The following is a 144,179-nucleotide window of genomic DNA, read 5'->3' on the forward strand; positions in this document are numbered from 1 at the left end:
TTTTGCTATATTTAGTTTGGGTCATAAACATAAGCTGCCAAGAGACGCATCAAAGAAGTAAATCCGATTTTATAATATCTGTGCATTCAAAATCTTAACCGTTTCCTTCTGTGCCTGTGATTCAGTCCTTTCACTTCTGAAGGGGAATAAAGCCTATATGATTCCCTTTATTCACTTTTTATTCTGCCTCAAAGTAGCTTGTCTAAAAAAAAAAAAAAAAAAAAACCCCCAAAAAACTGGAATGCGGTCAAATATTTACAATTTTATATATATTTTTAGATTTGCTTCTGTAATGAACATTTGTTAAACTCTTCCCATGCCTTTTCAGTTTAAGACTCCCCCCCACATGTAATTTAAAATCTTTAATATAAGTAGAATGCATGTTTTTAATAAAAAGCTAATCTAACCCAAAGCTTGTGTAATTGAAGGTAGTAATTCATTATTGAATGTGTTCTGGATAAACACATGTACGGCTGTGTCTGTTCTTAAACTGCTTTGATTGCCATGTAGAGCCTGCTAATTCATTTAAAATAGGAATTTTAAAATTATGTCTTTAGGTTCTTCACTATTTAAATGATGAACTTAACAGTTCCGTCTTCCCAAGTAAACGTGTCATTTTATAGTTTCAGAATGATGTTGCTGGTCCAGGATTGTGACCTTGTTTGCCCACTTATTAGGTTACCTCTCTGTATTCGGTTATTACATTTTGTGTGTTATAGAAGAAACATATATGGAGAATGCCTAATGATAACAAGTGTAAGCTTGTGTCCTGATATGTCGTTGCATGGGCGGTCATACTGCTTGCCCAGTCCAAGTATGTGTGTATATATATATATATATATATATATATATATATATATATATATAATATACACACACACTTTCATTTAATAGATGAATAACTGTGCGTGTGAGGGTCTATGTGAAGGCACAGTTGGTTCCAACTGGTCTTCTATATAAAATAACTTGTTCACTGTCCCACTTATAATTGATTAACCAGAAAAGATGTCTGTCTCGGTGCTCAGAAATAAAATGAGATGACTCCTTTGTGTCAATTTGAAATTAGTGTGTGTTTTTTTTGTTTGTGATATTGTTTGGGGGTAGAAGTGCATCTGCACATGCGTCCTTTGCATCAGGATTCAAGGGTAACTCTGCCCTTTTAAGTGCTGTTAATGGACACAAAATAACATCGTTTTTGAAATGCCAGAGCTCTCCAAAAGATCTTCTTCTAAAAGCTGCTCGCAATTATTTCAAGTTGGATATTGCATTTCCCAATGTTATATTTTGTTCTAAATCATGTCCGGAAATGTATTTGCTCCCGAGTTCTAGAGATTGGTTCATTGTAGTGATTTTTTTTTGGGGGGGGGCTAATTGCTAGCTCTATGTCTGTGGGTACTTGTTTCATTGGCGCTGCTGATGCACCCAGACAAAGGTTTCCATGTCAAGGCAGATGAGGGGTTCCTAAACACAATAAGATTTCTCATAATAGCAATGCCACCTGAACACTGCTATGATAGAGTGGAGTTTAGATTTTTATTTTAATAAACACAATTATATTATTCTTTAATACCATATATTGTAACTCACTACAATAGACTTTACTAATAGGAAACGATTTGTATTAATTCATGTCAGCCGCTGTCTGTCTCTTTAAATTCCCTGTGCCGTGTCTAGACCTTCACATTATCTTGATTAAAACTTTGAAGATGGCATATGCTGCGGAACAAAGATTGTAAATGGCGTTTTTATTAATAGCCTTTAATCTTGTCTAATTGACATCGCTTGCCATTTCATAATTAGAAGCAGTTGTGTTTTCCTTCTTGAGCAAGCATTTTATTCTCTGCTTGTAGGCTTTACGCTGTTTTAAATGAATACTTGTGTTGCATCCACAGTCTGAGATTGTATTTATGTGTAGGATTTCCGTGATCTTCGATCTCCATGTGTATATATTGGCACGCAGTGCTCTTCTCATTTGTGAAATCTTAAAGGGCTGTTCTGCAGAATTGAACACTTTTGTAACCAAGCACATCCGTTCTGGTACTATTTAATCTTGCTGCCCACGGTAAAATCATTAGTTTCAGAAAAACTGCAACTGATACATGAAAAAAGCTTTAATTTTGGGTGCCGATTCTGAGTGTTTCCAATAAAACCTAAGCCTACTTCATAGCCCATTGCCTGTTAAATTAGCCATTTTTGCAGCTTTGGGTTTAGTGGACGTTTGTCGCTAGAGGATCGTAGACTCGGTTGAACGGATATCTCATAATAAGCGTTATATACATGTTCCTGTTATCTGGGAAGTGTAACAGTGTAGAAACACAGACTGACGGCTTTATATTGAAGAATACACTCTGGGATTCGGGTATACTCTTTACAAAGCGTTTAGTTTTATGCCACTGGGTGAAACCTAGAATAAATTGGAATATTTTGTTTTCTCATGTCTTTCCCCTAAGCTCAGCGAATGCCAAGCAATAACAATTCTTTTATTCTAAAGAAAACCCCATATCTAAACATTCCAGATCTTTAATTGTGCTCCATTTAGCTCATGGAGGTTTGTCCTGGTCTATCAACATGAATGCCTTATTAAATCATTCCAAGTGACTTACTGGTTATACAATAGAGTTAACGCCTCCAAAAGACCCTTGTTTCCTTTCTCACTTTCAGCAAATGGTAGCAGAGTTGTCTTTTTATTTTTTCTCTACATATTTTGTTTTGAGTTTGTGAAGTGATTTCTTATAGTTTAATTGTTTGGGCGAATTTGTTTTTTGTATTGGAATCATGTGTTCTGTGTCAAAACAGACAAAATATTTCGGTGTAGTTTGGTGCGTTGGTGAAACTGTTCTTCCCGTGTATTGAACAGACAAACTATCAGACATTTTTTTATTTACAGTCCCTATTTCTAACGCTTATTTGTAGTTCTTTCTGCATAAACACCGAAACATTTTTCTGCATGCAAATCATTGCCTGCGCTTTTCTTTTACAGTAGGAAAATGAGATTCTGTTTCGTGAAAGTGGGAAGTGTACCTAAGTATCAGACATCCCTGTGTATCTGGAAGACTCTGAATTTATGAGCTGCACTAGTGTGCTAAACAGGCTGGCTTTTAACCCTTTATAGACCAACTCTAAAGACGTAAAGTTACATTCAGAAAGGGTCAAGTCTATCCAGCCTTTTTTGTTTGCCGCATGTAGGTCAAGTTGTCATGAGATGACCTAGTCTCTCCTGTGTGTGCAGGAGCCAGCATTGCCGAGCGCTCTGGTGTAATAGCTCTGTCTGCGGGCACAGCACACCTTCGCTGTTGGAATGTTTAATTGTGCCATCAGGCCAGAATCACTAAACAGGAATAGAGACCCAGGAAGATCTATCCAGGTCCTCCTGAGAACTCTGACCACCCCACCTGCTATGGAGCCCTACTTCATGAGGTAGCAGGAAAAATTATTCCACCCCCCCAAAAAAAAACCAATTACAGCGACCCCAGTGAAATCACTATGACGTAAGGCATAATTAATATCTTTTATTTATATAGCGCCAACAATTTACGCAGCGCTTAATCTCTGGATCTCTATCCATGTTGCCCTGAAAAAAACCCCTAAAGGATGAAAAATATAGCAAAATATTTTAAAAATGGGCCCAGTACCCTTACCTCTAGAAGTAGTAAATTACGAGCATAATTTCCATGTAAGATTGAAATATGACCTATTACTTAATAAGGCGATGTTGTTGGAATGTTGCTCTGATAACTGTAGTGTTATGTTTTTCTGTGGTTTCAGAAGGGCATATTTGTCCACAGGAAAAAAAATGTGTACATTAATGTGGTTACACTAAACATGGAAAAGTAAAATCCTGGTTTAGCAGACATATGGTAAAAAATCAGCTATGTAGGGGTTAGCTGAGACAACTTTGGATTGCCTAGTAATTTATAGCCTAGGGGAACACACAATACATGCTCAGCACTTAAAGAATTATTTTTTTCTTAAAAAATCCAAACCATTTCTTGAGCAAAACTATACCGTACTAAACCATTACAATTATAGTATTTTCTTCTTAGTGCTTTTAAATTTGCATGCACGTTGCATACCAATTTCTAAATATATTTAAGAGCCTTCTAATTGCCTCGCATTAGCCATGCTTATTTTCAGAGCTAAATAAATGGAAGTGCTCTGTAAGGACGCACCACCGAATTCAGATAAAATCCTTAACAAACTAATGGAAAATCTTAATATAGGAGAAGTCGGGAGAAAGCTCTCTGTACACAGGTGCAAAGACGCCATCCGCAAATTGGTCCCAACGCGAGGAGCTGCAAGCATCTTCTCAGGGGACTTCAGCACAATCATTTAAAGAAGTTATATTTAGGAAGAGTTTTATACGCCATGATACTGAAATAGCTTGTGAACAACGACCAAGCCTGAGTTTTCTGACATACTGTCATCCATTGCCACCAAAGTTTTGCTGCATGTTAGCGGGGTCTTTAAAAGTTTTGAGGTCGTGCTATAATTCCATTCATGGTGTTCCACCTACTCTGCTGAACTAAACACTTTCATACACTACATACAGCTGCAGGAACACCATTTCAAGTTCCCTCGAATGCCCAGGATTGATACTTTTAATCATGTAAAACGTACCTTTATCCTTAATTTCTGCAGGAAACCCTTAATTGTCATGTGCCATGAAAGCAGACCGTGGGAAGAATGAAATGACAGATCTGCTGATTTTAGCTTCACATACTAGAGAGGGCAGTTAATGGTTTTAAGTAGACGTGCAACAGCACCCTTAAACATTTAAAGGCTTTTCCCGTCAGCTACTATGTAATCTATATGCATTAAGCTGTGCTTATGTAAATTGGCAATTCTTTAACTTTCCATGCCACGGGCAAAGCAAACTAGATTATTCTCTTAGTGCTTTGTTCTGCAACTTCGATTTCTACATAAAACATGCACTTTTTGCAAACAGTCCAGTGGTGATATAAAGTACTATTATGTGACTGTGCGTGGCGTGCCAATCCATCCCCCAAGTATTCAACTATTTGCACTTTATACATCTTTCTTAAAGAAAAGTACTATTTTACGCATATCACTGCAGAATGTGCTGTTTTTGATAATTTGTGATTATTCAGAGCATTCTTGTAATGGTGGGTAATGTCAGAGAGTCTCCTCCAATTACTACACTCCTCCCAGACATTGTACATTAAACTGATATCATATCAATAAATGCAGTTATGGCTATTAGATTTAACCCCTTCGCGTCCAGTGAAAAAAAAAAATGCCCACACGTCGCCACAGTCAGGGGATTGTGTGTTGATTGCCACAACATTCCCCTGCTGCCTTATCAGACAGTGCAGCGTTAACACCTTCAATGCCGCGATCGCCGCATTTTAGGCGTTAATACCTGTTTTTAGAGGCCTAGGCACACCAGCAACAGCAACAAAGAGCCCCCACAAGCCCTTTGACCACTCCTACAGCAGTGCATTGTGTAGTTGTGAACTTTTTTATTTTATGTCAAATTGTACACTACAATATATTTTCTTTCCAATATGTGCCAAAACCTGCTAAATTATGGTAGGTAGTTGAAATTTGACTCTGAGTCATCCCCAACCTGCGAGCATACAAAACTAGTTATGCAGAGTTTACAAAGGTATCTTAAGCCTGAAATAGTTAACCGCTTAAATCCAAAAACAAGTTACCACCCTAATGGAAAGTCTGAGACCTTTTGTTGAGTCCTAAATATTAATAGTGTGCCGTCTGGTTTAGTTTGTGGGACCGAAGACGCTACAGGACATCTGAGTAGACCTGGCAGCTGCCTGCTAGTCTCTGACATTCTAAGTGGCTAAACACAATTTGTAACATGCTTTTAGCTAATTGATGTGATAGAGACAGTAGGGGTTTAATGCAAGAAACACTTTGCTACTTTATATCCTGTCCCTGCAGCCAAATGCCAAGAAAGGTCTAGATTAAAATTTCATTCTTCGCAAAAAACCATTAAACTTGATCCTCTAATAGATTTCTGCAGCCATAACAAGTTATAATAATGTTTCTTGGTAGTCGTAGTAGTCCATTTAGGTAGGACGATGGTCTCTTTATGAATGCACAGTCACGCATTTTTACAGACCTATATGTCTGTATTTAGAAAGCTTTTGATGCATATTTGCAATAAACATTAGTTTCTTGGACAGCCTAATATGAATGCCTTTGCTCTTAGGTTTTTACCTCTTGGCCCTAATGGTTTGAAGCGTAACAGTTATATGGAAAGACATGAGGTTCTCAGTATATTTAGTTTGGAGGAGAGAACCAACAGGAGGATCCGATGAACACTTTTAAAGTATCTAAATGTTTCCAACAGGTACGTTAGAACAAGAGGCCATAAACTAAAACCAGAGGTTCGGAGCCTTAGATGTAATGTAAGGAAGTTCACTTTACTGAGACTTAAAGAAACAAAAGGTGAGGATGGCCCTGCTCTAACAAACTTACGGTAGGTGAGTAAAAGTGCCTGAGGGAATTTAGACAGCAATGGGCTTTTAATAGAGACCAAATAAAGCTTAAGTCTTTGCAAGAGGGTTAAAACGGCCGACAAGATGATTTCAGTGGTTCTTATCCACCCTTGTGACATCATTGACATAATACATTTTTAAATGTGTCGGGTAAATGCCATCTGCATAACTGCTTGTACTGAATACTGTTACGCGGTGTCTGTCATCTCTGAGCAGCAGGTGCCTCCTGCTGAAAGAGGACAGCCTTGACTGTCATGAGGCAGCCTTTTCCATTTGTTCTCTGGGGCATTCAGCGCTGAATGTATTAAGGTTCTTAGTATTTTAATGGATGGTTACACTTTGTTAATTGAAATAAAAAAAAATGCTTGTGTTTATACTACCAATTCTCCAATGCAGTGCATGTGAGTTCAAACACGTATTGTGTTTTCTGTAATCATCTTAGTAGGAATCTTTTATGACCGCCATGTTTTTTTCACTGTCATTTTAAACTCAGCTTGAATGCAAAGGAGCCAACACACTCTACTTCTGTATTTGTGCAGATTATTATAATTAAACATTGTCACTGAACATATTCTACTGCTTGTTAGAGATTCTTTGCAAACGTATATGTTTTAAGTGATGAAATATTACTCATATTGTCAAATAATGCTTGAGATCTTTTTTGTTTTTCATTTCTTGTCGTTTTGCATAAACTGAAATGAGCTAGTTTTAATCTCTGTGGCATTTCTATAACCCCAATATACTTGAGTCAGATGAATTGATAATATTAGTTGAAGGGAGTGCTAATAAAAGCTTGGGGTGTTGAATGCCATGCCTATTTCCAAGAACAAAACAAAATGCAAAACACTTATCTAGTAGTAAAAAAGTCCAATGAAAATGTTTACTTGTGTGTTCCTTACTATAATGTTAAGATTTTAGACTGGCTGTGCTCGGGCTGCATTGGAAAATGTAAGGACACATGAATGCTATTGAATTGTGATCTGAAGTGACACTTTAAAGTTAATGTAACACAGAAAATGGAGGTTTAATCTTTTTATTTTTTATATAAATGGCTACTCTTTATTTGCTCTAGTGTCTAACAAAAGAGACAAAGTGGGAAAAACTATTATGCAGTGATGTCACCATCAGGGGAACAATACATTTCCAACAAATTGTAAGAAAAATATTTTTAAAAAGTGTGTTTTTATGAGCAAGCGCTAAAATTAACAGTTCAAATACCCAAGGTGTGTCTACTTTAAACAAAAATGTGTTTGGGGTGAATTGTCAAAATGAGGAAAAAAGTGCACCTCCCAAATGTGGCCTAATAGCCCCACAAACACAACCGACTCATGCATGGGTGGTATCTCTTTTCTCAGGGGATGTTGCTGTTTGACAGTTACATATTCCAAGGGCTTTAAAATCATACCTAAAGTATGTGTGTATGGGAAAAACCTACACAAAATAGCTACCACAAACTTGGTGGCAGAATTACTGCATGTAAAGCGCTAAAATGCCACAATTTAGAATACCCTGGGATGTCTAGTTTTCAAGAAATATATGGTTTGATGGGGTAAATTGAATTAACTGACTTCAAATATGTCCCAAATAGAACATGGGGGCGGAAGGACCAGATGTCAGAGTTCCAAGTTGAAGAATGAGCACTTCCCAAATGTGGCCTTTAACCTCTCAAACAACCTAACACATATTGAGGTGTTGTCTGACTATAAATTAATACCAGAAGTACAATTTGTGGGGGAAAAAAACTACTACTTTGGTTAAAGATTAGTGATATCATTTGTGCATGGAAAAGATTAAACTGCCAGCATTTGAAATACATTGGGGTGTCTAGTTTTCAAAAAAAGATGGTTTGATGGGGTAAATAAAAATAGGCCAGCTTCAAAGATGTCCTGAATAGCACATGGGGCAGATTGACTAGATTTGTAAAAACATGGTTTTGAAATGGCAAAATGCTACTTGTACTTATTCCCCTATAACTTCAAGAAAACCCCCATAAATTCAGGACAAATAGTTGAATCTATTTACCAGTTTTTTTTCATTAGTCTTTGTAACAAAAGTGAGAAAAAGGGCTTTTTCCAATATATATTTTTTATCACCATTTTTTATAGGAAATTAGATTAGATGCCATTTTTTGCTCATATAAAGAAAACGCTGCTTCTGAAAAGAAAACAAACAAAAAAAACCCTATAACTCGTTTTGGTACACTAAATTGGAGAGGAGAAAATTACATCTAAACACGAGCACCGGAAAAGTGTTAAAGCAGCCTTGGTCACAAAGGGTGAAAAGCTGCCTGGTCTTAAAGGGGTTAAGGTAAAATTCAAGATGCACTACACACATTTACTGACTGTATGTTGAAAATGTGTGTATATATATAGTGAGTGAGTGTGTGTGTGTGTTTTTTTTTAAAAATTTTTGTGAAATCTTAAATTATAGCTTAATTGTGCCGTAGCTAAATTTTTTGTAGCTATATAAGATCATTTAGCTATAGGAACAGGCTCTTTTAGGATCATTTATTAAAATCAATGTTTGTCGACCACAACACTATTTGCTTATTGTGTTTTCTTGCATATCGGACCTTTCCTTTAGCACAATGACCCAGCATTGTACTTGTTTGTCATTCATTGAAAAGCCAGGTATGTAAATGTGTATTTCATTCTTTTCATTTACATTTTAAGTGTATTGTTTTTGCAACTCATAAATTACTTAGTTGTTAAATGTTATGAAACCCATCTGGCTTTCCTATAGCTTTGCTTTTTAGTAGCACTTGTGCAGTGTGAGAATTTTTGTAGTACAAGCACAGCCTGTTTCCTTGCTGTTTTCGTAAGCCTTTTACAGTGTTTGGGGGGGTATGCTGTATTTGTAAAGAGCAATAATAAATGTGGACAAGTCAGTATAGAGATCAATTGAACTGTGGTGCTTTTCGTTAAGTTTCCTCCTTAATGATGCAGGCTTGAAAAGCTGTGGAGTAACAAATGTTGGTTGTTTCTTTCCTGGAGGTTGCTTCCTGTCTTTTTATTGGCACTACCACCAGCCAGTAAGCATGTCCACTATATGGACAAAAGTATTGGGACACCTGACCGTTATGCTAGCAGGGACTTATAAGACATTGCATTCTAAATACATAGACATTAACCCCTTAACGACCTTTGCCGGTTCAGGACCGTCATGGAAAAACGGTCGCTTAACAACCTTTGACGGTCCTGAACCGGCTTAAACGGCGTTACTGTAATGCCTCGATGTCGAGGCATTCAGCAAGGCCAAGATCGGCATCGGGGGCCATGTCTGGCCCCTCCCCGGGGCGTCAACAGCCGCCATACATTGTATGGCGGCGGACGCCCGTTTTAAAAGCGATCGCCTCCTAAACTTAAATGGTGTCGCTGGAATGCCTCGATCAGGAGGCATCCAGCGACACCAAACACTTACCTCTGGATGGGCTGTGACTGCTCCGGAAAGCGGTCACAGCCACAGCTGCCGGTGATCTTCGCCATCAGCAAGATGGCGGCGGCCCGGGAAAAAAAAACAATAAAGAAGAGAGTTCGCTAGACGGTTTCCAGACCCTCTAGAGAACTCTGGCTCCACTTGCAGGTTGAATACAGGTACTGCACTCAACCATGCAAGCCAATGGAGCCCAGCTTTCTAATCACAATGTGATTAGTAAAATATTAAAAAAAATAATAAAAAAAATAAAAAATGTGCTAACACTTAAAAATAATTATGCAGTGATGTCACTAGATGAACCATCCAGTACCAGCAAAATGTGTAAAAAAATATAAAAAAAAGTATTAAAAAAATAAAATAAAAAAATAGTTTATTTTGAGCAAGTGCTAAGATTTCTCAAAAATATCAACAAAGAGTTAAAATAAAAGCACTTCAAATACCCAAGGGGTGTCTAATATAAAAAAAAATGGCTGATGGGGTAAATTGGAGTGGCCGAGCTCAAAGATAGGGCATAGGTACAGACTGACCAAAATGGAGAAAAAAAGCGCACTTCCCAAATGTGGCATTTTAAATCTCAAACAACACGACAAACCCATGCATGTCGGGTATCACTGCACTCAGGAGATGTTCCTGAACACACATTGGGGTGTTGCTTGACAGTGACATATACCAGAACCTGTATATCTATAACTAAAGTACAATTTGTGTGAAAAAAATAAAAAAAAATTCTATTACAAAGTTTGACAAAGTGTAGTTGTATAATTGGTGCATGGAAAGGGTTAAAATAACAGCATTTGGAATACCCTGGGGTGTCTAGTTTTCAAAAATATATGGTTTGAATGGGTTAAATTGAGTTAACCGGCTTCAAAGATGTTCCAAAGAGGAGATGAAGGCAGACTGACCAGATTTGTTAAAAAAGATTTGGAAATCATAAAACGCTGCTTGTACTTATTGCCCTATAATTTACAAAAAACAGCAAAAAAACAAAGTCATAAAATGTGTTTTTTTTCAATTTTTCACCATGTTTTTTTTATTTTTTTTATAGTAAATAAGATGATACGATCAAAATGGTATCTGGAGAAAGCCCATCTTGTCCTGAAAAAAACAATATATAACTTATGTGGGTACACTAAATGGGTGATGAGAAAATTACAGCTGAACACAAGCACCACAAAAGTATTAAAACAGCCTCGGTCCCACAGGGTACAAAAAGAAAAAACGAGCCCGGTCCTTAAGGGGTTAATATGTAATAGATTTTGGAGTGTTTCTGTGGGAATGTTTGCCTATTCATCTAGTAGGGTATTTGGGAGGTCAGGCACTGATGTTGTTGGACAAGAAGAACTGGCTCCCAATCTCCATTCCAGCTCATCCCGTAGGACAGGGTTGAGGTCAGGGCTCTGTGCGAACCATTCAAGTTATTCTACACCAAATGAGCTAGATTGTATAGGAGTTGCATGCTCCCATTTCCCCTTAGCAGCCAGAGGCAGATTACAGATCCAATGTGTCCATGCTATTAGCACACTAGTCTTTCAAGACATTTAACCATCTTAACCCCTTAAGGACCGGGCTCGTTTTTTCTTTTTGTACCCTGTGGGACCGAGGCTGTTTTAATACTTCTGTGGTGCTTGTGTTTAGCTGTAATTTTCTCCTCACCCATTTAGTGTACCCACATAAGTTATATATTGTTTTTTTCAGGACAAGATGGACTTTCTTCAGATATTATTTTGATCGTATCATCTTTTTTTACTATAAAAAAAAATAAAAAAAATTGAAAAAAAACACATTTTATGACTTTTATTTGAAAAATCTTTTACTCACCTAAAAAAGCAAGTAAAAAAACTAGCTAAATAGATTCTACTACTTGTCCTGAGTTTAGAAATACCCAATGTTTTTATGTTTTTTTTGCTGTTTTTTGTAAGTTATAGGGCAATAAGTACAAGCAGCGTTTTATGATTTCCAAACCTTTTTTAAAAAAATCTGGTCAGTCTGCCTCCATCTCCTTTTTTGGAACATCTTTGAAGCCGGTTAACTCAATTTAACCCATTCAAACCATATATTTTTAAAAACTAGACACCCCAGGGTATTTCAAATGCTGTTATTTTAACCCTTTCCATGCAACAGTTATACAACTACACTTTCTCAAACTTTGTAATAGTCATTTTTTTTATTTTTTTTCACATAAATTGTACTTTAGTTATAGATATACAGGTTCTGGTATATGTCACTGTCAAACAACACCCCAATGTGTGTTCAGGAACATCTCCTGAGTACAGCGATACCCCACATGCATGGGTTTGGCTGGTAAAAGGCTACTTTTGGGGCATGCGTAATTCAGGTGGTCATTTGGTCATTCTGCCTCCATCTCCTCTTTGGAATATCTTTTGAATCTGGTTAACTCAATTTAACCCTGTCAAACCATATATTTTTGAAAACTAAACACCCCAGGGTATTCAAATTGCTGTTATTTTAACCCTTTCCATGCACCAATTATACAACTACACTTTGTCAAACTTTGTAATAGTAATTTGTTTTTTTCACACAAATTGTACTTTAGTTATAGATATACAGGTTCTGGTATATGTCACTGTCAAACAACACCCCAATGTGTGTTCAGGAACATCTCCTGAGTGCAGTGATACCCGACATGCATGGGTTTGTCGTGTTGTTTGAGATTTAAAATGCCACATTTGGGAAGTGCGCTTTTTTTCCTCCATTTTGGTCAGTCTGTACCTATGCCCTATCTTTGAGCTCTGCCACTCCAATTTACCCCATCAGCCATTTTTTTTTATATTAGACACCCCTTGGGTATTTGAAGTGCTTTTATTTTAACTCTTTGTTGAGATTTTTGAGAAATTTTAGCACTTGCTCAAAATAATAAACTTTATTCTTTTATTTTTTTAATACTTTTTTTTATATTTTTTTTACACATTTTGCTGGTACTGGATGGTTCATCTAGTGACATCACTGCATAATTGTTTTTAAATGTTAGCACTTTTTTTATTTTATTTTTTGAATATTTTACTAATCACATTGTGATTAGAAAGCTGGGCTCCATTGACTTGCATGGTTGAGTGCAGTACCTGTATTCAACCTGCAAGTGGAGCCAGAGTTCTCTAGAGGGTCTGGAGACCATCTAGCGAACTCTTTCATCTTTATTGTTTTTTTCCCCAGGCCGCCGCCATCTTGCTGATGGCGAAGATCACCGGCAGCTGCGAGGTAAGTGTTTGGTGTCGCTGCATGCCTCCTGATCGAGGCATTCCAGCGACACCATTTAAGTTTAGGAGGCGATCGTTGATCGCCTCCTAAACGCTTTTAACAATACAATGTATGGCGGCTGTTGACGCCCCGGGGAGGGGCCAGACATGGTCCCCGATGCCGATCTCGGCCTTGCTGAATGCCTCGACATCGAGGCATTACAGTAACGCCGTTTAAGCGAAGAAAGTGATCGTTGATTACTTTCCAAGCTTATTTAATTTTTTGACGGTTCAGGACCGTCAAAGGTCGTTAAGCGACCGTTTTTCCATGACGGTCCAGAACCGTCAAAGGTCGTTAAGGGATTAATGAGTTAATATTGCACCAGCTAATTTGTCAGATAACATTTTTAGCGATATATATATATATATATATATATATATAATTTATTTAAATTTCACACCCACACATCAGTTTACATTAAAAATCATAAACCCACAAGGCTTCTGTGATAATTTTTGTGTCTCCCTTATTTGGAGATACATTATGTGAATTACCAAGGTACAGAAGTCGTGTGTTTACTATTCTTCCCTTGTCTAGCGTCTACTGGGATTTCAGAAATCCATATTTTTCACTTTTTTTGATTGTTGTTTTGAACAAGATGAATAAGCTGTACAGATTGAATGTTAAATTTCTGAAATTGCTTCCCACAGTTATCTGTCTAAAACACATTACTGTCCCGAGTACATGCAGCAGCATGATCTGACAATAAAAAATATTTCCTGATATTAAAAATGTATGCTTCTCACACTATTCAAATACATATAGCTGCAGGATTTATGTGCCACCGCTCAACCGAGTTACGTTTAAGAAAATAAATATTTTCCATTCAGCAGTGCGGCACACAGCAGTTTTTAGCAGAATGGCTTAAGCTGCCTTAGCTTGTAATATGTATTAGTCATGTCAAATAGTGAAGTCTTCTGTATTTTACAATAATCACAAAAACATGTTCTGTTTGAAAGTATGCTCAAAGCAAAACAGCGTTGCTTTTTAGATTTGCTATTTTTTTATTTTTTTTTTTTGTATTTCCGTTGGATAATGAAAGCAGGAACCGCACACTGCTTGGTGACTTACACATTACAAATGGAACAATTTCTGTCTTAATATGAATGAGTTTAAGCTCAAAAATCTATTGATATATCAGGCTTGTAATAAGCGTTTGTTTTAGGTTGCAGGGTGAGTCGACGTGTATTTTTCTGTTGTACGCGTTCACGTGGCGGTATAGACACCAAACTGTTTTTGTAAGGTCAGTTGTATTTTCTCGGAAGATGTCATGTCGCCTTATTGAGACCAATGTTCTTTTTGTGCATTATTTCGTTTAGGAGGTTGACATTTCATTTGAGGAAACCTTGTAAGTAGAATGAAAGCTATCGGGGCTTTTCCTGACTTGTTCCGTTTTAGCAATAACTTATATTTTTCTCCTAAACTACTCCAGGCGTCTATTAAAGGGATGTCAGCCACATTACAGCGAAGTTATAAGTTCGATTCTGTAACAATCCCCCCCCCCCCAAAGAAAAAACACAAAAGCCCTGCAGAATCATTGTAGCTTGTTAGGACCATAATAGTAGTCTAATAAACAAATAATTAAAGCCTAACATTTTTTTTTTATCGGTGTGAGAAAGTTGTCTTCCTGTTCTTGCAGGAGATGTTCTAAGGGTGAATACCAACAAAGGTGGGTACGCTATATAGAAAATAAGGTATGGCACGATTGGGCCTCAAGCTTTGCTGTTGGAGAACAATGCACTGAAGGATTTCTATTATTATTTATTGATTGTTATGTAGGACTGTACAATGGATTGTAATTTAAAAAAGTAATTACTCACAAGTCCAGATAGACTACACTTTATAGCTCCGTATTGAGCACAACGTGCATTTGCAAGGGGGCAGAAATCATTGTTTAAAAGGACAGAGCTTTCACACGTTTATAATGCCGCGAGGTTGGGATGTCCCTTTACATTGCTGCTGGTTGCTGATGGATTTAGGCAGTTTGTAAGGCAGTGGCAGGAGAAGGGAGAGAAGTCTCCCAAATTGTATTATCTCTGGGAACTTTGTAAAAATCTATATTGGACCAACATGACCCATATTTTGGGGGATAAACTCAATCTGTTTTTGCTGGGTTTAAGCCCATTTGTTAGTATGTATTTTTTTTGTTGTTGAATGAATATGAGATTTATCTGTATGATGCACCTTGGTGCCCTTTGCAGGACCATTAGTTTTTTCTTTCTTTGTTAAATAGTACTGTTTTTAGTTAGGATAGTTTTTTTTTGTTACACTAAATAGGACTGTTTCAGACATGAAAATGCAAAAAGGTTGCCGCAGCTGGAGGTTGCCTCAGAAAGCTTACATTGAGTAATATGATTTATGAAGTTTGAGCTACAGTGAGATAAAGGCTTTCTTTTTGTTAGCTTCAATTTGTAGATAAAGCTGAAAGTCATGAAGATGTCTCTGTACTTCAATAATATTACACAGGTGAACTCTGAGTTAAATTTGCAGCCATGGAGCATAGTCCTTCTCATTAAAACTTAGGCACCAAGTTTTTGAAACACCTTGGAGATTTTGAGTTCTGTAAAACCTTATTCCCGAAGTTTCTGAAGGGAAATTTGAATCTTTCCGTGTGACGAGGGAGACACCTTGTGGCTTTTTGCTAAAGTGAGTTTGTTCTGTTGCGTTGTTGATATCGTTTTCTTTAAAAAATGCGTATTGAACTTTGTTTCCCATCCACTGATATATTAAGTAAAATTCTTAAATACACAAATTTAAATTAAAGGGGGGCTTTCACAGATAAAATTGTAGCTGAATCCAAAACTGAATAACAAGTGTTTTTTTTGCTCTACTTTTTAAAATTATAGCCTTCGTTTCTCGTGGTCCAAGTAGGACATTGTTACATGCTTCCTAGACTCAACTTGTTGTGATTTAGAAGGCTACACACAAAGCTTCCAGCTCTAGATTGTCTACAACCTTGAGATTCGCCTGTAGGGTTTTTTTTTTTTTTAATGACTTTGGAGAACAGCAATTTAATAAATACGATGTGCCGGCAAGATGGCAGCTCTTGTATTGATTTTTTTTCTGTATAAAATAATTGTTATTGATGCTAGAGTAAATGGACAAAAATAAATCAGATGTTTGTGTAGCATTTATAATAATCTTGTGTGTGTGTATATAGATATATAACTAATAAATACGGAGGAAACCTCAGTATAGTTGGCTCTAATATAGTCATTACATTTAGATATTCGTAAGAGAAGAATCAGTGTAAGCTTTATTTAAAAATAATTTATTCAGTTTTTCATGCAAATAACTGGCGTGTCCATCTCGCTCATTTATAATTTTCCACAACGTACATTTGTATTTATACCAAACAAAACCTTTTTAACAAAGCTGTGCTCGTTCAGAAGTGTATTTTTCATTGTTGGCAGACATTTATCGCTGGTAGATTTGTGTATCTACACACTTGCCAACTGTTATGGATTTGTGTTCCAGTGTCCTTCTGTCGCACCATTTGTCCCAAGTTGTGATTTGGGATTTCAACCTCATATCCTGAACCACAATCCTTCAGAGACATATTAATGTACTAGTTATTAAATGTTCTTGTTTATTTGTTTTGATATTTATATATTTTAGCAAACTACACAGGCAGACATATCTGGGAGCCAGCTTTGTATTTTTAAGAGCCAGGAAGATGTAGACATCTAGAGATCTATATTACATGATTAAAAAAAGTGACTTCAGGGATTTGTCAAGCCTTGTTTTAACTTTTTTTTTTTGTATTTAGGACCTGCCTGGCATGTTTACCTGCACTATACGATTTTTTTTCATGCAGAATGAATACCAAATAACTTGACTTGGATTTATGATTCAGGCCAAATAATGCAGTCTTGGAAAAAGTTGAATACTTTCTTGTCTGTGACTAATATATGTTCTTGTACAAGGATGGGTGCAAGCTAGTATCACCAGACACTATTGTGGAAATGAAAAGCACCGATATAGCAATATTTTTTTTCTCATCATAGTTTTAATAATATGTCTGAATCTAAAAACTGCCAGTGACAAGATTAAAAAAAAAAAAAAGTTTAAATTACTCCCTGAAAATTATAAATTTACTCCTAATATTGCCTTACAGCCACAAGAAGAGGGCAAAATGAATATCAAAATAGACATAATACAAAATTGACGTAATATGACCACGCATTAAGATGCAGGAGGAGGAGAAGAGCTCCCTCTCTTGTGAACTTATAGTCCATAGGGAGGTTGTGCGGGAATGTAAGAAGGTGAGGGGTATATTTCTACTATCATGGAAAGCATTTGGTAAGCAGTGATCTGTTGATGTAAGGATGTTCTTCTTGAATACATTATGCCTGTCAACCATCAGTTTTTGCCACGGCAGCACTAGAACTGACCGGAGGTAAGTATATGATGGAAATGAGTGCCGATAGGTCATATGATGGCTGAAGTATCCCTTTAACACTGTCACATGTTAGCACTGAATACTCGTCACTGTTAGGTACCTGTTCTTCGTTCTGAAACGTGTCTTCTGTAATTTCAAAGACAAGGTCTTTAATGTAATTTAACTTTTTTACAGTCTATATGCATCTAGAAGTTCTGGAATAAAGGCACAATTAAATCATTTCCTGCTATTTAATGTGTAATATGTTGGATACCATAGCTGTCTGGTATTTGAAGGAAACCTTAAGGCCTTATGAAGACTGCTCTGATTTGAAATCTTAAATGAGTTCTGTTTTTTGTCTGGGGCCCTTTTAATCAAACTGTCATGTTTTAGTTAATTTAAAAAAAAAAAATGTGTTCTAGCGTCCCATATATTACCTGCTAGCCATTTTTAGAAATACATTACAATACAATATATACAATGACTGCAGATGCAAAATCAATAACATTTGTATATGGTTTGTGGGAAAAACTTTGCTAAGGTTATTACTTGTCATAAAGCTTGAGTAGTAAACCTCTAGTGCCATCATGTGGCTAACTCAGGAATTACATCGCTGTATTAAAATCCTGGTGTATTGTCAGCACGTGGAAAATCTTTGTATGCACGGATGTGATTTTCATTTGTATGTACATGGAGAAGGTCCTCATTTTAAAATCGTTCACCTTTTCTACTGCATTGTATTACATTACAGCTATACACAGTAATTTAAACCACACATTTCCTCCCATTCCAACCATGTAATCTGCAGCCACAACACTCAAACCCTGCAATATTGAGTTCCATTTCAAATAGCAACTCTTCTGTAGACTTATTGTCTACGTTGGTGACCGGTTGACATTAAACCATTTGATAGGAACTGGATGTTGTCTGTAGCTTGGTGTGACATACTCATTTACCTCCCTGATCATGGCTGAAGCCTACTCCATATGCAGCAACATTTTCTGTCTGTCATGGTTTCACTTTGCATTCCAGGCTCCTGTATGAATTACTGGTATATTGGTTTTGTGGCTATTTTCACTTTCAGCCTCTAGTGGCAACTCTACCTGGTTTTGGATCTCTTGCTCCAATCTGGTTGTGTCAGATTTACAACCCTATCCTGTGCAGCCCTGCACAATAGGTAGCTGCTGCTTGCAGTGTGTTGCAGCTTTGTGTTTGCCCCCTGATTGGTTGCTGTTAACTGTGCTTTTTTCACCTAGCAAGACATAGGACCCCTGACTTGGGGGCTCAACCACCCAGGGGCAGAGTTCCAGTGTCTTCTGTTATCTTTTCCTGCCAAGTGCCCTTCCTGAGGGCTTCCAGCCACAGGGTGGCATCCACCAGTTTGGTCAAAGTCTCAGCTTTGCCTTATTTCTCAGCGTTATCTCTGTCTTAGTGTGCAGTCCTGTACGTACCATCCAGTTATCAGTCTCGTATCTTGGAATATAGTCTGATTCCACAGTAAGCTGTACAGCAAGGCTGCTCCATTACCCCTTCACTCCAGGTTGTGACAATGTATTTTTTACAGCAGATATCATGGTGTTACTTTTGGAAGCGTATGCAAATGGTAGATGCAGTTGTCGTCCTCATGTTGCTGGCCACCAAACTTGACTCTCCTTTTCCATGGAAGCACCTTGCACAAGACCAGTATTGTCCGCTTTATAAGCCATGTTATCCTGTGCTTGGACGCGATTCCTTTTGCTGGTAATCCCGATTCCAATCTCTACTTGGCCTCTCACCGTGTACATCCTGCCTAACCTCAACCTCTTGCTGCTTCTACTTTTAAATTTCGCTTTGATGCTATGTACTTTATCTTTTTCACTGTTGATTTCTTAGAATTTCGTTGGAAACCTACTGGCTACTGGGAACTGGCTAAGAACGCATTATTTGTAGTTCTGCTACAATTAGAAAAAAAGGATGTAGAAAAGTTTGCTCTTAATGAGACAGTCACTTAGTTCTGGAATTGGCCTCAAGAACTCAATATTTGCTTCTTCATATTTTAGATTATCAAGGTTTTAGAACGTTTTTTTTCAATGTCACCATGCAGTTAAGACCCAGGGTTTATCATCAAATCCACAAGCTTGCAATCATTTACATGTTTACTTTTATGTGACAGTGCAACTTTAATTTAGGTTGTGAATGGGTTGCTTGACTATGTGCTAAGCAGTGTGCGTGAATGCTCATTTCCCCCTTCCTTCATTTGAATATGTAAAGATGATATTTTGGGAAATGCGCTGAATTATGTTCTCTTATTTCCCCTGGCAATTGCACAAATGTCTCCAGCATGTATCAAAAAATATAATCTCTCCAGATGTGGTTAATTTCATGAATCATTTATATGTATTAAACTTTAGTACCAGTTTTATAACTCTCGTGAAAGTTAAATAATTTATTCTAAAAAAAAAAATGGATTTTTTTTATTAATTTTCCATTAGATAGAAAAATGGGATATCGAGTAATAGAAAAGTTATTTAAATCATTTATCGCCTGAGGTGTTCACACATGGATAAAAGGACCAAATTTGTGTAAAATGTGTTATCTATGTGTATTGTACGTAGTACTTTCCTGATTTGATTGGGTTGCGCACCAAGTACTTACTCTTGCAAGCTCTTTTAAATAATGTATTAAACTTTTATTGGAACAGTTACATTTTGAGAAACCTCTGAAGCAAGTAACTTTTATTTCTGTACATTAATTTAGTTTGGCTCTACAGGCATAATGGTCATTCAAGTTTATTTGTACGTTGAGAAGACATTTTAAGTTTAAGTCCTTCCATTACATTACAAAGCCTCATAACATAATATTTATATGTATATGCGATCTCCCTTGCATTTATACTTACTAGATACAGTTGCAAAAAAAGTACGTTGGAATTACTTGGTCTTCTGCAATTATTTGTAAAATGTGTTTTGATCTACATCTAAATCACAATTATAGACAAGCCCAATGATCTTAAGCAATGATAGTATTTCAGGTCTTTAGGTAACATAACCTTTAAACAATCACAGTGCTGGTGGAAAAAGTCGGTGAACTGGTCGAACCTCCTTTGGTCATTCTTTTTTATAGAAGTGCTGAAGCTCAGCCATATTCTTAGGATGTCTGCTGTGAATCTCTCTCTTGAGGTCATTCCAGAGTATCTCTAATGGGTCTGGACTCTCACTGCCCCACTCCAAAAGGCAGATTTTTTAAGCTGCCGTAGTAGATTTACTCTGATGTTAGTGGCCAACTTCTACTGAGCTTCAGCTGGTAGACAGCCAGCCTAACATTATTCTGTATGATACCATGACAATGGCATGCTGTCCAGGCCCTGTGGCTCATAATGCTCCCTCCACCATACTTTACCATTGGGATGATGTTTTCATGTTGGTATGCAGTGCCCTGTAGCGTTATGGAGTTTAAAGGTGCTCTTTGGTGAACTTCAGGCAAAATGAGAGCAGCAGATTTCTCCGTGGTTTCCTGTCAAGGACTCCTCGTCTATTCAGTGTTTTGCATATGAGAGACTCCCAAACAGAGAGATTAACCAGTTCCAACTATTTCTTCAAGCCTTTAGCGATTAATCTTACGTTCTTTGTGTCACGCTCTTGCTTTATATAAAACTATCCTTTGACAGGACTGAGGCCTTATTTCCAATTTGTGCATCTAAGCACAAATACAACTTCCCCCAAGGAGCATGTCCAGCTATTGACTTGTATGTAGGACCTGTCTTCCAAAAAAATTAGGATGACTGGGTGCGCTGAGGGCTAATATGACACATTTAAATACTGGTAGCACAGGGCTTGACAAATTTGTTGTGAATCTAGGCGCCAGGTAAAAAAGTTAGGAGCCAGGATTTTTTTAAACTAACAGTTGGTTAGGAGTGATCGGATCATCAGCCCACTTACTAAACTCACAGCGTTTGACCTGGAAGCACCCTGGACTTTCAGGTCAGTGCTGTTTTTTTTATTTTATTATTAAATTTTATTTTTTTTTTAACTCTTTCGATGCTGATGTTCCATTGGAGCACAGCATTGACTGATATTTAGTCCCCACAAGCTTGTGGGGAAAAATGTTAACACCTGCAATGCCACGAATGTGTCATACACAAGTGTGGCATTGAAGGGGTTAACGCTGCACTGTCGCTCTCATGGAGCGATCAGGCAGCAGGGGGGTGTTGGGGCTGGTGTCCACACTCATGTGGAGACCAAAGAACCTTCTCCCCTGTCCCTGAAGCTGCCTCTGGCAGCTGGGACTCAATTGCTGGTCTATAGACCAGCCATTGCAGGGGGGAGTCTCTGATGACTGCTGTAGGCTTCCATGCCTACAGAAATCATCAAAGAGCTTGTGGGGGGGCTCGTTTTTGCTGTTGCTGGTCTGCCTGGGCTTCCAGGCAGACCACCAGCAGCAGAGCCCCGTACAAAACGGGAATTAACCCCTAAATGCCGCGATCGCGGCATTGAAGGGGTTAACGCTGCACTGTCGCTCTCATGGAGCGATCAGGCAGCAGGGGGGTGTTGGGTCAGGTCCCCACACTTGTGTGGGAAACCAATCAACACACGACCCCCTTCCCTGAAGCTGACTGTGGCAGCTGATAACACAATTGCTGGTTTTGCAGCAACCGCGGTTTCAGCCTACAGGATCACTTCGTGGGAGTGATCTCAGGCTCGGGGGCGGGCTCGGAGTGGCTGTGCTGTCTGCCCAGACTCCTGGGCAGACAGCAGCAGCGCCCCCGTGTGGTTTAAGAGGCTGTAAGAGGCTGACAAAACCTAGGCGCCAGGACAAAATTCTCTGTCGCCATGGCGACCTGGCACCTGGGATTTGTCGAGCCCTGTGGTAGCACATATACGTACATAAAGTTATAGTTGCCTGAGCTGGTGCTACTTTCGCATACTCTCTCATCCAGACTGCCTTCTGTGACCATAGTGGAAATGCTTATGGGGGTGTGCACATCTGCTGGCTTAATGCTGGCATCATTCAACCTTTTCCTGTTGTCTCTTGTATGTGTCCCTGTCTTTCTCTTTTTTGGGCACTTATTTAGTGGGTAGGGAGTGCATCAGTTCTACAGCTTAAAAGACCTAATTGAAACAACATAACAGCGGTTATACATTACATTGCTGTAAATATAATTATGCTTTTAAATCAGGACATGACAATCCCAAGGAACCATGTAGCTCCCAACTGCTTGGAGTTCCAAATTATTTTATGTAGAACAGTAGTAGGACAGGCTATGAAGCTTTTTAATGGTATTTCACCCTTTAGGGATCTCTTGAGGCCCAACCCAAGTGGAAATGTGACTCCAGATATGGACCTCCATGCTCTCTTGTTCCTAAAGGGATACCAACTGGACCCCTGCTGACGAGGCCCATGAAGGCACAAATGTCCATCTGGGGGAGATGGTTATCTTGAGCCGGGGAAATTTGCCCCCGCTCAATTGTTTCCTCTGTAATGGCACAAAAGAGCTAAAACTTGAGATGCCCCCAAGCAGAGGAGCACCATAGGACAGGTTATGAAGCCTGCCGTTCTTGGTGAGCATCTCAAATTTGCTTTGTATGCATTTAATAGTTTATATTAAAACATTACTGTAACTTATAAACTCTGCAGACTACAAGTAGTTAATTCATGCGGTTATATTCCTATTTCTGTCTCCTAGGTTAAACTATTTCTCCCTCGAGCAAGTTCTGATGCTCTTTATGAATATTTACATTAAGGTTCGGTGGTTATTTGTGCATTAACCCACACAATTACACTCCATTTTCATATGCGTGATTTTGTAGCTAGGAGAGCCTGGAAGCAGTTGCGTGTAGGTGCCAGATATCTAATATCTCTACGCAAATTGGCTTCAGTTGACCAGGCACGTTATCACCCTCTTGGCTAATTGGATAAAAATACACTATTAGCGAGTCAGTTTCTTTAAAGGAAACCTTATTCTGCTATATCTTTACTTCAGAAAATAAATAATTGGGATTGGCATGTTACAAGTCTAGGCTGTTCATTAGAGAGGGAGGAAAATCTGTTTTAGCTGGTTGTTCGGTAAACAAGTGTTCTCTGGGGCAGCTCTCCTGCTCCGTGGGCCTCGGTGACGCTGGGGAACTGATTAGAAAGCTCCAGTTTGTTTGCTTTTTTAAAAAAAATACTTTTTATAGGGACGATACAGTTCATTCAGGGAATTACATAAGGGCTTGCCATATCCTATAGCCAGGCGTTTTAGTAAGGTGTGTGTGTGTGTTATAAGGGGAGCAGTGGCTATTAAAGCCATGATATGCGCTTAAATTAACCATGTCTTACCTTTCATTTTCGCAGATAACCCTGAATTTGTACTTGTCTCTAATTTTTGTACCAAACGTACATAATCACATATAGTGGGAGATTTTGTAATGGCAGGGAAGTGCTGAATATATGTGTGAGAAAGAAATGTCAAGGAAGCTAAAGCAGGGGTTGGCGGGAGAGTTCAGTATGTGTTATAAAGGGCCATTCCTACTTTTTCCTTTTTTTTTTTTTTTTTTTTTTTTTTTTTTTTTTTCTTTTTGTACACAAATGGCTGAGCTGACACTGTATAATGCGTACTTCAATCTGTGAGGTGGTTTTTAGAGGGCCATTCAAGCTGTTCTTGGTGCTAAAGGTAGAGGTCGGCCATTTATAATAGGGATGGTAGGACGTTAAATGACAACTTTCCCTTCAAACTCTCCTTCCAACTCCCGCTTTTGTGTCTGTTTAGTCAATAACTAAACTTGGAAGAATTCCTCAGGATGCCCGTTATTTCATATGTCATTAATTGGTCGCCTCCCAGATCCTTTCTATTTTTTATTGTACTTTTGCTGTTGGTTACAAAATGTTTTTCTTGGCAACATTTTTACTGGGAATTGTAAGCAGCATTCAATTTGTAGCCTCTAATTTTCTGCAAATTTGCAGGTATGATCTTGCCTTCTCCTTAGATAGTGACAGATGTCATGTTTTTACTTTGTTTTTTCTTCAGGCATTAAGTACTTGTGTGTCTTTTGATCCATTTCGCCTTTTAGTCTGTCACGGAAAAGAAAAATCATGATGCCTTTTTATTGTCTTTTCAGGCGTGCAATATTTTTTCCTTACGTCTATCATATGTTGGTTATTAAAATGTGTATATACGATGCAGTATTGGAATAAAAATGCTTTTGTTTTCCTTTTCTGTGCTATATAAGAAGAGCAGGAAAAATTTTCCACACTTACATGTGTATAAAATTTGAGATACAAATATTCTGTAGACTTTATTTCATGCATCCAAGATATAAGAATCATTGTTAACCTATAATAAAGGTTGTACATTTCTGATATTCCCTTTATCTTATTTCTTCGTCTTCTTAAATAAGAGTTTTTTTTGAATATTAAAATCATAGGCAGTTTAAAATTAGTATTCATGTCTGGTAATTTTTCTTTGCTGCTGCAGTAAATTTAACATTCACATTGTCTTCATGACTGTGCGATTGGAATTAAATCAATCATATTTCCTGTTTCATTGAGCACTTGTGTCTTTCATGCTGCGTTCTGCCATCTAATGCTTGAAGATAACAAAGCGAAGTGAACAAGCAGATTTATTTTAAGACTTCCTTCACCTTATTCTGAGACATGTTGTGTCAGTTTTCTGAAAGATTTGCTATTTTACTGGAGTAGAATCATTTTAAGGCACCTATCAACCTGCCTAGCCACTTTATTTTTGTTTGTGATTCTGCATTGTCACTTCATCAATGTTTGGTTGTTTTAAGGACTGCCATGTTGCTTTTTAGACTAAATCAGTTTGTTCTAAATAAGACAATTGTTGCACTTTTTGCACCATTCTTTTTTTCCGTTACTGATGCAATATGCTGCTTAATAAAGCTGTTTGTCAAGATGTGCGTAGATTATCCTGTTTTCTGTGTTAAAACTGCATAGTGTTGTTTTGTACATCGTGTTTTTGCATCACAGCACTGGTATTCTACTTGTGTGTACCCTTTAACCCCTTAATGGCAATTGACAGCCCGGGCACGTCATGCACAAACATCCAGTTAGTGACAATTGACGTGCCAGGACTGTAAACGACACCTAACGTATATCACTTGCATTCAACCATGCAAGTCAATGGAGCCCTGCTTTTTTAATCACAATTAGTAATTAGTAAATAGTAAAATAAAAATAATAAAAGAATGGTAACATGTTAAAATAACTTCCCACTGATGTCACCATCAGGGGAACCTTCCGGTTCCAAAAAATAATTATTTATATACCGTATTGGCTCGATTATAGGCCGCACCCTAAATGTTAGGTGCTTTTTTAAAGAAAAAATTAGATTCTTAGTGTAATAGATATGCTGCCACTCTTTCCACCCCCCCCGAGATATGCTGCCACTCTGTTGTCCCCCCCGAGATGTTGCCACTCTGCCCCCAAGATGTGCCCCCGCCCCCCGACTTACCAATAAAGACTCCCGGGTGTCTTGCGGGGCCGGCGGGGGACATCGGGGGCACTTTGCCAGCAAGGTAGATTGTTAAAGCGCATCTCGCAGACGGCTGCGGTGATGCAAGCGTAAACAACCTCCACTGCCGCAACGTCTGCACGATGTGCTTAAACAATGTAGCCGAGGTCAGGATTCAGGAGATCAACGTAGTCGGGCAAGCCAAGGTCAAAACACGGGAATCGGGAAGGTAAACGCTATCTGGGCGCTAGCACAAGGCATAGACTACCGTCAGAAGGCAAGGTATAGCTGGACTGAGGAGCGTAAATAGGGTACGAATAAGTTCGAATCTCCTGCCAAACCATCATGACATCACTTCCGGTGTCTGGGAATCGTGGCCATTTTGAGTGTGGCGTAATCTCCCTTCATAAAGACCTGCAGTCCGCTAGTAAAGGCTGCGCGAGCGCAGAGCGCCGTGCAGCAGGAGGTCTGCCTCTCCTGCGTGGCACTTCAGAGGAAGAGGCTGTGCGGTGGAGGGGGGGTTTCCCACTCCTTCATGGTGGCCGTGCGGTGGAGGGGGGTCTCCCGCTCCTTTGTGGGGCTGCTGCGGCGGTGACCATGCGGTGGAGGGGGGGTCTCCCGCTCCTTCGTGGGGCTGCTGCGGCGGTGACCATGCGGTGGAGGGGGGGTCTCCCTCTCGTGCGCTGCGGCTGTTGTGACAGCGTGGGAACCGAGGACAGGTGAGTAACACTACCACAAAGTTGGTCAAAGACTGGTTGTAGAATTAGTGCATGGAAAGAGTTGAAATACCCTGGGGTGTCTAGCACATGGAGGGAAGAATGGCCAGATTTGGAAAACATGGTTTTGAAACACTGCTTATATTTTTTGCCCCATAACATGCAGAAAAAAAGCAAAAAACCAAACAAAAACATTGTGTATTTTTAAACTCAGGACAAATAGTAGAATCTATTTAGCAGGTTTTTTTTTTTTTAATAGAAATGGTCAAAATAAAGAAAAGCCCTTTTCCTGAAAGAAAACCATTTATAACTTGTGTGTGTTCAGTAAACAAGAAGAAGAAAATTACAGCTAAACATGAGCACCGCAGAAATGTTAAAACAGCCGTTGTTATGAAGGGCACAAAAAATAAAATCAACCATTGTCATGAAGGGGTTAAGAGTGATACCTAAACGCAGTTGAAAGTAGAAATGGTTATATATTCATATGTTACATTAATGTAAGCTGGTTAACAGTCCTGCTTCAATGGACATAGATGGTTTTTGAATTATGGCAATTTGTATGCAAGCCATTTGTTAAAATATTGGCTATTGTGTCATACGTTAAAGTTAGATCTATTTTGTCTGTTTTTACAGGTATCTTTCAGAAGAGGGGTTTGAAGCCTGCAAGTCTGAAGTCTCCAAGTCTGCATCAGATAAAGTCAATAAAAGTGCCATTCTCCTTGTTGCCCTCAATGTAGGTTCAACTTTTGACTTACAAATGTTATATTTTGAGATTTCATTTATTTTGGTTAAAATAATTGCTGTTTAAAATCTTACAGACAAGATCCATTTTCATGTCCATCTTTCTTGGATGAAATAATGTAGATGTGGCCTTTTATCTGTGCTTCATGTAAAACTACTGTAGAAAGATGTAGGTCACATCCTGTTTGATGCGATAGCCAGGGGTGCAACCAGAAACCGCAGTGTTCCTGTGCAACAATTGTCTTGGCCCCTCCTTGACTTCACCAAGCATTCTGTACCACAGTGCTAGCAAACAGTTTCAGTGCCAACTTTGCCCCCAAACAGCTTGCCTGTGCTATCTTTGGAGGCCAAGATAGTGCGGGCAAGCTGTTTGGGTACAAAAGGCTTGCATGTTTCTCTCACTTGCAGGAAATGGATGCAGTGTTACCTGCAGCTGGCAGCTTTTAAAGTGGTGATCGCAGTTGCAACCCCTGCAACCATAATTGTTACGCCCCTGTTTATAGCTCGAAACCTACCATATTACGGAGGCATTCTAGGTAAATTTAGTTTAATCACATGGAATAATGAGTACAGTCTGACTCTAATTCCAGGAAAATCAGCAGCTAACCTGCAGCTGCCAATATACGGCATAAGTCTTCATTGTGCACTGCTGCCTAATGTTTATAGTTCAAAACGCTTTTCATTGTAAATCAGACAGAAATAGCATGGTTCAGTTATACTGGCCATACTTTCCATAAATCCTAATCTTATTAAAAGCAAAGCCTTTTAGACAACGTTTTACGGAGGTTTTTTATTGTGTATGTTCTGTTATGCTAAAACCTGATTGAATACAATAAATCCTCTTTCCATAAAAATATGTAAGTATAGTTTTATAAATAAAAAGCAGTAATGGTACTTAATAACCTTTTGTACCATCGTACTTCATCTCTTACAGAGCTAAAGCAATTCTCTGCTGGATTCCAGTCTCTTATGTTAATTAAAGCATGGCAGTACTGATTTGTGTTTCAACCAAGCAGTTGGCTTAATTCTATGTTTTAGTGACATCAAACATGAACCAGAAAAAGGTTATTCTGACTCTTAGTTGTTTCTCAAACAAACTATATTTAAGAAGAAAAAAAGCATTCATTTTATTTTTTACATTGAAAACTTTTAAATGCTTTTCGTTTACCTCCATGTTATATTAGTAATGTCCAGGGGAAACTGTTTGTAAGCTGCTTTATTGTTTTTACACTTTAACCTTAACGACCAATGATGTGATTTCATGGAAAAACATACAGTTAAGGACCGATGACAAGCCTGGCACGTCTTGGCTTAATCAAGCTTAGAAAGCAGTCATTGAAATATAAAAAAAATAAAAATAAACATCTTTTAATTTTCTATGAGCACGTTCCCAAAAATCGTAGCATGAAATGTTAAAATATCAACATATGAAATACCCTGAGATATCTAGTTTTCAAAAATATGTGGTTTGATGGGGAAAATTGAATAGGCATAGAATCAAAGATGTCCCAAATAGAACACGGACCGGGTGACCAGATGTCAAAAAAGTTGAAAAACGCACGCCTCCAAATTGTGGCCTTTTAGCCCCCAAACAACACGGCAAATCTGTGCATGAGTGGTATTACTGTACTCAGGAGATATCAGTGCATACATATTGGTATGTTGCTTGGCAGTAACATATACCAGGGGCTGTAAGTGTATACCTAAAGTGCAATGTGTGTGTGGGGGGGAAGCACCAAAAAATTATTACCATGAAAGCTGGTGATCGAATAAGTGCATGGAAAGTGGTAAAATACCAGCATTTAAAATTCAAAAATATATGGTTTGATGGGGTAAATTGAATTGGCTGGCTTCAAAGCTGTCCCAAATAAGACATGGAGGAAGGATGACCAGATTGCCCTATAACTTGTAAGAAAAAGCAATAACACACGCCCAAAAAACACAAAACCATTGTGTAGTTCTAAACTCAGGACAAATAGAATCTATTTAGCAAGTTTCTCCATTAGTACAAGTAAAATTAGTAAATTAAATATGATCAAAACAATGATCTAAAGAAAGCCTTTATTGTCCTGAAAAAAAATGTATAATGTGTGGGTGCTTTTTTTCTTTCCAAATGCCCAAAGGGATTTATCAGAATCCTTTCTGCCCTCACCCAGCTCCTTTTCTTTGCAAGGACTATACACATGCTCTGCAAAACATTAGTGGAGTTACTTGTTTCATTTTTTTATTTTTTTTTTAGGCAGAATAAATCTTTGGTCACCCCTCCTATCCTTGTTTAATTGACAAGTACTACTTAGTTCTGCCCACGAGGGACCTGTAACTGCTTCTAGAGTGTTTGATTTAATATATTATAACCAATTACCTTTGCTACTAGCAAGTAACTATTTTTTTCTGTAATGTGGGTGTACTGGGGCGTTTAAGAACCTAAAAGAGCTAGCAACATTCTAAAATATATCAGAAAAAGGAGATGCACCTAATTTTCTGTATTTTTTGCTGACAGCTCAGGGGACTTAAATGGTAACCTACTTGCCCCTCATGACAATCTAGTTGTCCTGATACAAAAATTTGTTTTTACTTCCTCTTCCAAGCCTGCAGCCAGAAACAAAAGGGGCTGGGTGAGGGCTTGAACATCGTGCCGGATATCATCCGGGCTGACTTCAAGGAGGATACAAGTCCCTTGCCGGGCTAAGTGGGGGGAAAAAAACCTGCCCGGGACATGCAGATACGAATTGTGTATCCCTGCAGCGTTTTGGCAGATATGAGCAGCATTATCAGTGTGCATCTACAGCCCATCAGCTGAGGTTGGGTGTTGATGAATAAGGGTTGCTCTTTATGGCTCGCAGATTATATTAGATCCTATCTACTGATCAAGGGAAACATCCTATTGGTCACTGTCTGCAAGTGTGTAGTTCCATTTTTTCCGTCATGTTGGAGCTATCCCTTTTGAGGTTTACGAAATAATTTTAGGCTATAGTTTTTCAATATTTAAATGTAGGTTATAATGTTGTGTATGCTATATTACATTAGTTATGATGGTCCAGACTATCCACATTCCTAATTGTTACACATACAAACAGCATTTTCATTTTTTTTTTCTATAAAATGATTTTTCATGCATAGCCTGCTAAATCAGTAGAGTTTTTAGGCAGCATATGTTAGTCCTTTCATGGATCAGTGGGATACCAGTACGGGCTTCACTGAGGCATCGGGGGAAATTAATGAAAATGTGTGTGATCCTGGCAAGTGATAAATCATTTGTAGTGCTAAATTCTCTATGGCAGTTGTGATACTTCCTACTTAAAGTATGAAACTCGCTCTGTTCCTGAATATGTTTATAAAACTGACATTTTTTGAGGTTGTTTACAATATTTAAAAAAAAAAAAGTACTCCACTATGCTTGCCCCATAGTACCTCTGCTAACAGGTTGTTTCATTTATAGGCACAGAACTTTCTAACATTTCCGATCAGTGCCTTATCAACCATATCACCTGAAGCAGGACACAGTTACAATGTGTGCATTACAGTGTAATGATTGAGGCAGTGACATAATATGTTCATGGAATATCTTTTAAGCCAGCAGTTTAACTGTGTAAGTAGGGTAGGTATCCTATCCGTAGGTACATTGGTTCATTAACCGGAGTGTGTAGGGCTTGGAAATAACCACACTATTAAGGTGCAATGAATTTGGAATCCTCTTGTTAGTATAGTTTTTCCTATTTTATTAGTGACACACCTCCGCTTGCTTAAATTATTTACGTGGATGTTGAAGTCTTGTACGAGCTTCACTGCGTATTACTGTCCATGTTTAATAAAAGCCTATTAACAACGAACTCCTTGAATCTCAAACTTGCAAGTTACTCCAAGTTCACTTCCCTTTCTTTTAGTTGACAGCTCTGAGTTGGGATCTCCATATTTTAGTGTATCCTATAAGATATATCTTTGTAGCTAGCTATTTATTCATATTTCCATCCTAACTGTTAACACACACATTACATTACTGTTGCAGCACTAGCTTTATTGTCCTCTTAACATCTGAAGAGCTGCTGGTCCTCATGTCAAGGCATTAGCCTTTTTGTGTTATGTTACAAAATGTCAATGGAATTTCAATGTTTTGACACACACTGTGCTACTGTAATTTCATTTTCTTTTTAGACAGATCTGAGAAGCATAGGAAAGAAATTTCTCCCTGGTGACATTAATGGCGGCAAAGTCGAAAAGGTAAGTAGGTCCCTACATTACTTGTCCTTTAACGTTTTAAAGGGCTATTTCTTAGGAAAATGCATGCAAGGAATTTTGTTAAAATTGCATGTTTCTGCATTTCAAGTCACATGGAAGCCATATATCCTCCATCCCTCGCTGTGCGTATCTGACAGAAGCAGCTCAAGCATGTTTTATGAAAGCTCTGGGGAGGGCTTAGTTGGTGAAGTAAATCAGGCTTGACTGGTGGTGAGAAGAGTATGTGCTGTGTCTTACCAGCTTATCACCTGACGACTGCATGTGTGACAAATGGAAAAAAATGTCTTAAGCATTAGGATCAGAGAGCTAGAATAAAGGCACAGGCACTATAAGCACAAAGGGTGTGCATGTATTTTTTGTGACGCTATCAAAGCAAAAAACTGGTTTTAACTGCTATTGTAATTTTTATCTCTAATGTTGGAATGTTTTTTGCATAGTTGCAAAATAAGCAACATTCTGTATATAGAACTAGGGCTGCAACTAACGATTATTTTAATAATCGATTAGTTGGCCGATTATTTTTTCGATTAATCGGATAAAAAAAACCAATATGCAAATTTTTCGTTTATTTAAAATAATTTAATGAACTGGATGTTAAAAAACAACTTAAAATTTACATTAACATTCTTATTTTGTTATGATGTAATAAAAAACAATATTTTCAAAGTACAAGAACCCAAACACAATATTTATGAAACAAAATAACCCCAAACATTCTGAAAAGAGGTGGACTATTACTGTTCAAGAAACTTTGCCCCAGCCCTGGCACTTTGCACCCAGCACTCAGCACTTTGCACCCGGCACTTTGCACTCAGCACTTTGCCCCAGCCCTGGCACTTTGCACCCAGCCCTGGCACTTTGCACCCAGCCCTGGCACTTTGCACCCAGCCCTTTGCACCCAGCCCTTTGCACCCAGCCCTGGCACTTTGCACCCAGCCCTGGCACTTTGCACCCAGCCCTGGCACTTTGCACCCAGCACTTTGCACCCAGCACTTTGCACCCAGCCCTGGCACTTTGCACCCAGCACTTTGCACCCAGCCCTGGCACTTTGCACCCAGCCCTGGCACTTTGCACCCAGCACTTTGCACCCAGCCCTGGCACTTTGCACCCAGCACTTTGCACCCAGCACTTTGCACCCGGCACTTTGCACCCAGCCCTGGCACTTTGCACCCAGCCCTGGCACTTTGCACCCAGCACTTTGCACCCAGCACTTTGCACCCAGCACTTTGCACCCAGCACTTTGCACCCAGCCCTGGCACTTTGCACCCAGCACTTTGCACCCAGCCCTGGCACTTTGCACCCAGCACTTTGCACCCAGCCCTGGCACTTTGCACCCAGCACTTTGCACCCAGCCCTGGCACTTTGCACCCAGCACTTTGCACCCAGCACTTTGCACCCAGCCCTGGCACTTTGCACCCAGCACTTTGCACCCAGCCCTGGCACTTTGCACCCAGCACTTTGCACCCAGCCCTGGCACTTTGCACCCAGCACTTTGTACTGTGCCCCTGCACCCAGTCTCCAACTCTGCCCTGCACCCAGCCCTGCCCCCACACTCACACCCTGCCCCCACACTCACACCCTGCCCCCACACTCACACCCTGCACCCACTCACACCCTGCCCCCACACTCACACCCTGCCCTGCATCCCCACCCCCACTCTGCCCTGCACCCAGTCTCCTGCCCTGCCCCCACACTCACACCCTGCCCTGCATCCCCACCCCCACTCTGCCCTGCACTCAGTCTCCTACCCTGGCCTGCCCCCCCACCCCCACTCTGCCCTGCCCCCCCACTCACACCCTGCCCTGCATCCCCTGAAACCCCACCCCCACCCCGCCGTGGACCCCCACCCCCGCGAATCGCTCTGTGCGAATGGAGCAACTCGCACAGAGCGATTCGCACATAGATATGAAGAATACTTACCTCCGGAACGCGTCACATCCGTCACGTAACTAAAAGAAGGCGGAGACTGCAGAGTGTGTAGCAGAAGCGGGGAACGCTCGCGGAGGTAAGTAAAAGGAGCCGAGTGCTCCAACAACGAATCGATCACTCGATTAATCGATAACGGAAATCGTCGACAACGATTTCCGTTATCGATTTTATCGATTCGTTTTTTCAGCCCTATATAGAACATAAAAAAATATCAAGTAACCAGTCTGCTTGAGAAAAGCATTATAAGAGTATGGCGCTGTGGATTTTTCCTTGCTGAATTAACCCCTTCAATCCCAGGGGTTTTTGGTACCTCAAAGCCCGGAGCAATTTTGCCATTTTTGGGGTATGTCGGTTTAGCGATGATTCTCCTTTCCTGTGAATAGTGTACCCATATAAACTATATATTGTTTTTTCAAGGAGAGATAGAGCTTTCGTTTGATACCATAGTTGGATGATTAGCTGAGAATTTAGAATGAGAAATGTAGTAAAAACTAGCGAAGATTAGAAAAATAATTTTTTTTTACATTTTCCTTCTGAATCCTCACAAAAGTGATGGAAAATCCCCTCCAAGTTTATCAATTCAGGTGTCCTGATTTCAGAAATACCTAATTTATATAGATTTGCCAGACTTTCCCAGCACCAGGGAGCATACTATAAGGTGTACAATTTTGTATAATTTTTATGCCTATGGCTTAACGGGTTTGGGGGTTGTGAGCGGGGGCAGGAGGGCTATACTGGCTAGATGTTATGCTAGGGCAATGGGAAGTAAGGTTTTTTAATAATTTTTTTCTTTTTTATATATATTTTTTTATTTCAATTTTTTGACATTTTTTTTTGTATTTTATATATATTATTTTTACACAGAAATGGTAAGAGGTCCTCCTAGGGACCTCCTGAACATGCCAGTGATGTCACAATGACATCACAGCTCACATTATAATTTTTTTTAGTATTTATATTATTTTAATGATTTATTTAATATTTTTTTTAAAAAAAAATTCCAGCTTTTCTCTTTCAGGACGGGAGGGGGAGTGAGAGACATGGTTTCTCACTCGCCTCCCCGCGATCCCCCTGCACCGATCACACTGTGATCTCTATGCAGATCCTCACAGACCTGCATAGAGATCGCAGCGTCTCTGTGCCTCATCGGAGGGCAGGATATCCTTGCAGGATGCAACCCAGAAGGGAATGCCCGATCGTGCGTTTGAAACCGCGCGATCGGGCAGTTTACCATGTAACAGCTTACTGGCTTTCATGCCGGAAGCTGTTACAGGAGATCAGACAGCAGTGGGCTTCTGCTGTCAGTGAGGACTCCAGGCTGTCAAACGACAGCCTGGTCTCCCGTGCAGCGGCAGGGATGTGTCTCTGATGCTGCACGAAGGGCTGGACGTACCGGGACGTCCATAGGGGTTCCTTAATAGGCGTTTTTTGGACGTCCCGGTATGTCTATAGGGGATTGAAGGGGTTAAACTGACTCCCAAGAAATATTACATGATCTTTTGTTTTTATTTTTTGTTTTTATTTTGAATAGCGCAAACAATTTACGCAGCGCTTCTTAGAATACATATTCAAGGGATACAGAGGGTGAGAGGTAGTGTTGGGTATCAGTGACAAGGAAGTTCTAGCAGCTAAGATGGTGCGGCTTCTCTGAAGTGCGTTTTGAGATTTTTTATTTTTTTTTAGATGTTGGGAGGGAGGGTGGAAGCCAAAGGTTCGGTTGAAGTCCGTTCCAGAAATATGGGGCAGTCCGAGTGAAATCTTGTAGATGGGAAAAGGAAGAGGTGATAAGTTAGGAGGAGAGCCTTAGCCCATGGGGAGAATATAGAGTAGAAGAGTATTTTTTATGAGTGAAGAAATGTATGGGGGAACAGTGTTATGGAGGGCCCTTATGTGTTAGTACAAGGATTCTAAATTTAATTCTATAGGGAAATATGGAGCCAGTGGAGGATTTCACAGAGCTAATAAAAAAAAAAAAAATCACCTTTGATTGACAACTCTAAGTATATAGATACTGGGAAAAAACGGAGATTTGCAGAAACAAATGTGGCGGGTCTTGGCTACGCACCGCTAACTTTCAAGCATGTCATGCCCATTGTGGCTCATACTCCACCTAAGGGTGAATTGTTAGAAGTTTTAAGAACGGCAGAGGCTCTCGATGATCTTGGACTATAAACCATTTTATATTCAAGCTATAGGTTTCCTCTTTTATCACTTAAGAAAATGAAAAGTAACATAATTGTGGGCCACAGGGTGCTACCCCTCTATTTGTAGATATCGCATATAATAGTAATAACTCTGAGTACTCGGTTTGTCCACTTGTATTTTTTCGATCCACACTTACAACTCAATTCTCATTAAATTTATTTCAACTGATTTGAAATTCCTGAAGAAGCTTGTAGTTTAAGTAAAAATAACTTATGTGATTATAACCACAAGAAAATATCACTATGCTGCCAACCAGAGGAGGTGACTGATCAGTATTTTACTGTACATGCTACGTCATCATGTCAGACAATTTTCAAGTTGAATATGAAACTACTGAAAATTCTCACGCAGAATGTTTGTTCTATTTTTGTTGTTATATAGCTGCCAGTTATTGGTTACCGTTTCTTTTTGAAACTCTCAGACATTCCAGACAGCTTTTTTCCTTTTTTTCGGGAGACTTTGAAACAACCTTTCTTATCTAACAGTAGAAGGTTCTGCTCCAGAGATCATGATGTCTTTCCACACCTGTTTTATTTTCGAAGTATAGGTTTAATGACACCGAGATGTGTTTCTGCAGACTTAGTTGGCGAAAACAAACCCAGTCCCTAGCTATTCCACTTAAAGGAAATTGTTTTTGTACAGGGCACTTACTAGTTTGATTTTGAATGTCACATTGTTGTTGTTCCTCTCAGATCTTCATGTAAGCTTTTGTTTCCTCCAATGGGACTCATCAATCAGCCGGAGACACACGCTCGCAGAAGGGAAGCATTATTACAATGCAACTACAGCAATATAAAATTAACTATGCATCGGGATCATATGAGTTTACTTGCCTCATTTGCATTGAAATGGCAGAGTGGAATTCTAGCAATTAGCCGTGGAATTGTCCCACACTCATTTCAAATTAGCATTGCCTGATTTAAAAGGCCATGAGGTCCAGGAAGATTCTTTTTCAAACTACCCTACCCATATTTTTGTATCTGTATGGGTTTTTATGTATATTTTTTTTGTTGTGCATTATTTTTTTTTAATCTAGTATGTTTTTAAGGATTTTTTTTTATTTTTTTTTTAATACTGGAACAATGTTTGAAACAGGAACAAGCACTGTTAACATATATAAATATACTGTATGTTACAACTTTGAATATAGTTGATATAAAGGGGAAAAGGTTTTATATAGACACACGGTAATGTACATATAACTTTTACTGTTTTGTTTGAGGGGGCTATTTTACCAACTGGTAATTCACCACCTGGATACATCACTCACAACACTGCTGAATATTCTGTTGATCACGCTTGTTCTACTGTGTTTGTTTTGTGTATTAAGCATAGATTGTGTTTTTTGTATTATCTAACCCTCACTTTTTTTTTGCTTTGCCAGTCCAAGTATGCCATGCTTAACGTGATATGGAAAATGATGCATACGTTATTGGCATTATGTAAACAAAAAAATCACATCAAAGTAAAAAAAGTGACTGCTTCTTGTTTGGTTTTTTTGTGCAGGCAAAACCACAAGTTATTCCAAGGAAGCCTTCCCCTTCACTTTAGGGGATATATTTAAGCAACAATTACTATAATAAATGGGTAACTTCCCTTTTTTATTATTAATAGCCTCGAGTGTCAGCAGTGCATTTCTTTGACAGACTTTACACACCCATATATTTCTGGGAGGGTTAATTATATATGTTGCTACAGAGCTTTAAAAGTGCTGTTCCACCTACTAAGTTAACGCTATTATAGCTAAATGCAGCATTAGAAAGATGTAAACCTTTGCCCACATTCAAATTTGTGCAGGGGACACTTAATTGTCATGCGACAAAAAAGCAGGCAATGTTGCCATATAATCTAAAGAGACCACTTCAAAGTGTATTTTTTTTTCTCGTGTTCGTAGAGAAGTGTTTGGCCGAACACGTCTCCTGCAAATAGGATATCTATGGGGTAACTACATATGGGGAGATTCTGCAGAAAACAAAAACTTAAAAAGATCTTAAAGGGACCACGTAGTTATCGCGTGCATTAAAGTGTGTGTGATGGCTGAATTGCTGCCTTGAAGTCCTGCTTTACCTGCAGTTTCCGGTGGTTTTGTCATCATCTTTTAACACTCGACAAACCCCCACTGCCAGCTTGCCATGGTGACAAGAAATCTCTTCCTGGCACCTAGAGTTTTGCAGGGGAGCACTGTACGTTCTGTAATGGAGCCCCCTGACCAGTACCACCCTCACGACCCCTTGACATACCGCTGGCCCTGCTCCCTCATTCCCCGCATGCACACGGAGTCTGAGCATGGGGAAATGATGTCGTTTCCTGGCGCTCGGACACAGGCAGCATGGGATGACTGCTAGGGAGCAGGCAGGAGAAGAGCTGTCCAGAGCCAGCAAAAGTAGAGGTACAAAATGCTTTGTGTGTGTACACACACACACACACACACGCACACGCACACACACACAGTAACATAGAGAAAGTAAGTATGTTAGTATGTCAGCGTGCATGTTAGTGTGTGTGTATAAGTATGTTGGTACAGAGATCAGCAAACTTTGGTTTGAATCTGGGAACCAGCCAAAATATTTAGGAGCCAACGTTTTTGTTACCAGAAAATCTATTTATTTTTGTTACCCCCTAGTCTGCAGTTAAATAATGTTTATCGGGGCAATACAACATAAAACACACATTTGTTTAGTGCCGGACCACTTTATTCCAGTACTGCTGTTAACGCCTTCATGACGGGGTATTTTACACCATAAAAACTCAAACTTGTATGTTTAACCATTTACTTACATCATACAGTTACTAACACATTACATATGTTAACGTTCTACACTCATATACACGCATGCTAACACCATGCACTAATAAACACACACTATACTGGCATATAGACCCTGACTAATGCCATACTGTAACATATACAACACCAAACACGCTAAAACCACATTCTTATACTCATGGACACACTGGCTAACACAATATGTGTGTGTGTGTATGTGTATATATATATAACTAGGGCTGCAACTAACGATTATTTTAATAATCGATTAGTTGGCCGATTATTTTTTCGATTAATCGGATAAAAAAAAAAACAATATGCAAATTTTTAGTTTATTTAAAATAATTTAATGAACTGGATGTTAAAAAACAACTTAAAATTTACATTAACATTCTTATTTTGTTATGATGTAATAAAAAAACAATATTTTCAAAGTACAAAAACCCAAACACAATATTTATGAAACAAAATAACCCCAAACATTCTGAAAAGAAGTGGACTATTACTGTTCAAGAAACTTTGCCCCACCCCTGGCACTTTGCACCCAGCACTTTGCACCCGGCACTTTGCACCCGGCACTTTGCACCCAGCCCTGGCACTTTGCACTCAGCACTTTGCCCCAGCCCTGGCACTTTGCACCCAGCACTTTGCACCCAGCCCTGGCACTTTGCACCCAGCCCTGGCACTTTGCACCCAGCACTGTGCCCCTGCACCCAGCCCTGCCCCCACATTCTGCCCTGCCCCCACACTCACACCCTGCACCCACTCTGCCCTGCACCCACACTCACACTCTGCCCTGCACCCAGTCTCCCACTCTGCCCTGCACCCCCACCCTGCCCTGCCCCCACACTCACACCCTGCCCTGCATCCCCACCCCCACTCTGCCCTGCACTCAGTCTCCTACCCTGGCCTGCCCCCCCACCCCCACTCTGCCCTGCATCCCCTGAAACCCCACCCCCACCCCCGCGAATCGCTCTGTGCGAATGGAGCCACTCGCACAGAGCGAACCGCTCTGTGAGAACGGAGCCACTCGCACAGAGCGATTCGCACAGACATGAAGAATACTTACCTCCGGAACGCGTCACATCCGTCACGGAACTAAAAGAAGGCGGAGAGTGCAGTAGCGGAAGCGGGGAACGCTCGCGGAGGTAAGTAAAAGGAGCCAACAACGAATCGATCACTCGATTAATCGATAACGGAAATCGTCGACAACGATTTCCGTTATCGATTATCGATTTTATCGATTCGTTGTTTCAGCCCTATATATAACACAAACACACATACACACACACACTACTCCCCTTCTGACCTGGTGGGACCTGCCAAGCTGCTGCCTATTTTCTGCCATTGTAAATCTAGCACCCTTTCCTGTGGAGGCCGCAAGGTGATCAGGGGGTTACGTATCGCACCTCTGCAGGACAGGAAGGGTGCTGGATTCACCATAACGGCTGGTTGTACCCCCTTGCCCCACAAAAGCCTGGGCGCCAAGAAGGGTTTTTGTGCTCAGTGTTAGTATGAGTTTAATATTGAACAAGAAAATCTGTCAACCCCTGGTGTAAGGCATTGTGATGTTTTCTGCTGCTTTCTAAATAAATTCACATTAACTGTAAGGTTATGTGAGGAATAAATTCAGCTAGTGCCTGCTAACAGAATAATTTGAGCTGTTACATGTGTAAATTGTCAGGGCCATAGCATTTCTAATATAATGTTTTTTATTACTTGAATTCCCTTCCCATGATGCATTATTCATCGCCTTTGCCTCTAATCAGATCACATTCACAGCACAGTTTATTGAACAGCCATTTATGAATCATGAGTCTATTAAGCATTCTCATTGATAATCCCAAGGTCTTTATTACAACAAAAGTTTCCATTAGTTTTACCCGGAGGAAACCGTAGTCACAGCAGCAGCACACAGTGCAAACAAGTTGTCGCTGCGAGAGCCGCAGTATAGGTTGGAGTGAAGCTTTCCACTAATCATAATTAGGTGTTCCTTGTGAGAAAACAGAGCTGATTTATACACCTCATTAAATGCCTGCATCATCTTTCCTTACAAATGGTGATGTAGGGGACAAAGTGCACGGAGGGTTTTCTGTTGCTTTAAATCTGTGATGAGCTGAAACATATTCAGTACTTTAAAAGGTGTAGAAATAAAATCTTTTTTTGCACTGCTAAATTATTTATGGTCTTGCTTTTGAAATATTTGTTTGTCCCAAGGACTCCATAGTCTTCGGGGAGATCCTTCCTTACATGACTGGCTTCAAGGTCATTCCTGTCACTTGGATTGTAAAGGTGTTCGATCCATTAACATTTAGCTCACAGTTAACTTAGCCATGTGATTTTGTTACACATACACATTGAATACTATTTGAACTTGTAAAATCTCAAATTTGTTAGCATGTAACGTTTTCTTGGTTTTACTGCTGTGACTGGAGCTAAAGTGTGCTGAGGAGTAAAAGATGTGGACGTAGTGCAATGTCTGTTTGCTTGCGACGTCCTAGATGACGGGAGCAATAACTTGGTTGCATGCATACTGAGTTGTAGCCACTAGATGGCAGTATAAGCCTTCAATAGCATGTAATCACAGCTGCCATTTGTGGAAATCAAGGAAGATTTTTCAAATTAGTCCTTTTCTGCTCCTGAAATACGCATTGCAGAATTTGTGTACTTTAGATTGATTGCTTTGAATCTTAATGATAACTTAAGTAAGTTGCATATTTTGTCTTTCCATTTTTTCCCCTGTATTCTGGGCCACAGCCGCAGATGATGCATTTAGCAAAAACATTGTTACAGAATTGCTGATTGTGTGTCTGCATATGGCATTTGTCTTGCTCAAATATTACTTAATGTTTTCAATTACCAAGCTCATCTTTACCTAAGATGTTGTTCTAGGTCTTGTGACACACTTCCTATAGGACTTTTATTGATTTATTTTTAATGTGTGCTTTACAGTATTTGAAATGTTTGGCTATTCACTGGAAGTTTAAGGGGCAATTCAGCCATCATATCCACTTTTATGTATACAGTAGCTCAGTGTCCCCTTTTAATATTTTTGTCCCTTTACAAATGCATGGAGAAATCAGAATTCCCGCTATGCCTTTCCCCACCCTGTAGTTCTTAGCTAGTGAAAAGTTCACTTGTTTATTCATCTGTTCCTGTAAGAATGGATTTTGTGAATTAAAGGGTGAGAGACTGAACACATTTCGCACCTATATTGGCGCTAACTCATAAGTCCACTTTCTTACTACTTTCTGTACACGGAACACTTTATTTTATTGTACTGGAAACTCAATTAATGAAGGGAAACTAGCTAATGACTTATCTTTCTGTGACATCAGTTTGTGAAATACGTTTCTTTTGCTGCGTTTTGCAGCACATTTTAAACTGTGTTTTGCACAAATGTGTGTGTGTGTGTGTGTGTGTACAGTGAACTGTGCCAAGGTGCCCAGAGGGCCAAACTTATGCAGTAGAAGCCCTGCCGCTCGGTAATAAAACAATGTTAAGTTGATACTGTAACTAACTTATGCTGCATATTTTCTATTAATGAATCTGGCGTTTTCTTCCCCTTAAGTGAAATGGGAAGTTAAGATTTATTATTATTTTTGCTTTATATAATGCCATCATATTCCGTAGCGCTGTACAATGGGCGGACAGGACATAACAGGTAGTGTATAGCATAACAATTTGGTTAACAGAAACAGGTGAGGCTCAATTGAGTTTACAATCTACAGGAACTAAATGTTGGGGAATCAGGGGGAGGCTGGCAGATTATTTGATTTACGGTATAGTATAGTACCATTTTCCTGTATCAGGTAAACCAGACATAACAATGTTGACTTACTGAAAGAAAAGGTGAGGAGAGCCCTGCACAAACAAACTTACAATCTGAAAGTATCCATACACCTTGCGTTCACCGTTTGGCAAACTGTTTAGCTTTTGTCTCCGAATTACTTTTTTCGGAGCCACATCTGTCATAGCCGCAATGAAGCATTACAAATTGACCTTTTACTAGCAGCAAGGTCTGCTGACGCAACATGTGGCTTTGCATATTTGTGATGGAACCAGGTTGGATGTAACCTTGATTTGCGGCAGCTCCTTTTACCTTTTGATTAGCGTGGGGTCTTTTACTTTATACGCTTCATCTTTGACACCACTGAAAATAGGTGCCGCTGTTTATTTAGCTCTATTTTTAACAGGCTGCATTAATTACGAGAATGATAAGCACCCCTTTCAGTGGTTTATCGTAGCTATATGAAACTAGCTATTTTTAATAATAATTTTTCTTGGCAGATTGTTAAATTTGCTGACATTAATACGCCTCTGTTAATTTTTGCTACACAAAATCATAAATGTCAATTTCACTTTTTCGGGCAAAGCCTGCTAATGAAGGATTAAAGAAAGCCATTAGATACGCTTCAAAGCCGAGTGAATGCAGGCATATTGATGGATTTACTTTTTATGAAATCTGTGCCAAACGGTGCTTTATATTTTGATTGGAAATGCATGGTTTGTAGATGGGAGAGCATAAAAGATGAGAGTGGGACTTGATATAGTAGAAGGATGCAAGTACTACCCTTGTATTCAAGCAAATATGGTACATATAATGGCTGGAGTGTCCCTTTTAAGTGACGTTATTCCGCCCAAAAAACAAGCATCACAATAAAGGTTACTGAAAACTTTTAAAGCTTCATGTGTGTTGGGTTTCTGGAGGGTTCTTGGTTTTTATTGGGGTATTGGTGGGACTCCACCTCCTGTACACAAGCCAGTAAAATATCTTGCATGTCATTTATGTGAATCTGCATGTTTGCTACTTCATCATAGATTTCTCTTATTTTCTATCAACGCTGTATGACTTCCTTTTTACAGGTAGATGGCCCATGTGTGCTGCAAATTCAAAAAATCCGCAATGTATCGGCTCCAAAGGATAATGAAGAATCCCAGGCTGCTCCCAGAATGCTGCGTCTCCAGATGACTGATGGCCACACAAGCTGCACAGCTATAGAATTTAAATACATACCCAAACTTAGGTGAGCTAATTTGTTGCTTAAGGTGGAAATTTCACCTGAAAAAAGCTGTCTATATGGTAATCTTTTTTTAATTTGATTCATTGACTTTTAATATAGTTTAATAACACACATATGCACTTACATGGTATATCTTGTGCTTAAGTCATAGAATTAACCGGTATGCACGTGGTTACCGGTTCCTAGGTGTCAGTGTAACTGCATCTTTCTGAACCATTTTCACTAAACACTTGTTGGATCCCAGGTAAATAAAGATGTCTAGGTATGTGCCTAAAACCACTTATATTGTACCCATTAATTGCAAAGCTGGTGTTGAGATACATGGCAGGTTATATATTATATATAATATGCTAACTTCAGATCTATTTTAAGTATTAACAGTTTTATAGACTGTTTTATGCTCAAATAAATGCGTAACTGTTTAAACTCCTCTGGAGACACTGAGAGTCCCAAAATGCGATATACAAATAGCATAGTTGTCAGCTGTCCTATTTGTGCACCTGGGCACTCAATAGCAGGGGCACATTGATCAGGGAGCGGATCGTGAGGGCTGAAATCTGTGCTGTTAATCCTGAGAGACTTCCTTTGAGGAGTCGTCTTCAAATGTACAAGATGAAAATGTCCTGCACCTTACCGACAGACGTTTCCCTTGCACAATCCCCCCCCTCTCACTGCTGCCCTTCTGCTTTTTCCCTTTTTAAACAAAGAATACCACCTGGGTGGATAATTTTTATAGTTATTATATCATTTTTTATTTCTTTTTGACAACCCAGGCTGTGACATGGTCAGAGAAAAATAAAGGCTTCCCAAAACAATTAGGGTCACCTCAAACAAGCAGTGCTGCCAAAAAAGATGTGTATACACCAATCAGCGATAACATTATGATAACCTAATACTGTGTATATCCCCCTTTTGCTGGCCAAACAGCCCTGACATGTCAAAGCATGGACTCAATGAGACTGAAGGTGTGCTGTGGTATCTGGCACCAAGACATTAGCAGCAGATCCTTTAAGTCCTGTAAGGTGCGAGGTGGTGCTTCCATGGATCGGGCTTGTTTGTCCAGCACATCCCACAAATGCTTGATTGAATTGAGATCTGGGAAATTTTTGGCCAAGTCAACACCTTGAACTCGTCGTGTTTCTCAAACCATTCCTGAACCATTTTTTGCTTTGTGGCAGGACACATTATCCTCCTGAAAGAGGCCAGTGCCATCAGGGAATAATGAGTCCATGAAAGGGTGTAAATGGTCTGCAACAATGCTTAGGTAGGTGGTACTTGTCAGAGTAACATCCACATGAATGGCACAACCTAATGTTTCCCAGCAGAACATTCCCCAAAGCATCACACTGCCTTCTTCCCATAGTGCATCCTGGTGCCATGTGTTCTACAGGTAAGCGACGCAGACGCACCTAGCCATCCATGTAATGTAAAAGAAAACTCAATTCATCAGACCAGTCCATCTTCTTCCATTGCTCTGTGGTCCACTTCTTATGCTCACGTGCCCATTGTAGGTACTTTCCATAGTGGACAGTGGTCAGCATGGGCACCCTGGCTGATCTGCGGATACAGAGCCTCATAAGCAATTAACTGTCATGCACTGTGTGTTCTGACACCTTTCCATCAGAACCAACATTAACTTTTTAAGCAGTTTGAGCTACAGTAGCTCGTCTGTTGGATTTGACCACACGTGCCAGCCTTCGAACCCCCCCCCCACGTTCACGATGACCCTGTTGCCAGTTCACCACTTTTCCGTCCTTGGACCACTTTTGATAGGCACTGGCCATGCAAAACCCCACAAGAGCTGCAGTTTTGTTGATGCTCTGACCCAGTCATCTAGCCACCACAATTTGGCCCTTGTCAAAGGTGCTCAGATCCTTATGCTTGCACACTTTTCCTGTTTCTAACACATCCACTTTGAGGATGAAATGTTCACTTGCTGCCTAATATATCCCACCTACTTTCAGGTGCCATGATAACAAGATCAGCAGTACTATTCACATCATCTGCCGGTGGTCAGAATGTTGTGGCTAATCGGTGTATTATCTACACCATGCACAACGACACTGATCATAATAAATACATGGGACTGTTGACAGCCGTACCTCTGGTTGCATGAAACCAGAACATGGCACAAGAACGTTGCCATCCACCTGACCTAGGTGGAAAAAAACCCACACATTCTTAGAGTTCCAAATCCAGCAAGACCTCTTTTAAGAGTCCACTCCAAATAATGAAAATGTCCTGCTGTCCTTACCGACAGGTGTTTCCCTTGCACAATCTCCCCCTCACTGGTGCCAAATGTAATCCTCAAAAAGATGTGGAGTCTTCTATACGAAAGGTATAAGGAAAGACTCCAGGTATTACTGCCTTACATGTCCCTCTCTGTCAGGACTCTGCATTAATGATTGTACCCCTTGTTTTCTGACAATTACAGCGAGAAAATTCTATGTTGTACATGGCTTACATCATAATGTCCGATTCACCGTTGTAAAGGAAGAATGGCCCAACTAGCGGAGCACCTTTTAAAAGCATGATGATTTTGCACTTAGTGTGTTGATAAGATTTGTGCCACCTTTTAATTTGCCCTGTGTAATTGCCTGCTATCGGCCAATCGTAGCATTTGATTAATGAATAGCTTACAAGTTTTCTGTAATATAAGAGCTTGTAAAGGTTAGGAGAAACCTGGATTCGGTCTGACAGCAGGAAAGTGCAGCACACTGTGGGTTAGGGTGGAACATGTAGATAAGGCTAATATTGATTTTCTTTATTTAGATCAGCCTCTGTCTTGTCTGTTTCATAATATCGAGCCTGCAGCTACATGCAGTGCAAACAGATTACAGTTCTGTTTTCATACTATTAATTACTTAAGTTTTTACTTATTTTTTTGCTATAGATGCATGTTTTGTATGCTGCTATGACTGGCAATACTATAATATGCGTTCTGCTTTAGAGTGAATGTCAGGGACATCACACTATCCCTTTAACTCGACGTTGAGTGGAAATTCTGGTGGTAGTTTTTCCCTGTCCTTTTATTCCAAGTGACCCTTTCACGTATAAAGTTTTGTAAAAGGGATTTTTAAATTAATAATGTGCAACAGAAGACGTTCCATGTTATCAAGATTGGCATGATTGCCCACTCTATCTACTAGTACTCCTTCCCCCATTATAGAAGCATTAGAAGCAGTGTGGTGACTTTTGCAGGGTCAAAAATGGTTTGAAAACATCTGCAGAGGTAAATTATGAATTTGCTGTTATAATTTATAATAATGCAGGGCTCGACAAACCCAGCACTCTCCTCACCACACCCTTGCAGAAAAGGGCAAGGTGCCAGATTCACGATGGTAAAAGATAGGCAGTGGTGTGGCTGGTCTCCCCAAGGTGAGGGGGAAGAGAGAGTAGAATATGTGAGTGTGATTGTATACTATAGTGTAACACTCATTGTGTATATGTATAGTGCTAGAGTCAGTTTAAGTGTACTGTAGTGTCCGAGTCCGTGTGTATATGCATAATATATGTGTGTATCAGTGTTTATATCTATAATGCTAGAGTTAGTATGTGTGTAAATGTATAGTGCCAGATTCAGTATGTCTAATGTATTGCAGTGCAAGATCCAGTGTATGTATTGTATTAAGCGCTGTGTAATTTGTTAGCACTATATAAATACAAGATAATAAAGTATGTGTCCATAGTGTTAGTGTGTATTTTCACATATGGATAGTGTTGGCGTGTGTGTGTGTGCCCGGGTGTTTTATAAGAGTGTGGTGCTAGTGTGTATGGTGTTTGTTATGTTATGGCATTAGCATGAGTGTGTATGTCGGCATATAATCTTAGTATGTATGTGAGTGTATGTTAGCATTTGTGTACATGAGTGTAGAATGTTAGCGTGTGTCTGTTGGTGTCAGAGTGTATAAATGCATGTTGGCATATGGCAAGTTTTGGCAAAACCCCGGGCACCAGGAAAATAAAAACCATAACTGGGAAAGAAAAAAGCTGGCTCCTAACTTTATTGTCTGGCTCAAATTTATCAACCCCTGTGATAATGGATGTCGACAAAAAGAAAAAATAAGCTTGCTTATTGTAAACGGATTTGGGTGACTTAGTGTGGGCTCCTTCACCTGATATAATGCAATGATTGAAGCTAGAGGACAATTTTAAAAGACAAGTTCTTTTCAGTGTAGAAGTTAGGAAGTAGATATTTAGGTTCTCTGTAATAAATCATTTACAACCTACTCAATGTTACAATTGCAGATTTATTGTACCATTTTCATACAGACAATGCAGACAAACTGGATAACCCACTGATGTTCATAATGGTGCTTACGTTTTGCATTAGCTACCCTAGCACCAAGTCAGCACTGCAGGACATTCTGCTATTGTTGGTTTTCTTCTCCCACAATGGGATTTAAGTCAGGGTTTTCTGTGTTTTTTTAGCTTTTTGTCATCAACAGTCTTTCATAAAGTTTGACGTCATATATACTGTAATCAGTAGGCCTTCTGGTGTGAGATATGAATGGGAAGAGAAAAATAGGAAATATTTTCCCAAAGTAAAACAAATCTCTTATTGGCATGTAAATTAAAAAAAATAAAAAATCCAAAGGCCTTATAAACAAAGAAATGGGAGTGCATCATCAACGCATATACTGTATAGTCCATGTCGCTTAATACTAGGGCTGCAACTAACGATTATTTTCATAATCGATTAGTTGGCCGATTATTTTTTCGATTAATCGGATAAAAAAATGAATGTACATTTTTCATTTATTTAAAATAATTTAATAAACAAATGATGTGAAATACAAACGCAGAATAAAAAAAAACCTGATAAAATGCATTTCTTGTCTTTATTTCCCAACCAGCCCCCCAATTTATGCACGTTTGAGCCCAGGCTTGCCACGCTGCCTCCCAGACATGCCACTCCACGCCGCCTCCCACATATGCCACTCCACGCCGCCTCCCACATATGCCACTCCACACTGCCTCCCACATATACCACTCCACGCTGCCTCCCACATATACCACTCCACGCTGCCTCCCACATATACCACTCCACGCTGCCTCCCACATATTCCACTCCACCCTGCCTCCCACATATACCACTCCACCCTGCCTCCCACATGCACATTTGAGCCCAGGCTTGCCACGCTGCCTCCCAGACATGCCACTCCACGCTGCCTCCCGGACATGCCACTCCACGCTGCCTCCCAGACATGCCACTCCACGCTGCCTCCCACATATGCCACGCTGCCTCCCACATGTGCCACTCCACGCTGCCTCCCACATATTCCACTCCACGCTGCCTCCCACATATTCCACTCCACTCTACCCCCACATATGCCACTGTGCCTGATACGCCTTATACCCCCTGATACACCACTCCATCCTCCCCAGACATGCCACACTGCCTCCCAGACATGCCACGCTGCCCTCCCCACATATGCCTTATATATCGTATATGCCTTATACCCCCAGATATGTCACTCCATCCTCCCCAGATATGCCTTATACCCCCAGATATCTCATAGTCCCCTCAGAGTCACAGACCTGTTCGCATCACACTGACACCATACTTTTATAAATAAGTACTGGGTTAATCTTCACTGCCCCCAGGATTTAGATTCCCCTTAGTCTGCCCCCCTTTACCTCTAACTGCGCCTTAAGTTAACTTTATTAAATTAACCCTCAGTCCTCATCATTAAATTAACACTAAACACCCCATTAACCATAACTACCCCTAAATTAACTCTAAATACCCCATCAAACACAACTACCCTAAATTAACCCTAAACACCCCATTAACCACAGCATCCCCTAAATTAACCCTAAAGACCCCATTAACCACAACTGCCTCAAATTAACCCCAAACACCCCATTAACCACAGCTGCTCCTATATTAACCCTAAACACCCCATTAACCATAACTGCCCCTAAATTAACCCTAAACACCCCATTAACCATAGCTGCCCCTAAATTAACCCTAAACACCCCATTAACCATAGCTGCCCCTAAACACCCCATTAACCATAACTTCCCCTAAATTAACCCTAAACACCGCATTAACCATAACTGCCCCTAAATTAACCCCCACCTCCCCTAACTTTCAGCAGCCCAAATATTAATGTTATACTTACAGTTAGATGAGTGTGTCAGCCATGTGGTTCTGGCCTTCTGGGAGAAGGAAGGGGGCGGGGCCAGTTGTCACAGTGATTACAGGGAGGGACTGGTAAGTAGGAGCTGCTGCTGTGAGTCACTGAAACGGTTTATATAATGAGGGGTATTTTTCAGAGCGTTTGCTCTGAAAAAACCCTCATTTTATAATCGATAAAAATCGATTCAACTAATCGATAATGAAATTCGTTGGCAACGATTTTCATTATCGATTATAATCGATTTTATCGATTAGTTGTTGCAGCCCTACTTAATACAAACACACTTTTTAACTGGACATTGCTCAAAACACTGCAAAGATCATTTTATTTCTCTATTGTACCATTACAAGTAGGTTCTGTTTGGGACCAGCTGAAGGCCAATTTTAGATGTGGTGATTCTTTCATCTAAAGTAAAACTTCACATTAACCTCCTGTAGACATTAGCCTTAGTACATATTTCTTGGTCATTGCTCATAGAAATCTCTTGGAAAGGTGGTACTTTAAGGGCTCCTGATCCCATATCTTAAGTAGTCATGTAATGTTTGTAGATACAACCAAGATTCATTGTTTGAGACCCTGGGCAAACATATGACTGTGGGCCTCTACAAGTTCTCCAAGCACACCTCTATCTTTTCATCTTTGACCAGTTATTTTACCCTCCTGTCTCGACATTCTTCTTTAATAGATTAAAATAATAAAAAGTTGCCTGTTGGACACGTAGGTTACCTGCTGTGGGTTTTTGCGAAAAAGGCCATGGGCAGATGCCTTCTACCATACCCGAGTCCGTTCTAACCAGCATGATGGTCCATGCCGTCATGAAAATAGTGGACTTTTACTATAATGGTGTGTCATGTATAAAGTAGTAGTGCATGCCAAGTTCTGGTACAGGTGACTGCCTCGTAACTAAGTCAGTCCTTAAGCAAGCAATTGGAGCCAGATAGAGTCATGTGATCAAAAATCTCATATCAGTTTTGCATATTATATTACCTATGGGTGCCTCAAGTGAAGACTGATCCTATATGTTAAAAAGTGATTTATAGTTTTATTGTATCTGTTATCAATAAGTTTTAAAAACATGCTTGCTTGTTCTGTTTTAGTAGTTATCCACTTTGTATGATCTTATGTTTGTATGATAGTGCCTGCCTCATTGTTCACTTTAAGTGAAGATGTAGTTAATTCTTGCATTTTTAGAGTATTTTCCCTGTTTGATATATTGGGAATTATAAACAACAGTTTGGGAGTAAAACACATGCAAAATTCTTTGTCCTAAAAATTACAATGGGCACATCTTTTTCTTAATATACTCCTTGAAAAATGAAAGGATTGTTAACCATCATGTCTTTCTAAAGTACTAATAAAACCTCAGATTGGATGTGCTTTTATTATGTGTTTCCCAGCGTGAGAACTAAAAAAGTGACTTGATTTGACCCATGGTGGAATTTTAAACCTCTTTGAACAGCATGAAATGGTAACTGAATATCAGGGTCTATGGGACTTACAATAAAACTGATTTGCTACTTAGCGTTTTCTTAACAATGACAAAGGACTGTTACCCAATACTTAGCTGGGGCATGCTAACACAATGACGGTTCTTTATTTTCCATGGTTTGCAGGGATATTTAGCTGGTGATGTTCAATCTAAAAAAGAAAAAACCAAACACGTTTCAGTTTAATGAGCTTGCACAGGAACGGCAGAAAAGGCATGCTGTAAAACTCAAAAGCTATACTTCTACAGGCAATGTTATCACATTTTCCTCGTTTACATATGCTGGATTCCATTATAGGTAAAAGTGCTTCCCTGGATGACTTTTACTGTTTGATGATTTTTCATGTATGAAATTCAACATTTAAAATCTGAAAGATTAAATCAGTTTTATAATGTGGAAATGGTGACCACCAATAAAATCCACAGTAAAACCCTCCCAAACCTTAAAAAGTTAAAAACAACAAGTGATGGAATATCAATGGTGGTAGAGCAAAGACCCTCATGGCCTTCACAATACAATATGAAGAGCCAACTCGAGTGAGCTTCTACTGCAGGAAGAGCTTGGTCGGCCCTGTATAATGTGTAGTCAAATCGGAGAAGGTTCTTGAAAATCTCATTACGGATCAAATTATGTATAATATGCGGAAGCTCTTCTGCCTGTACAAACTTGGCGGTAATGGCCCTTCATAACGAATGGTGCAATGACAGCGTTAAAGCCACAACTCTCCGGCAAAATCTCCTGACTCTCTCTGACTATGCCATAGAAAGTTAAAGGTTCTGTAATGGCCAATGAGCAAAAGGGCTAGAAAGCAATCTATAACTGCTTAATTTAACTTATTCTTTTTTTTCCTTGATCTTCATGATTATTCCGCTTTCTTATTGCAATAAAATAACGGCCTTGAAATGAAATCCCTTGAATTATACCTATTCAAAAATAAAAAGCCCAGGTTAAAAGATGTTTATGGTGATAGTCTTACGTGCTAAGAGCCCCCTGATACTTTTAGTTGTGGAAGACGGGTATTATTTTGACGGACTTGAATGATAAGTATAGATTCTGAAACAATCTTCTTTATTTACCTCTCCAATTTGTGACTCTTACCCAGCTTTTAGTGATATATAATACCGATTAGGGTCATCACCTAATGGCACCGGGCCATTTTCTCAACAATATTTGAATTGTTGTTCCATGGTTTTATAAAGTAGAGAGAGGGGAGACAAAAAAAAGAAAAAAAAAGATGAGCTAGAAAGTGAGACAATAGAAGAGAACAGCTAAAGCGAGAAAGGTGACAGAAAGCAGGAATGAAGAGACAAGAAATAAAGGAAGAAGAGTAAAAGAGAATGGAAGAGGAAAAGGAGAGACAAAGGGTAGGATGAGTGAAATGTATGTTTCTGTAATACATTTTAGTCACCTTTTAATTTTTTCAGTATCAAACTTTTGGTTGAAATACAATGGAGGATATGCATACTGTAGGATATACATATTTCATGTGATCCATCTGTGAAGTATATATGTATGATAAGTGTATGTATGTATATATATATCTATATATATCTATACACTAACACACACACACACACACACATATATATATATATATATATTACACACGTGTGTGTATTAAGTATGTACATATTAGCGTTAACAGCTAGCATGAAAGGATAGGAAAAATAGCTTTTTTAACAAAGCAATACACAGTACAAGCTACTAATCAATCTTCTTAGCCTCTTACTTAAGCTAGCCACCGGAGAGTTCCTTTTGCTTGCTTGCCAGCCAGGTCACTGTGTCCTTGCTTCCTGGAACAAGACCCCAACCGCCATTATCATCTTAGCGTTCTGCCTGCAGTTCAGACACACTTTTTTTCTTTTGGGAGGCCAGTTCAGTTGTTTAGTTATTTTGCTATAATATATATATATATATATATATATATATATATATATATATATATACACAGACACACTATGCTAAAGTTTTAGGCAGGTATAGGGAGAATGCTTTTAAAAATACATTTCAATAGTTTATTTTTATCATTTAACAAAAAGCAAAGTGAGTGAATAGTAGAAAAATCTAATATTCAATGTGACCACCCTTTGCTTTCAAAACTGCGTTAGTTCTTCTAGGGACACTCTGGGTGAATGGATTAGGCAGTGGCTGAGTGACCGACAACAGAGGGTTGTAGTCAATGGAGTATACTCAGAGCAAGGACTTGTTACCAGCAGGGTACCTCAGGGATCTGTACTTGGACCTATTCTCTTTAATATTTTTATTGGTGATATTGCAGAAGGTCTTGATGATAAGGAATGTCTTTTTGCTGACGACACATACATTTACAACAGTGTTGTTCCTGGAGGGATATGGCAAATGATTTAGGTAAACTGGAAACATGGCTTTGGCAACCAGTATTTAATGTGGATACATGCAAAGTAATGCATCTAGGGCACAAAAACCCAAGGGCAGAGCATAGGATATGTGATACTGTCCTAACCTCAGCGTGTGAGGAAAGGGATCTAGGGGTAATTATTTCAGAGGACTTAAAGGCAACGCAATAGAGCAGCAGGAAATGGTAGCAGTGCTTGACTGTATAGGGAGAGGAAGTGCTCATGCTGTTGTACAGAGCACTTTTGAGACCTCTCTTGGAGTATTGTGTACAGTACTGGAGATCGTAAGGATATAGATATTTTGGAGAAAGTTCAGAGAAGGGCTACTAAAATGGTTCATGGATTACAGGATACAACTTTCCAGGAACAGTTAAAGAATCTTAACATACATAGCCTGGAAAAAAGATGTGACACGGGGGTATGAGAGAAATATTTAACCCCTTCAGTCCCCTATGGACGTACCTGTACGTCCAAAAAAACACATCCCAAGAATCCCCCATGGACGTACTCTAAAAATGCAAGATTTAACTACATCTTCACTTAAAGTGAACAATGAGCTAGGCACTGGTATTGCGGGGAGGAGAGTGAGAAACCATGTCTCTGACCCTCCTCCCATGCTGAAACAGAAAAAGGACAGTTATTCATTTAAATAATACATTTTAAAAAATTAAGAGGACCCGTTAAGCCATAATTATAAGAATTGTACAAAAAATGGACACCTTATAGGGAAGTGCTGGGAAACTATGGAAAATCTATATAAAGTAGGTATTTCTGAAATCAGGACACCTGAATTGATAAACTTGGAGGGGGTTTTCCATCACTTTACATAATTTTATTAGGATCCAGAGGGAAAATTTCTCATTCTAAATTTTCAGCTAATCATCCAACTATGGTATCAAAAGAAAGCTCTATCTCTACTTGAAAAAACAATATATAGTTTACATGGATACGCTATTCGCAGGAAAAGAGAAAAGTCGCTGAACCGACACAGCGCAAAAATGGCAAAATTGCTCCAGGAGGTGAGGTACCAAAAACCCCTGGGATTGAAGGGGTTAAATACTTAAAGGGAGTGAACATGAAAAAGGAAGAGCGTTTACTACTACTAACCCCAACAAGAGGACATAGTGTTAAGCTTGAGGGGTAAAGGTTTTAAAACTAACATCAGGAAATATTACCTTACTGAAGGGGTAGTGGATGCATGGAATAGCCACTTTTGCCTCTAAACACTCATTCTTGTAAAACTGCCTTCTGCTACAGCTAAATATTTAAAATTTTGACTCAAGTCAGTTTTCTACAAACTTACAAATCTTATTGCCAGCTCATTCATCTTTTACAATCGATAAGCTTCTCAATGGAAGCTCAAGCTGTGATCAAGGGAGGATCGACCCAGCATATACAGTCGTGGCCAATAGTTTTGAGAATGACAGAAATATTAATTTTCACAAAGTCTACTGCCTCAGTTTAGATGGCAATTTGCATATACTCCAGAATGTTATGAAGTGATCAGATGAATTGCAATTAATTGCAAAGTTCCTCTTTGCCATGAAAATGAACTTAATCCCCAAAAAACATCTCCACAGCATTTCAGCCCTGCTGACATAGTCGGTGATTCTCTCGTTAACACGGGTGAGCGTGTTGGTGTGGATAAGGCTGGAGATCACTCTGTTATGCGGATTGAGTTAGAATAACAGACTGGAAGCTTTAAAGTAGGGTGGTGCTTGAAATTATTGTTCTTTCTCTGTTACCTACGATTACCTGGAACGAAACACGTGTTGTCATTATTGCTTTGCACAAAAAAGGGCTTCACAGGATATTGCTGCTAGTAAGATTGCACCTAAATCAACCATTTATCGGATCATCAAGAACTTCAAGGAAAGAGGTTCAATTGTTGTGAAGAATGCGTCAAAGCGCCCAAGAATGTCCAGCAAGTGCCAGGACCATCTCCTAAAGTTTATTGAACTGAGGGATCGGGGCACCACCAGTGCAGAGCTTGCTCAGAAATGGCAGCAGGCAGGTGTGAGTGCATCTGCGCGCACAGTGAGGCGAAGACTTTTGGAGGATGGCCTGCTGTCCAATAAGGGCAGCAACGAAGCCACTTCTCTCCAGGAAAAACATCAAGGACAGACTGATATTCTGCATAAGGTACAGGGATTGGACTGCTGAGGACTGGGGTACAGTCATTTTCTCTGATGAATCCCCTTTCTGATTGTTTGGGGCATCTGGAAAAAAGCTTATCCAGAGAAGACAAGGTGAGCACTACCATCAGTCCTGTGTCATGCCAACAGTAAAGCATCCTGAGACCATTCATGTGTGGGGTTACTTCTCAGCCAAGTGGGTGGGTTCACTCACAATCTTGCCTAAGAACACAGACATGAATAAAGAATGGTATCAACACATCCTTCAGGAGCAACTTCACCCAACCATCCAAAAACAGTTTGGTGATGAACATTGCCTTTTCATGCATGATGAAGCACCTTACCATAAGGCAAAAGTGATAACTAAGTGGCTCTGGGAACACATACATCAAAATTTTGGGTCCATGGCCAGGAAACTCCCCAGACCTTAATCCCATTGAGAACTTGTGGTCAATCCTCAAGAGGCGGGTGGACACCCCCACACACACACAAATTCTGACAAACTCTTAGCGTCGATTATGCAAGAATCGTCTGCCAACAGTCAGGATGTGCCCCAGAAATTATTTGACAGCATGCCAGGACAGATTGCAGAGGTCTTGAAAAAGAAGGGTGAGCACTGCATGTATTGACTCTTTACAAAAACATAATATAATTATGAATAAAAGTCTTTGACCCTTATGAACACTGAAGCAGCAAACTTTGTGAAGACCAATACTTGTGTCATTCTCAAAACTTTTGTCCACGACTGTACAGCCAACAAATTGTCCAATGGGACTCAAGATCCTGAGAAATATAGTCCAAAGAAAATTTATAAACCCACTTTTATTAAGATCTTTAGTCCTTCATAGTGTAAAAAAAAAAGCTTGAATATAAAGTGCATAAATCAAAGGCGAATGGCTCTTCCATGGCTCTGCCATGTTTTTAACTATGAAGTACTAAGGACTTTAATAAACGTGAATTTATGATTTTATTTAATGTATAATTTTTATCTTGGAGTGCCGTTGGACAGTTTGTTGACCATTCTTCTGCACCCCAGTTCCTGTATTTTCGTCAATAGTTTTGTCGTTTGGTCTTATTTCCACATCCGCTGTATGTCTTTTTGGCAGTAAGTCTCCCGTGAAGACCACTTCTGACCAGACTTCTCTGGACAGTGGATGGGTGTACCCAGATACCAATGTTTTCTGCAAATACTGAGCTGCTAGCACTGCTGAACATTTTTAGTTTGTGAAGGGAAGTAAGCATGATGTGTATTTCATCTGCTGCACTTAGGTTTCTTGGCCGACCACTGTGTCATGCAGTCTTTAACATTGCCTGTTTCTTTGTGCTTCCTCAAAAGAGCTTGCACAAAACACCTGGAGACCCCTGTCTGTCTTTCTGCCTGGGAGATACCTTGCTGATCCAGTATAACTTGTGCCAGTGATCCACTTCTCCCCGTAATCAGCGGCATTACCCTGGCCCCTGGAGCACTTTGATATCATATATGGGCAACCTCCCCAAGGCTCTGCCTTGATGCATAATTCCTCCTGGAGGCCAAGGTAATGCAGCAGATTACCTGTAGAACTAGAAAATCATTGAAGAATTAAGTGGAGAACAAGAAGAAAAAGAAGCTCAAAACAAGAAGCGGAACTGTGGAGACACTTGATATAGAGAGTATGAGAATTTATGAGAGAGTGATGGAGTGAGGGTGAACGTCCAATTAATTTTGTTTTTTCTCTATACTGAAAGGGAATTAACCAAAATTCGTTGTATGAAAATAAACGGCCCAAAATGCAAGAAAACTTGGTCCGTATCATTTTTGGTTCATTTGTACAAGTTTAATGGTTAGTTTATGGAAACCAGTGCATCACATCACATATAAAGGTACAAACATGAGGAAAAAAAAAAACCACAAAAACATTTTCTTTATTTTTCCTGCTTGTGCTCAACGAGGGCTCAGTGTGCTTCCATGTATGGGAAATGTGACTGGCACTTTGCAGTCAGACAGCTTAGACATCTCCTTAAATAATGTAACAATACGAAGTTGTGTGTGCACTGACCCCTGTTCAGGTCTGAAAACATATTTTAGGCTAATGTATATGTAAATTGAATAAGAAACTGACTTTCTCCTTTTGTCCTATCCTTGAGTTTTGTCGATTCAGTCTCCTTTCATTTCCTGTCTTCACATCTACCTAACATTTCTTCCCATGCACAAACAAGGTGGTGTGGGGGGGGGGGGGGCGGGGTGCAAATGAATTACATAGAATAAGCTTTACACAAAACTACTTGGTGTAACTTGTAATAATTCTAATTCGCTTAGGAAAATGTCAAACTGGAGAAAAACTAGAATTTTAAGGTCTTTTACAGAAATCGAAGTTCAAAATGAAGGCTTAATTACTTGGTCAGCATTTTATTTGGCATGATTCTAACAAGACATTTGGGTTATGCCATATGTTCTATACTTCATAATTTCATTGACCTTGTCATTGTTCCCAATGTGCTTGCGCACAGATCGCTGATGAATACCCCAAATTAGCGAGGTCTGCTTTGCTGATTAAACAACAAAAAAAACAAGATTAAAAATGTACATGATAGGGTTTCTTTACTTAGTCGCTGTGGAAACTCCTCTGTTTATCAGTCATTCACTCTTTAGATGTGTTTGTTTGCATTTGAGAGAAAATTTGAATTCATTATGGCCTTTCTTGGCAGCATATCCAGAAAAGCTAACACTTTAATTGAATCGCGTGTCTTTGTTCTTCCCTCCTAGCTTGAACACTCCACCTGGCACCAAAATAAAGCTATTAGGAACTGTTGAAGTGAAAAATGGATGCTTGCTTTTGGATGACACTAACACTGTCACGCTTGGAGGTGAAGTGGAACACCTTATAGAGAAGTGGGAGCTGCAGAGGGTAAGGTTAACACAAATCACTTTGAATTCTTGTTGCTGGTCGCGTTCTTAAATTGACTCTTCCAGGCAGAGAATGAACTTCCTTTTGGAAGTATACATCCATTATTCCCCATAACAGTGTTTGTCTATTTACTCCAAGTGAAGAAGAACTAACAAAAGCCATTTACTCTAGGCAAAGTGATACTTCACAGAAGCAAACGGTTTTATTTTTTTTTTTTATCTAAAAAATCGGAAAACGTCTTAATGACGAGTTGGTTTCTTTTTTTCCTTGTTTGTCATCCGTACATAAGTCAGTATTTTACTTTATAAACCATATTTAAAATTCTTTGGCTTTTAGTGTCCTTATCAAACGCCGAACATTTTGAAACTGTAGTTTGGGAGAAATGCAGTTTAGAAGCATATTGACCTATAGTAGTTAACCACAAAAGAAAGCAGACTTTAACCAAGCCCAATTAAATCAGTGGGGTATATATAATTTGCAGAGATAAATAGCAGCGTATTTCATCATCACATAATCGGTTATTGCCAAAGCATTATAGTGTTTTCCGTTTTCTTCATAAAGTAATTTAGTTGTAATAAACTTCACAACAGTATTTAAGATCTGCTGGCTTGTTCTACACACATGAAGGTAGAATCTTTTAAAAGTCTTAAAATTCAAAACAGTTTAATGAGTAAGAAAGTAAGGGGGTCCATGGATTTGCAATAATATTCAAAGTAAACTCTGTTATGATAAAGAAAAAAGAGAAACGGCTTCTGGCTATGAAGGAAAGATGCTTCATATCGATATCTAGAAAATGATTTTTAGCTTTTCTTTTTGGCTGTTCACAGTTGGTTGATATTCTTGCATCTTTCTGTTAGTTCACCTATAATAATGTCATTTTTTTTGACAATAGGTCCCATCCATTTGAGTCTCCATTCTGTTAGACCGTGAGCTTCATGAAAGCTGTGATTTGTCCCTGGGCCTCTAGCTCTGAAGTTAGACCAGGCCATCCTGGGTCCTCAGTCTTCACGTACTGTGACGTCTGCCATGTTCATGTCTTCCACTTTTTTTTTTTCTTCTTGCAACGTGTAGCAAAATAATTCTTTGATAGATGACCTTCTCTGTCTGGCTTGATCTGAAGAGTTTTATTTATAAGTCTTTAAGGTTTCTTAGTTATATCTCTGCTGGCTTCCTGTTACAACCAGGCAACACAATCTCTTGATGTGCAGCCATCTATAATACCCCTTACTCCCTGGAATGTATTACGGTATAGCAACACTTTAAATGGGGATACATATTGGGATCTTGTTTGGCAATTTGAAGGCTTACAAAAATCTTTGTTTATAAAGGCAATTTTTTTTCAATAATCTACATAGTTATGACCATAATGAGCCTGTTTCTGGCTATACCATCTGTTAATATATGCACTGTTCTTATTATGCTTATGGTTTCTTTGTGAATATGCATTCTCCTACTGCACAGTAATAACACTCCTTTAATTCTCTGTTAAATTTGTTATGTAAGTTCTGATTGATGGCTGGACCACAGATCACTCTCCATCCAGAGTCTGCACCTTTATGCATCTGTATACCTTTCAGTGGTAGAGTAAACAGCTTAGCCCTGCTTAATGGGTATATTTACAAGAAATTCCTCTAAAATGATGAAAAAGGTACATTTTATGTCGTAACAGGTTTCTTTGCATACATTAATAACCAGATCGCATACCAGTATTCATGGTTGGAGGTTATGCATATTTGTGTGTGTGTTTCTCCTCCGCCGTGCCATTGTACTACTGTATTACTGTAATTATTCCTTGTAACTACAATTGGCACCCTGCGGCAGACTTTTCTTCAGTGATTTTTATGTAGACAGGTGCTAAAATGTGTTCATAACACCTCAGATTTGTTTTAATTTTGGCATAAATTGCTAAACAATGTATTGAAAATGATTGTATTACTGTATATTCTAGAATGTTTTGTTCAAAACGGACTATAGAGACATAAGGATTATTGAAAGCAAGTAAGTTTGTGCTTTGAGATGCCGTTCTGTCTTCTGCTGAATAATCCTTTTACAAGTAGATAATGCTTCGTATTAGTTCTTTATGCCCTACAAAATATTTAATCAGATCTGTTTTTGTACTTCATTAATGTTAATGACAAAAGGATAGTTTAATAGGTGTAAAGGCTTTCTTAACATCAGTAAATGCACCTTGAATCGTATTTGTATTCTGTTCTTGTATTTTAGTCTTCATGTTTTTAGACTTTAGAGGAGATTCTCTTATGGCATTTAATTATTTTCCCATACTAGAAAACATAGTTGAAGTCTTCACTAAGGTATAAATTCACAAAGTACCGACTGGCACACAAATTTGTTTTTCACTTTTTTAAAAAAGCAATCCGCAGTCTCGAGTACTTGCTGCAGAAGCAAACATTATCTTGTGTTAAGAGTGGAATGAGTGTATGGGGTGAGAATGTAATACATCTATCTATCTATATTCATTGGTAAGACCACACATTAAATATGCAATCACAAAAACATGGCACTAATTAAGGGAAAGGACAATGTCACCCTGGGATGGGCTGGTCTACTTTGGAGACAAGATGGCTACATTGGGATATGATCACCGTATACAAGTATATTAAAGAACAATATAAAGGTGTTTTTTTCCCCCCATTTATAGAACATTGAACAGACAACACAGGCGCATCTTGTAATTTTAGAGCGAATTACGTTTCTTGTTTTACAGTCTGGGCAATTATAGTGTGGCGTGTGCTGGCAATGTCAAATAATACGCTAAAGAGGTTGAATGCCTTTCTAGTGAACACAGACATTCTGGGTTATAACAATTTAGCTTAGGTAACATTGATTTATGTATAAATCCCTTTGTCTCTGGAGTTAATACGGAATTTTACCACGTTCAGGCAAAATAAGGTAGAAGTCTTAAACTTGACAAAATGTGTTTACCTTCTCCCCCAACTCGCACTGTTGTAGGGCATACCTTTTTGCAGGGGGGACTTGCCAAGCTCCCTCACTAGGTTAGGTCCTAATGAGTCCCACAACTGCAATAGCCCCTCTCGGCATAAATAAATAAAACACACATACAAGTTTCTTTACTTTATTCTTAATAACATGGCATATACGCTCTCGAGAGCTACAACTTGCATGACCCTCAGCCAGAATGATGATGATGAGAATAATCATTACTCATAAAAACTCCACACACACACACTCGGTTAAATCATCTGGTTTATTTATATGATGTAATCATACTTTAAAAATGATGTCTTCTATAGCTCTCTAGGTTCAAACGTATTTTTTTTTAAACTCCATGTAGCTACAAACAAATCTATCATGTAGCAGTAATCTGTCAGCGTGTTTACATAACATTATTTTGACCCACTTCATCATCTGTAAAGTTTTACAAATAGCAACATGACTCAGGTCAAATGTGCTTCAATTTAAGGCTAAGACACATTGAAAACTGCAGAGGCAAACTAATTTAGAGCTCTTTAGTTTAAGCATGTGTGAAAATAACATAACAAATTAGCCAAATCGGGAGTAGAAATAGAATATAGCTCCATGTTTGAAAGGGTAAATAAAACAGATTTTTCTATGTTTATGTGGCCTTTATTCCTCCATCCCACATTCATCACAAGATCCAGTAGATGTTTTTTTTAATCTTCTGTCTGGTGTAATTTGGTCAGCTTTCTTATTTAGATTTGGCGTACCCTGGGCAAACAAATGGGCACCGATATAAAATCTTAGGTTCAATAGCTTTTGCTTTATTTCCATAACATAGTGTTTTCATCTACCTTCAAAATGTCATGCTCACATCAAGGGCTGAGTCTAAGGTACATGGTGTATCCATGTCTTTGCTATACTATCTCTGCATCTAACCTAGTTATAGGGATGTTCAACATTGTGCTCATGCTCATAACGTCTAACCTGGGTGTATACAGTCCCGTCTTACTCTCTGCAGCCTGGTTTCTTGCTAGCTTCACCCGACAGTGTCTTTCTTTGGATGCTTTTATCCACATTTCATCTGCCTTTCTCTAATCTTCCACTGCTCTTGCTAGACTTTTCCCTGAATGTCCAATGAATGTCAGCCAAAACTTAAGTATGTCTAAATCTATGTTCCCTAAATTAGTTCTAATTAGTGCTTAGCCCTGAGGTTTATTGACATAAAACTTAGTTTGAGATATGAAAGTAAAATTGTGATGTGAAATGTGAACGTGCGGAAGATACTGCATGGCATGCATCATTTTTGATCTTTGTATACGTGAAGTTAATATTTTGTAATTGTCATACAGCAAATGTCAACTCTAGTACTGATGTATGAGGGAAAGAAACCCCATTGGGGAATTAACGCAGATCTGTCACAAACTCTGTTGGACATTTGTTTAGAGTTTAGTATATAAACACTATTAACAAAGTAACGTATGTGTGCAAAACCGGCTACTATGTGTTTTATGAGAATAGACATCTTCACTTCCTGTTCTGAGGATTTGCATGATCTTTCCTTCCTGTTAAAGGGGCGGCAAGGGCCAGATTTTATTTTTTCTCGGAGCATCGCAAATGGCCATCATTCACCACTATGCCCATCTACATATGCAGTGTTTCATTTCGTAATTCTGAGTGTGTTTTCTCATGGCTGTAGCGTGCCTCCTACAGTATGTTCTGTACACGCGTGCACAGTCGTTGTGGCGCTCGTTTGTCCTAGCAGCAGTGTTGATGATTGAACCCCACTGGCGTCTGTTCGGCACAAAGCCTGTCCAGCTGGCTTAGCATGGGAAATATGCTACCAATGTAAAAGAGACACCATCGGGACGCTCATCTCTTTCACTCAGACACACCCTGCAGAGCATAGGGAGTCTGGAGATCCTTAGGAACATCTTTACACCCATGTCTATTATAACTACCCATAGGTAACTATTTTAAATGAATTTTATTATGATAAAACCTGTTATAGTAGGACAGTTCCACCAATTTGTGCCATATTTGAACCAGTTGAATTACAAAATATATTGATTTACTGAAGCATTAATGTTCACAGTTAGCCAAATGTAAAAAATATTCACGTCAAGTGGAACATGGCTACGCAGTCAGTGCGTCTGAGACAAGCAAATTGTCAATTAACTGTAATGATTCACAGTTAGGTGCAGAAACTGGTAATTCTAATTGACTTCTGAGAGGCATGTGCAAGAATTTATACTCGTAACACTTACTTTTAGCCTTGATGTGAAGCACTTGTTCTTTTCTGTGTGTGTACTGTGTGTGTGTGTGTGTATATATATATGGAAATGTGTGTATTTGTGCTTAGATTGTCATGTTGTAGAGAACGAACAGTGGAAGAGCTATAACTTATCTTAACTGGCCCCATTGAGGTTTGAAAGGCTCAGCACAGTAATATACAAGTGTAATTGTGTGGACGTTGACCTTGGTGTTAAGTGGTGGAGGTTCACAAACATTTGTGATTTTTCATTATTGTCTGCCTGTTTTTGAATCGATTTTCAAAGGAGAGAGAGTGGGGAAATGTATATAAAGGCAATGTGTGGCATACTGCTTTTGTTTTCATAAAAGCTTTAAACCTTGCTCTGAGTATTTCAGAATTTCCAGTAGTCGTTTACAGCCAAGAAGGGGTCTAAAGTTCAATTTTGGAACATACTTTTAAAAGTAGGACTATAAAGTTGGTTTCCATGTTGATAGCACTACATTAGAACCTTGACATTATATGCGTAAAGCTTTCATAACTAAATTGTCAAGTTGTTAGGAGTCCCAAAACAGAGACGGCTATTTCACTTCCTAATCCAAATTCTCATTGGAATGAGGTCTACCTTAGAACCATGACTAACTGGTGAATTTCAGCTTTTAAAATGAATATTTTCCCATTTACCAGAGTTTGTTGAAGCACAGTAGAAGCAATATTGGAACAGAAGGAGGACCACCACCATTTGTGCCTTTTGGACAGGTATGTTAATTTAACTTTTGACTTATGGAACTTGGAAGAGAACATGGGGAATGTTTCTGTTAAATGTGCTGTGCCACCTGCTGAATTATACACTTTAATACAGGGCTGCAACAACTAATCGATAATGAAAATCGTTGCCAATGAATTTTTATCGATTATAAAATGAGGGTTTTTTCAGCGCAAACGCTCTGAAAAATATCCCTCATTATATAATCCATTTCCGTGACTCACAGCAGCAGCTCCTACTTACCAGTCCCTCCCTGTAATCACTGTGACAACTGGCCCCGCCCCCTTCCTTCTCCCAGAACCACATGGCTGTGACACTCATCTAACTGTAAGTATAAAATTAATATTTGGGCTGCTGAAAGTTAGGGGAGGTGGAGGTTAATTTAGGGGAAGTTATGGTTAATGGGGTGTTTAGGGTTAATTTAGGGGCAGTTGTGGTTGATGGGGTCTTTAGGGGATGCTGTGTTTGATGGGGTCTTTAGGGTTAATTTAGGGAATGCTGTGGTTAATGGGGTGTTTAGGGTTAATTTAGGGGCAGTTGTGATTGATGGGGTATTAGGGTTAATTTAGGGGTAGTTATGGTTAATGGGGTGTTTAGGGTTAATTTAATGATGAGGACTGAGGGTTAATTTAATAAAGTTAACTTAAGGTGCAGTTAGAGATAAAGGGGGCAAACTAAGGGGAATATAAATCCTGGGGGCAGTGAAGATTAACCCAGTACTTATTTATAAGTATGGTGTCAGTGTGCTGTGAACGGGTCTGTGAGGGGACTAAGATATCTGGGGGGTATAAGGCATATCTGGGGAGGACGGAGAGACATATCTGGGGGTATAAGGCATATACGGTATATAAGGCATATGTGGGGAGGGCAGTGTGGTATGTCTGGGGAGGACGGAGTGGTGTATCAGGGTGTATAAGGCATATCTGGGGCCACAGTGGCATATCTGGGGCCACAGTGGCATATCTGGGGGTATAGTGGAGTGGCATGTCTGGGAGGCAGCGTGGCAAGCTCAAATGTGCATAAATGGGGGGGGGGGCTGGTTGGGAAATAAAGACAAGAAATGCATTTTATCAAAGTTTTTTTTTATTCTGCTGTTTATAGTTAACATCATTTGTTAAATTATTTTAAATAAATGAAAAATTTACATTTTTTTTAATTCGATTAATCGAAAAAATTATCGGCCAACTAATCGATTATGAAAATAATCGTTCGTTGCAGCCCTACTTTGATAAATACACCTTTTCTTGTTCTAGAGCTGATCTTTATCTGCCCCGATGGCTCAGAGAATACAAGAATTAATTCAGATGCTATTGTTTTTGCTCTTTAGACAAATTATCTGGGCATTGATCATCATCTGCTTGGTTGATGCTTGCTGCACTAATGCAAATCAATGGAATTGTAGGTTTTATCCATTGTCTTGTAATGACTTAACTCTTCTAAAGTTAAACATATATTGTGTACATTCATAAAGCAATGACAGCCTTATCCAAAGTTGTAAAAATAATTTTGTTTAATAAAACTTTATTTCAATGCTCTGTTGCCCTTCTGTCATGACTGATTGAGAAATAGGTTTGGAAAATGAACCCAGAGGAACTGATCCTGCATCACTGATGTAGCCATGCTTTGTCTTTTCCAGCAACGTGTAACTGTTACTTCAGTAGACAGCAAGGAACTTGATAGCCGAAAGACTCTGCAAGTTTCAAGCGCAACAAAAACAGCTGCGGAGAATGATGAGTTTGAAAAACAAAGGACTGCTGCTATTGCTGAAGTTGCGAGAAGCAAAGAGGTTTGAGACCATCTTTACTTGTAATTCATTATTTATGATGTTTATTAAGTTGTATGCATTAGATGGCTTATAACGAATCGGTACCTTGACGGCTGTTTCACTTTAAGTTTACTTTAAATAACGCTTACTAATTTCCCTGGTGTCGACTAAAAGGTCTTCCCATCAGCTACAGACAGGTCTCACCTTAATGCTATGCTGTGTGGCGCCTGGCCTCTGAGCAATGTGTCAGTACCAAGATGTTATCTGGGCCCAAGGCATGGCATGTACATAAACAACATGAAGTGTAAGGAAACATAAGGTGGCTTTGTGTTTGCCATTGACAATAAAAGGCAGGGGACTGCACACCTACAGACATTTAAGTGCTCCAAATAAACACTTGGTAAGGGAAAAGTGGTAACTCTACCTAATACATTCAATACAGCATATGTTAACTAAACCTAGCTTTAGAACTGCTTTGAAAATCAGCGTTCATACCTTTCCATACAGACAGGCTTAAAACCATGTGGCATTATACACATTTCAACCATCTAATATGCTACATGGTGTACACATCAAGTTACCCAAATCTGATCTCATATTTACTACTTGCGTTGCTTTACTCCTGTACCCTTTGCTTAACATACCACCACTGGGCAGTGTTGAGAAGTCCACATTCAGTCTACAATGTCAATTAGGATCCTTTTGACATGCACCACATAAACAAAGGCCCGTAGGTTTATGTCTTAATACAGCAGTTCGCTTGCTACACTGCGAAAGAACAAAGCGCCATGCTTTCTAAAAATAAACCCCGTTACTTGCAAAAATGTTCTCATTAGAATGCTAAAAGCAAAGCTTTTTGAGAACATCATCCCGTTTGCTGGCAACGTTGAATGTTGCTGAATGCTAAGTGCCACAGGAAGCTGTGGAAATTTGGACTCGGTAGAAGATTGTTCTGGAACCAGACCAGTTTAACATTCATGTTACTTTATAACCTGCCATATAATTTCCCATTTAAGTTTATTGTTAATTTTCAACTCAGAGTAGCTGATAAACCATTATATAATGTGTGTGTGTATATATGTTTATATTTTTTTTAATTTTTTTTTTACTTTTTCAATTGCTGAGACAAACCACAAATCCTGTAATCCAGTTTATGGAAATGTAACGGTTTATCAGTTCAGCTCTTTAATAAAAAATGCAGCTTTCTTGGATTTATTGCCTATTGTACATAATGGCTTAATATTTAGGATGAGTTTAAAATGGAGCTGTTTACTTTAATGCAGCTTCTCTTATCTCCAGACGAAGACATTCGGAGGAGGTGGTAACGCTGGAAGCAATCTCAATGCAGGGGCTGGAGGGAGCCGGAACAGGGAAACTTTCCAAAAAGAAAAGATAATAAGAAGTGAAGGGAAGTCTGAAGGACTGTATCGTGAGCTGGTAAGGTTCATCTGCCAAACCAAGCATTTAATAACGTGCAATCACTGATAAAATGCTTTCCGTTATACACAATTATAATATTTTCCATTACACACAAATATAGTATTTTTTCTAGCATTTTTGCAATACACTTTTGGAGCTTAGCGAAGAAGATGTGTTATCTGCTCTGAACATTTGTAATAAGTGATCTTTTCTGATAAGCTTTATGCTTTTCACATAGTCTTCCCTTTGTATATTAATTTACATTTAGAATGCATTGAAGAATTCATCACCAAAATCGTTTTTCTACTTAAATCACATTAAGTTTTAATTTTCTTATATATTCAGAAGTACAGAGGTGTAGCTTTGCTTTGGCACACGTTGAATATTCACTAATTGATTGAAATTGATGTTGTAAGGACCTTTTGCTAGAGATGTCAAATATAAGTATACAATCTCACAAAGCTTGTGCACAACCTAATGAATCTTCAGAGATGGTGACTTTTTGGAGTGTAATATTTTTGTCACTGTTTTCTTTGAGTATATAAAACTGAATCCTTACGATTTAAAAAAAACAAAAAACTTTCTGCTCCTAGATTGATGTATTTTGAAAATCTGAACGCACCCAGTTTAACTACATTGCTATAGTCCAAGTAAATACACAATATTGGTTAACAGAAATGCAGTGCAATGCTGTAACGTCAATATACCATTTCACATTTAATGTGCAAATTTATTGCAGCAGCAGTGAATCTTTCCATTTGTTTTTTGTTAGCCTTTACAGATTAATGTAAGGCATTTCCAATGAGGGAGAATAAAAGAGTAACTTTCTACATATCTTTGCAGAAGCAACATTTGCAGTTCTTTGGATAATTCCAAATGCAGTTTCATATGGATGTTGTGTTCTTCTGAGGCTCTCTTCTTTCATCCAAAGCTTTTATACCTAATCAGAGCAACCTCAGATTAAATAAATGGTCATGTTTGCTGGGGATTTAGGCTTATACATTGGGAAATTCTGTGAACATCTAAGAATGTGTTTCTAATATGTTAATAATGTAGTACAGGGGTGTCCAAGTTTTTTCTGCAGTGGGCCACTTCATCAGAATTGTATATGTGCGAGGGCCGCACTCATTTTTCACTGTGAGAAAATATGGCCTTTAATAAAATATGCAGATTAAAATTAAGTAAATGACACAAAACCTTTACTTTTCCTCTCACTGATTTCTGGGCCTAGAAAGGTTTGTGACTACAAATTCAGGATAATTAAAAATGAAATACTTCTATTTATTCTAGGGATGCACCAAAATGAAAATTCTGGACCAAAACATTCACAGTTCACTTAGCCAAAACCAAAAATGACCCCCACCTTTATAAATAATAATAAAAACTCACATTTTTAATAAAAGTAGGAAACACACCACAATTGGACAGAAAAATTAGCAATATGACTTGGCATGATAGGAGTGTGATTGCTAACAGCAATCACACTCCTATCATACCCAGGCAACCAGTAAATGCTGGTACCTAGGCATGATGGGACTGTGCTTGCTGTTAGCAATCACACTTCTATCATGCCAAGTCAGCCAGTACATGCTGGTACAGGGTGGCTGTAAGTGATGTGTAGACCCCATACTGCTGGCAGCATCAATACACAAGGGGGGCAGCTAGCTAGGTTTCAGTATGTACTGGCTGACTTGGCATGATAGGAGTGTGATTGCTAACAGCAATCACAGTCCCATCATGCTTAGGTTCCAGCACTTACACATCCATGCTATCTCACACACACACACTCATTCTTTCATATACTCATTCATTCACAGATTAATTCCCTCAATCACGCATACTCATTCAAACACCCTCCCCACCCCCTTACCTGCACTGCAGCTCCTCCATGCCGCTCACAGACTTCAGCAGAGGGCGCGGCCTCCCTCTGCGTTCTCTGGTACTGCATAGAGGAAGCAGGACTGGAGCAGAGTCATGTGATGTCACGTGAACTCTGCTAGGTTCCGCTTCCTCTATGCAGTACAGAAGACCCTCCCACAAGTAAGTAGCAGGGCTCGAGGTGCAGCCTTGGCTGCCGATCTTACGCGGGCCGCACCTCGAGGTCTTGCGGGCCGCATTTGGCCCGCGGGCCGCATGTTGGACGCCCCGGATGTAGTATAAGTAAAGCGCTAATAAAATATTCTGGGAGGGTGGAAGTCATGAACTTGATTTTATGACACTCCTTTGAATACATTTGTATATTTTATTACAGGTTGATGAAAAGGCTCTAAGACACATCACAGAAATGGGATTCAGTAAGGATGCGGCCAGACAGGCGCTTATGGACTATAGCAACAACTTGGAGGCTGCCTTAAATTTTCTTCTAACTGGCAGCAAAGCACTACCTGTGCAGGGACCTCCAATGAGAGGTAAATTCAAAGAGAACTCTATTAAGATGGATGAGTTCTGTAGGGAACATTACTGTAGCTTTTATATACTATCATTTAATGAAGTTTAGCCCTAAAATTCCACCCAACACCTTGCTTATCCATTTTATGGTTTCTTCCTTACCTAACAGTTTTGCTACCAGGAGTAAGCTGGCTCTTGGCAATCGTTACCCTACATATGTTGAGATCCCTGTCCCACTCCTCCACTGTTCAAGTCCCTTCTACCCTCTGCCCACACCTGCAAATGTGGGTTGTAGATTTCTTGGCTACTAACCATAGCAGGGATGTGCTAGATGCATTTACCAATAATAGTAGTACAAACAATGAGATTTTAGCTGTTAGAAGTATCTGGTGTTCTGCTAGTACAATAAATACCAAGCTGCAAGACTGCCTTAGACCACTTGTGGCTTGAGGCCACATTACTGCTGTATCTTCGGGAATCATGTAGTTATGTCATTTTTCTTTATACTGCCTGGATGGAAGCATTCGGTAAGTGAGATGTACCTCCTCACAGGATCTTAACTACGATTGAATCAACATATATACATATAAGTAGTATTATCAGTTCCTTTCCTTTACTCCATAGCTAAGCTTCTGGAAAGGTTATACTCTTTCCCACCTGTCCGTTCCTTTACCTTTCATAAAGTTACATAGTCAAACAGGACATGAAGGAAATAAAGGTACGCAAATGGCCGTACTGTAATCATTTAGGCTTATTCGTGATAAATTTCATCATGGGTAGAGTATGTAGCAAAAAAGTAATCTGTAATATATTTCAACCAGTACTTAACTTAGCCTCCTCTGACAGGTAAAGGGAAAGGTCGAGGAAGGACGCGTACAGAAGTGAATGATGAATTGGCTAGTGCTAAACCTTCAGCTCCGAGTACTCTCTTTGACTTTCTAGAGTCCAAGATGGGAAGTTTCTCAATTGAAGGTAAGGACTAGCAACAGTATTTTGTGGTTTTTTTTGAGTGGGAGGGGATACAAATAACTATTTAAAATATATAATATGTGTGTTTCAGATAGTTATAGTTACTTGCCTAATCAAGGACTTTACCTATTTATGATCTATAATGTTATTACTTTTTTTGAGAGGGACTAATCTGAGGTTAATATATATATATATATTATCAATAAAAATATTTTTAAAAGAAATACATTTTTAAAAATGTTTTGGTATTCAGTTCTCGGTAGTGGACTGTGTAGTTAAATGCTTTGATAATTGAGACACTTTTAAACTTGGGTAAGAAATTGTTATTTTAAACTTGGGTATAAATTGTTATTCGTGAATAGCTATCTATGCAAATATGCAATATAAATGTGTTGTTGCCATGAACACTCTGGTAACCCTGCGTGACTTGGTTTTAATTTCATTTTGGTTTATGCAATTTAATAATTTTCTTAGTCGGGTTATATGACCCTTGTAAACTGCATTCAATCTATTTTTAGCTTAGAAGAGAGAGAGAGAGAGATGTTAGATGTACAATAATGACCTCTCACAAATTCCTGTCCTTGTCTAACCTCACTTGGATACATTGGCTTGTTCAAAAAACCTCATTATTTACACCTACGTCCTAGAAAAAAAACAAATAAGAATGTGTGTGTGTATACATGTATGTATACATACAGTGCTGTGAAAATTTATTTGTCCATTACAGATTTTTTTTGCTTATTTGACACATTTAAATGTTTCAGATCATCCAACTTATGTGAGTAAATAAAAAATAAAAAAAATACAGCTTTTAACACCTTAAGGACAATGGGCGGTCCCTAAACCCATTGAAAACAATGCATTTTGAGCCCGTACATATACGGGCTTTGTCATTAAGGGGTTAAATGATAATTTATTTTACTGAAGGTAAAAAGATAATTAAAATCTATATCACCATGTGAAGAAGTAATTGCCCCCTAAATCTAATAACCGGTTGTGCCACCCTTGGCGGCAACAACTGTAATCAGACATTTGTGATAACTGACAATGAGTCTTTAACATTGCTGTGAAGGAATTTTGGTCCACTCTTCTTGGCGGCAGAATTGTTTCAATTCAGCCACACTGGAGTGTTCAGGAGCATTAATCACCTTTTTAAGGTCAAGCCACAGCATCTCAATCAGATTCAAGTCAGGACTTTGAACAGGATACTTTGAAACCTTTATTTTGTTTTGTTTGAGCCATTCAGAGGTGGGCTTGCTTCTGTTCTTCAGATCATTGTCCTGCTGCATGACCAAACTGGGTTAGAGCTTTAGGTCATGAACTAATGTCCTGACATTCTCCTTCAGAATTTTCTGGTAGAAAGCAGAATTCATGTTTCCATCTATAGCAAGTCGCCTGGGTCCTAAAGCAGCCCCAGACCATCACACTTCTACCACCATGTTTGATTGTTTTATTTTGGAGTGAAGTGTTAGGTTTATGCAGATGTAGCAGGAGCCATGTATTCCAAAAAGCTCCACTTTTGACTTTTCAGTCCACAGAATATTATACCAAAAGTATCTGGGGTCATCAAGATGTTTTTAGGCAAATGTGAGACAAGCCCTTTCGTCTTTTTTTGGTGACCAGTGGTTTTCCCCTTGCAACTCTACCATGGAGTCCATTTTGCCCTATTTGTCCCTTCTTTGGAATCATGAACACTGACCTTAACTGAAGCAAGTGAGGCCTGCAGTTCTTTACAAGTTGATGCTCTCTTGGAGAAGTTTTGGTAGGTCAGCCACTCCAAGGAAGGTTTAACACCGGTTCCTGATTATCTCAATTTGTAGGCTGTGGTTCACATGAGTCCCAGAGCCTTGGAAATGGCTTTTTAACTCTTTCCTGATTAATAGATGTCAATTCTTTTGTTTCCCATCTGATTTTTAATTTTTGTAGATTGTGGCAACATGTGCTGGTTTTTAAGACCTTTTAGCCTGCTTCACTTTGCTATACAGGATCTATTTATTTGATGTTTAGTTTCAACAGGGCTGGCAGTAAGCATGCTTGGGTGTGTCACCAACTTATCAATTTAATTGTTTAACTGCTTAATTTAGTAACTAAGGGGGCAATTACTTTTTCATATAGGCCAGATAGGATTAGATAGCTTTTTCCTTCTATACATAGAATCATAATTTACGAACTGCATTTTGTCTCTACTTGTGTTATCTTTTTCTGACATTTTAATTAATCATCTGAAACATTTAAATTTTACAAATATGCAAACGAAAAAGAAGTCGGGAAGGGGCTAATAGTTTTTCACAGTACTGTATCTGTATGATTTAGAAAATGTAAAGAGATGAGGCGTGTCCTGGAGCTTGCCCAAGATGGCCGCACATTGAGTTGCTCCGGACCTTCCCGCCAAAATTAAGCTAAAATACGCGGCCAAGCTTACTATTATTACCTGTCTCTGTGTGAGAGAGATGCCCAAACATCTGCCGAGAGAGGCTTCGTCGACAGTGGTGGCCTCAAGCTTTCGGAAGAAGGATCTCTTGCATCCTAGAGCTCCAGTGGGCCCAGATGAGATATCCTGAATTGGACTCTCCCTGCACTAAAAAAGACATTGCTGACCTGAAATTGGTCCAAAAGGACCTAAATAGGGATATCAAAGAGGGGCTAGCTGCCTTGACCGCGGAGGTGCAGCAACCTACAAGGCCACACTGTGAGCTTGGAACAAAACCATGCAGCGTTGAAAGTGGAGCAGATGGCCCTGAGGGCGGAACTGGAGGGAATACTACTGCACTGTGCTCTTAATCCAAGGCCGGGCCCCATGGGAAGTCTCTGGGATGTCCTCCTAAAATGCCATCATTACACCACGAAAGAGGCAATCTTCAAGGCGATCCGTAAAGGGGCACTGACTTTGGAGGGGATTATGCCTCAGCTCTATGCGGATATTGCCCTCCCTCCACGCTACAGAAACGCATAGTGTTCAACCCCCTAACGGAGCTCCTGCATTCAAAAGGGGTGTGGTACCGATGGGGGTTGCTGTTCAGTCTCATAGTTCAACATGACGACATTCAAATTGTACTCCGGGATCCTCTGATGACCCAGAGTTGTTGCAGAAGCTGGGGATCCCCATATCACGATGAGCCTCTGACTTCCCAATCGACCACAGGCCCCGGGCTCTTTGACACACAGAGGGCCTAGTGACCCCTACTCGCCTCATGAACTTGCATCTACACCCACTTCTCCTGGGATGTGAGAGGACTTCACAAGTATGAGTGAGGCCTTCGGGGCAAACGCTCATCCAGAGAGGATAACTATTCTCTGTATCTGGGAACCCCCTCTTTTTTTTCCTCTGTCTCCCATTTTTTCTTATTTTTTTGCACCACTGTGCTTCGGTTGCCGGACCGGAAGAGGACTCCACTCCAGGCATAGCTCAAGCCGATTGTGGAAGCTTATAGTTGCAGGTCATCACCGACTACTTCCTCATATCAATGGCGCTGGCCCTGATAACAACCTATGGTCCAACCTATGGCATGAAAAGATTAACAGCCATATGGAACGACCCTCTCACATGTGGAGCTGCTCTAAAGGGGCACCCGATTGCTTGAGGACAATGTCTTTCTGGGACAGCATCTTTATTTATAACTAAGTGATATGTGCTGAGACTACTAGGCCCCATCCTGTGGTGTATTAAGTTTCCCTACCCTAACTTTTGTATCTTGTGTACTTTTTGATACTTTTCTGTTTACCTTATCCTGGGTTGGGGTCTAAATAACAGATGCTGTCGGCAAATTTTAGAGGGCTTCAATCTACTGTGCCCCCCTCTGGTCTTGCTCCTGTAGAGAGTGTGGGAGCAGACTTGAATGATTTGCATGCTCACTTCACCAGTTCATTAGTTTTTGTGCCACATTATGCACTGTAGTTAATCTCAGCGGGAAGTCCCATCTAGGATGTCTTTCACTAGAACCAGTTCACAATAATTTGGGCTGAGGTTTAGCCACTTACCTTGGTTCTTCAACCAGATCTCATTTAATAAGTCTTGAACTTATTCCAAGGCGTATATAGCTTTTACTTTTTATGCAACAACTCAATTCCGTTATACTCTTCTTGTTCGAGATCGAAGCCCTTGAGTGACAAGCGTTTCAGACCAGAGACAGTCCCTCTTGAATACATAATAGTGGTATTTTCCCCACCTACTCAGTCCTACTAAGCTTTCCTCTGCACTATAATCCCACTCAACTATATGGTATTGACCCTCCTTCTTTTTCTTTTATCTAGTAGGACACAGTAGGCGAATATCTAGAAAATATAAATATTTGACATGATATGCTGTTAAAGTCTCAAAATAATATTTTGAATCTGATTATTGGTTTGTGTGTTTTCAGATTTTGCAGACATCAAGTCTGGTAATTGCTTTTTTGTGTGCAGTAAAACTGTGGTGATTGTTTCAAAGGGTATTACAATAAAGGAAATTAAATATAAGCGTATTCTTTCCAATACATAATTAAGAAAACAATGTATACTATCAACAAAGGATGTAATTGTCACTGTCGGTGTTTAAATTATACTGTCTAGCTCTAACTAAATGTTAAACAGTCTCTAGCTGTGTTTTATGTAAGAATATTTTTTTGCCAATCGTTATGTGGGAGGCTTTATAGCGTGCCACCTCTTAACAACGAGGTCTGATAGTTTCCTTACTGCTATAATGAAATCCAAACAATGTCTGCATGTTTGCATTGTATACCTTCTGGCAGCTGCTCTGTGAAGAAGGTGCCACACCAGACACCATTTGGCCCAGTAGATGGTAATAGTAAAAATAGGTATAACCTACTGAAAGCTAGAGAAATTTGAATTGCTTAAGGAAATATTTGAAGTGTTTAGAGCTTGTTTTCAGAGCTCAAGACAGAAGCAGATTGATGAAGAAGATACATTCACAAGAATGATGTTGGGTTGCGTGCTGGAAGGCATAGAAGCATGTGTTAAATCACAATAGGTTTTATGCAGAAAACTCTGCGATGATGAAATACCCATAAGCTGGGTGTTTAAAAAACAAATTTGTGACTTGGCACCCTAGCACTATAAAAATGCTTCTATTAAGAGATTGATTCAACTAAAGGGGGTATGAGGTGGGGGCTCGAGCATGCACTTTTGCAGTAACTTCCAGCAGTTCGACTTTCAGCTCATTACAGCTTGCTGACAAAATTCATTGGCATTGTATTGTAGCCCTTGAGCTGTTTCCTGCTGTTTTTTTTATACTCTGTGTGTTATTGGGGTAGATTTTTTTGTGTAATCTAAAATGACTACTAGCAATCACGTGAGTCTCTAAGAGTAGACGTGCCTATGTAGTAGAGAGAAAGAGAATCAATGGGAAAGAATGTCCATTTACGTGACAACCATTTTTTGTCACGCAGAGGCTTGTAGGAAAGCCAGTGATTCATCAGATGTAATGATTTAGATACAGGTAATAGAAGATAAAAGGGGTGTAAGTATAGTTCAGCAGAGGAGGCACGGAAGTACATCTTGTTATCCACAAACTGATTCTTTTGTATTCGCATGAGAATTCTGACATGAGTTTGCACGTGCAAATTTAAGAATGTCAACTCATTTATGCAGTAAAATTATACTGTCAATTCAGATACATGAGGAGTTTGTGTTACGTTCTTATGTTACCTGGGGAAAGCGTGTAGGTTGGATTTATTTTAATGATCTTCTTTAGAGGCACTTCCCATTCAATCTGATAGGACAAGGGTGGTGTGGAAGGGTAGCAGCATTTGACTACACCTGTCCCACAGGGTATGGGATGAGAGTTAGGAAAAGAAACATGATGGGATCTTTGCCTCCCATAAATTCTGTTACCATAAATTAATTTACACCCCTCATCACCTTCATCCCTATCCCCAGCTCAGCGTTTTCAAGTGATACAACAAACTTTCATGTTAGCGGGTATATGAGTTACACTGATCAGCCGTAACATTATGACCATTGACAGGTTAAGTGAATAACACTGTTACCTTGTTATCTTGCCACTTGTCAGTGGGTGGGATATATTAGGCAGCAAGTGAACATTTTGTCCCCGAAGTCGATGTGTTAGAAGCAGGAAAAATGGGCAAGCGTAAGGATCTGAGCGACAAGGGCCAAATTGTGATGGCTAGGTGGCTGGGTCAGAGCATGTCCAAAACGGCAACTCTTGTGGGATGTTCCCAATCTGCAGTGGTCAGTACCTATCAAAAGAGGACCAATAAAGGAAAAGCGGTGAACCGTTCCGATAGAAACGTGTCAGAACATACAATGCGTCACGGTTTATTGTGTATGGGACTGTCAGATATGGGTAGACTAGTCATTTTACCCATGCTGATCTCTGTCCTCTGTCCACTGTCGTCAGCGCCTACAATGGGAACGTGAGCATAAGATCTGGACCATAGAGTAATTGAAGAAGGTGGCCTAGTCTGATGAATCACATTTTCTTTTTGATCATTAGTGGCTTGTTACATGTGCAGTATTCTCCTGGAGGATGCATCCATGGAGGCCACACCTTGCAACTTAAAGGATCGGCTGCTAACGTCTTGGTGCCAGATAACACAGCACACCTTCTGAGGTCTAGTGCAGTCCATGTCTCGATGGGTCAGGGCTGTTTTGGTAGCAAAATATTATGCAAGTGGTCATAATAATATGGCTGATCTGTGTATTTTGCGAGTGGTAGCATGCATAGGTGTATCATTTTACTGCAGTCTGGGTAGTTGACTTTTTCAGAGGCAGATGTGTTATCTATTCTTACTATTCAATAGTATCCTATAGTGCGGTTACCAAATAAATGTCTTATTTAAGCAGAGAGCGCTAATTTATGGTAAGGAAATGTTTAGGGCATTTAAATGGATTTGTAACCGAAGAAGTGTCTACAGTTTCTGAAACTAATAGATAATACATGCTAGACATGTGGAAATGGGCCAAAAATGATTCGGACACATTTGTCAAAAGGGGGATTTTTAATCAGTTGGTGTTTAAAGTATACTGTCTAGCCCTAACTACATGAAACAGTCTGTAGATGGATTTTATGTAAGAATATTTTTTTGCCAATCCGTATGTGAAAGTCTTTATAGCGCTGCACCGCTTAACAACGAGGTCTGATGTTTTTTCCTACTGCTATAATGAAATTCAAACAACGTCTGCATGTTTGCATCGTATACCTTCTGGCAGCCGCACTGTGAAGAAGGTTCCACACCAGACACCATTTTAACTGCCTTGTAGATAGTAACGCAAATAGTTTGCATATTTGTTACTACGTAGCAGCGTAAAAAATATGTAACCACCTGAAAGGGAGGATATTAAGGAAAGATGTGCTTGCCATAAAGTCTGTTACGATAAATTAATTTTACCATCACCATCATCCCTATCCCCAGCTCACTGGGATGGGTATTTGGGCCTTATAGGGTTGAATAGATAACACATCTACAATAGTTAATTGCATCCTTTAATACGTTTAGCCAAAAAATATATTATTTAAGTAGAGAGTCCAAAAAAGTATCTACAGTGTAGATTTCGGGAACGAAAGTAGTTTCCCAGTGCCCCTGTTCAGTTTCTCGTTCACAGTCTCTAAAGGTTTCCCTACCTTCTCTGCCAACTGCTCCTGCTTTTACTTCCTTTTCCAAATCTTCTTGTTCCTCTATCTTTCATCTTCTATGTTTTATCTCCGTAGACCTACGTAGTCATAAGCTAGCGTGAACTTCCGCCAAAACGTTGGAAGAGGACATCACCAAAAACGTTGCGATTTAAAAAAAAAAAAATTCAGACTAGGGTAAAATGGACATCAAAGTACGCACCGCCATTTCGCCCTAAGCTAAACTTTCATCAAAATGGCAGCACTTTCTGTTTTTTTTTTTTTCTCTCCCCGATCCTCCAATTGGGAGGAAGCCTCCACCATTTGGAGGAAAGTTTGCACCAAGTTACGTCTGGGGTGACGCGGACAAAGGTGAAAGAGAGAAGGCGAAGAACAAGATGATTTAAATGCGGTCGGCAAGATAGTGAAATAGTTAAAGAGCGTAAGAGAGCGTGAGCTGAAAGGGCCTGCAAATTTCAGATGAAAAATTTCAGCTTTTTGCATTGTTTTCGTCAACTTCGTGTATGGTCTGGCCTTATTTTTGTGGCTTTGCAATTCATATAAATCCAAATGCACAAGTCTAATACATGCATTTGTTCATCTAACCAAGCAAAGAAAAGTTAAACCTCTTTAAAGGCATTTATTTTTAACGTAGGTTGACAGGCTCTGCTTCAGGTGAAATATAACATTTTAACTGAAATGTGCTAACAAAATTGCTTGCAAAATGTTTGGATAGAAAGATATATTCATTTTAAATTTAAGTGTTCAATAAGGTGAGCTGTTTACTGCTGCAACACTTTGCAAGGCCTTACAGGTTCAAGCTAAACAAAAATTCAACACATTTATAGCTTATAATGTATACATGTATGTATGTATGACAGTTTCCATTAGGTTCTGCTACTGCATATAGTAAACATGTATTGCTTATTCTTTTATGTGGGGCCATTGTGTCCTAGCAGCTGTTGCAGTTAGGGCACTTAAAATGTGTGTAATGAACAGAAAATAAATATATAACAATCCCTTTTGAGTCTGTGATGGCCAAAACACTTGGCTATGATGGATTTTCAAAACCGTTATGTAAAGTAATGCTAAGTTCGCAATTTTGTTTGAGTGACAAAAACATTCTTACATCATTGATTCCCTATGTGGCTTCCTCTTGTAGGTGACCTTGAAATACAGGGAATTGTTACATACTCTTTTGCCTTTGCATTATAAACGTGTCATTTAGTGTTTTATATAGCGCTGTATTGTATATATTCACAATTATATTGTTTTAAAGACAGTTTATTTTCCCTGACAGCTCCAGTGAAAAATGTATTTTAAATTACTTTGAGTATTTTAATATTCATTCTTTAGAAAAAAATGTTAATAAAACACACCTGCCCTCCTAATTCGTGGTCAAACACATCTCCTGCAAGGCACGAGGATTGGGATAGGGAAAGGGGCAAATGCATCACCTAGAGTATTGTGTACGTTTCTGAAGACTTCATCTCCAGAAGGATATTGCGAGCAGGGCCCTCTTTACCTTATGTACCGTTTGTCTATCTTCTAGCTTTGTCATTCCCCTTTAATATATGAATTGTTTAAATGCTGCAACAATGTTATCTTTTATTCATATAGTGCCAAAGACTTAAGATAAAGGCTACTAAACCGGTGAATGATTTGCAAGATAAACATTATCAGGAGAGACTAAGGCTTGGAGGAAAGATGAGAGAGGGGAGATTTCATAGAAATCATTTTCATAATGAAGAACTTATGGATTAAATTTGGACATTACATTCGACATAAAGCTATGTCTTGCCATTTCACACAAAAAATATTTTACCTTTTGGTTAAATATTGATAGTTTTGTTAACATTTCATGTTGGTAAATGCAAAACTTTTTCATTCTGAGAATGTCGAAGACCAACGCAATTACAGTAATAATAATGTGTTTTCTGGCAATTGTTTTCTGCTTGTCAGGATGTGCCAATTATAGAACAATTTTATGCAAAAGGGGCTTCTGTGATAATGGCTGTGATTGCCACAAAAAATTTGAGGCAATTTTACTTTAGCAACTGTTTGGCTTTCTGAATACTTTAGGACACGATTATTTATTTTGTTTCACGTCCCCCAACTTCATTTTATCAGCAGTTCTCATTTAGAGAATTCAGTTTCTGTGAAGGGAAGCAAATATTTTTGAGAACATTAGCTTCAGGTGTTTTCATACTAGGGAATATATTTAACTTCAGACATTCACTTTGTTTTAAAGCATCAATTTATTTTCCGTTAAAAAATAAATAAATAATAATAAAAAAAACTCCATACAGTAGTCTGTTCAGCAAAATGTTATAGTAAACATTTTCAAGAAAAAAAATATTTTTTTCCCTCCAAAAGCTATAACAATGTATGCCAAAATAAAATATTTGTGGCTTGCAACGGCTGAGAATCTTGGATAAGAAACCTCAAAACACTTTTAAAAATACTAACTTTGCTTTTATCCATTTTTTTCTTTCCTAGTCTTGGATCAGTTAGTGAATTTATTATTTTCTGTTCCACTTACTAGACTCAAAAGCGCATATAAACATACTGCTTGTGGGTTTTATATTAAATTGATCGGAATGTGAATCAAAAGTATTTCTACTTAATACGCCCAAGTAAAAAAATAAGGATATTTTTTTATTTCAAAATACTTCATTAGACCAGAAGTCTTTCTGGGGGAATCAAACGGGGGATACTGGTCACAGCCCCACTGCTGCTTTGTGTGCTGGGGCCATGTTTTCTACAGGGTAATATTTTTTCTCTTACTCTTGGTTTCTAAATTGATCAGACATTTTCAAGCACATATTAGACATCCCTCATCTTGAAAAATACACACACACCCCTTGTACGGGTTATCTAGATGATTGAGAAGTTTAAAGGGTCGTAAGGGCTCAAGGTGAAGGATTTATAATTCATCTGAAGTACTTCTGAGCACTTACCAAGACTTTGGTACCAATGGGGCATTACAGACACTAACTTTGGATTTTATTAGCCTTAGACTTTTTTTTTTCTTACTGGTATTTTCTTGTTTTGGCTAGTTACACAGACTTATTTGAGACAGAGTAAAGTTTGTTTTCTTTAGTATTGATTCTTGTAGCCCCATCATATTAGTTAGTGCCATAAGCCAATTGCGTGATTTAGGTACAGGAGAGTTTCTTTTTTAATGAACGTTAATGGAGTTTATTAAGGCCATAATTCTTAATGCATTTATCCTATTACTCTAAGTATTTTGAACTTTTTGTTTATGTAACAGCTTTGTGTTAGTCATCTTCAGCATCAAGGCACACTGTTCTTTTTCTAACAGGTCTTGACACTTGTTATTTGCTGATAAAATTTGGAAACTCGAATTAGCGGTGCTAGAACTGTCATCGTGTTCTTCTAAATATTGACTCGATTTTCAATAAACCTTACATGTAAATGTTTAGATCGATATAGGACACAGTCGAAATAACAGAAGTCAAGAAAAATAATGTGCGGCTGATGAGCGGAAACAAGTGAGACCGTGCTAAAGGCGCGACAAACTGATTCTATGAAATCCAATTAACTTGCCTTCATCTGCTATCCAATTACCTGCAAGGTCCATTCTGCTATGTTGTAAAAAACCTTGTGGGGTAATGTCCTTGGCAGCAGTACTCCACAGAAAGACTACTTCATGCAGCGTTCTATTTTCCTTTGAACATCCCTGTACATTCATTATATGATGTCTTGTAGATTATATTATACCCTAAAATATTTGCCGTGTAGAGTTTAACCAGTGCCTAAACATGTTTCTTTTTGTATTTGTTCTGTAAGTAACTCAAATCATATTCAAATCTTTGTATAACCCGAGAGTAATGCTGACATTATTAGAGCAGAATTATTAGGAACACAACGTAAACATCCCTGTTTTGAAGACTTTTGGTTTTAAAAGTAAAGAATTAATATACTTCAAGAGCGCTGTGTTGCAGAGAAATCTTGCCTATAATACTGTTGCGGTCCTTATCGCTACTCGTCCTTTGAGGTGTCCTCTTCCATGCAGGTTCTGTGACATGCCGTCGTGATTGCTGTTCTTCTTGGTGTATGTATTTTTTATTGTTGTTTACCTTTGTAAAATAACAAGAGCACACTCCTCCAAATAGGCCACATTTAATAGTTAACATGATTTAGTGACTCTAAATGCAAAATTGATAGCTTGAATTTTTACATAAATTTAAATTTTATTAGATTTCTTAAGTCATCTCTGTGTAAATGAGTATAATAATTTGAAGTACACGTGTGCCTATTATACATTAAATGATCAGGCTTGACTGCCTGAAGATGGATTCGAAAACTTGCAAAATAAATGGGTATTTCTAAACTCGTGTATTTTTTTTTTTCAAATAAAAGGCCGAAAATATGTTTTTTTGCATAATCAATTGTGATGTGATTAAAAATTATGGTTTCAAAGAAAGCCCTTCATGTCCTGAAAAAATATGTAATTTGTGTGGGTATAGTAAATGAGAGAGAAGGTAATTACAGCTAAACACATAGTGAGATTTATCAGAGCAAGTGTATTTCACTTGCAAAAATGCAAAAACAAACCTGTATAAACTAAAAAAAAACTGTAAAAATATAGTTTCCCAACATGTGTGTTTGATTTTCATTGTTCTCAAGGTTTTGCGTCTTTTCTAGACTTTTTTCTGTCATTGGAAATACTGAAAATGGTCAGTTACAAATAAATTAAAACTAAATATTTTATTGGGCTTAAATGTTTAGTTAAAATGATTATATAATATCATATATATTGTAATGGGTAATTTGTGTACAGTTTTTGCAATCATTCACATCATGAAAAGTGCACGTGATTATTATGATTGAAAATGTACAGTTGACCGTCTCATTGGCACTTTACAGGAAATAAGACTGCTTAATGAAGTGCTTAATTAAAGCAACTCAATATATATTGACTAAAATATTCCCTTTTGTCCTGTTCAAAGGTATTTTAAAGCACTTTTATTCTGTTGTAACTGTTTGATCATGTGTACATGTCTTGTTTTACTTACTTTTAAGACTTTTGTGTTATAGTTAAAACAGTGTTGAGCATCTCTTGCTATTTTATGATTGTAGGAAAGATTTATTGAAACATAGGTAAAATAAAACAATAATTCTGCCTCTTTGAAGCCTCACTTTGTTCTTGTATTTCAGATAACAAACCTCAAAGTCAACCCCAGAACCATGGACAACAAAGAATTCTCAATCTAGAGCAGAATGGAGTGAAGGATTACAGTCAGTCACGACCATTTAACCGTAATGATTCAAGAGCTCAGAGGAATGAGAAACCCCCTCGATTTCAGAAAGAGATTCAAGCTTCCAGGCAATACGAGGCTAATGGACCACCACGAAGTCGATGTCCTGAGAAACAAAGTAATTCAATACCAGAAGAGTGGGTAGAAGAAAGAAATAGATGTGATAGAGGATTTCAAAGAACTGATCGCCTGAAAGATTTTTCACACCCTTCCTCTAGTTACCAAAATGATGTTTTTTATAAAAAAAGAGATTATACTATGCAAGGAAAGCCAGTTAAAGGTGGTAATCCAACAGATGTGAAAGAGGGCACCAGCAATCCACACAACAATACAGAGACTATTCATCAAAAACGTGGCAAAAGAGAAGACCAAAGACTTAATTCTGAGTTTTATATTGACAGGAGACCACGAACAGGTAACGACATATACACCAGTATACCAAATGAGAAAAATATCAATGTTGAGTCGTCCAATTATGATACTTCGATAAAAGATGGTGCTAAAGACTTACCAAATGGAGTGACTGAGCAGAAAGGGAGGAGAACTGGACCCATAAAACCAGCGGGATCAAGTGTTACTTCAACACATGATGACAGAAGCAAGACATTTTCTTACAACAATTCTAAAAAGCGGTCTGGTCCTATAAAACCAGAAAAAAATGCTGAGCCTGTTTATCCCGCATTTAGCTGGAGGCCAGGGGATGAGTGCCTGGCACTGTACTGGGAAGACAACAAGGTAAGATGACTGTAAATAGTGTGCCAAATTTAAAACTTAGATAATTATTTGAATATACATGGTATATAGTTAAATGTTTCCCTGTATGTCAAAAGGAAGGTTGTTAACAAGCTTTGGTGAAATAATGCATGTGTGGGTTCCCGTTTCCTTTGAAAAAGCATGTTTTTGTTTCTCTTCTTATTCTCTGAAAGCCGCTGTTCCACTTAGATAAAACATGAATTGTGCTTTATTTGCTAAACAAATTATTTTTTTTTTGTAAAGGTTTAATTAATCACATAAAAATAATGCATACATTTTCACAACAACAACAACAAAAAGTGTTTATGGCAACTACCTATCGGTGTCTGGCTGTGTCACATGACAATTGTTCCCAGCAGAAGCTTTGAACGAAGCAAAATATTAGTTGATTTAAGACTTATTTCTGTTAGAGAATTGGCCTTTCATCAGTATTAGGGATGATGTTTTTAATGATGTGTGCACTTATAAAAGTGTAGATGGAACACTACTTTTTTCTTATTCTTATGGTTTTTCTCTTAATGGAGTTAATTACAGTGTAAACTTTTTAATTAGTCGGATGTGAATTACTTCTTTAAAATATGCGTAACTATTACCTTTGTTCGCAGTTTTATCGAGCTGAGGTTGAGGCCCTCCATTCTTCTGGAACAACAGCAGTTGTTAAATTTAGTGATTATGGAAACTATGAGGAGGTGCTGCTAGACAACATCCGGCCTATCCAAGCAGAAGCATGGGTAAGTGGTCAAAAGTTTCAAATGTCATTCAGGGTAATACGTGCTAATCTAAAAATGACTGAAGCATTCTTTGTCTGCATAGCTAGTTTAACATCTTCATGACCAATGTTTTTCCTACTCTAAGAACTGGAGCTTCTTGACATTTTACTAAATATTTGTTATTCTTTTTCTATGTTTGGTGTACCCACACAAATTGTACATTTTTTTCAGGACAATAAGGCCACCTTTTAAAACCCTAGAAATACATATAACAAAATAATGTAGGGATCCGGGGTCCTGCTTAGAACCTAGAGTCAATGTTTTATGTCTGAGCCACATCTGCTATAGATTATACATAAACTGTAGCTTGAATGATAAAAGGTTAAACTTTTACCCTATCTAGGGTATAACCACTAATGACCACAGATTTATTCTATAAGTCTGTTTGCAATATTTTTATATACGTTGTATGGTGATAGATATTTTAAGTGGGTGTGAAAACTGAGATAATTCTGTCTACGAACTTATGACCTTCAAATGGAAAAATATATACGATCACGAAATAAAAAAGAAACAATAATAAGCAATGTTAATTCTTTTGTCTAAATAGTACTTTTCTTTATGTTTTAATTAATTTACTTTAACACACATTGGCTGTACCAATCAATATTCATTTGTACTATGCTGTAATCGTGGAACTGTAAACAGAAAACAGAAAAATCAATTTGCCCTAATTTACTAATTAACTGCCAGTTTGTAGCAGCAGTTCTCCTTACCAGACATTGGCATTGCAGGCAGTAAATTTATTTTTGTTTTTCATTTCATTTGTACTAACAATTTAAGGAGACTAGTCAATACTTTGATTTAACAGATTTGAAATTCTAAATTCTGTATGTAGCATGCCCTATGGTTAGACCTTGTTTTGTATTTTTACTGCTTTGATTAACGTTAGTGACGTATTGTTTCAATAGGTAATAAACATTGCATTCTCTAATTACATATTCTTAAAAGGTCCATTATGTCCATTTCATAAGAAAACAAGAAAACTTTTTAATGGCAACTGGTGCTCATCTCTAGGCACTTCACCGGGCAAGTGACACTAAACTTTATGTATGTAAAGCTAGTCACTTTAAATGCCAACGCAAACCAAGATTACAGGTTTTACTTAAGATGCTGATGCTGGGTGCTTGATGACATGATCTAGTTGTCGACTCACTTGCTACAGGAAACGTTTTGAGGGCATTGTCACTAGAACCCCTCTTCCAATTGTGAGCCACAGTGAGTGATCCTTACTACAGTAACATTGAGAGGAGATTTTCCCTGTCTTGTCTGACTGATTTCGTAACCCATCAACTGTCAGTTGGACAGCTACAGAAAATTACGGATCTCCGTAAATATGCATTGTTTGCCAAAAGTTCCAATGGGAGATAAGTTATTGGATTCTCTGATGGAAGTTTATTTTAAAAATGTGCTTCCTCTTAAAAAAGATTATCTTTCCATTCAATGACTTCAAATGTGTAAGGCCACCTTTAAAACATGCCTCCCAAGTCTTAATGTGTGCCTTTTTTGGACAAAGTTTAAAATTGTCAATTAGAAAATGATATACTTTCATTTTAAATTTAAAGCCTATTTTTATAAGAACTCTTAAAAAAAAAAATAATTAAAAAAAAAAAAATGCACGTTATCCATAGTACAATACATATGTACCTGATAATTATTGTACTGGAGGCTTTACATTTATTTTAGTCTAACTGTCAAACTAATGATAAAGTACATTTTGTATATATCCTGGATGGAGCCCTTAATTGCGTCTAAAAGAATTTAGAGGAACAAATGATACGTACAGATCTTTTGTTATAAAGCATGCTCTAATTCCTTGGGATTATGTGCGATTTCACAAACCCCTTATTGTTGGTACATGAATGCTGTTGATCAATAACTTCCACAAACTGTACAGTGATACATATATCAGTTGGTCCTTAAGGTAATTGTCATATGTGGGAGGCATAATAAATGGCTTTTGAAGTACAAAATAAAACATCATTGAAATGCTTGGTGTGAAGGCTAAACTCTATTATTAATGTAAAAGCAGGCAAGGAATAGTAATATCATAGTAATACTTTGCAGACATTTATGTGTATAGGGCTGACCTATGTTAACCTTTTGTGTGACTCAAGTTCTATAATTTGTGTTATTATCTACTATAAAGTTGCCATCTGTAATCATGTACTCAGGGGGTATCATCCAAAAAAGTCACCTACTCCATTTTTCACATCTGTGTTTTATAAGGAGAGGGATTTAAGCCTGCTAGCTTTGTTGTGTAATCAAATGAATGTTTCTACTTCCCTTACCCACTATGGATTTCCTCTTAAGAAAAGAACCATTTGAGCTCTTGCAAACTTTTTTTCAATAGCTCAGTTTATAAAATAAATGTTTTTAATTCTTGCTATCACATTAATCCATTGAGAACTCTAGGATGTACCATGCCCCATGCAATTTTATGGCTTGAAGACGCAGGGACAACTGGGAACCTCTTAGGTAAAAGTCTTCAGCACACTCAACAGTGTGCCATTATGCCTCTGTTATTGATGTTGCTGGGTGCCTCCTTCTGGCCTTTGAACAATTCGGAAGAACCAGGTTTCTGCCCAAAAGCTGCCCACTGCAATCACAAAAACGGAAGAAACGTGCACTTTATGTCAAGAAAAACTGTTGGCAGTAAAATGTACCCAGGAAAAAGGATATATAATTTTTTAACCAACATGCATACATACAAAATGATACCACTGTGCCATTGTCTGTCTGTGGCAAATCTGAAATCAAAAAGCAATCTGTGTAATAGATAACAATGAATGCATGGGCAGAGTAGATCTTTCTGACCACTGTTTCAGCCCTACCTAATAATGGTAAACCGTGGTATAAAAAGTTGCATAATATATCTATATGGTGTAAATAGCAACACATAATGCAGTTGTAATGTAAAAACTGTCCAACCATGGGAAGAAATACAGATTTCTTGATCTTCCAGCTGCAAATCTTTTCTGAAATATTATTCCATAATGAAGTGAGTAGTGCATCTCCAGAAAATGCTAGATTTGCAGCTAAACACTTCCCATTCAGGATCCCTCCCATACCACGGAAGCAGAACCTGCAGAAGCGGTGCAGAGTCTCCTTCAAAAGACTGAAAATATGTGACTTATCCTACTACTGAAACAAAGCAAGAATTCAGCGCATACCCAGCGAAAACCATTAAAAAAACACCCATCTAAGGTATAAAAATTGGGGATTCCGTCACACTATATGGCCATATATTGCTTACCCCGCCACAGGGGCGGCCTGGGCAGGGGGGCAATTTATCATTAGTAAAATATTTTTATAAACAATTTTTGATTTCCACATTAGTCATTAGTATGTGCTTTTAACTGTTCTATTGGCCTATTCTACTCCTTGTCGAACTGCCTGTGTCAGAAATATACCGTTCCCTTTCAATCACCCACCCTGACATTCTGACTGATAAAAGGTTATGGAGTAAAGTTGTTCAAGCAGAGTAATTGGCACAAACTGTCTCAGCATGGTGTTTGGATGTCTTTCCTTGCTCAATGACGTGTCTGACATCAATGGCAGCCCCAGGTCGGCAGATTAAGGAAGTTTATATACATTACTGTATACAACAAAGTGTTTCATAATCAAGGACAGACATTTTTCTATGGGTCTTTCTGGTAAAGTTACAAACCAATATTATACCGATTCACACGTAGCCTAAGATGTAAAGGTCTGTATTATATTACTGTTGCTTGCACAAAAGGATTAGATCTCTAGAGGTAGAACTTAAATCAAAGTGAGAATCGTCTTGGCATTTGAGTTAGAATAAATCCAAGGCTGCGGAAAGGCTAATCTGGGTCACAGGCCAGTGAAGCAAGTGGCAACAAGGAGTGCCTACATAACTGGGAAGTATCTGAATTTCCTCTGGAGCCTCCCGATATATTTAATTGTTTAAGCTCTGCTACATCCAGCCTGTCCATCATCATCTCTATCACAGCTTGCACTACCTGCTCTAAGCTTCCACACTTTAACTCCCCAACGCAAACCACTTACTAAGCCCAGAGGAGGGGGGTAATGTCTGCTGGATATACATATCAAACTTCAGAATGTCCTATGTACTTGTTACAAGCGCCAATTAGTCTTTAATCATTAAGATCAACATACCGATTGATACACCTTGGCTCATGTGAGAAGATAGTTAAAACATGGGTGCTTGAATGTCCAGTTGGTGTTAAATAGAAGCAACAATGTTTTTTTTCTTTATGGAACATTTTTCAAACACTTTAAAATAAGATTTTTTTAAGTGTCCACAATGCCCGGTTTATATCCTACCAGTACTGTTAATAGCAGTTGGATTGTACCTGATGCCATTAGCTAAACATTTGTCAAATACCTTAGACGTTTCAAATGGGCTCAAGCACCGTTGACCGAAGGAACACTAACACTAAAAACATTAATCCATATTACTCAGGGCTAGTCAATAAATGATTATCACTTTTGGATGTACACCATTGAAGGTGTAGTTCAGCAACTGGTTAACCAAGTTTTGACTTGTCCATGTGTGAAATGTGCTCAATCCATTGCGCCCATTCCATAACTGCAGATTGAAAATGGCAAAAACAATTCTTTTAAAAAAAAAATATTTTATTAACAAATTTAGTTGCAGATCACAACAGGGATATCACCAGCATATATTGATTACATCAAATTTACATTATATTCAAATCTGAATTGTTGTTCCTATTGTGAAACCGTCTACATTCATTCATCATTCATACAACATATTTCTTGATCACGTCATGATTGCAATTAATCCCTCCTATCAATATGTCTCACCTAAAAGGAGTCGACACATGAAATGATGTTAATTAGAACGAGGGGATCGTTGGTGTGAGGATGATAAGCTAGGACTTGTAGTCACTCTCCACATCTAATTTGGTTTGTTTGTAAAGATATCCATGGAGCCCATATTTTATCATAGTGTGAAATTTTTTGGCATCATGAAGAAATATTTCTCCATTTTACACTGATAATTTATTTGTGTAATGATATTATTCTAATTCAAAATATTTTGTTTCCAATCCCTAGCTATATATATCTTAACTGCCAGTAAAATGTTGATACTTAGATCTCTTTGGATTTTTAATTTATAGGGAAATTTTAAATGGAAGAGAAATGTTAGTGGAGAGAGAACAACTTCTGATCTCTTTTAGTAGGTTTTCTGTTTTTTGTTTGAGTGTCCCAAGTTTCCCACAGTCCCACCAAATGTGTATCAAAGTTCCTTTCGATTTAAAGCATCTCCAACATCGGTCGGATGTGGTTTCATACATTTTATGAAGCTTAGAAGGAATTTAAAATATAATTCCTGGAGATTAATACAGTGTATTGCTTTTCTTGTGGAAGACCTAGCGGTAAACCAAATTTGTTGATCTATGATCTTTCCTAAATCAGATTCCCATTTTACTATAGTACTAGACTTGTCTAACATTTTTTCTTTATCTAGCATATTTATAATTTTTGAGAGCAGTTTGGTTTTATAGTTTGCTTCTAATAGTCTGTCCGTTACTATGGGTGGAACAACTTGTTTTGAATTCAAATAACTCTTTAGCCTCAAATACGTGAACTTTTCTTTGCTCGTCAACCCATATTTAAGTTGAAGATCTTCAAATACCATTAAATGTTCTGAAACCTTAATGTCTGTTTTCTTTTTTTATTCCCGCATCCAACCAAGATTTTAAATTTATATCGCTGATTTCTAGCTGTAGGATTAGAGGAAGAGATTGAAATGTCTGCTGTAAATTTTCTTTTAATTTTAGAAGATATTTCTATAGAAGATCCCTGTCACAATAGGATTTGCAATATTTAAGTTTTTTAGTTTTCCGGAGATACCCAGTATAACATCAGGGGTTCTATATTATTACAAGACCACTTCTCATAGTTGTACCATCCTAAGTTTTTGTCTTTTTTTGTTTTCCAAGCATAAAAGTGGGAAAACATACACGATTCGTATATTTCTAACAGATTTGGATAATTTAGTCCATCATAAATCATCTTTCTTTTCAGTGTCTAACGAAATTCTAGATTTCTTGTTGTACCATACAAATTCTAAGAATATTTTATCGAATCTACGTATAGTAGAAATTTGAATCTGTAAGGGGATTGTTCTAAATAAGTAAATTAATTTTGGTAGCACATAGGCTTTCAGCACATTTATTCTCCCCATCCATGATAGCTCTATTTTAGCCCACTCTGTAAATTGTTCTTATAAGTCATTCGCTAAATTTACATAATTAACATTTATAGTTCTGTCAAAATCTGTCATAAGTTTGATGGCAAGATAATCTATGTAATTTTTCCCCCAATCAAAGGCTAAATTGTCTTTTAGGCACTTTAATTGGTCCACTTCGAGATTGACAGTTATTTGTGTTTTAGATATATTAATCTTATAATTTGAATAGGAACCATATTCCCTAATAATTTTAAGCAAAGCAGGAATTGAAGTATGTGGGGATGTAAGGGTTAAAAGAACATCATCTGCGTATAGTGCAACTTTCTAATTCTGAGAGTTTACGTTTATTCCCTCAATCTTATTTGACATACGCACCATTGCGGCAAATGGTTCTATTGTTAATATATACAATAATGGTGCTAACGGACATCCTTGTCGAGTTCCGTTTTTTATATCGAAATAATTAGAATCCAGGTATCTTCCAGATACTTTAGCTTGGGGAGAATTATATAAAGCCTTTGTGTTGTTAAAAAAGGAACCCACTATACCGAAAGGATTCTTCTACAAATGACCCACTAACCCGGTCAAAAGCCTTCTCGGTATCTAGGGCCAAGAATATTGTTGGGGTAGATCTATAACGTACCTCATAGGTAAGATTGAAAATTTTTCGGGTGTTGTCTTCTCCGTTTCTACCTGCAATAAAGCCTGCTTGGTCCGGATGGATAAGATCAGGTAACTCCTTTAATCTTTCAGCAAGTATTTTAGAGAAGATTTTTATATCTAAGTTGATCAGTGAGATTGGCCTATAATTTTTCACACTAATAGGGTCTTTCCCGGGCTTTTGTATAGGTGATATTGTGGCTTGAAGCATCTCTAACGGAAATTTATTTTTCTGATTCATCTCCGAAAATATTCTCAGGAGTAAAGGGGAAATCGTCTGCTCCAATGTCTGATAAAATATGGCTGAATATCCATCCGGGCCTGGGGCCTTTGCTTTTTTTACATTTCGGATAGTGTCTTTAATTTCCATTAAATTTACTGGTTTATTTAACCGAGTTAGTGCTTCCTTAGATATTTTTGGGAGATTTAAACTAGCTAAAAATTATTTCATTTCGGGTTTAGTTTTAGTTGATTCTGGAAGATTATAAAGTGAGCTATAATAGCCCTTAAAAGCCTCACTAATGTCATAGGGTGATAAAAAGGCTTTATTTTTTTTGTTTTAGTCTATTAGTTAAGTTAGTTCCTACCCTATTATTTCTATCATACCACTTTTGTTTAAGTATAATTAGGGCTCTGTTGTTTAGTTCTTTTATTTGATCTGTTATAGTAGTTATTGGATTTATTTGGTTTATTTTTTCTAATTGTGCAAGCTTTATGTAGAGGTCTGCAAGGTTTAATCAAATAGCCTCGTAAAGTGGCTTTCATAGCACACCATAATATAGCATCTGGCACATCCTTAGTATCATTTTCACTCAAAAAATTTTGAGCAAGTTTATTTAATTCTTTTGAACTCGGCAAGGATTTGTTCAGCCTCCATTTTGTTCTGGACTTATTGTTTTGATCGTTACGGATAGAAAGGAAGATTGGTGCGTGATCTGACCAGACTATGTTACCAATATGGGAAGTCTTGCATATTTTTTAAGTTTTACCATCTGTTCAGAATGAGTCTATTCTTGAGTACGAATTATGTACTGCAGAATAGAATGTATAGTCTTTCTCATTTGCATTTTGTACTCTCCAGGGATCATATAAATCATTCTCATGCAGAAATCTTGAGAGAGCGACAGACGATTTTATTCTAGGATCTAATGTAGTTCCGGACTTTATACTTTTATCCAATCTATAATTTTGGACGCAATTCATATCTCCCCCTATGATCAGATATCCCTTTTGAAGTCTCTGTATTTTAAGCCAGACTTTCCATAAGTATTTAACTGGTAAAGTGTTTGGTAAATATAGATTCACCAAAGTATATATTACATTGTCAAGTTTTCCAATAACGATCAGATATCTGCCTTCATGATCTTCTTCATGATGAAGATATTCAAATTTTATCCCGTCTCCCACTAAAATAGCAACACCTTTTTTTTGCTGTATCTAAGGAAGAAATAAATCGATGCGCATATTTTTTATATTTCCAAAATTTAACTGATGTTTTATTCCAATGGGTCTCTTGGATAAAGCAGATATCGATTTTTTTCTTTTAATAATAGATCATATAATCCCCGCTTATGTGAAGAGTTTAAAAACTAAAAAGAGCATTTTCTTGCCATTCCTAGTTGCACAGAGAAGATAGGGCAGGACAAATAAAACAGTAAACCTCCCCTTCCTCCCAAGTGCGTTTACTGTTCTACTCATCTGCTGCTGCTGTTGCTACTGTGCTGCTATCTTCTTCTCCTTATTATTATTATTATTATTTTAGGGCTCTTAGCGTCGTTTTTTCTTATTGTCACCCATTGCATGCTGTTTGGGATCATGGGTGTTTGCGGACACATTTTGGGTCCTTGAGGGCTATTCTACAGTATCTCCCCACGATCCTCTCTGTAACTTAAGGCCTTCAGCCACATGGAAGAGTCCGATGGCATTTAGCAGCAGGCTTCCCTTGTTGTGCTACAACTGGGGGAAATCTAGGTTCATGGTCTCTGTTGCTGCTAGTATTGTGGTTCGGCCCGGCATCTTTAGCAAATCCATCGTAAAGCATTTTTCCCTTTTTTCTTCCGGATGGAGACGATATTAATGAAGCTGATGTCAACTGTTGCCGGAGACAAATAAATCACATCTTTCTCTGCAGAAAAAGCCGGTTTCTAGGAATGATCCTTGATTTGTCAGAGCCTTTTTCCCCGGGTGCCCCGGGATTCCATCCTCCAGGACCTAAGGCGACTTATTTTCTCTGTCCTTTGCATCAAGCTCCTGGCTTGAGTCCACTTTCCTGTCCCTTCGGCCCTGGCCCACATCCTGCCGGATGGCAGGAGTGTTCTTCAAACGATTTTATCATTTCCCCTTTTTTCTTGCTACCTTTCTCTGTCTCAAGAGGAATGGCAAGGAAACGGACTTCTTACCTGGGGAGTTTCCTTCATGGCACATTTTGGTCCCTTCCAATAAAAGGTTTTGGTTGCAATTAAAAAGAGTGTCTTTTTAATTACACTCGGGAGGAAGTGTATTTGTTCCTGCCTTACTTTGATAGGCAGAACAATCTACTCTGTAAATAGACAAAGGGAATTCGCAGGTGAGATCAACAACTAGAAACTTGTTTGGGCTATCATTTTGTTTTCCCAATTTTAGGATGATATTTTGTTCAATAACACTTTAGCTCACAAGTTATTAAAAACTTTAAATCCCCAGTACTCTTGTGCAATATTGAATATATATATATATATATATATATATATATAATGCATTTTTAAGGTTCAGCTAAGAATTTTGCGTGCTTAAGAAAACTTTTATTTGGGTACTATGCGTAATTGTGTAAATTTTTTTGATACAGGAAGAAGAAGGAGAGTATGGAGATTCACTTGATTTTCGTAGAGGAGGTGATGGTCAACCAAGGAGGTCTACTAGGCCAACCCAACAATTTTATCAACCACCAAGAGCGCGGAACTGACTGTTATGGTGAGGACATCTTATTTTCACTGATCACTTTGTGTTAAAGGAATGCAACATTTAAGACAAGGCAGACTGATTGCCATACCATTCAGTATTTGCACTGTGTTTATAATGTTGTGCCTCAAAGACAGTGAATACTGTTATCTCTGTATATAATGCTTATGTCTCAGCCTTCACATGTGTTTTATTGCTACATCGATCTTGCATGCCTGCATTTCTCTGTTAAAATAATAGGGGTACTGAAAACTTAGAGGGCAGGTATCACTGTTTTTAATTATTAATTGAGTGCTTAAAGACAGAAATCCTTATTGTTCTTGTTATAAATACTGTCCCCCATGACTGCCACCATTTCCAATTAGCCTATTCATTGGGATTCATCTAACCTGGCCAAAATTGATGTGGAGGTTAGCTGACTGACATACTATTCCTAGCATTAATGTTTTTTGGTCTTTCTTCTTCACGTAGATTTGTCTTTCGGAGGTATGGAGCACTACAGCAGTTTTCAAAGAAGTGGTATATTTTTCTAATGAATTGGTTTGCACTGTGGTACAAAAATATCTATTAAGATGGAGACCCCAATAAAATAGGAAATGCTTAATATGTAGCTAAACACATTTATCAACATAAAAGTTTAACTAGTTTGAAATTTGTGAAAATGTTTATTTTGTTTTCTTTGTCATCAATAAAACCGCAGTGCACTAGAAATCTGGCTTGCGTGTGTGTTTTTTGTTTTTTTTTATTTTTATTGTATGTTTGCCAAATTACTAATTCAATTCTTCTAAAAGTTGAAAGATTGAGGTCTTGTCTAAAACAGATCTATCAACAGTGACAAACATTTAATTTTCAAACACTGGTTGTGTAAACCTGTTTACACATGTTAGGTTTTGTGGTGAATTACTTATATATGCATCATAATAAACAAATTAATTCTGACAACTTCTGACTTCATCTTTCTTATCTGGCATAATCTTTTGGGCTGCAACTAACGATTATTTTCATAATCGATTAGTTGGTCGAAATTTTTTCCCATTAATCAGATAAAAATAAATATGCAATTTTTTTCATTTGTTTAAAATTATGTAATGAACAAACCGGGTGTTAAAAACAAACAGCAGAATTAAAAACTTAAAATTTACATTAATATGTCATTAACCCTTTTATCTCTATCTCAATGGCATTTCTGTAATTGCCTTCTTATTTTATAACTATACAGTATGCCCAATGAACTACAATAACCATGATGCCAACATTCAACTGGGAAGGTGCTGGTGGTGATAATTCTAGTTTGAAATCCGCTATAGAGATGCCCCCAATGTAAAACAATTGTACCAGCTTTGACTGGAAGCCCATATCCTTGGCTTTATTGGGACAATCCTTCATTACGCATTTGATCAGAATCTTCTCCTTCGCTTGTATATTGATGATGAAATGCATAACCATGTACTGTCTTTTTGTAACCAAACAAGTATTAGAATTATTTATCGAGCGACATATAATAAACCCTTTACATAACTACTTTCTCTGCATGTGCGTAGAAAATTAACAGTACCACTTTCAGTTCAGTGAAATTATCTCAAACATAAATGCTAATGAAGTTAAGTGGAAAACTGGATGCTTGGCTGTAATACAACTGAGTTATCTTGTTTACAGAAAAACAACATAGAAACATTTAAAAGGCTATTTCCATTTTTATGGCAGTATCAGTGCCTGCTTTCTGCGGCCTTTATCTCTTTCCTCTGACAACTAATATCTTCCTTTTGTTTCCAGTAGCACCTATATCCAGACGACACCATAATGTACATTTCCTCTCCTGACCTATCACACTCCCCTCTAATTCACCTCACCAACTGTGAAAGCCACTCAACCCTGGCTCTAGCTACATCTTGTGCAGAGAAGGCTGAAGCCTAAATACACAAAGCTGCAGTTTGGAAGCTGGACTTCTCCAGACACTACAGACTAGACATCTCCTTTTCAGGCCAATGCAGCTTAAGCAGACATGTACTGCACGTAGATGTTTCCTGAATCTGTTATATCTCACCTGCAAATTTTAAAATTCTGTAAAACTGTGAATTATTTCCTGGAAATATATTTTCCTGCTCTATCTCCTTGCAGCACATTTTTGTTTCCCACCCGATAATGTTTTTTGTGCATCATTTTGCTGATAGGTCTTTGTTATTATACTGGTTATGTGGGATGGGAGGGCTTTGTTTATAGCGTTGCTCTTCCTGCCCTACCTCATTTAGGAGGACACTATCTCACCTGTGCTGCCAGATGATAGACAAGGAAAATAAATTCCCTGGTAAGAATTAAAAATTTCTTGACTTTTGCCCTTTTTCCTATTAAGAGTTGGTGTCCAGTGAACAGATTGAGGTTGAAAACCCTGTATATAGCGCTAAACAATATGTTGTGTAGAGCCCTGCTGCCTAAATAGCACAGGGCGGCATGTAGTTGTGGGGATAGGAGCTAGGGTTCATTGAAAGGTCAGCTATTAGTTATAAGCTGCTAGGTTATATAACTTAGAAATTTCGGGGTGTGCGCTCGCCGCTTAGTTATTTGCCGCCTTTGTCTCGAGGACACCTCGAGAGCGCTTAGGTATGCCTCGCCCTGCGCGAATTTGCGCTATAAATAGAAGGGGCTGAAGTGGCAGCGTCTCATGCCACAAGGCGAACTGCAGGCTGTGCTACTGACCTTTTTAAGGCTGGTAATTCGGCTGAGCAGGAGAGCCGCGGGCGAAGATGGAAGCTCTTCTTGAAAAACTCCCACCCACCCTCCCTTATATATATGTATTTGTTATGTATATATATTAAAAAAATAAAAAAATGTCGTGTACTTTTATTGGGGTTAAGGTTGTCCCGAATGGGATGAACTGGTTATGTGGTGGTTTGTCTACTGGCTTTTAGGGCGGTAGGCATTGTACATATATATATCTTGTAAATTATAAATTAGGGCGGTGGTTTGGGCCAAGAGTTTCGTTAAAGTTTGTATGATAAAATAAGTATTGTTAAACTAAATAAAAGTCCACTTCCTGTTTATTCAAAAAAATAAGTGTCTTTGTGTTTATTTCGCAATATTGGTTTATTGTTACATTTTTAATGGTTTTCATTATCCCTTACAACTAAATGTTTCTTGAACAATTGATTTCACACTGTAATTTATTGTAAAACATAGCTCTAAACTTTCTGTATTTTTAGTTTTTAAAATAATCTGCACTGTATTTTCTCTAAAGCACTTTTAAAACTGTTACATTTTACAACACAAATACTGTATCAAATTTGCAAATCAGTATTATTGTCGTAAATAAAATGTAAGACTTTAGGTGGTGCCTACAGCTAACTGCATTTCTGAAATTTTTTAATATGAATTTAGATAATAGCTGCAATGCGAGTACTTCTGGGCAACTATAACCACAGGAACACTATGTAGTGTTATTATTCAGGATGTATTTTTTAGACTATTTTCACACATTATTCATTATTACATGAACAAACCTCTCCCTCCATTAGGGCTATTTGCAAACACATAAAGAGGATATGACACATTGTATTTTGTTTCACAATTATTTTTCTAAATGTCCAAAATGAAACCCACAAAAAGGTATTAAAAAGCCATGAAAGCATATTTTTCCAATTACATAAAAGCACATTTGGGACTATTTAAAACATGTTATTTTTCACATCAGTGACACATAACGGATCGCATTGACACTCATTTGGTAAAGAGAAATAGCCTGTATTTTAATTGCGGAATCTAAAAAGCTAATCCTTGGTTCAGCAAGCACTGCAGGAGGCAATTACTTAAAATGAGTTACCTTCCAGTAGTATGTGAATTGCTCTTTTATGTTTGTATTGTAACTTATTTAGGACTCAGCACAAAAAGTTTAATTTAATTACTTTACAGATTACATTGGAAACTTACAACTTTTTGCTTATGCAACACAGAATGCTAGAAATAAAGAAGACCGGTGGATTCATGCAAGAAAATAAATGTACTCTAGGTCAGTTAGTTACTGGGATGTTTGTTGCAGTAATGCCCCGTGGTTTAGACATTTATTTTTATATCAAGAAATGTAGCGTATAACAAGGAATAGGAAAATGTCAAGGTTTTATGGATGTCTTGATTGCTAATTTCATGACCTATCTGCTCCGATTATTTTTCATTCAAAAGAAAATAGAAACACCCAAAATACATAAAGATGTTAAAAAATAGGATAGACGTTTATCACAAAGGAGCAGAGATAGGACGAGAGGCCCTAGTCTAAAACTAGTCAGATCGTTAGCTGTGATGTAAGAAAGCATTTCGTCACTAAGAGGGTGCCAAATATATTGAATATTCTCCAAGTAGGCATTCATAGAGTAAAAACCACCTTATGTATGCAAGGGAGAGGCATAATGCCCACAATTTAGCTTTCTGATTTGAGATCTGAGTGTACACAAGCATACCCCCCAACATATCAATTGTCCAAATTGGGGCACCTGTGTTGTGGGTGTGACTAAAGGCAGAGCATGTTGGAGTGGGTGGGGCAAAAGGCATTGCCACCCACCCATTTTACCCAAAAAAGTTTTCCTTCATTGATTTTACATTTTGCTGAGTAAGTCAGGGGGAGAGCAAAGGATCTCCCGAACTAGGCCATGCTCTCTAGAAAATCGCTTTTATCAAGGTTCACCCCACATGAAAAGCAAACCAAATATTAAACTAAAATAGTGTGATAATCTGTTGTGAATTGTGTTAAAAAGGCACAGCAAATCATTGGCGTTCTTGATCCAACCTAACATTGAAAGTGAGAAGTATTGAAACAAGTCTAATTGAATATTTGATTATTCTGAATATATGACAAGGCAGGGGGCCATGGAAGGATTAAGATATTTTTGAAGATCAGATGAGACAAGTGGCTCACATCAGATATCATAATCTGTCTAGGTAATCTATTTGATCTTTATATATATATATAAAGAGAGAAACCACTGAAGTCTTTCAGGAGAGCTGTTCTAACTGTAAGTTTAATAGAACTATATGGTTTCATAAGATTTATATATTGAGCTGTTTCAAGACCTAGGACCTTTTTTTTTTCCTCATGAAGTGAACTTCAAATACAAATATTGCAAAATGCTGATGCAGCCACACACAGTGCAGTTCATACTCTATTCCTTTAAAAGGAAACACAGCTACATCTTTAATATTCTTGGCTTGTCCAACCTTTTAACAGATTCAGTGAACAATTTCAGTGGATCAGCAGAATGTTCTCTATTTTACAAAATATTTTACTTGAGGGACCCAGTCTTAATGCTTTGTGCCTAGATGTGAGATATACTTTTCTAGCCCAGTCAAGCAATTCAAAGGTAACCTGATATGTATAGTCAGCTAATGCTTAAACCCAAGCTGTATTGGCACTTGTAAAATATTATTTATTACTGTACTAGGTGAGCATAGACTTCACTTTGTTGAACTAGCATATTATCCTACTTCAAAAATAACTATAATGAATTTATAAACAACATAAATTATATTTCTAAGAATGATATGTCTACTGTCTAAGATAAGATCCAACGAAGAATATTTTTGTACTGATAAAAAAAACCCCCAGAAAATCTCTTTGGTTGGTATATATTTGTAAAATATCTGTACAAAATGGCAACAAACCTATGAGAGCTCATATTTTGAAAGAAGATTTAAAATGATTTCATTCGGCATTTGATTTTTTTATAGAAATATATTTAAAATCGATCTCGCATACAAGGTACCACTGGTGGGATTTAACGTTTTTTTTGTTTGTTTTTTACATGCTGTATTTAGTGACTGCTGCCCAAAGATTCATTCTGGATTCTTAGTTAACCCAGGTGTGTCTACCCTCTTAAAATCCCAGAAATCCCACATTATGGCCATGGAGATAGCCTGGAGAAACCAAACATATTAATATTTAGAGCTTTCAGGCTGAAATTTTTAATTCTGTGTTTTATTGTAAAAAGAAAGTGTTTTTTTGGTATTGTGCTTCATTACATTTTTTGCTTTGCCTTTTGCAGTACAAACAGCAAAATATTTAAGAGTACTGGAAGCCAAATTAGCTTTTTTTTTACGGAAGAAATATTTACATTTTTTAAACTATAAAAATATTTATCATGTTATTAATTTAGAACCATAAAAATAATCTGTAATAAAAACTTCTAAAAGCACCTCTGTCCTAAGACTGTGACTTACTGTCACAGTGTCTTGTTTATTGGAGATTATAGCATATTCTATTTTCTGTAATTACATTATCAGTAATTGAAGCAATATTCTTGATAAAATCTCCATGTTGCGCCTTGCTATATTTTATAGAAACCTTTGTATCTTGTGTTTCCCGTATTAAAATGTTATATGGTGACTGGCTAAGAAATAACTCTTTGTAGTATTTTTTTATTTCTACATTGAAAATTACATTTTCATGTAGCTTATAAGGGAAAGTTTACAATTTTTCAAATTAAAGCAAAACATGGTGATAAAGGAATAGAAAATGTTAACCAGATATTTTCCTGAGTCAATGCTTTGCTAGTGCTTTCTATTTGCCATTTGTATGCTTCTTCCAAGCTTCTGAACCTCTGGGTAGAGCTACAACTCTACCCAAAAGTGGCTAAAATCAACATCTGTTCAATTACAACAGTACAGCGCAAACATTCATTATAATAACAAAAGTTATGGTAAAGGTGATGGAAAACCCTTCCACTTAAAATTAAGGGGGTAGCAAATGCATTATTAAACACTAATCTGCATCCTTGTTTTTTTCCCTCAGAAGTCTTGTGGTGCTGCCACAACCCCCAAGGGATTCTGGGTATGCATATGTAAATATGGTTAACAATTCTCACCTGTATATCCACTTTATAGCCTCAAGTATTAAGCAAGTATTACAACCTCATTGGGGGGGGGACAAGCCTTCTGGCTTGTCTGGTGCATGTTGATTAGTGTTTCATAATGCTTCTTCTACTACATTCATTTTAGAGACATAACATTTCACAGAAGTTAAGAATACTGAGGTCCATCTTGTCTGCTATAATTCCAGGTGCAGACCCAAAATTTAATTACTTCTTTGTCTTGTCAAATTCAGGATATCCATAAGCCTACCCCATGAATGTTTAAATCAGGGGGCAATGTAGAGTATACGAGCTATAGGCTTAATATGTGGAACTTACTAATGGTAATTTTTATCTCGCGCAATAGCAAACAAGTAATTCTGCAAGTAACAGTAATTCTGCAAGAGAAATATTTGGAGGAGTTATTTCATCTTAAATAAAATTGACCAATCATCTTAATTCATTGTTATATGCTCATAATACAGGGTGAGGTGGGAGTAAAATGGATTAAATGCTGCTTTAGTAAAACACAGAAGGCATGTCCTGCTTAATATGTATAATTTGCTAGTGTATGATTACCTGGTTTCTGCTTTCATTATTCATGAAGTCATCTACATGTATGTGCTTAAGCTAATACCACAAAACCAATGATAATCGTTCATGTCTTGATTGCACGCACCCATCAAAGATTCACAGTGCTGGTGGGAAAAAGTAAGCAAACTCTTGGATTTAACAACTGGTCAAACATCAAACAAGTACATCCAGTGGCTACAGATTAGACCTCCAGAACATTACGGGATGAATTTTAGGCCATTACTCCTTATAAAACTGCTTAAGCTCGGCCATATTCCTAGGATGTGTGGTGTGAAAGCCCCTCTTGGGATCATTCTCAGCATCTTTAATGGGTTAAGGTCTGGGCTCTGACTGGGCTACTCCAAAGGGTGGATGTTCTTTTTTTTTTTTTATTAAACCATTCTGTAGTATATCTACTTTGATGTTTGGGGTTATTGTTCTGCTTTACACAACTTCTACTGAGCATCAGCTGCCAGTCAGCCACTGTGACATATCCTGTATGACACCTTGATAAATTTATTGTCCCCTCAATGACGGCAAGCTGTCCAGACCCTGAGGCAGCAAAGCAGCCCTAAATCCTCCTAAAATTATGCTATCTCCGCCATACTTCTCCATTGGGATGATGTTTTCATGTGGGTGCGCAGCGCCCTTTTTACACCAAATGTAGTGTTGCGTGTTCTTTCGGAACAGTTGGACCATAGATTCATCAGTCCACAAAACATTTTCCCTCTAACATTGTGGAGTAACAAGGTGCTCTGTGGCAAACTTCAGGTGAACAGAGATGTTAAATTAGAGACCAGCTGCTGTCTCCGTGGTGTCCTGCCATGGAGTCCATGCCTCTTCAATGTTTTGTGTGGGGTAGACTCATGAACAGAGATGTTAAACAGTTTCAATGATTCTTCAAGCCTTTAGCTGTTAAGCTAAGGTTTTTTTTTTGTTTTTTTTTTTTACCTTTTTGTGTATTGTCAACACAGCGGATGTAGTCCAGAGCAAAGTCAAATCCTGCAGGCACCCTGGAACAGGCATGAGACATCACACAAGACTCATATGCAGGATGCTGCAGGCTGGGAGTGTGGAAGCTAAGCAGAGAAATATAGCAGACACATAACAAGCAAGGGACAGGGAGACCAGGCACGAAACATAACCAGACAAGACATACATGTTACAGGGCACGACCGTGAACCAGACAAGGAATAAACATTACTAGACAAGATATACATAACACAAGGCACAACAGGGAACAAGACAGGACACCCCGCTGCCGGGGATACAGGACAGGACACCCCGCTGCCGGGGATACAGGACAGGCTGACACACATATACAGAAACTAGCCTAGGACTGTATGATAACTATTGGAGATTCCGTCACATCTTATGGCCATAGTATGCTTAGCCCACCACTACGCCAAAGTACTCCAATGACGATGGGTCCTAACGCTAATCCCTGCTGACAGTGGTACGAAACAAACCAAACATGTAAACCAAACACATAGCACTGAGACATACCTTTAGACTGAAGACTGAGACAAACAGAACAAACGGGTGGGACACACTTTATAAAGGAAACAGAGCTGAAGCAAAGAGCAGAACTAGAAGCCAGGAATGAAAGATCAGAACTGAGCATACGGAAATCCAGGAATGGATTAAAGCAAAACAGAAAAACTGAAGCAAGATAGATATGCAGCTCCGCAGCCTGGGTAGAACGTGACATATGTGTTGTTGTGATTATCTTTCTTAAAATTAGATTAAAGTGACCATTAACATGTAATTTTTCTTTTATATTGTTTTTCCTCTCTAGAGTATTCTAATGCTATTTTAATGTATGATCTTTTAAATGTTTCTGTATCCTGATCTTTACCACCATCCATAGCCTTAATTCCCTACTTCAGTCAGTCAATCCCTCTAAAATTGCATAATTTGTTTCATTGAATCCCTTGAGGAGTTTTTGTTTTGTAACTCTTCAATAACTGCTTTGTTATCTGAGTTGAAAGTGTTCAAGAAACCCTTTTGTTGGGAAAAAATCATATAAAGAATCTGACACTGTAGCTAACTGTAATTTTATGCCAGTTGGAATTAAAGTATTAAGATAATTTCTTCTTGGACAAAACATTTAAAAGTAAATGATTAACTTGGCTTCAGGCCTTGATGGCTTCTCCAATCTTTATTACAAGACTTTTTTTTGTCTTTATTGTGTTCATAACTTCTGCATATTAGAGGGGTGGGCTGTGTTCCCCTGGAAAATTCCACAAGCTAAAGCCAGGTAAATCTCTGTATCGCTACCCTAATTTTTAATCTAATAACAGATTGGCTCTACTCCTCCGAAGCCTTGACACACAGATCAGGTTGGATTTATCTGTAGCAGACAGCCCACCAACGACATTCGGAAAACTAATATAATATTTTACTCCATCAAACCGCGTAAGCCTTGCATGTTGGTGTCTTTTGATCCACAAAAAAAGCTTTTGACAGGCTTCATTTATCCTTTCTAGAAGCAGTACTTAGTTATGGTTCTCCTGGAGCAGTTATTAGATCAATAAAGATTCTTTACTCTTGCCCATCTGAACAGATCAGTTTGCGGCGTTCCTTTCAGCCCATGATCTCCAATATCAATTGGAATCAGACAGGGGGTTCCCACTTTTTGCTGAATTTCCACTCCCTACATCCAAATCCATTACTTTAGGTCTTTTGCAGCAAGAACTGGCATATTCTAACCAATCCTCAGAACTCTTTGACAGTTTTACTAGCGCATATAGGGAGTTCTCTTACCACAAGATTTTACAATGATCCAAGTACCGTATTTGCTCGATTATAAGACGAGGTTTTTTTCAGAGCAAATGCTCTGAAAAATACCCCTCGTCTTATAATCGGGGTCGTCTTATAATCAGACCTCAAATAGGTCTGACTATGAGATGACTAAGATCCAGATCCCCCGCAGCTGCAGGGGACCTGGATCCTCCTGTCTCCCCCCGCCCGCCCCACTTACCGGTACTTCTGAGTCCCTGGTGTGTAGCTGGGGCAGAGTGTAGATGTCTACGTGGTGCGGGGAACTCTGATCTCTGACAGTCGGGGAAGGTCTGCGCGATGGACGCAGACAACCCCCTCTGCTAGCCACGCCTCCTTCCGGCTGCAGCGTAAGTGCGTGGGATCTACACGCTGCCTGGCTACATGACAGGGAAGTCAGAAGCACCGGTAAGTTTGGGGGGGAGTGTTAAATGGGGGGCATAAGGCATTTCTGGAGGCAGAAATGCCTTTTTAACCCTCTATACGCCACTCTGCCTCCTGAATGCCTTAAACCTCCCTATATGCCACACTTCCCCATGATATGCCTTTTAACCCTCTAAATGCCAGAGTGGCATATAGGGGTATAAGGCATTTCCATCATAGCTTTTATTAAAAAAAAATAGTTTAGATGAATTAACATTTACTGGTAAAACGTTTTTCCTATAGGGTCGTCTTATATTCAGGCTTTTTCTTTTTTTTTCCTAAATTAATATTCAGATTTGGGGGGTCGTCTTATAATCAGGGTCGTCTTATAATCGAGCAAATACGGTACTTTCCATAACAGTTAGTACTTGATATGGTTTTTAGTTACACATTGCCCATATGGTATATCTAGGTATCAAATTGGCAGTAACTGACAATAACAACAATGCAGCAAACTAACTTTGTTCGACGGTGATCTTCTAGAGTCTTTTGCTATTGCTTAAACTTTCATGGTTAGAGAATATAGCAGCAATCAAAATGATGATTATCCTGAAATTACTATATTCTATGAGGTCAATTCTGTTAATGGTTTCAACTTGAGTTAAGGAAATACAAAACACATTCCTCTCTTTTATCAATATGAGAGGCATCACTTGAGTCTCAAAAAGGAGGTCAATACTCTCTCAAGCTATACAATATCATTCATTTCCACACAACTTATCATGACTAAATACTCATCTATACCACTACACTGTAGGTCAGCTTGTCTGGTTGAGCAGATCTCAGAGACCCCTAGTGCTGCATGTTCTCCCTATTAATAACAATTTGGGATAAGTTTCTCTGTAAGATTCCTGCCTTGGCCGATTTCTCTAGAGCTACCCCAAGTTATGGAATATGTTATGCCACGCTGGTCTTTAGATTAGAAGTCCAAGGAGATAGTAATGGTGGGGGATCTATTTGATAGAGACCTTCTAGCAAGTTACGAATGGTTAAGGGAAAGGAAAGGGCTTAAATCGGCTGGTTTTTTTTTTTGTTTGTTTTTTTAAATATTTGCAGACTAGACATTAGGAAAACAAGAAAGAGACACCTCCACAAAATGGTGAATACTAAAGATTATAAAAAATATTATAAATACCCTACAGGTCCTGCTGCTGCCCGAGAATAACACTCCTCATAAGTGTTAACAGGAACGATAGATCAAAATACCGGGGCGCAAAGACGTGGGAAAATAAAAATAATAATATAGTGTAATAAAATCTCAAATTTTAAAAAATATAAAGTGAAATAATTGCACTCAGAAACGTGCTCAAGTTAAGCGCTCATCAATGTCATGGAGTCTGTATATCCTTAGAAATTCTGTGATAGGGAACAGAGACCAAAAATAGTGCAAATAAACGTTGATATATTTATTATAAAATAAAGGTAAAAAACTCACAAGAGTATATGCATAACCAAAGTGTCATGCATAAAAGCAATGGAAGGATGTCGCGTCATTGACTTTTCATAATTCTCCTGAGGAAGCCGACGCCATAGTCGGCGAAACGCGTTGAGAGACTTTGAGAAACTTTTATATTTACCATCGACCTTTCGGATTTTCTTGACACGGACATATTCGTCATTTTACACTACCGAAAAGGACATCCTTCCATTGCTTTTATGCATGACACTTTGGTTATGCATATACTCTTGTGAGTTTTTTACCTGTTGTCCGTTTCCTTCAATAAATCTGTCTGATGGAACCCTTGAGTGCCTGGAGCCTTTTTCTATTTTGATTTACTGGGGAGCTGGCCCTTCCCGGCACAGCTAAGCACCTGAGTTCCTCTGGGGAGTGAGTGCTGATTCCTGATTCTGGTGGGATGCACCCCTTGGACATGAAAGATTGGAAGAGAGAAAGAATGTGAGGACCAAGAATTGGGAAGAAAGTTTTGTAGTATAGACCTGTCAGTCCACCTGGGCCAGGGGCAGAATTGTTTTTAAGTTGGCGTGTGATGATTTGTATTTCATCTAAATCTATGGGAGCGTCGAGACTAAGCCTCATATCGTCTGTGAGAGAGGGTAAGGAAACATTAAGATAAGCATTAATAGAGTCGGCCGCAGGCTGAGGAGTAGAGGTATCAGTAGAAAGATTATAGAGAAAGGAATAGTAATTAGCAAACTCGCTAGCAATATGGGACGGATCTTGTAAAACCATTCCCTGTGAGGAGCGAAGAGAGGAGGGACGCGCCAGGGCTGAAAAATGTCGAAATTTGTGAGCTAGCATCGTATCTGCCTTATTCCCTTTGGAATAAAAACGTTGTCGGATTTTCAACATCATTAAAGCTGTGTGGCGAGATTGAATTTCAGCTAATTTGAGTCTAATGCGCCGAATCTCAGCAGCATGCTGGGAAGACGGAGAACATTTATTCAGGGCCTCTAGGTCATATAGTTGGAGAAGTAAAGAGTCTTTATCATCCTCCTTCTTCCTTTGCTTTTTGAGATGTGAAGCCATACTAATAAATCGACCCCGAATCACAGCCTTATGGGCATTCCACAAGGTTTCAACCGAGTTCACAGAATCTATGTTCTCCTGAAAAAACATATCTAAGTGCGAGTGAATTTGTGATGTGAAGGAATCGTCAGAAAGAAGAGAATCATTAAGGCGCCAGGAGCCTTTGCCTTGGAAAGGATGCGTGACCCGTAACTTTAAGTGTAAGGGAGCATGATCAGACCAGTTAATGACGCCAATAGAGCAGTCCCGGATTGCCTGAAGTGTAATTTTATCAACTAAAATGCAGTCTATTCTGGTGTAAGAGTTGTGTGGTGCAGAAAAGAAAGAATAGTCCCGTTCAGAAGGGTGACGAAGGCGCCAAACATCATACAGTTGAAACAAATGTAAAGTAGTGGATAGGGTGTTAGCAAGAGATCTCATTTGTCTGCCGTATGTGCCAGTTAGGGCTGAGGAGGTATCTAAGAGGGGGTTAAAAAATGCATTCACCGCACAGAATAAGATGACCTTTTTTAAGGGAATCTACTTTGGATAACAATTTGGAAAGCAAAATGTGTTTGCGAGGGGTTAGGTGCATAAAAGGAGACCAAGGTATAATCAATAGAATTAATGACAAAAGTAAGGATCAGATATCTACCCTGGGGGTCTGCTGTTTTTTTAATTAACTGAAAAGAAAGGTGTTTCGAAATAAAAATAGAAACTCCCGCTTTACACGTTTTTGCCATGGAATGAAAGTGCCACGGGAAATCTTTTAAAAAGAAATTTGGAGGAGGTTGCTTAAAATGAGTTTCCTGCACACAGAGAATGTGAGCGTGGTGTTTCTTGGCTTCAGAATGGAGCAGTCTCCGTTTATGGGGAGTATTCAGGCCATTAACATTTAATGATAAAAGGTTAAGGGACGCCATAGTGGTAAAAATTAAAGGGTAAGGGACCAAATGCGGTAGTGGAGAAGAAATTCACCAGAGACCCCCAAGGAAGAAAATCCCAAAGTACACAGTGGGACGAGCCGCATCCAGAACAAAAGAAAAAATATGTTGACATGTGAGGTGCATTTAAAAGGAAATAAAACATAATTGACAGGTCAATAATCATATGGAAACAAACATCCAAGATGTAGCAATGGAATGTAAACGCTCCCAGAGTAAAAAGAAAAATAAAGGAAAACACAAAACTGGTATGAAACTCAAAACTTAATCGGCCCATACAGCTTTGGGTCTTCTGGGGGGGTGATAACCCGTACCGTGTAGAGAGACCACACAGGGAGGTAAAGTTAGTTCCCAAATAGGGCAGGGAGACCTCCAACATATGTAAAAAGGAGAACACAAAAAGAAAGACCCCAATGAGCAACTAAAGAAAAATGTCGCGACCTATGTGAAAATACGTGTGTGTGCAGGCAAAGGAGACGTCATGGAACAAAAGAGTAGATATAGAATGTGCCATCATTGGGGTAGTGGAGGGACTGTGATACATTGGGGTAGTGGAGGGACTGTTATAAAGTGCGGAATATATATGTGTAGCATCAGGCCAAATAGTTCCAAAGCACCAGATTAAATACATACTGACATAAAGCCGCACGTAAATGGAACAGCGCAAGGTGTATGAGGGAAAAATGAGAATGTCGTGTAGGGTGGTATGTAACCCCGGTAGGGCAATATAAGGTCAGAGCCATAGGCCTCCGGGAAAACGCATGTAAAGTCGTGTCTAGTGTGGTGTAAAAAGCAGAAAATTATACAATTGAAAAATTAAAGGACAAAAATAAATAATTGCAAAAAGAAAAAAAAAATCACAAAGGGTTAAAGTATAACAGAAAGCAGCGGGTCTCACCACTGCAGCCCAGGAAAAGTCCTCCAAAACCGTAGAAAGACCCGATTGAGGTACACGTGGAGACAGAAATCCAAACAGAGGAAAAAGCGAGAGTCTAACCGGTCTGATGATATGAAAGGACCAACAGTCGAGACCTGGAGCAGTCCACAGATGTCAACGGATGATGGAGAACGTCCAGGACACAAGGGTACAGCATCAGCAGGTGCGGTGTAGAGCAGAAGGGATGAGACATCGGAAAGAACGCTCCAGATGGGGTGAGGCGTCGACAACAAAATCTCGATGACAGCATATCGGAGCCAGGAGAAGCTGAAAATAAATAATTTAAAAAAAAAAACTATATATAATAGAATAAAAATAAAAAGTGTTCCATGATGAACATAACGTCCCGGGCGACTCTAGACCATAGCCTGCGTACAGGCATGAGATGTATCCGAGCAGTTCACGTGTGTGTAGGAGAGCGTTTGGAATGCACTACATCCCATTCTCGGGCGAGCCTTTTGGGGGGAGACCTAGTGGGTGGAAGCGGGTCCCGCGTAGAGGAGAATTTCGTAGGTGCTTCAAGCAGGCCCCAATCAGAGAGCGATTGAGAGCCTGCGGCCGGTGTTTTAACCAGGTGCTTGGTGCCATCTCTGTTGATGAGTAGACGAGTGGGATACCCCCATCGGTAGGGAATTTTGTGAGCCCTGAGCGCAGCAGTAACGGCCAGAAAAGCCTTACGTTGTTGCAGAGTGTACTGGGAGAGGTCTTGAAAAAACTGAAGATCCCGATAATGCTCCGGGAGAGCATTCTTGTGTCTTGCCTTCTGCATATACTTGTCTTTGAGCTCGTAGAAATGAATCCGAAGGATGACATCTCGTGGGGGTGATCCTTGCAGCGTTTTAGGACGAGGCAATCTATGGATACGGTCGATTTTGACCTCCTCAGACACGGGAAGCTCTAACACCGAGCGGAACAACGTGGTGGCATAGGTAAGTAAATCTTCCGAGACAACATCCTCGGGTATACCGCGGATTTGCAAATTATTCCGACGAGAGCGATCCTCCAAATCGCTAAGCTTTAGACGCAGAGAGTCCACTTCATCTTGTAGAGAATTACACGTGTCGACCACAGAATTGTGTGCCGATGTGAACTCCTCCATCTTGTCTTCAAGATGCGCAGTGCGGCCTCCAAGCTCTCGGATGTCTTTCTGAATCTCAGAAAGAGCGTCTGTCATATCACGCTTGAATTTTAGGCGCATCTCGTCGAGTAGCAATTTCATAGCGGAGATGGTTAGAGCTTGATGTTCCGAATCTTCCGCTAAGGGTGAAGGAGATCGCTGAGCAGGAACAACATCAAGGCCTTGTGAGGCGTCTGAGTCCTCCTCTCCATCTTGGATAACCGGCAAAGCGCGGGGGAAGATGTCTTCCTCCTCGATTTGGACTCGAAAAAGGTAGATATATTATGAGCAGACAATTTAGCCTTGCCCGCAGACATCTTGGAAGCAATTATTGTCGAGAAACATAAGTCACAACGAAAAAATTCTAAAAGAAGCGGTAGTACCGGCTGGCGACACAGAGGAACGTGTGCATGCGGCAGGTCCGGACCTGGCTCCGGTAGGTGGCGGCTGCCGTGTGGAGTTGCGGGGTCTTCCCCGTCCTCGCCCCGGCGGACGCTGTCTCGCGGAGGCGGGAGGTCTCCCTCTTCTCCGCGGCGGCTGAAGCTGCTGTGCCAAGGCGGGGGGTCTCCCCCTTCTCCGCGGCGGCTGCAGCTGCTGACCCGAGGCGGGAGGTCTCCCTCTCTTCCGTGGCGGCTGAGGCTGCTGCGGCAAGGCGGGGGGTCTCCCCCTTCTCCGTGGCGGCTGAGGCTGCTGCGGCAAGGCGGGGGTCTCCCCCTTCTCCGTGGCGGCTGCCGATCCGAGAACACGGAGGAACCGGCAGCCAGGTACGTGACAGAGGGTATAAAAATTTTTTTGGTAAGTATTGAATACAACATGTAGGTGACTTTTAGACAAGAAGTAAAGAGCTTATTTTCCACACGAAAAAACAGAATTTTGTTTTTTTAATTGCTAATGTAAAATGTAGTCTGTGTTTTAAAAAAAAAAAAACTAAAAAGAAATGGAATATATTGCTTCCTTCTGATTTACTGCTGGTGGATGATATACCTCAGCTATGCGAATGTAAGGGACACCAACAGCTACAGCAATCACGCCCACTTATATTTTCTAACTCCAGCAGTGTAAATGACATGATGTTAAGGCTATAATCTATTTCCGTGGGTTACAAGAACTTCAGGGAAACTTGTACTTAAACAAGTTCACCACTGGATTGCAATTTTTATCAGCTTCCATTGAAACAGCTTAACTGCCTTCAGGGTCATAGCAATCACAACAAAATACACACAGAAAATTGATTTCAAAAATTATCAATTTCTTGACACTTTTCCATATCAAAAGTCGTCAGTGGTAAAATATATACTATATGACCAAAAGTATGTGGACACAGCACCATCACACCTGTAGGACCTATTGCACCCCACTTTGTGGATATAATAGCCTCCACTATTCTAGGAAGACTTTTTTACAAGATTTTGAAGTGTGTGTGGATTTGTGCCCGTTCAGCCAAAATAGAGGTTAGACACTGATATTGGACAAGAAAGCCTGACTTGTAATCCATGTTCCAGTTCAACCATAAGGTGTTCATTAGTTTTAAGGCCAGCTCTCTCGAGGTCCCCACACCAAATTTGTCAAACCATATTTTTATGGATATTGCTTTGTGCACAGTCATGCCCGAACAGGAAAGGGCCCTCCCCAATCTGGTGCCACAAAGTTGGAAGCAGGGCCAAGTTTAATACCGGGCAACCCAAAAGTGGTAACTGAGACAGCCAACAGTGTGTTATGTGTCCCTGCTGAAAAAGCATGGCAGATTGCATGCTTTAGGTAAGAGGAAAGATGTGATGGGCAGAGAGGGAAAGACTCTTGACCATCCCACACACTCTATATAAGGATGCCGACACGCACACACTTTTTTTAACCAGGGATAGGCCTTGACATGGTTCATGGTGAAAATTTTCACAGTTGCGAAGGAAACTTAAAATAAATAAATAAATAAATAAATAAAACAATACTAAATTGTGCTCCTCGTTTAAACTCGTGATAGAGTGAATAAGTCTATTCCCTTTATGCCCAAAACTGTATTAGAAAATTAGTAAATACACACCTATACACTATCCTTGCAAATGCCTGCCCATACACACACATGCACATTCATGCTTGCCCTTGCACACAAACATCCTGGTGTACACATGCCCTTGTCTCTCTCTCTTTCTATTGATTTTTCATCCTCATTTTCTCTTATTTCTCTTTTTTTTCTTACTACCGTTTCCTCTTTTCCTCTTACCTTTCATCCTGTCCATTTTCCTTCTTAAGTCCTGTGGTGGGGGCGTGAGGTCTGTTAAGTGCTCCTTAGTGGCAGTGAGAGCCCCCTGATTAGTTCTAACACAAGCCCTGGTGGTGCCTGGCTGCACCCGTCGCACCCCTGTACATACTACTTGACAAAAAGTATGTGGACACCCCTTCTAGTTATTAAGTTTAAATGTTTCAGCCACACCCATTGCTAACAAGAGTAACGATATGTGACAGAATGACCTATCATGCAGGTACCAAACAAAGATAGCACAGGTAGGAAATCCATTGTTTAACTAATCCCATCAATAGGATTGCTGTCAGGGGAATTAAAGGTTGGGTTGCATACATGTATCTGTTTATCTATGTTAATGCAGTTCTGATAAAATGTTCATTCTTGCTGTACTCAATTCAAGGTAGTTGTGTCTACTTATTGGGTACACATAGCAAGGTGTGCATGCTGACTGCTGCTGGAAGTGATTTCAGGGACAACAGGGGGATACGTATGGGTGATCTCTGGGAGTTACTACAGCTCTCTTGATGAACCTGTTACACATGAATACACATTAAAGGACTAGTTGGGCGCAGATGAGTTGATTCTACTGGCAGTGATATGGAGAACTATGTTGATCTTACAGGTGGACATGTAGGATATCTTCTTTAGGATGATAGGTGAGGGCATTGGGATGGAAGATTGTATATTAAGAGGGAAGGTTATCTCCTTACAACTGCAAAGGAAAATTGCTGTGTTGTCTGTATACATGCATACATGTGCACAGACGCTGTGAGTGCAAATCAATATTGAAACCTGCCATTGTCTTCCATTGGCATGCTAGTCTGCTGAACTGGCTAGACTATCAGATCATAAACTTATTGAGAACCCCATGCAGCACATCCTTCCATTGGTTTTACACCTCCCTGGGCCAGGTAGGGGAGATCAGAGGATTCCGGGAACAAAATCAGGGTAGTGGTGCAGCTACACAGAACGTGAAAAAAAAGAATGTTGGGGGCTAAAACAAGGATACCTTATGATACTTTTGAAAACAAGCATGTATAGTATGTCTCATGCTGTTTTTTATGTGTTTGCAACCAATATTATGTGTATATCTGGTTCTTTATAACAAGATGGCTTTGTCAGTTGTACAATGCAGAAAAATGCTTTAATTTTGACTTTTCTGTTTCAACAGAAATGTAGGTATAAAAAGGGAATAATATAAAATATAAAAAGAGAGCAGTAAAAATTAATCTTATAAAACCAGATCTTGAAATGAATCACTTCTCCCAAGAAATTTGCAATTTTAGTTAAACTACAAATGCAAGAAATGCAAATTTCAATTCCTTTGAAAATTTGCTTTTAAAAGTGAGTCATGGTGTAGTTGTTCTGTCCCCACATGAAGGCGAATGAAGGTGTAACTGGTAGTGGCTGTGTGACTTTCCTACCTTCGTGTCCAAGCAGTGGAGCAGACAGGACCGGCAAAAGCTCAGGTTAGATGGATACACGTAAACACGGAGATTTGAATCAATGTGGGTTTATTTGACCCAAGTCAAACACAAACAATGATACTGAAACCTTGGTGTTGTCTGTTAATATCTTTCCTAAAGCTATCTGCTGGTCAAAAAACTGATGCCTTACGTGCCCGAGAGATGAATGTCCAGTCACACAGAAAGCAGATCCCTCTCATAAGGGTTGCAGGAAGTGACATGGACCCAGGCTCCTGAAAACACGCCCAACTTTATTAACAAGAACAGAGGCGTGCAGCATACGAATTCTGGCCAGCAGGTGGCAGCAAAACAACAATACATATAAACAACATGGTGATGGAAGAAGTGACAATATGGTGGACATTAAATAAATACAGTCCAGAGGACAGCACACTCCCCGTCTGAAATTCCCGAGGGAATTTCACTATGACTAATGTCCAAAAAATATATGGAACAAACCTGTAACAAACATGTTAGAATAAAACATTACAAGATAGTCCTGTTTCAAACTTGGAATGGAGAAGATCCACAAAATTCAAGTTCAGTTCTGTTTATCCTGCAGGGATGTTCTCGATGGGTAGTATCAGAATAAGTTCGTTAATTGGCCTTGCAAACGTCTTATGCTCACCCTTTCTGAAGATATTCAATTCCACCTTCCGGACCCTGCCATCTTTGCTAGGAAAAACCTTTGTAATAAGTCCCATAGGCCAGTGAATCCGTTCGGTTTGTTGCTCCTTCATCAACACGAGGTCTCCTTCTTTCAAGTTTGGTTTGTGGTGTTGCCATTTTCTTCTTCCTTGAAGAATCACAAGATACTCCTTTCGCCACCTGTTCCAGAAGTAATCCGCTAGGTATTGTACACGTTTCCATTGTTTCTGGTAGATGTTCGCATGGGTAAATTCTTTACTAGGTATTAGCGTATTCTCCGTTTTTTGGGTAAGGAGAATAGCCGGAGTCAGTATAGTTGGTGTTTCAGGATCCATAGACACTGGCACAAGTGGTCTTGAATTGATTATGGCTGAAACTTCAGCGAGAAGGGTGACTAGGGTCTCATGTGTGAGCCTTGAAGAGTTTACATCCATTAACATAGAATTCAAGATGCTGCGTGAGATCCCGATCATCCTCTCCCAGGAGCCCCCCATGTGGGAACTATGAGGAGGATTGAAAATGCAAGTGCAACCTTTCTCTGCTAACTGATCTTGAATGGGCTTGGTATCGATGTTCAGTTCTTTACTTGCTCCGATGAAGTTGCTTCCGTGGTCAGACCTCAACTGTTTCGCTGGTCCTCTGATTGCGAAGAACCGTCTTAAGGCATTAATAAGGCTGGATGTGTCCATGGATTCTATTACCTCTATGTGAACGGCCCGCACACTCATGCAAGTGAATAGTACAGCCCAACGTTTACTGTTTGCGTGACCGCCGCGGGTCTTGCGTGCAGACACCATCCATGGCCCAAAAATGTCTAGGCCAACGTAGGTGAATGGTGGCTCTGTACATAGTCTATCCACAGGTAAGTCAGCCATTTGTTGGTGTAGTTGTTTTCCTCTTGCTTTACGACAGTGCACACAGTCGTGCAGTATTTGGGCCACACGTTTTTTCATACCTATAATCCAAAGGCCTGCAGACCGTAACCTGCCCTCAGAGATTTGTCTGCCTTGGTGTTCAGCCTTTTCGTGATGGTGTCGGATCAGCAAGACAGTGATATGATGTTTGCTGGGAATGATGAGAGGATTTTGTTCTGCAACTCCTAGGTGGGCTTGATTCAAACGACCACCGACTCTCAGCAAGCCAGAACCGTCCATAACTGGATTTAAATTGGCAAGAGGGCCTTTTATTGGAATCCGCTGTTTGTTGTACAAGCACTTCCATTCTACGTTGAATTCTTCCTGCTGGACATGGCGTATTATGAGGGACTCACTATGAGAGATATCTTCAGCAGAGAGGGGTTTATGACAGACATGCCAACCAAGACAATCTTTATCTCCTTGAGTACTGTGATAACATCTCGCAATGTGCACTAACCGAGCGATAGTTCTAACGAGTCTCATCCAACGGGAGAAACGCTTGAAGCGCTGACAACCGAGGCTGGAGGTTTGCTTTATTCCAGTAACTAATGCACTAACTTCAGCGCGGATTTCTGGATCATTATCCGGATCCTGGATGCTGAAAACTTCCTGTACACATTCGTCCCTCTGTCTCAACAGAAACTCCGGACCTGTAAGCCAAGAAGAGTTAATAAAGGAACCTATAGACATCGGCCTAGTGGCGTGGTCTGCTGGATTAAAGTTGGATGGCACATAGTGCCATTGTTCAGGTTTTGAAGACCTCCTGATTCTCTCTATGCGGTTACTGACGTACACATAAAATCGTTTAGTCCGATTATAAATGTAACCTAAAACGACCTTACTGTCCGTGTAATACTGGACCTCTTCTATGTCGACACCCAGTTCTTGTTGTATGAAGTCTGCAATCTCCACTGCTAACACAGTCCCACAGAGTTCAAGTCTGGGAATAGTACGATCAGGCTTGGGAGCCAATTTAGCCTTACCAAAGACGAATCCAATGTGGCTTTGATTGTTGGGTTCTGTCACCTTCAGATAGGCAACCGCTGCTATGGCTTCCGTGGAGGCGTCTGAGAACACGTGGAGTTCTTTCTTTATGCTAGAGGTAGATGAGGTTTTGACATAGCATCTCGGGATGTGGATCTCATCCAAGGCACACAAACATTGTTTCCAGGCTTCCCATTTTTGCTCTTTATCAGAAGGAAGTGGGGTATCCCAATCCTTGACGGTTTCAGAAAGCTGTCTCAGTAGGGATCTACCTTGTATGGTGATGGGCGCTACAAATCCCAGCGGATCAAATAGGCTGTTCACCACTGATAGGACACCACGTTTTGTGAATGGCTTGTCTGTACAACTTATTTGAAAACCGAAGGAGTCGGCCGAGAGATCCCACCTGAGGCCCAAGCTCCTCTGCACAGGTGGACTGTCCAGTCCCAGGTTAATGTCCTTGAATCCAGGTGCATGATCACCTGACTCGAAGGCTCTCATTACGGCCAGGCTGTTTGAAGCAATTTTGTGTAGTCTAAGTTTAGCTTGGTACAACATTTTTTGAGTCCTCTTGAGCAGACTGATAGCCGCTTCTTCAGTCGGTAGTGATTTGAGTCCGTCATCTACGTAGAAGTCCTTTTCTACAAAGTCTCTCGCGTCTGCACCATACTCGGACTCTCCTTCTAACGCAGTTCTCCGAAGGCCGTAAGTTGCTACTGCAGGTGAAGGGCTGTTTCCAAATACATGCACCCTCATTCGATACTCCACCATCTTTGCGTTGGTGTCGTTGTCCTTGTACCACAGAAACCTGAGGAAATTACGGTGATCCTCTCTGACTACGAAACAGTGGAACATCTGTACAATGTCGGCAGTGATGGCAACAGGCTCTTTCCTGAACCTCATCAGCACTCCTACTAAGTTATTTGTCAGATTGGGACCTGTGAGAAGAACATCATTTAGAGATACACCTTGATGTTTGGCGCTTGAATCAAAAACGACCCTAATTTGATTAGGTTTCCGTGGATGATACACTCCGAATGAAGGCAAGTACCAGCACTCTTCGTTCTTCCTTAAGGATGGAGCTATTTCTGCGTGGTTGTTACGGAATATTTTATCCATAAAGGCGACAATGTGTTTTCTCATTTCAGGCTTGCTGTTCATGGTACGCTGAAGAGAGTTAAATCTAGACAGAGCTTGTTCCAGATTGTTAGGGAGTCTTAGCCTGGTAGCTCGGAAGGGTAATGGAGAAACCCAGTGATTGGTTTCGTCTTTAAAGGACTCGCTGTCCATTATCTTGACAAATTCTCTGTCCTCTACTGACAAGGCTACTTTATCGTCGTTCTTGGTTGTGTGAAAAACTGATCTCCCCAAGTCGTCGGCAAAGAAGGGAGAAATGATGTCAGGTTGCTGTATGAGGTCTGGAGACTTCTCTTTAACTTCATAGTGATGAGGACACGGCTTAATGCTAGTTGCGCGTCCATCTACACGCACATAAGTCTTGAAGGAGTCAATTCCTGGTTGATCTAAGCATACGTTCCCTATGACTACCCATCCCAAGTCCAGTCTCTGGGCGTATGGCGCATAGTCGGGACCATTACATTGTTGACGTACCTTGTGTACCCTTAGATTGTCTCTGCCGAGCAGGAGTAGAATCTCGGCGTTGATGTCCATAGGTGGGATAAGGCTGGCTATGTGCCTTAGGTGTGGTTGGTGAAATGCAGCTTCTGGGGTAGGAATCTCATCCCTATGGTTGGGTATTTGGTCGCATTCGATCAGCGTCGGTAGGGGTATTTCGGTATCCCCATTGATAGGAGAAGCAATGAATCCTTGTGCCCTTCTGCCGCTAGTCTCTATGCGGCCCGAGCAGGTGTTTAAGGTGTAGGGTTCTGATGGTCCTTTGATTCCAAAGGCTTCAAAGAATTTAGGTCCCGCTAGGGACCGGTTACTTTGGTCGTCGATGATGGCATACATTCTTACTGCCTTTTCTGGTTGTCCATCTGGGTAAACCTTGATTAGGCATAGTCGGGCACAACATTTCTCTCTCTGACTCTCCCCACATACTTCCAAGCATGAGCAGGAAACAGCTGTGGTGGTGTTGGCGTGATTCTGGGGCTCCCCGCCATGACTTGGAGCGGGACTAATGGCGACTGCAGCCGGTGAGTCTCTGGCGAGTGGGGTTGGATGCATAGCTGAGGTATGTCTTTCGCTATGACACTCTTCACACTTGATGGCAGATTTACAGTCCTTAGCCATGTGCTCCACTGAAGCGCAGCATCTGAAACATACCCCAAGCTCGGTGAGGACTTTCTTGCGCTCCTGTATGGTTTTGGATCTAAACCCTCTGCATTTGTTCAATGAGTGTGGTTTTTTATGAATGGGACATTCACGATTGAAGGACTTGTCTCCTAATGAGGTAGTGTACTGTTTTCCCATGGGTACTGCAGGTGATGGTAGGTTAGTCTTTCTAACGCTCACGCTGCTCTTAAAGTCTCTGTGTTTATGCATGACACTTTCATACCTTGATGATGACGTCGCTGAGGCTATAGTGTTGGACTCCAGGAAGTCAAGGCTGGGGTCATTCCTCATTTGGGACTGTTCATCGATGAACTTACAGAAATGAATAAATGGGGGAAAGGTGACATCATGCGCTCTTTTGTACCTTGAGACTGACGCTGCCCACTTCTCTTGCAGACTGTATGGTAGCTTCACAACAATTGGGTTCACTCCATGCGCTGTATCCAAGTAGCACAGCCCAGTCAAACGAGGGTCTTTTTTGGCTAGCTCCAGTTCCATGAGCAGATCACTTAAGTCCTGAAGCTTATGGACTTCCTTGAGATTGATCTTTGGGATGTTTTGCAGTCTCTGGAATAGGGCCTTCTCTATCGCTTCTGCACTACCAAAGGTACGTTCAAGTCTCTGCCAGGCGGCAGCGAGACCTGCTTCTGCTTGTCCCACATAGACAGTTCTGAGGCTCTTGATACGATTTGTAGAGCTTGGGCCCAACCATCTGATCATGAGGTCAAGTTCTTGCTCTACGGTTAGGTTGAGGTTGGCAATGGCGGCTTTGAAGGTTGCTTTCCAGGCTCTATAGCTCTCTGCACGGTCATCGAACTTTGAAAGACTGGTGTTGATTAGCTCTCTGCTCACCATAAACCTAGCGAACTCAGACATATCTGATTTCTCACCGCTTGTTGCCATGACAACTTGTGATGCCCCTGGGGCGTATGGGCTGCTTGGCGTGAAAGGGTGAGATGCTACCGGGTAAAATGATGTTGCTGCAGGGTTGAGCTGTGGTTTAGCCTCTGTAGATTCTGATGACTGCTGCTTGAGCTGTGGAGGTAGGCCAGAAAACACCTGATCTTGCTGTAATAACTGTCCTTGAGTGGGCACATCCGGGTGACGGTTATTAGCTTGCTCGGGTGCTGTGGGTGGCACTAGCACCGTAGGAAAAGCTGGTTCGGAGGTTTCAGTGTTGTCGGCTTGTACAGTACTGGAAATAGGGGGTGACACGGGTAACTGTTTCAGCACATAGTCACTGGTGCGATCGACTGGATCGTCCATTTCCTGTGGTAGTGAGCAGACTGGATCAAGACCTTGGCTCAATGCTTGCTCAAGTATTCTTACTTCGGCTAACGCAATTTCCTCATCCATCTCTGATTCAAAAATCTTTATCCGAGCCTCTGCTTCTGCTTCTACCCTCTTGGCCTCTGCTTCTGCCCCAGCTCTCTTGGCCTCTGCTTCTGCCTTTGCAAGAGCTGTTTTCTCAATGAAGGTACGTCTCGCCTTGGATTGTTCTGCATTTATGCGGGCCTCTAGTATTCTGTCACTCATGGCTGAGCTTCTAGAGCGCGATGATCTGTATGACCGAGAGGAATGTTTAGATGAATTTGATCTGTGTGATCTAGTTTCTTGCATATGAGAGATATGGAGTTCCGCTTTATCTTTAACATCCTGCACCATGGCGTCTCTTTCTCTGTCTAATGATTCTGCCTTGCTCAGTTCTGATGAGGCTTCATCGATATTAGAGTCTTTTAGAAAGGTTATATACCTTGTAGATAGTCCCTTGTATCTTTCATAAGCTGTGTTCAGCCGTCCAATGGCGACTTGTAACCTGGCAGCACCACCTGAGGAGGATTTAAGTCCTGACATGAGGGAGGAAACCCGTTCCCATTGCTCTTCCAGGTTATCACATAGCTCATCTTTCATGGTGTGATAGTTTTCAATGACCTTTATCGTCGGTTTAAGAGAGCGTTTCGGTCGTGCGTCTTGATCTGCTGGAAGCGTGGGCTCTGCTTCCTGCTCTTCATAATTACCATTATCAGGTTGCATTTGTTTTGTTTTATCACTGGGGAACTCAGCAAGGTCCTTTTCGGCCATTTTGATTTAAGGTGCGCTATCTCTTTAAGAAAATAAACTTTTGAATTGGGGGCTGAAAATCGCTGCACGGTTCCTATAGGGCACCTGATAAGCTTCCTAAGGTGTTTTGAGTGAATTGCTGGGGTTTTGGAGTTGTGGAGGACTTCCAGGCGAGGGAGTAGATACTGCAGATGCACGTTGATTCCCCTAGGCTTGTCCAGACATGTTCAGTGGCTGGGCAGATTTGCTGCACGTGAGCCTGTTGCTAGGGAGATTCCTGAGTGTGGTACTGGTCACTAAGGCAGTTTTTTGACTGTTCTGTCCCCACATGAAGGCGAATGAAGGTGTAACTGGTAGTGGCTGTGTGACTTTCCTACCTTCGTGTCCAAGCAGTGGAGCAGACAGGACCGGCAAAAGCTCAGGTTAGATGGATACACGTAAACACGGAGATTTGAATCAATGTGGGTTTATTTGACCCAAGTCAAACACAAACAATGATACTGAAACCTTGGTGTTGTCTGTTAATATCTTTCCTAAAGCTATCTGCTGGTCAAAAAACTGATGCCTTACGTGCCCGAGAGATGAATGTCCAGTCACACAGAAAGCAGATCCCTCTCATAAGGGTTGCAGGAAGTGACATGGACCCAGGCTCCTGAAAACACGCCCAACTTTATTAACAAGAACAGAGGCGTGCAGCATACGAATTCTGGCCAGCAGGTGGCAGCAAAACAACAATACATATAAACAACATGGTGATGGAAGAAGTGACAATATGGTGGACATTAAATAAATACAGTCCAGAGGACAGCACAGTAGTCATAGGCATGTAAACAGTTAATAGCTAAAATGTTTGTTTTAGTAGAGAGAAAGGAAACAAGAAAAATGAAGAAAGAAGCATAGAGAGATATGAGTAAAGGAAGAAATAAGAAAGAAAAAAAAAAGAAAACAGAAAGACAATAAATAAGTACATCTGGGATCATGAAGACTCTTGCACCCTTTAAGACTGTTGGCAAAGTTAAACCACATAGATGAGCATTTTATACATCTAGAAGCATCATTGTTCTATCACATAAGGCTGTGCATCAGTAGTTAATTTTTCAGTTTCTATCTGGAATTAAAATGAAACTCCAAATCTGTCACCTCCATTAAAAGCTACAAAACAGAAACAGCTTGCGTTCAGCCCTGCTTCAGAATATCCGAAAAACAGAGAAACAATCATTTGATAGCAAATAAGAAAACTGGCACATAAAATTGGCCAGTTGGATTTAATCTACCTTAATATAAATTTGGATTCCAAATTTATTTCATGCATATTAGCAATAATACAATTATTTTCCTGAACATTTTTGTGTTGTTTAAGTTAAATTTGATATATACAATTCTGGTTATTTATTTTAGAGTGTTACAAAAAGATCTGGGACAATAGGATTTTTGCACACGTAATATTGTGTGGATTGTAGCCCATTATTTAATATGCAGCAAGACTGGCTTTTGTTTAGGATGAAATGTGTTAAAATTGTGTAATGATTATATCAGCCTACATAATGCATTTCAAGCTGTGTCATTTTGCATCTCAGTGTGTTGTCGGAATGATGCATTTATATTAATTTGATCATATTAACAGCTATGGGGTTAAGGCTGCCATTCAAATCTTAAGAATAAAAATCTAGTAAATCTAATTGTTTTTAATATGTCTACTCTAATGGTTTGCAATTCGAAGCAGCAACAAGAATTTTAGTTCATGAGCAAATTGAATACAAATGGAGCAATTTATAAATATGATTGCATCTCGTGTACATATACACATTTTTTAAGCAGATGACCTTGCTGTTAGTCTTCCTTATTATATTTTTTGTACCAAAGTAAAATTAAAGTATTTTTATTTTACTTAAATGCATTAAAAAAAAAAAAGGAAAATAACACTTCCAAGTAGAGAAATGAAACAGTAAAAATAAATTCTTTAGAAGCTTTTTTTATGGGCTAGAACTGTTCAAAAATTCTTTTAAGATAGACTGTAAATAATTCATATTGTTTATGGAAAATTGACAACTCAGAGAGCAAATGGCCCTGCCATAATTTGGAAGTATTTTTTTTTTCCATTGTATTATTTCATATTCAGTTTTTAAGGATAAGAAATGTATTTATAGACTGTTTACCTTGTCATTTGAACTAACGGGTCTTTCCATAACACAATGAATTAAAAATAAAGCATTAAATATTAAACAGTTAAGATCAAGAGTACAAATGATTGCAATAAAAAATAGTATTGGACAAATTGCATTATACAGGACCAGTGTAATGATAAATACATACATTTACAATAAAATATGGATTGGTATAGATACGGATAGGGAAACACATTTGCATGCTCCAAGGGTAGGATTGCCACAAATCCCTGTTTCACCAGGTCAGTCCCGAAATATAGAGGCAAGTCCCGAAAGGGTCCCGGTGCTATCTATAGGCAAGGTGGGTGTTGATCTACGTGGGGTGTCTTCTCTGCGGAGGACTGGATGGCAGCTAGACTTAGGCGGGAGGAGAAGGCGGGGTCATGCAACACCGCGTCACGTGATCCCGTGGGGGTTGCACGGCAGCTCACAGAAAAGACCGGCTAAAGTTACCTGGGGTAAGTAAGCTGCGTGTATGTGTGTGTCTGCCTGGGTATTTTAGTGTGTGTCTGGGTATTTTAATGTGTGTAAGGTAATGTGTGTCTGTGCTGGTATGTATGTGTTTGTGACTGGGTATGTTAATGCTTGTGTCTGTATGTTAAAGTGTGTCTGAGTATGTATTTGTGTGTCTCTAAAGGGTATATATGTGTATCTGAGTATGTTAGAGAGTATCTCTGCTTTGGTATGTTAGTGTGCGTGTGTGTATGTTAGCATCTGGTTATGTATGTTCGCATCTGCCCGAGTATGCATGTGTGCCTGCCTGGGTACGTTAGTGTCTGGGTATATTAGTGCGTGAACATGTGTCTTTGTATGTTGATGTGTGTCTGGTTGTTAGTTCGAGTATCTGAGTATGTTTGTTTTGGTGTCTGGTTGTGTATGTCATTATTTATGCTTGTGTGTTAGTGTTGAGTGTCTGTGTGTGTGGATGTGAGTGTCTGTGTGCATGTGTTAGTGCGAGTGTCTGGATGTGTGTGTCTGGCTGTGTGTTAGTGTGAGTGCTCCTCCTGAGGTCAGGCTCTGGTTCTGCCCCTGGCTCGACAGTGAAGCCATGTGCACTGTGACGGAACTGCTCTCACCATAGATGAAAGGGGAGAGATAGTAAAAAAATGGAGATACAAAGAGAAAGATATAGAGGAGAGATAATAACAATAAAGAAAGGGGAGAAAATGAGAAAGTACAGAGGGGAAGAAATTGAGAGAATGAGAATTAGAGATGGGAAAAGTTACATAGATAATGAGGAGGAGAGTTGTTGACAAAAGGGTGAGATATAGTGAAAGGCGATAGAGGAGAGGAAGAGAGGAGAGATAAAGAGAAAAGGGAGATTAAATAATGAGAGATCGGGAGAAGGGGTCAATTTGAAAAGAGAGAGATCAGGAGAGATAAACAGATATTGGAGAGAGATGAGATAAAGAAAAAGAGGAGTGCTAATGAGAAAGACGATACAAGAAAAGGGGGAGATATAAAATAGAAAGCGTGAAGTAGGGAGAAAAGAGAGAAAGGGGAGGAGAAGAAATAAACAGAAAGAGGAGAGAGAAACTGAAAGGTGAGAGGTAAAGACAAAGAGCAGGAGAAATAAAGAGATGTTTGCAATCTGGGTGCTGGGCCAGTCCTATGGGTGCTGGTCGGTCCTGTGGATGCAATCTCAGCTCTAGGGCAAGTTCTTAGTGTGCAATATGAGTGCCAGGGCTGGTCTTTGGGGTGTGTGACCTATGATCTATGCCTGCAATGTTAGGTGGACTGATGAGGGATGACATCCTAATTTCTATTAGAAGGCAGGGTTTAGTTTGGTCAAGTAACATTGCGTTACATGCCCCTGTAGTAGTAGTGTGCTAGCTCCATTGAACACAGGCCGAGGCTTAACACGGAGTGAGTTGCATGAGGGTGATAGTGTCAGGGTATGTTAGTGTGTTTTTCTGTGTGTGTTTGTCAGTGTGAGTGTCTCGTTTTAGTGTGAGAGACTAGTTTATTTCCCCTCCTTTCTCACTTTTTTAATCATCTCTTTTTCCTTTTTTTTCTCACTTATCTTTATTTTGTTTCCCTATCCTTTTGCTCTAATGAACCAACAAGACAATATTGTTTGCTTTCAAGTATAAAACCACGCTCATGGCCACACACCCTGACCCCAACCTCAGGAGCAACCCTTCATAGATATTTCAGGAAATGGCTCAGCAAAAATGTAAAATTGACCTATCTGCGCATCTAACCACCTTGACGCCCCCAATGCAATTATTGACAGCAGATGCTGTAAGTGGCTGTCTGCCCCCACTCATATGTGCCGCATGATGTCACAACACAGTGCCATTATGGTGTTGAAAAACAAACATTGGGTTGCACAACAGGAAGTCCCCATCTAAGTTGGGTAAAAACCCAAAACATTTTATTTTAATTCATTAATGTGTGCTGTGTGAGATAGGGGACGGTGTGCCCCCCACAAGAGCTTGAACGATGTGTTAGCAGCTCATCGGGACAGCTCCAAGCAGGCAAGGTTAGGGTGAACTGAGAGAGCTGTGGTGTGGTAACAGGTGCAGTGTGAGATGTTGTGAGAAATGTGGTATGAGAAGCAAAGTTTTATTTGAGGTGCTGGCTGAGTGATGGGATGAATATGTTTTAGTGTGTGTGTTATAGAGTGAGCATGTGAGTGTGTGTGAAAGTATGTATGTGTGTTTGTTAGTGCTAGTGTGTATGTTACTGGGGGGTGGGGACAAAAGGTGCCTGCCCTCCTCTGCTGGGCCCAGCAGGTCCAGGGAGAGGTCCTTGGTTTGCTACTGCTGAATGGACAGATACAAGGGAGGTCTCTCCAGCACTACCATTTATCCTACAAAAGACTGTGCCAAGCTGGCATGGGGTTCATAGTATGCAGCACCTGGCACTGCTCACCGTTAAGAGATGAAGTGAAATGATATCATATCCCAGTGCTCTACAGCAAGGATGGTGGCTGCTGAAATCAGGTCTAGGGCAGCGCACAAGATAAATACATCTCTGTAGCTAAATATGTAGCTATTAGTGGGATTTTGAAATCATCTGACCAGGGCTGTCATTGTGCTTATGATATCTTGTATTGCATTTTGATCTTCTAGATTTCAAGCTCTGTGGAACATTTTTACTATATGTTTCTGAAAATGATTTGCTTAAGTTAAAAGGTTAATTCAACTGAAATCACTTGCTAAAAGCCCAATGCTACAATTGGACAAGGGAGTTTAATATACACAATAAAATCATCATGCTTTACCTCAGTTCAGTAGGGTTGTCTAGTGAGCAGTTAAATCATGATTTACCGCACTCAACCTGGATAGGCTAATTTGTCTCTGTAAACTTTGTATGCTCTGACTTTCCTTTGCATATATTGTCTCATTATCTGAATATACAATAGGAACCTCTATGCACTTGTATGAAACATCCAAAGGAAGATGAGGTATTGCATAATTTGAAATGATAATATTTCATAAGACTGAAAATGACCTCCTGGAACAAACAAAGACTCAAAGACTTAGCTTCTTTTACAAGCAATTCAAGGCTCTCATTACCCTAAACAAAATGAGTATATAAAATCTTTGTGTTCGCTAATAATATACTTAGTTACAACTGAATAAATATTAATGATTTTCATATGTTGAGATAATTTTGCCCTTGTATTCCATGCACTACTTTTATATTTGTTATAAAGCAAGAGGAAAATGTTTTTAACCACTTCTTTACTAAATGTATAGTGTTCTAGAAAGCCTGAAGCTGCTATCACATATTAACAATATGATTCTTTAACTATGATTCCTTTTTTCCACAATGTATTTAGTACAATTAGTACTTTCTTTTTATATTTATAAATGAACAAGGCATGCATCATATGATGTAATAATGCAGAAAAAAACAAAATCTTCCCTATTGTTTCCCGATTATTTAAGGAGTTTGTTCTTCACTTATTTGTTTGAAAATATACACTTAATAATTGAAAATATAATGAACATACAATTCATTGTTCAGCCACTAAATGCCACTAAATGTCAGTTGTACCACTTTAAAAAAATATTTTAAAAGTTTAACGTTGACTTTAGCTTCCAAATGTTATAGTTCTCATCAACTCTAAAGCAACTAAAGTGCTTATGAGTATTTACGTTTTCAAGTTGTTCTGCTGCATGCAAAATCATGCAAGCTTTGTCAAGTTGTCTCTTCAATGACTTATTCTCATCAACTGATTGAGCAGGTAGACTAAAGCAAAATTTATACTACTGTGTAATAAGGAATACAAGATATACGACAAGATAGCGAATGCCTTTCATTTACAGTACATATGTCTGTGTACGAGCATATTGTGCGGCTTGTGTTTCCAGCAAGTGGCTCCATATACATTTTTTAATCCGCCACTGGCCCTGTCAGATGGTTAGTTAAGGGCTACTAGCTAATGAAGCATTATTAGTAATAAATGACATGAGTATTTATTATGCAATGCAAAGTATATTGAATAGTTCTCTGGATTAAACCACTAGTTGATGCTTTTTGTTCAGAATGTTTTATATCTCAAATAAACCCTTCATTTTTTTTCTTTATTTCATCCAATTGACTATCAATTCTGTGTAGGGCCTATCAGTGCACTAGCAAAATAGCTATTTTATGTGCTTACTATGAAAAGCAATTTTCTATTCGGTATAGACAAATTGCACTTGCTCAGCTTTTATATATATACATTCCCAGAAAGGGTAATGAAATTGGTCTCACAAAACTGCTTCTTCACAAATCTGGAATAGAAAGAAATTCCATGGCTTATTTAAAAATGAGGTCCATTTCTGCACAAACCATCACTGACGTGAAGAAAGAGACACTCTATATCAGTGAGGTTTAATTGATCAGATTCAGCAGGGGCTGCACATGGCTATGGTTACATTGTACAAACTGAACCATAATGCAGAAAATGGGTAGACGTCTGATGAAACTAACTGTTATGATATATTTTTATATGATTGTTACTAAAAAAGTGCATGAAAGGCAAACAAATAGTAGTTAAAAGAACAGAACCATAATATGTATTGGTATTATTCATTTGCTTATTTAATATAACCTCATAATGTCTAATTATTTTTCTAAGCAATGAAGTATACATTTTGAGAATTAACTGCTAAAGTAGCATTACATATTTCTGCAAATTGTAGGATTTTTTTGCAGCCATTATTCTTGGCTGTTAGAATTGATATATTATAATGGCAATTATTTAATATATGAATGTGTAGAATCACTCAATGGTGACAATTTCATTTAATTGCTGACATTGTGCAAGATTTCTGCATTTCATTGGATTAGTGCCTTGTGAAAGTGAGCCAAATGATGAACTCATGCTTTGTTAAAAAGGGAATAAAATATATGCATGAAATATTACATTTAAAAAAAAAATAAAAAAATAAAACTCTGAGATAAAAAATGAAACATATTTTGAAATGATTCACATAGCATGCTTAGGAGTATTTCTAGTATTAAAAATAGATATCAATTTGCGTAATAATAATTATACAAAATATAAATTATTCCTTTATAATTGAAAATGAATTTGATGTGATTAATCTAGGATCAACAAATGTTTGTGGATAATAACCATATCATCTAATTTACAGTCAAAGTCAGCTGATAGTTTAGAAGTATTTAATTCAGTCTTTAATGCCATAATCATTTTTGGAGTTTAAGGATTTCTCATATTGCAAGGTAAATATAGCTTTATTTAGGTTAGAGCCGCTATATTAATTACAGAATGTTTCACAGGATTTGCATGATTATACCACACAGAAACCCTCTGAGCAAACCTTGGCTAATGTGCAATTCATCCCAGACTAAAAGATCTATTTGGCAGATATATGTCAATTTTTAGCTCCTAAAGTTTGGTTGTGGATAATGAACAACATAGTTACACATGTTTCAAACCTCTTTCTACTTGTGATGGTGACTGATCAACAATGATCTCTTTACCTATATATAACTGTGTTTATTCCCTAGAGTAGAGTTGTGATTTCCCAATTCATGATGATACAGTGGTTAAGGCATACCACATTAATGTATGGCTTAGTATATAATGTTAGGGGTTATTCTGCACTACTGTCAATATCTGGCTCAGTGTGCAGTGATAGGAGTTATGGTGTATCACCACCAATGTCTGGCTCAGTCAATAAAGATAGGAGTTACGCTGTACCATATCTGTTCAGTAAATGTTATTTATTTAATCGTATTTAATTTATTTATAAGTACATTTTTTTCTAGTGTTTTTCAGTTAACAGTTTACGAACTTGTGATTACAGTATATGTATTGCCATTACAGTATATTTATACCGCTAAATGTAAATAGAGATTTCTTTAGTGTAGTGTTAATTGTTTGTAAAATAAAAACATGCTTCACAGAGGATCAGTTGTAATAAAGTTTGCAGTATTATATTTATTACAATTTATCTTGTGTGCGTTACTTTATGGATAGGAATTTTATACAACTTCAACGACAATGCTATATAATGATAATGTGAAGTAAAAAATTAACAAGACACTGTTTCACAGCCCACGATTCACTGTTAGTGATTCACTAGCATTTAAGCAGAGCAATTTAGTCACAGAAGTGGCTAAACAGAAGAACAATTTACGCTTATTATTCTGGTTTGTTGAATTACATTTTAGTAGCTGTCCCAGTATCAAAGAACAAGCTTCATGATCTGAAATAACATTTACAACCCGGGCTTAGAATGTATTTTGGTTAAAGAGAATGTAGTTTTGAAAACTTATAGCAAGCACATTAGATTTTAATGATTGGTTTTAGTGTTGTTTGGTGCCACATTGCAAGGATTGTTTAATACCACTTTTTACTGTATCATAATCTTTTTTTTTTTATTGTCTAGCTTTAACTTTCATACTCTGGCTTTCTTAAATATGATTCAGACTGAAAGTGTGGACACTCCATCCATCATATGCACCTTAATGCAGCGGTTCCTATAAATGTCTATAGTGTCTCTATTGCCCCTTCCCTCACGCCCCAGCTCATAAACGAGAAGTGTTCAACCAAACATATCTCCATATACATACTTTCTGCCAGTAAGCTCCAGCAATGGATCATCGAATACTGCATTTAGTCCCTCCCTTTTCATGCATGTAAAGCACTCGCATTTATTTCAGTAACAAGAATCATCAACTTTTAAAGTACTTAAAAATGCATTAATTTTCAGTAGGGCTGGCAGGTATATTAAATGTCCCCTTTGACTGTTTTTTCCTTTTGATAAACAAAATGGACCTGCGTAAGCTTGGCTGACTGTTTGGAAAAGGTGGCACAGGGAGGATGTTTCGGTCAAATATGCCACATACATTCTGTTTGGGGCAAAGATGACATATGTAGGCTGTTTCGGGGGAAATGTGGCACAGGAAGGCTGCTTGGGACAAAGATGACACAAGGAGGCTATTTGGGGCAATTTTGTTTGTGGGTTGTTTGGGTGTTGGGGTTGAGTGCGTGATTGCGCGCTAGGGAGGAGGCAAGCACAATAATAAAGATACCGTATTTGCTCGATTATAAGACGAGGTTTTTTTCAGAGCAAATGCTCTGAAAAATACCCCTCGTCTTCTAATCGGGGTCGTCTTCTAATCAGACCTCAAATAGAGTCTGATTAGGAGACTAAGATCCAGATCCCCCGCACCGCTGCAGGGGACCTGGATCCTCCTGTCTCACCCCCCCCCCCCATCATACACACTTACCGGTGCTTCCTGCTGTATTGCCGGGGCAGCGGGTTGACGTCTACGCGATCCGCGTAGACAACGTCCGCTGCAGCCGGAAGGAGGTGTGGCTAGCAGCGGGGGTTGTCTGCGTCCGTCGCGTAGACCTTCCCCGACTGTCAGAGATCTCTGATCTCTGACAGCCGGGGAAAGTATACGCGACGGACGCATACAAACCCCCGCTGCCAACTCCACCTCCTTCCGGCTGCAGCAGAAGGCGACGTCAACCCGCTGCCCCGGCTGGAAGCACCGGTAAGAGAGGGCTGAGAGGGGAGAGAGGAGAGAGGGGAGGGGAGGGGAGGGGAGGGGGGGGAGAGAGTGTGTGTGTGTGTGTTAGTTAAATGGGGGCATAGGGCATTTCTGGAGTGGCGTTAAGGGGGCATTTAATAGAGCACTCTGCCTCCTGAAATGCCTTATACCTCCCTATATGCCACTCTGCCCCATAATATGCCTTTTAACCCCCTAAATGCCAGAGTGGCATATAGGGGTATAAGGCATTTCTGGAGGCAGAGTGCTCTATACAATGCCTTTTAACTCCCTTAATGCCACTCTGCCTCCTGAAATGCCTTATACCTCCCTATATGCCACTCTGCCCCATAATATGCATTTTAACCCCCTAAATGCCAGAATGGGATATAGGGGTATAAGGCATTTCTGGAGGCAGAGTGGCATATAGGGGGTCAAAAGGCATACCATGGGGCACAGTGGCATATAGAGGGTTAAAAGGCATATCATGGGCCACAGTGCCATATTGGTGTGGCAAGCCTGGGGGCAGATGTGCGTAACTGGGGGACAGGCTGGAAAATACAAGAAATAAAAACAAAAAAAATATTTTTCTCAATCATAGCTTTTATTAAAAAAAATAGTTTACATGAATTAACATTTACTGGTAAAACTTTTTTCCTTTAGGGTCGTCTTATATTCAGGCTTTTTCTTTTTTCCTAAGTTAATATTCAGATTTTGGGGGGTCGTCTTATAATCAGGGTCGTCTTATAATCGAGCAAATACGGTAATATTATAATTAATAAAAAATAATAAAAGACGTCCCTGAACTTATGATAGTGTTAGTAGAATTAGCAGCAATACTAAAATGATTTGAAAATACACCTTCTTGCATTTAGAAGATTACGACAAGTATAACTTGAACTGTTCAAGTTTAATGCAGTAAACCTGAATAAAGGGATCATTCCATTATAAATCATTTGACACCTTCTTTTTACTAGAACTGAAGGCTGGAAGTCGTGGTTACAAAATCAAGGTAATTTCCTTCAATAACTACGTGAAGCACACACAACATAAAAGCCTAACCCCTTCAATAACTACCACACTATTGTCGAATAGCTAAGTCTGGAGATAGTATTTCATGTACTCTGTAGAACTAAAGGCCACCTGGATTTGTCTCACATTGCTTTATAATTTGATTTTTTTTCATTTCATTGGTCAGAAGAGTACGAAAAGGAAATTGAATACACTCCATTGACTTCAGCCAAAGCATGTGAAATAGGAGTGCGTATGAGTTTATAGTCATATTTAAAGTAATATCATTAGATATGGTTAGACATAAAATGTTCTAGTTAATAATTTTACAGGATATGGATAAACACTAATTGAAAATGGATTATAAGAATTTGAAAAATATATAATTTCAGTGCTTAAACAATGCTTTGCAATATAAAAAATGACAAGAGAAGAAAATCCTTGTATTTTTGCAGGATTTTTTTATTCACACATTAAGTGTTTTCAATTCCAGAAGCAATTGCAAGATAACGTATTAGAAAACAGATAAAAAGGTCATATAGCAAATTCTAAGAAATACAAGTATTGGATTATAAAAATGAGAGCCAAGACAGTTTTGCTTTACCACTTTTCTAGGCATTTAGAGCTGTCAGAAACTATTGAGGATTTATAAAAATCTGTACCTAAAGTGCTATTTTTCAGAGGAAAAAAGTTTCAGTCTTTACAATAAGATGACATTATATTGTCCTTTATTGACAGAGATAAATACACCACGCCACCATCATAGCCCTGATCATAAGTTGTGTGCAGTTTCAAATGGAAAGAAACATTAACCCGCTCATGTTAAGCCAATTTCAAAGTTTCTTCTTTCTTCAGCAGTTTTTAGAAGATATACAGACCCCTTCTCCCTCTGTCTCACTTTTCATTTTATGTGCTACCTTGCACACTGACTGACCATAGGCAGTTATCCTAGGTATAGCGTGGCTTGTACAGGCAGCCCTTGAGATTGAAACTGGGGCAGTGAATTGCAGAGGTACTTTTCTTTTCTCTCTTTTCCCTGTGTTACTGTTTTTATTTGTTCATGCTACCACACTGTTGGTGGTTCTATTATTTATTTATCTTGCCAATGGCCACAGTCATGTGCAAACTCCATCTTGGCTCCCTCTGCCATACTGAAGACTCTGTTCTCATCACTACCAACTGTGGTGATCCAGGGTCTCTGATGTTCCTTATCTTCATCTTCAGCTACATATCACTACAGAGACATGGCTAAATAAAAAATGCAGATGATTTCTTTTCTATTTTTTGTATACAGTTTTTGCTGTTAACAGATGGAAGGTCATCAGATAACTTTGTAAATACCTGATTCAGTTACAGGAGCCAGATTTTAACACAGGGCAGGGAAGGTGGGTGGTGGTCTGTGAAAGGGTGAAGTCAGATGCTTGGAACACATACATCTGAGTCCTTCAGCACTCAGATGGTTAAAACATACATCTGAGTCCTTTAGCACTCAGATGGTTAACCCAAGAAGCACGGTTGGGATCATGAAGGCAAGACAGCTTGATGATAAAGGTAATGCTTGTGGAAGGAGGCTGTCTCAGACTTCAGAGCTGTATTGTGCAAAGTGCTAACCAGATTGATTTCCAACCCTCTCTCTAAAACACAGTAAGAACTAGACTTGGACGCCGGGCTACTCTTCGTGTTAGTCTTCATGTGGGAAAAAAATCTTATTCCACGAATATTCGCCCGTTCCTGTGTTCGGTTCGGGCGAATATTCGTGTACATTCTTCGTGTTCATTTTTTTCTTTGTTTTTTGTAGAAGGGGTTAATACCTTGTTAACCCAGCACGGACTATGCGGCAGCTTTGGCGTCAGGATTTTAAATGTCTGTACGAGCAACTCATCAACCAATGAACTACACATTAAGTCAGGTGTGAATGACATAGGCTTCAGGTGAGGGAGGCAGGGTAATAAAGCCTGTTGGTTAGGTCAGGTGTGGTAATGGCATAGGCTTCAGGTGTGGGAGACAGATATAGCATAACCAAACACAGCCGAACATAAATAAATACATAGCGAACGAAGGGTTAAACTTTAACTATCCTGCAGTCAGGATAGAATCCTGACAGTGTGTTTTTGTGTCATAGTGTATGTGTGGTTTTTGTGTGAGTATGTATGCTTGAGGGTTTGTGTGTGTGTGCATATATGTGTGTGTGAGCATGAATGTGTATATGTGTAAGCATGTATGTGTGTGAGCATGAATTTTTATGTGTGTTTGTGTATGAGCATGTATGTGTAAGCATTTTCTGTCGATCTATATCTGCAATGCTGTGTTTCCATGTGTAATTTGCTCTATACCTGAACTACGTGAGGAGGAAAAGAGAAGTGTGGCACAGTAAGGAGGGGACAAAGGCACTCTGGCGTGATGATGAGGGGGGTCATGGGACACTTGAACGCTAAAGGCCAGCCCTGGTTGTGACCTGCACTATTAATTTACTATTAATCAGCATAGTATTGTGCTCCTCCCTTGCCCCGCGCATGTGGTGTGAGAATGTTTTACACTAGGGTCAGAAGGATGATAGATAGTTTTAATACATATGTGCCACATTGCTTATGTGGGGGGGCGATGGGCTTTACTCGTCCCGCCGGGCCAGTAGATCTATATCTGCAAGGCAGCATTCGTGACATACAGGTAAAATGTGCTGGAGAAGTAGGATCCAATCATCTTTTAATTGTTAGTTAACATGGGGGCGATTATTTCTACAGGTAATGCAATAAAGCACCAGAAAAGGTAAGCAGGGTGCTGGGTTGTATAGCTAGAGGCATTAGTAGCAAAAGTTGTTATACCACTTCGGGAGAGCTGCCACCACTCTTATGAGCCTAAACAAAATGAGGTCACTGCATCAAAAGTCTAAGCAATACCAAGATGTAAATTTAAAGGTGTCTCTAACCTGAGCCGTCATGTTATCCTCTAAGCTCCCAATAAAAACGACCCATTTCTCGTACATACCTCTGTTTTCTTGATCTGTAGTAAAAATCGAGAGCTTTTTTCATCAATAGATGTTTAAATAATTCAGATGTTTCTTTCAACTCTATTCATACTTGAATGAAAAGGCACTGCAGCAGGTAGCTGGCATTAACAGAAAGCTGCACATATCAACTCTCAGGAAGGATCATATTCTTACTGCGCTATGGAACTGTCTGTCTATTTGCAGGACTTGTAGGAGGTCACTTGTCATCATGCAAACAAATCTCCCCTATAATTGGAGATCAGCTAACAAGCAAAAGTACATACTCATCTCTTGTTCTCTGGTAAGACAAAAACACAGTCAAAAGGTTGTAGGTTTCAAACATTTTACCGCTATGCAAAACCACGTATAAGGATCTAACACATTAGAAACCAAATGCAATGGGAGGTCATCACGAGTTTACACGGGTACCGATATTCTCTACCACCTGTATATTTAGTACCTTTAATAATCAGTTAAAATTGGGCACAACATTAATAACACAAGAGTCCATTATGTCTATTTATGGAACAAGGCTGTTTCATAGTTGGTGTTCAAAGTTGGTGTAAATAATTGCATTGAGTATTATTGCCTTAAATTAATTTGCAATATTTTGATAAATGTAACTCAGTGAAAAATCTAAACTATAATATTTCGACACATTGCCAGTACCAAAAATTCTTAGAAGCTGACAAGCTTGATAGGTACGCAGAAAACCACATCCTAGCACTCAAAACGCATTAAAGAATAAAGTATGTTTTAGCATACATATTTCTTTTTCACTTTTGATACCAGTTTATGGATTCTGTAGAAAAGGACAAAGATAATTTTGTACATCAAAAAATAAAAATACTTATTCTGTATTGCGGCTAACAAAAAAAACATCCTTGTGCTCATGGTTGTGTGCAGGCCCGGACTGGGACAAAAAATAGGCCTGGGCATTTAAGCCCGAGCAGCCCATATTTATTTATTTATTTATTGTTAAAGCCCACCCTTCATGTACCATCTTTGCATTTACTCATTCACACAAATCATTAACACGTTCATTAATGCAGTCTCACAAATCATTCAAGCAATTCATCCACACATGAATTCATTAATTGTCATACGTATTCACACAATTCATCCACACATTTATTCATTCATTCATTCTCATACGCATTCACACTACCCCCTCTCCCCATCTTATCTGCCCCTCCTCACTATGTTCCCCCTTTTCACTATGTACCCCTTTTCATTATGTACCCCTCTCACTATCTATCCCCTCTCCCCATTTCTCACTATCTAACCCCCCTCTGCCCCTTCTCACTGCACCCCCCTCCCTCACCCTACTTACCTTGTTGCCGGAGCAAGCAGCAACTGCGGCCGGGCCCGCGGCAGGACCGGACTGACTGGCACCTGCCCCTTAAGCCCACCGCAACTGCGACCGGGTCTGCCACTCTAAGGGGCCGGGAAGCCCCCACCAGGGCCGGCCTTAGGGGTCTGCGGCCGCACAGGGCTTACATTAAAACATCGGGAGGTTTTTTTTTAACTTTATTTAACATCCTCCATGTTAAATAAAGTTAACAAAAACTTTATTTAACATGGAGGATGTTAAATAAAGTAAAAAAAAAAAAATCCCGATGTTTTAATTTAAACCCTGTGCGGCCGCACACCCGTAAGGCCGGCACTGGTGGGGACTTCCCGACCCCTTAGAGTGGCGGACCAGGTCGCAGTTGCGGCGGGCTTAAGGGGCAGGTGCCCCTTATGCCCTGCGTTACTGCGGCCGTAGAGGCTGCATAGGCCCAGTCAGTTCGGTCCTGACTGGGCCTATTTTAAGGTAGGGGCCTGGAGCTGCAGCTCCATCAGCCCCTAAGTCAGCCCCTAAGGGCCTGGTTGTGTGAATTTAAGTAGAGCAGTACATATAAAATAAAACATGCTACATTCTCATTAAACCCCAATGTCTTAAAATGGTAATAATTTAGCCAATTTGTCCATGTGTAAAGAAGATTATGGTTGGAAACATAGAAGATGTTCTTCCTCCTCCTGTTTTATCATAAACATTGAATATGACACCTTTCACATGCTGATATTTTGACATATTCTTCGTTCAGACACAAAATTCCAATCATTTACATGGGTATATGTTACCCATGTATAATAATAAGATTATTTTTGCAAGCATTTCTAAATAAATTAGGCTTCGAACATGAATTTTCTATCTATTTCTGTCAAGGACAACAATGAATTTTAAAGAAACTAAAAAAGAAAGTAGAAAATCGTTGAGAGAATCAAGAGCAGCCTTTAAAATACATTCACATTCAAAAGGCTGTAGAAGCTGAATTCTTATTCCTAAGTAAGGTAGACCTATGTAATCCTCCAATCTATAGCTGAAGCCTGACCTTCAGATATGCCTCATTGATTCTCAGATACACAGATTCCTTTATGATTCTGTGTGGCATATTTTGCAACTGGATATGTTTCCTTTCATTCAAATGTTTTTTTGCATAACCGATTGTATTATTGTATTATAATTCTCCCCATGCGTTGTCAAACCTTTAACTACCAGAAAACTGCAGAAATTCAGCACAAAACATGGTTTCCTCATCTGCACTTTCTATTTTTGTTTAATGCCACATTTTACAAAGGAATTTTTAAAACCATATTCTTAGAATATACACAAGCTAGTTTCTAAAGTGTTGTTGGAGGGGTTTGAGTGCAGAAAACACAATTTGTTTTACCTCCTAATTTTACTTGAATGCCCTTGTTCTCTTTTAATGTTGTATAGCATGTTGTATTACAAATTGCTAAGACTATTAGAACTTAATTGACTAAACAATAAAGATCTTAAAGTGTTTCCTACATGTCCAGTCAAGTATAATGAATGATTTGGTAGCCCAATAAATGAAAGGTCAGTTTTTTATTACAAGAATAATAAAGTAAAAGCCTAGCTCCCAATTGGAGCCCTGTATAGTCAACGCTCACCAACCCAACTATTCACTGACTTCACTGCCAGACCCAACCAGGTCAGGTTGTTCTGTAGCCACAATCTCTAATGATCTTGTGAGAGAATTCTGGGATATGTGTCTCTTTGTGAAATGAGAAAGTTACTGAACTGTGAAAAAAGCCAGACTTCTACAACTTGGCCAAAATGAAGTTTTAGAGTTGCCAACCTTAAAGCAGGAATAATGGGCAGACTAGTTGGGCCAAATGGTTCTGATCTGCCATCAAGTACTAAAAAGTATTTGCCCCTTCCTGATTTCAACTGTTTTTGCTTAATCGTCACATTTAACTTTCAGATCATACAACTAATTTTCATATAAGATAAAGACAATGCGAGTAAACAAAATGCAGCTTTTAAATATGTATTTTCTTGAAGCTAAAGAATAACCAACCATAGTGGCAACAACTGCAAATCAAAGTTTGGGGTAACTTATATATATCAATATATCAATGTGGAGGAATATTTGCCCACTCTTCTTGGCAGAATTGTTTTAGTTCAAACACATTGGAGCGTTTTCGAGGATGAACTGCCTTCTTAAGGTCATGCCACAGCATCTCAATCTAATTCAACTCAAGACTTTGATTAGCTTACTCCAAAACATTAATTTTGTTTTTTTGGCCATTCATGGGCTTGCTTGTGTTCATCAGATCATTATCCCGCTGTATAATTAAACTACCCTTGAGCTTTAAGTCATAAGCTCATGGCCAGACACAGGGGAGGGCTGGCAGCCAAAGGCCTGGCGGGCAAGTCTAGTCAAGTGGCCCATTGCGTCACCAAAGTGGCTGCGAGCGACATTGAAAGCGGCCGTCGTGCGGCAGTCACTCCACCGGCGCCTAATGGAATTAAAGCGGCCGCACCACGCAGCCCAATGGCCGTGCCTCAGCTCTTCATCCCACCCCTTTTTAAGACGTGGGGCGAAGAGCTGAGGCATGGCCATTGTGCCTGACTGCCGCACGACGCAGGGGCGTACCTAGAGTATTTGTCACCTGTGGCAGATCCAGTATGTGGCACCCCCTCCACACACAAACACACTTGAAAACTGCATAGTTTCTATGGTTAGGCAAACATTGACAGGGGTACAGCATAATTGTTATCATTATATACTGAGGCACACATTGACGGTGGTACAGCATAACTGTTATCATTATATACTTAGGGATTATGCTGTACCACCGTCAATGTGTGCCTATACATTGAGCCAGACACTGACAATACTGCAATACAACCCCTATCACTATATACTAAGCCAAACATTGATGTGGTGTAGGCCTACCACGTCAGTGACTGGCTTAGTATATAGTAGGGATGCACCAAAATGAAAATTCTGGACCGAAACTGAAAATTCAGCATTCACTTGGCCAAAACTGAAAAAAAACAAAAAAAAACTAAAATACTTTATTAAAAGTAACACATCAAAATTAGACAAAAAAATCAATAACAATATTATATAAAATTTACAGCAATCACAATCCTATCATGCCCAGGTTCTAGCATGTGCTGGCTGACTTAGCATGATAGGAGTGTGATTGCTGTTTGCATTATATATATTAATAGTGTTATTGAATTTTTCTGTCCAATTTTGGTGTGTAATTTACCTTAAATAAAAGTGTTGTTAACACACCAAAGTTGGACAAAAAAAATAACTGATAACAGCAATCACATTCCTATCATGCCTAGGCAGCCAGTACATGCTGGAATCTGGGCATGATAAGAAAGTGATTACAGCCTCCTTATGCCATGCTATCCCCCTACACTTACACATCCATGCTATCTGAAACCCTCATTCACAAACATTCAGCATAAACTATAGCATAACACCCATCACTCTTACACACTTACTAATCGGTTATTTTCCTACCTTTCCTCTGTCACTGTCACTTTTCCTCCTCCTCTTCGTTCTTCCTCCTCTTCTTCTTCTGTGTCCTGTCCTTCCGGTGCAGAGAGCGCGGAAGATGGTGGGCATGGCTTCAGTGTTGTGTGCCGGGATTTGACATCAAGTCCCAACGCACAGCCACAGTTGCCGCGCGCATCGTTTTTGGAGGCTTGCCGGCCTGGACCAGACATTCTCCTTCAGGATTTTTGGTAGAGAGCAGTTCTTTACATATTATTCTGGGTTTTTTTGTTCCTGGATGAGTCATCAAGGTGTTCTTGGATGAATTAGGGAAATCTTCTCCATTTGTAGATAATGGCTCTCACCTTGGTTTGCTGACGTCCCAGAACCTTGGAAATGGCTTTGTAACCCTACTCAGACTGATACATGTCAATGACTTTGTTTCTCATCTGTTCTTGAGTTTCTTCAGATCATCGCATCATATGCTGCTTTTTAAAACCTTTAAGCCTACTTCGCTTAAGACAGTCTATTTAATTGATGTTTAGATTCAACAGGCCTGGTCTGGGTTTGTCTGGTGAAATTGAACCCACTTATCTGTTAATTAACCAATTTGGTTAATTGGTTGATTTAGTAACTGAGGAGGCAATTACTGTTTCACATAGGGCCAGGTGGGGTCTGATAGCTTTCTCCTTTTATACATGAAACTTTAATTTTATTTATTTTTGTTTAATCTGGTTATGTTTACAAATATTACAATTAGTTTGATGATCTGAAACATTTAAGTGTGATACATGCAAATGTCTGTCTGCCTATCTTATATTTTTCTGTACAGAAGTATGTTTATTCAAGGTTATAAAAAACTTGGCCTGGTAGGAACGGGGATTTGAGTCCTTCAGGCAAAAGGCAGGGCAAGGTACACTGCAACGTACTAAATCTGCAGACAATGAAGAGGAAGAACAAATACAAAGAACATAAATGAATATTCACCTGAAACAAACAAGGGAACAGGCGAATATTCGAGGAAAACAAAGAGGTTTTTTTGTTTTCCTGAAGACAAACACAAAATCTGGCAAAGTATAATACTTCCAAGGTGCATTTTTAAATTACAGCTGATGATGCTTCTACTTATTTTTTTATTATTTTATTATTATATCCTGTAGAATGGTGTCACGTACTGGGTCCATACAGACAACTGTAAAGACCCAGAGCACCCGATGATGAAATTGCAGGAGTCACCGTGCAAGAGCGGAGACACAGGAACAGATGCAGAGTAACCACACTTCCCTGTGTATTAGGCAATCAGGCTTGTGTGGCCATATACCAGGACCGTGAAATAGCAGCGGGAGGTACGTAGTACTGATAACAGGATATAGAGATATTTGAAGCTAAGAACAGAAGAGGCAGGACAGAGCTAGAGGAGTAGAAGCAGGTTGCAGATTGAGGAATACAGGTTACATCTCAGACTGACACACATAAATACAGGAACTAGCCTAGGACTATAAGATAACAATTGGAGATTCCATCACATCTTATGGCCATAGTATGCTTAGCCCACCAATATGCCAAAGTACTCCAATATTCAGTGGGTCCTAGCACTAAACCCTGCCTACAGAATAACCAAAGCTGAAATGGAACATTGCTTTAGACTGCTGACTGAGACAAACAGAACACATGGGTGGGGCACACCTTATAAAGGAAACAGAGCTGAAGCAAAGAGCAAGACTGGAATCAAGGAATCAGAGGACAGGACAGAGCATATGGAAATCCAGGAATGGATTACTGCAAAGGGAGAACTGTAGCAAGACAAGGGGAACTATAGCAAGGACTATGGAAACTGTAGCAAGACAGGGAAACTAAAGACATGCAGCTCTGCAGCCTGGATGGGGCCTGACAAATGGAGTTGGAAACTGACTTTGCATTATTTATTAGAGGAGGTGGCAGATGAGTAATTGAACATTACGTTTTTCACATATAGCTGTAGAGAATGTTTGTGTGGAAGTGATGACTTTGAACAGGTTATATTGACATCAGCAGGTGTCATTCCTGAGCTTTCATGTACACAAACCTGCATTGAAAATCTGTTTTTAGTTGTAAAATGAGTAAGCTCTAGCCGGAAAATAATACATTGAATACGTTCAAAGTATTGAGCTTTCAAAGGTTGAAATGAATGTGTACAGCTATGATGATGTGAAATATCTAAGCTCAAGCCTTTTTTTATACCATATTTTATTTATCCTGTTGTCTATATCTCCCTAATATCCAATGCTTTTAAACATGGTTTGTTTTTATTTATTTGATGTTGGAGCTGATTAAAGTGCTTTTTAGGTAATTTGTGCCTATATCTAGATTGGTTTTTTCCTCTCTATTTACAAAGGTATATAAGGACAACTTATTTTTAATAAATATTTTGCATAAAACATATTTCATTTCTGGCTGGTAAAGAAGTGTAGACGTTCTTCTTTAAAATGGACACAACATATTTGTCCATTTGGAGAACGATATATTTTGTACTAACAACCTTTTTTTTTTTAAACTTTAAAAAAAAAAAAAAGGTTAGTATCCTTTGTACAGAAGCAGACAATTAGTGTAGTGTATGTTAAAGTAAGTATTGGAACTATATACAAAGTGGCCATCAGATATAATTATTGTTCACTATACTGTATGTATATTAAAATAAAAATAATTACAAAAAAATATGTATTTGGGCTTGTGTTTTTCATTTTGTTTCACCGGTGAAATTGAATGGTTTTCTTTGTGGGGAACAGTGTGCACATCTACCTATGTAAGTAGTTTATATGATTCTAGTATAAGTGTCTAGTTTATATCTAGTGTGCATTGGTCTAAAAAGTAAGGCTGACAATATATCATTTTTAAAATCGTTAAAATGTTTGTAAGCCCATTGTATTGCTCTTCTTATGAATTTCATATGCGTTGCTACAGGCAATTTTTTTTTGGCAGTTGAGGCCTGAATTTAGCTACTACATAACAGTTTTTAAATGTATATTTGAATAGGAAACTGTGCAGTTTTCAGACAAAGCCCACTAAATCAGGCCCAATATTCCAAATTCTAAATTAACATTATACAAATAATAAAATCAATGTTTGCATGTTATTAGGCTATCATTATTAGAAGAACTCCTTATCAGAAACAAAAGCATCAAATGATGTAATGACAAAAAAGTAATAAAGACAATGGTTATAATCAAGATAATCAAACAGCCTGTAGAAAATCATAACATATCTATTAAGAATTAATTTCT

The 144,179-nt window shown here is 39.0% G+C and overlaps 1 protein-coding gene across 1 annotated transcript; it reads left to right on the forward strand.

The window, feature by feature from the left end:
- The first annotated feature begins 27,337 nt into the window (after positions 1-27,337).
- On the forward strand, positions 27,338-95,306 carry LOC149299855 (tudor domain-containing protein 3-like). The gene is made up of 12 exons (XM_089485933.1): positions 27,338-27,430; positions 31,591-31,656; positions 43,442-43,602; positions 58,486-58,627; positions 64,503-64,574; positions 66,218-66,367; positions 67,646-67,783; positions 70,017-70,173; positions 71,000-71,125; positions 83,874-84,709; positions 85,333-85,458; positions 95,190-95,306. Exons 3-12 carry the CDS (start codon positions 43,529-43,531, stop codon positions 95,304-95,306), a joined length of 1,938 nt encoding a protein of 645 aa, XP_089342059.1. The 5' UTR covers positions 27,338-27,430; positions 31,591-31,656; positions 43,442-43,528.
- Positions 95,307-144,179: the final 48,873 nt, after the last annotated feature.

Source organism: Sceloporus occidentalis, unplaced genomic scaffold (genome assembly GCF_023333645.1).
Source record: "Sceloporus occidentalis isolate IW3139 unplaced genomic scaffold, rSceOcc1.0.p SCAF_27, whole genome shotgun sequence".
NCBI classification, from domain to species: Eukaryota; Metazoa; Chordata; class Lepidosauria; order Squamata; family Phrynosomatidae; genus Sceloporus; species Sceloporus occidentalis.

Coding starts and splice junctions, on each gene's coding strand:
- LOC149299855 (XM_089485933.1), top strand. CDS start 43,529: ATGCTGCGTCTCCAGATGACTGATGGCCACACAAGCTGCACAGCTATA. Junction 43,603..58,485: donor AAATACATACCCAAACTTAG/GTGAGCTAATTT, acceptor CTTCCCTCCTAG/CTTGAACACTCCACCTGGCA. Junction 70,174..70,999: donor GCAGGGACCTCCAATGAGAG/GTAAATTCAAAG, acceptor CTCCTCTGACAG/GTAAAGGGAAAGGTCGAGGA.